We start from the raw sequence: 115,183 nt of genomic DNA on the forward strand, positions 1-115,183 counted from the left end.
TCACAAAAGCTTATCAAACAAGTAAAAGCGATGAATCAATAAAGCCCAAGTGCCACACTACACGATTTTGAAATATGAAATCCATCTCACATTACATGGTAAGGTCATATAGGGAAAGATGACTCAATAACTTTGTTTAATATTGCTTTGGTTATATTTTGGCTAATTGTTTTATGAATATGTATGGAGTGTATGAACATTAAGTGATAAGTGCTAACAAATTTGAAAGAGCCGGTTTTGAATACCTTGTATTTTTGTGCCTCCTTGTGCTTGAGTATGTATTACTTAAGATAGTGATACATATGGAGATGTGATTTGATCAAGGGCTTTGAGCCTAAGGATGAAACGTGAGAGATGGGTGTGGCTCATTCAAATATGTACGCACAAAAGGAGTGTTATGATGGAACTCGGTCTTGGTGACCATCCTCTCAATAATATCTATAATATGATATATTGTATGTGATGATGATCTCTTGATAAATTCTCCATAATTGTCAAAAAAAAAAGTATTTTGTCAAAGCTTTAATAGACATTATGTAGTCATGCTTTATTTTGGATAAAATTATAAGATGGTATATATGATTTGTTTTTGTGGCCATGAACTTGACTTGATAGGAAATTAAAGGTGAATGTGGTAAAATGATTTATGAAAGCTAAGCATGTATTTTAAAATTAAATTGGATTATTTGAGAAAAGCCTAAGTCTATGAATATGATATTGAGAAAACCACATAGTCTTGTAAGGTCCATTAAGTCTTTATGAAAGTCATTTTAAACTGTCATACTATTATATAACTATTGCTTGTAAATACATACATACATATATATATATATATATATATATATATATATATATATATACCAAGTCAACTTTTTATATTAAAAATAAAAACATTGTGTCTTGAAGGTATTTATAAAAGTGCGAAAAATACTATCATACACTTTTTTTTTTAAATACCTATATGTCTTGACCCATGTTTCTAATTATTTAGAATCTTCGATTACCTAAGACTTTGAACCATAGGGAATGTTGTAGGAAAGCTACCATGCTAAGCTTCCTTGACGCATGTTGTGTTAATTAGATAACTTGATTTGTATAAATTTACTACCAAGATATCTAGTGTGGTTGAATCATTGTGGTTTATGAAGGTTTTTACCTATTATGAAACCAACTGATATTGAATTACATATTGCATGAGACTTGATATGCTACCTTATAATATATGTATAAGAATGTTGAGAATGTATATGTTGTACATGCAATACTTGAGTTGGAGCTGTTACAGTCCTATTTTTTTTTTAGCTGCTTAGATATTTAGATATACATGTGCAAGCTATCTCACGGATCTAGATGATGCGAAGTCTACATCTGGATATGTGTTCATGCTTGGAGGGGTTGCAGTTTCTTGAAAATTAAAAAAATAAGATATGATGAAATTACTAGTATTTGACATGTCAGATGGAACAACAGACTATAATATTGTTCACCCATGGAATCCAAAAGTGCAGTGTCGGTTGTATGGCTACAAAAGGGAGCAGCTTTTTAGCTCATGAACATACGACTACATACAATAAGGATATGTGATGGTCTTTTGTGACAACAGGTCCATGATTCATCATGCGATGTGAAAGATGAGCTACAACCACTTTTGGGAAGAGATCCGAGCAGCAAAGAAAAAAATGTGTTGCCTCTATAAATCCTTTTGTGAAAAAATTGATGGTGAAAGCCATGATTAGTGTATTGAGATAATAAGCAAAAATGATAGAGAGATATTGTAATTGGGAGAGAGATATGAGAATGAGAGAAAGTGAGAAAGAGAGAATGTAAGGCCCTCAAAGGTCATGTGCGGGATGTTGGATTTATGTGGCCTTTAAAGGCCTTATGAGTGCTTGTAAAATGAAATAATATATTTGAACATGAACTCAGTGGGAGTGTGGTCCCTCGTGGAACATACTATGCAAACGATGTTTGCTGATACCTGACTGTGTTTGACGATCTAGCCCAGTCAGTTGGAAAACCCAAGGTATCTATCTGGGCATAGAGAACAAACCGAGAAGGGTTATGGGTTATACCTTGATGAGGTCGGAGTTTATACTGGATTAATAAGCCGAGGGGCTGTGTGACCCTTGTGTGTGATGGTGGGCCTACAGTGACAGGGGCCAAAACCTCATCCATGATCCACCTTTTAGGGTGAAGCATATGCATGTGCGAGAGATACCCCCATGCGCCATAGAGCTGTGGTCGCATAAGGTCTTAGTGACATTGACTTGTCTCTAGGGGAAGACTTGAAATTCACTGACTGGGATTGCGACCCCTTAGCTCATCGGCCAGACTTTGGTGACCCACTAATGAGCCCTTGCTTGGATTGTGGGTCATAAACAACACTGAGTCGGTTTGATAAAGTAAGTGTGGTCTGCAGTCCACAGTTGAAGACGGAGTGCCCCATGATTATTAATTTAATTCCTAAACTATATAAATTTATTCCCATCATATTAATTTAATTATGTTTGTTTTATGATATAAATTATTTTAGAATTATTATTTGAATTTTTATGCATCTTTTAATATTTTATTTATAATTTTTAGACTTATAAAAATAAAGTTATTGATTTTATAAAAGTATAAAATTCAAATAATATTTTAGAAATTAATTTGTTAAATATCATGGGAGCCTATAGTGCGCATGGACCCACCATATACCATGTGGGTGGGGCCCACACGTGCCATACATGGGTGGCACGCCCTCTTGGTTGTTTGCTTTGTTATCAAGTTATTCAAATTTGTAAAAAGTATCTTGTGGCATGTGATCTAATACTAGATATGGAAAAGCATGACCACATCTTATCTTAAATATTGAAAGCATATCATAACTTGACATATCTTTGAATAGGATAGAAAAAAATATGTTATTTTATAGAATGAATAATATTTAAATAAGATTCAATTTATTTAAATATATTGATGGGAAAATGGTTTATAGAAAAGGAGATAATGGTCCAAGCACCTTCCATAATGTTGATGGCTCATCTATGAAATAGATGGCTCAGATCTCTCACCCCACAAATCACTTTGATCAACGGTCCATATTCAATAGCAAGAAAGAAGCAAACTATGAGAAACCATAAACCTAATTTTTCTCTATAAATAGATATGCACCATCTCCCTATTCTCAATACTTTTCTCTCTCCTACAACTCTCTCTCTTCTCTCTCCCATAGGGGCACGTCCTGTTCTCTCTCCTCTGGGTCTCTCTCTCTCCAACTTTCTCTCTTTAACCCTCTCTCTCCTAAGCCCTTAAAAGGGCACACCTCAACCCTAGGTCTTTCACTTTCTCTTTCATGCTTTAAAAATACTAAACGTTGGCAAATTAAGGGTAAGCCAAGAAATTTTAGAGTTTGTAGAGATTTAAGGGTGAATATTCAGTTTGGCTGAAATTTGCTTTCCCGGTTCGAGATTGAAACTAAATCGTTGATCCCGCGCCATCGGATGTTGGTGACTCGGTGTGGGGTGTAATAAGCCTGGTTGAGGTAATATCCGGTACTATCTTTTTTTTGTTTCTTGCTATATTTATTTATATTGGTTTTATATTTTCAAGCCTAAGAATAGTGGATATTTTCTTTGTTTAAAGAAAATTGGTTGAATGACATCAAGGTTTTTAAGATCTTGGATTTGTTAGTTTTATTTTCTTTGAAGCAAGAATTATTGTAATAAGACTACTTGTAAGTAATCATTGGCAAAAGAAAAAAAATAGGTGAAAAAAAAATAAAAATAAAAAATATTCCCCAACAAGATCGCATTAGTCTTTCTTTCAATAATACCTTATATTTTTGAGTTAATTCTATTGGATTATTAATTATTACATATTCACATAATTCAAAACATCTTACAACTGCTAAAAGAGTCTCCACAAGCATATAACTTATTAGAGAAAAATGTTACAAGAAATTGAGTTACTCAACAAGAATGCTAGTTTGATTGGTAAATATATCGAATCGCATGAAAACAATGTGTTGAGTGGAGGATATCACATGATGATTACTCTCTTCTAGGGCCTCCATATAGTAGACCCTTTCGCTATTTAGATATCACTTTAATTGAATTGAAAAAACAAGGTCAGTTTAATTAACATCGGACAAAAATATTACAGTAGGCTGTCAACTGTCCATAAGAATGCAATGTTAAGAATCAAGGTTTTAAAAGCAATGAACCGGACCGGCACTGGTTCAGATCTTGTCAAGGCCGGTCCACTCTACCTAAATATCGGGTACGGCCAGTTCCCTTTAAGAACAGGTCCCACTTTATCTTTAATGTTTTTTTCATTTTTTTTATTCACTAATTCTAAATCTTTTTACTCACCGGTTCACTAGGCTTGATCCCTGATCCATAACGGTTATCCAAAGGGGCGATCTGGGTCACCAAACCATGTTTTCAAACCTTGCTTAGAATGTTGGCAAGAAAATAGCATGAAGAAAAATGGGAAATTGTTAATAATTGATGAAGGTAGCCTATCTATAAAAACAAACCCCAAATAATCACCCACTTCTGTTTTTTTTTTTTTTTTTATGTTCAAATTATGACACAAATAATATGACATGATACATCAAGTACTTGACATTTTCCCCTTTTTCTCTTTTCCTTTTTAAATCTTTTTCTTATTTTAGGTATGTCATATAGTTATGGGATTGTCAACACTCTAACCATCAAGCTAGGTGCGTGATCACCATCTGACCTATGAAGAAGTGCAGCTGTAGTAGTTCAAATATGGTTCCTTTTATGGAGTTAAATACGTATCATGTTGAATGAGTATGAAATCATGTTATTTATATGAAAACGTATATAAAGAGACCAATTTATCTTTGATACAAAGTGATCACAATTAATCTTGACCATTAGATACAAATTGGGTGGCCATTTTATAAGATTTGCTAAATAGTAGGATTTTCTAACAGCAGTAAGCTTTTAAGGTGTGCCTCTTACTTATTTTATAAGATAGGAACCTCGTATAAACCTTTTCCACATAATCCATATGATCCTAATAACGTGTCCATCAAGTCATCCAATCAAGAGGTTAAATGGTGATGGAGGGTAGTGAGTTCAACGAAAGACTGCATCATTTGTACTGATATTAGTTTATTACCCTTACCACATTACCGTCCAACATATTGATTGAATGGTGATAAAAAACAGGGTCATTGTTACATACATGGTCCTTGCCATATGGACCATATTAGCTTTTTTTCGGATTATTTTTGGAAAGCTACAACCGACTTTAAATAGTTGGGATGAAGCTTGGATAACGATTTTTAAAAAATAACGAAATGTTGATTGCAATTCTTTACTTCCCAAATCTCAAGTCTCAATCTCAGCCACTATTCATTTAGGCCTTGTTTGGTTGGCTAAATTTGCAAAGTTATGTCAAAGAACACTGCCTACCTTTACAAGCAATGTTAGAAAACTGTATTTATTTGAAAATGTCTATAAAGAGACTATTTATTTTTTATATAAAGACGTCACAATTACAATTGATTGATGGATTTGAAAACGGAGGGTTGAGGATGTATCATTTTTTGGGCACAAAGCCCAAAACAAAATTTCACAAATATTGTCACACTTTCATCTATTAGATTTCATATCCAATCCATTAGCCAAAAGTGCTTGTTACCTGTACCAAAAAAATAAATGGTCTCAATGTATATATCCTTTATAAGTAGACAAAATAAGTATTGCTATTTTGGTAGACATGAGGGTGTTCCGGAATCGAAAATAGCTTTTGCGGTAGACATGAGTGTGTTCCGGAATCAAAAATAGCTCCCACTTGTGCAGTGAGGCACCAAGCTAGAAGTCTATCACTCTTAAATTGGACCTAGAAAATGAGGCAATAATTAATCATTCTCCTTTCAGCCTTCAATACAAAACATGATTTATATACCTGTTATCTAATAGAGTTACAAAAGGTTGGAAAAGCTCCATCTTAATACTAATGCCAGGAGCTTCCTCACTTTCAGGTACACGCATAAAGCTCCCTAGAGAGAGATTGCGTTCACAAATTAAGATATCTTGTGACTTTTATGTACAAAAAATAAATGGTCTCTTTGTAAACAATTCTCTATATTTTTAAAAACAAATGATCTCTTTTCTAAGTGGATTCAACCCAGCTCTCCTCAAAGATTGAAACAAGGGCCCTTATATTAGAGCATCGGCAATGACAAGAAAAAGTCATTTTCCAGATATTATTTCACAATAAATTGGCATTTAAGGAAATTTAAGAAAATAAAAGTCTAAGACCTATCATATGGTAACATGGCCCAGTCCATCACGAATATGAGTTTCCTAATGGGCTGTTTAAGTATCTGTATTTCTACTACTGGGTAATAGATTACAAGAAAATATGTTGTTTCCAACGTTTGGGTAGATATATAGATGGCAAGAAATGAAAACACATTACCCAAGATTTCCCTCAAAAATCATAAAATCTATTTCCTGCTTGGAGGGTAGGGAAATCTATAACAATAGGTAATAAAGACCCTGGACCCGCCATAAAATATTAAATCGAATTCTGTGCTTTGAGGTCTGTTTAAAAACCCCGCTCTCTCTCTTGTATGCAGTTCCCACGCCAAGTGTTTCTTTGTCTTCCCTGGTAAGCCCTCCACGCTCCCTTGAAGCTGCTTCCTTTGGTTAGAGCCTCAGGAACAATCTCCAAAGTTTCAAGAGTTTTTGGTGCAACAACAAAAAAGAGGAAAAGAGCCCAAGCTTAATTGGTTAGCGCCTGACAAATTGCAACACTAAATCCTAGGCTCCACTCCTATCAAGGGTAGGGACCCTCTCCCTACTGATTCACGTCAAGAAAAACGAACAAAAATATAAAAAGAACGGCCCAACAAATCAGGAGACACTAATTGAGCTTTAACTGATGAGAGTTCATGGAGTTTCCTTTGCTGAATAAGCCAATCTTGTTATTGTTGGATCAGGATAGTTACCGTTTGCATTTTAAGATGGAAATTTTGAAGAACAGGTGCCATTATGAATCACTCCCAAAATAGGTAGTAGTAATTTAGACATTTCCAGAGTGGATCCCAGACACCACTCTATGAACTTGAAGCTAGCTCACTGTCACTTTACTCTGTACATTTACTTGCTTACCAGTTTGGGTGTCGATGCATTTCTTCAATGAATTGTTGGGGTATGGAGGAATTTCATGTGAAACATTACAAGCGTCCTACAAGCCCCCCATGGAAAGGGAAGAGACTTCAGCCAAGAAGCATGCAAAGCGAAGTGGGAAACGCCTATGGTCACATGAAGAGGACCTCAGGCTTATTCGTCACATAGAAGCCTATGGCAAAGGAAGTTGGACCACGCTCCCTCAGAAAGCAGGTAAGGCATAGAACAGCTTGATTGATGTAATACTTGATTGGTATAATAACCAAGTTCTATTCCAAAATCACCCCCTGGTTTTCAGCCAAAATTGGCAGAAACCAGATCTATACACCAGAAGTGAAGTCAAATCAGGCAAGCAAACACCAACACCCTTCTTATGGTAACTTTAATCTTTCAGCCAAAGGTTGGACAAAATTTCAGATAAATCACCAGAGATTTGCAATTTCCTTTTAGTTCAGTTGAAAGAATGGTTGTCAAGATTCAAAACTCAAGTGAGATTTGTAGTTTTAGCCTTTCTCCTATTTATTAGTTTTTTTTTTCCACAAATAAATTAACCAGAATTTGAGCTTGTACCACATAGCAGCAGCTACTCCTAATTCAAGCACTCCATGGGAAGATTTTTATAACCTAAATGTTATTGAGACAACAATCCATGTTGCTTTCATGTTAAAGGCCACTACATAACTAAGAGAGAGATAGATACCCTCATTAGTATTCGTATAAATATTCCCACCTAAATAAGAGATAGGCGACTTTGATAACAGATTACCATAATACTCACACTAATAAGGCATAGATGTGACCTTCAGGTCTGAACAGAAATTCAAAGAGTTGTCGGCTCCGTTGGATGAACTATCTACGCCCTGACATCAAGCACGGCAACTTCTCCCCAGAGGAGGACGACCTTATCTTGAGACTTCATCGATTAGTGGAAAACAGGTTTGCATATCATAGCAGTTTTCATTGAGCAAATATGAACCTAAAAAGGCTGAAGTTTTTTTTTTTCCCCATACAGATGGTCCCTCATAGCAGGGAGAGTTCCTGGTCGAACAGATAGCCAGATCAAGAACTTCTGGAATACAAGATACCGAGGGAAGAAACATATTTATTCATCATTTATTACCATATAGTAACAAAAATATGTCAAAATAGTATAATATTTCTCATATTAGTTCTAAACCCGAGTATGTACAAAAAAATCGTCAGCAACCTATCAAGGCCGAGTAACACAGCCGAGTTTGAGTCCCCTTGGCCAAATCTTCAAAAATTAGTCGTGACTAATGATTAAGTACAATTTCTGTTGATAACACCAATATGCCAATAGCATTCCTCGAGCAGACCTCAGATTTGATGAACCAAGGAGTGCTTGCTTGAAAAGTAAGAACAGTAAATGATCTCGCAAACACCACCTAAGATTAAGGCCTGGAGACTTGTCGATCTAGGCTAGGCCAAGTAATTCGAATAAATTAGAAGTTCAAAAGCGATCAACAAAGACCAGACTGATGAAGGGAGCATTCATGTACCTAACACCCAGGCAATGACCAAACCCAAACCTATTCAACCTGCTGGAGAAAGAAAAATTGTTTGTGTTTACCAAAAAAAATTTCAAATGATCCCAAATATCCAAAATCCATAGGATTGAAAAAATTGGGTCACTGGGGTAAGGGAGTGTTAAGTGGAGTGGTCTTGAGGATGCCTCAAAAGACCACGATCTAAACCCATCTGATGAGGCGATCAGTTCCCAATGCCAAGAGAAACATCAATGCAAGTCACATAATTTACTTAAAGCATCAGAATAACCCCAACACACACCAAAAAAAAAAAAACTGAAAGTAAAATAGGGCATGCTTGGCAAGGACCTTGAAACAAATGTAGATACGTAAAATACAAGGGCAAAGTTTGGCATTAACTTTGAATCAAAGTTGTTAAGACCAGACCAGTGGCCAAACAGGTGAGGGAATTACTCCGGTTGGACCAATCAGACTAGACCGGTTCACTAGGTAGACCAGTCAAACAAATAAAAAAAACAATTTGGAAAAATATAGAAAATTTAGGAAAGTATGGAAAACCAAAAAAAATAGAAACTTCAGAAAATTAGAAATTTAAACAGTTTCATAACAATAATTCAACATCAATGCAAAGCTATAAACAATTAAAAAATTCAGAATATTAAAGAATAAGATAAAACTCTTAATACAGAACAGTTTACATGGTTCATTATTTTCCTTAGAGGCATTTAGTAATCAAAGAACCAAGAATCATTTTTTATGTCAAATTAAAAAATAAATGCAACTACAAATAGGGAACAATCTCCATATATGGACACCTCCATATTTAAATTAAAGTATTAAATAATTGAAAACAAAACAAGACAAGAAATTAAAACTAAAAAACTATAAACATAAAAATGCACAAAATCCACAAAAGAAGCAAATAACTACAACAGTTGACTCTTAAGGCAGAAAAAAGTATTGGAATGAATGCAAGTAACAACCCATAGCAATTATTTGAGAAAAACTTCATTATTTCTAAAATCCTTAAAAAACAAAAGATTTCTACAAATTTTATAATTTTTTAAATCTAAAACAAACAAGCCAAAGAATAAATCAAGTAAACTCATTTGAGAATATAATCTTTGGATTGAGTGGACAGAACAACTTCTGAAAGTCACCGGTTGATTGCCAAAAATTTTAGGGCGTTTTTGGGTTAGAGAGAGAGAGAGAGAGTCACCATATATTCATTTTCTCTCTAGAAAACGTCTTTTTAAAATTAAAACCCAACCGAAACATTTTTTACAAAGAACACCCCTTATCTAAATCAAAAGGATGAAACAAACCCATTAAAATAATAAAATGGTTCACATTACCCAAAAAAAAATAAAAAAGAAAGAGGGGGAGGGGTCGCAGTTTTCAGTATCTTGAGTAATCATCAAGACCTACTGGATCCGTGGATCGTCTAGGCCAAACATTGGACCAGCACCTTTAGCACCGGTTTAGTCGACATTCTGGCCAAGGGGTTCAACTGGACTGGAATACCCACATGTTCACTAGTTTCTAATCCAGACTGGCCAGTCTGATCTGATCTCAGTGCCCTTTTTTTCCTTTCTGAATTCGATCAGATCTTAATGCGGTTGCTTTTAAAAATATGAAGCAAGCTTTCTAACTAATAGACAATCTATACCCAAGATCATAAAATTCAATTTCAGAATGCCAGTTTGTGGCAAATCTTAAAGACCATGCAAGTTCCAATACACTCATAAGTCATAATAATCCAAAGGAATGTAGCCTAATAGTATGCACCTTAAAATTGAAAATTTGGCACATGCATGCCTGCGAGCACATGCATGCACATGAGAAAACATTATCAATAAACAAAACTAGCTTGCTATAATTCTTGACGTGACCTAGTGCGCATGAGTAGCGAAGATTGAAATCATCCAAAGATACTAGGACCATGACAAAAACATTGTTTAACCTTGATTAATCCACGACAACTTCAAGCTATAACACAACAATTTTATTTCACGCATACAAAAGAGAAAACACAGAAAAAGCAAAGTGACAAATGAAGAAGAATGACCTTTTATTCCTTCCTCTGCAAATTAGTCCAGATTCAACTTCACAACACACAGCATGAATCTTCCATAACTAAACCTCTATATGCATGGATCAAACCTGAAACCATTTTTATATTATAGAAACAACTAACAATACATGCAGGTCAAGAAAGAGAAATGGATTAGGAATAAAATTATAGTGAACAATTAGCGTTGGGACTTAGAGGTTGATGTGTTAAGTGAGATCTACAGCAGACTGCTAGAGCGAGACTGTGAGGGAACTGTTTATTTGAGAAAGAGTACAGGATGCTAGAGAGAGAACTTGAGCCTATAGAAGGACTAGCTACTGCAACTAGAGTGAAAGAACCAAGGTTTAAGTCATTACACTTAAAGAGAAGGATAACTAAGCGCTAGTTAAAACCATGTGAAAAAAAAGGACATAAGGGTGGGTTTGGAGTTATTCCTTAGGTGATGGAATGAGGGAAAGTTCTCTTGGAGAAGGACAAAGGATGATTCTCCAGTGAAGGATTAATGAAATTTAGGTTTCTTGTGAAAGGGGTTGTAATTGCTTAAATGAGGAGAGAGGATTAGGAATATGATTGCTTCGACCATAATTTTGAGATTTCACAATCATGGACTTGGCCAAAGATTGAGAAGATTTGCGCCTTATTGGATCCATCCTCTCTTCAACCCAAACAAGCTTGGGTTGCTAAATTCCAATAAATGTTCGCAGAGTAATCTGGTGCTCGCAGATATGTGTGGGAGTTCTAGGGATGGAGAAGGCACGAAGCTCAAACGCTATTCGGGGCCAATGGGTGTATATGATTCTACATCAGGAAAGGCTCGTGCATTACTTATAGGTGTTTTACAAATCTCTGCCTTCCAGCTAGGGGATCAATTGGTAGCAGATAGGGCTTACTTGAATTTTATAGGATGATCCTATAAAGAGTAAGCATGCATATCAGATTGACTTGACCAGGCAACCCACTGAGTCAACCCAACTCCGGTTGGCTCTGGACCCACCAAGTGGTCCAGCCAGGACCTACCTGGGTTGAGAAATATATAGACACGCACACACATGCAAGAACAAACACATAAATATCAACAAAATTAAAACCAACAAAATTAAGACCAGATCTGACCGGCCAGTTTGAAGTAGGAAGTGATGAACAAATGCCTCAACTAGTCAGTTCGAGGATCCCGAGACGAGGGTAGCAATGAACTGGCACCAAACCAAACAATATCCAATCGACCCTTGGACCGGCCAATTTGACCGGTCTAAATGAATCGATAACTTATCAAAACCTGGTCTTAAACCTATGTGAACCAGCCAATTCAGACCGGTTTTTTTTTTCATTCCGTTGTGACAGGTGAACAGGCCAGCACAGGTGAATTGGAGTGTCTGGTCCAATCCGATCAACCTTGACCAGTCCAGATCTCCCAGTCCAGATCTCACCTAGAAGCTGTTGGGTCAACGTTGTCCAAATCCAAACTACACCCGTGTGTGGCCCTAGTAAAGAGTCCTCTTCCACGATGGGTGGCTTAAAAATATGACCTTTGTGCACATTCTTAAGGGAACAAACCAAGACATTGATACCTTACTGATCAACAGGTTTTTCAAAAGTCACTCCATGTTCACATAGTTTCAATGTAGCCTTGAGATGTTGTCTTGACATCTCTTGACCTTTGTTTTATGCCTTTACCTTGTTTGAAATTTTATTTTAGTAATAAAACTTTGAGAAAAAAAAGGAGCTTAAATTGAAGAAGGAGAAGAAAAAGTTGGTGAAAATTTCAGGTTTTAGGAAACTAAGGAGTTCAGTATGATAAAGGAGACCTTTTGGATCTCCCAAAGGGGGGGGGGGGCGGGGGGGGGGTTTCCCTATTAGTTCTTCGTGAGGAAGGTCTTAAGAAAATGAATATACTTTTAAGATAGTCTAGGAACTAGGAAGGTTGTCTCTCAAGATCACCAAAAAAGGGTCATTTCTCAAGATCCTCTACCTCTACCCAATCTCATTTTCTGCCCCTCTCACCCCAATCTCATTTTCTGCCCCTTTTATAACAGTAAGTTTTAAAGGAAGAAGGCTCTCTCTCCTCAATCTCATTTTCTGCCCCTCTCTCTCTCCCCCCAATCTCATTTTCTGCCCCTTCTATAGTAGTAAGTTTTAAGGAAGAAGGGGGCAAAGCTTAGGAGTTAGGATGAGGAGTGAATGAGAATGGAAATCAAGACTGGACATTCAAGACTAAGATGATAAAAAGATCCGAGGCATCAAGTTTTAACAAAGAGCAACCATGGTCACCTATGAGTAAGAGCTTTAAATAAAGGTCTACAATATATTGCAGAAACACTGACTATGCACAGAATATAATAATGAAGAATGGCTAGCCGAGGGAAGTGCTAAATTGGAAACTTATCTCCAAGTTGCGTCCTCCAAATTTTAGATGGTCAGAACAAATGTTTTGGATGTGTGCACCCATTTGGAATTCATGGAGTGGCCTGATGGGTCATGGTGTTGACCATTGCAGCTACATATCATGTTTGAATCCCATGCTAACCTACCCCCAAAAGGAAGACAAATACATGTTCCCCTTTATCAAAGACCACAGATATGAAACCAAGCAAAAGGGCACATACTTTTTAGTGTTCATGCATCACTGAAAGCCTAAAATGAGAGATGCAGATCGTATGTGTTGACCTGGCGAGTATTCTCCTTGTCTCCTTTTCATTATCCTTCTTTCCTAAGAAGGTAAATAATATATCACTGCCCTTCACTAGTTGTGGTTTCAAAGAATCGTACTTTCAATATAGATAAAGGAGAATGTTCACCCAAAGCAAGAGAAGGTCGTCTGACCGTCATATACTAAAGTAACCTGCATAGAAGTACATATTCTATAAAGTACCAAGCCTCTAATAAGAAGCGTAACATTTGAGGATTTTTTTGAGTTTGTACAGGTAAAGATAATAAAGCATAAAAGTGTTTGTCTTTCTCTTTTAGGCATCCGACAATCTAAAAAAAAAAAAAACAGAAATGAAACACTTGAATTCTTTGATCGCCAATTTGTAGTCTTCATTAGAAGGGTACAATGTATCAATATATATGTAAAATTTCAAATCTAGCACCTCCATAGCTCACCAACCCACCAATATAGTGCTTTTGATTTAGCACATATGCTTCAAAATGATGAGGCGCATTGATCTCAATCTATCACTATATCAAAGTATTCAGAATCGCCATATAAACCTCTTAACAATCACAGATCATCCTCTTTCTTTAATGTACAAATGATGTTTGACACTTCTCCTAGCATTGTCCTGCATACATCGATTATTATGCACAATATGGAACCAATCGGAGTACGGAAAAACAACCGAAAATTAGCATGGTCCAATAGCAATTTTAATTTCTCCTTTTCAATAACATCCACTCCTCATCAGCTACTGGATTGGACAAAGATGCATGAACTTCTTGAGATTGCTTTGTCATTGCCATATTTGAGGGAAAGCAAGTTTCAGCATATGTTTAGAAGATGGAACGACACTCAAAGAAATTCTCATGTGAATTTGATTAAAATTTCTTAAAACGTTGACATCCCAAAATACATCATTAATCTAATGAAACTCTTTCGCTTCTAGAGATTCATCTTCTAGATCAAGTTAACACATTACTTGGAGCTAAAACTAAAGTATGAACAAACAAGAGATCAAAAAGAAATTTCTGTAGACACACTTAAAGCCCACATCCTTGCAAATTGATGCAATGTCAACGCATGTGACTGCTTGACCACAGAATATCTTATTGCTTTAACACACTAACATAAATACTTCACCACGTAAGAACAAGTCCTTCAGAGGCGAAGTATGGACAATGAAAATTGGCAATTATTACCACATTTGAGAACCCCATATATTTATTTCACTGAAAAATGAAGTTTCATTGCATGTCTTATCTTTACATCCGACCCATGCATCCATTGTTTCCAAAAGTGATGGGCCCATATGAGGAAAAAGCAATATACTTAATTATATGGCAATCATTGACTCAGAGCTGTCTGCCTTCAATGAATTACAATGAACATCCCCATCCTACCTTGACTACTCTTAATCATTAATAGAAAATGATCTACATTCGTTTCCCTTGCTTTGAAGAGGTGATGTCCTCAACTCATCAGCACAGGGAGCCAAATTGAATGGCCTCTTTAAAAGCCATAGATCAATGACAAAAGAAGGAATACTGCAGATGTAATAAAGCTCCTCACATCAAAAAACGAGTTATTGATTTTGGTATCAGCAGTAGAGGAGCAAATAATGAAGACAATGTTTATAACCTGATGATCACATTGTTTGTATATGCACAGGTCTATATCCCCAATTATGATTGCGTTAGAAATCTCAAAAATCAAAATAGCTTCATGAGTATCTCATGCATTAACATAGGATTTGGATAAACTCTATGTTGATACTTAATTGTTCCATTGCTTCTTTTGTACAACATTGAAGATTGGACAAACTCTATTTTGACGTCATAAAAAACCCTGAACATAACTTACTCAAACATAACCAACCATAATCAGAAAAGACTTCCTCCATAAATAGTCTAATCCTTCATTGATACTGTAGTAAGGATGTCAAGAATTGATACACATTGAATGGTGGTTCTTTTAAACAGTTGCCCAATCTCTATAACCCAATTGAGAGATTCAATTCGAACCAATCAAAAGAATAAATAAATAAATAAATAAAAGAATCGAAGGGAAAAAAAAAGATAGAGAAATTCATTTTGCAAAACAATATAATTTGTACTAAAAAAGAGCACAGGAATCGAATACTTGGGGAAACAAAAGGTCTCCTTAGTCTCTGTAATTTTTAGCCACATAGAAATAGTAATTGAAATTGTTAGCTCCACCTAACAGCTTGGAGTTAAAAATGTATTTTTAATTTCTATTATTTTAATTTTTTTTTTGTTATTCTTCTATGCTCATTTCATCTATACATCCGATCACGAAAATCCACTAGTAATATATTACATGAGAAGGTGAACCCTTTTTATTCTCCACCAAGTATCTTTTCAATTGCCATTTTTGCTCTCTTATGGTTCAGAATATACTGAGTTTGTCATAGATACCAAGTGGGTCTGTTTGTGCGTGGTCAGTATATTTAAAAAAAAATGTTTCTGATCTGGTTCATGCTCACAAATAAGGAAAACCAAGAATTGCTTCCACAAATCACAACCAGCATGCTTTAATCCCAAAACCCTAGTACAAGACTACAGTTAAAATTCACAAGAGAAGACTCAAGATGAATAATAATAGTACGGTGAATTAAATAGAAATTTCATCATACTCACAATCCATTTAAGGTAGCACAAATATCTCCCATTCTTCCCCAATTCTTAGAATTTGCAGTTCAACTGTTTGCTAAAATATCAACTAATAAAATGAGTTTCACTGTCACATGATTTTCTTTCAACATTTGGATCATCACATATCTCAAACTACAGAAAACACTAAACAGCGCGAGAAGTATATCAGCTCACAGCTTGTAAAGAATAGCCCTTACAAAGAATTTAAATGTGATTCCTTGAAAATGAAAAATGCATAATTATTTCGAACAAACACAAAACATATTTACTAAGAATAATAAACTTAAAATAGCTCGAATTTGACATTTCACATAATTGTGAAGGTTTGGCATCTCAATAATTGCATAATAGCCACAGTAACGAAGAAGTTCATGGCCTTAAAGTAGTGAAATAGAGCTAGACTCGCCATTAAGAGCTTAATAAAAACAGACAGAAAACCTAAACAGTATCAGAGGACATGAATCATCATTGAAGACGCAAAGTGACATAGGTGCTAAGCATATCAGAGGGCTAGAGATATAATGGATGTAGTAAATAATAATAATCTGAACAGAAATCAACTATAAGAAAGAGCCGAGGCTCTAACCAATTACTTTATCACGGTAAACATAAACGGTGTGGTTTGTATAGAGCCGAGGCTCTAAACAATCAAAAGTAAAGCGCACTTTCAAATAGTACTCACAAATGTGGTTTCCATCCTTCTGAATTGATAGTCTTGAAATATAGTTTTATTTTTAATTATAAAATTTAAAGCTTCAAATATAGTGTAGATTAAATAGATCTATAAAAACTTAAAACATATCAAAAGTTGATGGTCCAAAAATACGTTACAAGATGCATGATTTCCAAAACTTGAAATCCATTTTTTTTCTCATCTACATGCATCTTGAAGTCGAGATGAACATTTTGAAGATATTTGAGCATCAAAACAACATTTTCTTGTTAAATGTTTTAGGACAGCCCTAATGTGATTGTTTAGAGCCTTGGCTCTATATAAATTTTTTCCAAACATAAATTAATGTAGAATTAGGGTGTACCTAAAAAATCTATTAAAGGTTGTTGGAAAAGCCTTTAATTGATCATCTCCATATGCATGAACATGTTAAAAAATAAAATTTTTCAGCTCCAAAAATAATGCATCTTGCAACATGTTATTTGGAATGTCTATTTTCAATGTTATAATATGTTTAAAAATCTACTTGATTGGACCCATTTTTTAAGCTTAAAATTTCATAATTAGATATGAAAGTGGATTACCAGGCCATCCCAGAAAAAACTCTATTAAAAAAGTACGTCTTATGAGAAAATTTGGAGATGCACCTTACCTTGATTGTCTAAGGTTGCAACCTTATACAAACCAAACTCACAAATTAATGGGGATTGTATGCTAGGACACTATTTTATTTTATTTTATAAGGAGGTCGTAATTCCAACTACCTGTTAGATATTAAATTAAATGTATTGGGTTTTGTCACAAAGTTCGAGAGTGATTGTGAGCTCCATGTACAAAAAATAAATAATTTTTTTGTATACTTTATTTAAATCAATTAAATACAAGAGAACGAGAGATATTTGTTTGGGATTGTATACCATGAAACTATATATCTTTGGTATAAAGAGGTCATAATTATCCCTAACCATTAGATGTGAAATCTGGCGACTCAAATAATGTTAAATAATTCAAAAAAATTTGTTTCTAGATCTTGTGCCGACATATCCCCAACTACCCGATTTTACATCCAATAACTAATAATACTTGTAACTTCCTTGTGTTAAAAATAAATTTTCTTATTTTATACTTCTCGTTTTTTGTATAGGATGTAGTTTACAGAATGTTGCAGCTTTAAATAATCAAAGTAAGGGGCATATTAGGAAAGGGGTTGGGGTTATGGTGGTAGCACCCCCACATTTTAGTTACCACGTTGTGACTTCCATTCTCACTACACCACCCCACTATTACCTTAAAAAAAACTAACTCCTAAACTACTTGAAAAAGCTTGGGTACCCTACTTTATTACCTTAAAAAAAACCTAACTCCTAAACTACTTGAAAAAGCTTGGGTAGGGGCATGTCTTCCCTATTGAATTACCCAAAAAAAAAAAGTAAGGCTCATCTCTAAACTCTATCATGAGATGCAATTTTGGTATTGAATATTTTTAGAATGACCAGATAATCTATTTTATTCAAATCAAGCACATCTATAAACCCATAAATTTTTTAAAAATTGACAATCCAAAAATGTCTTACAAAATATACTATTTATAAATTTTATTTATTTCTTTCCCATATACATACATCTTGATATTAAGATGATGAATTAGACAGTTTTCTAAACAGCCTTTTTTGATATATTTTTGAAGTGCACCTTAATTCTACAATATAAGGTGTCAACCTGATATGAACTTTTTCCTTTTGTAAATATCTCGTACAATTAAAAAGAATATAAAATATAATTTGGATATTTTATATATTTATCTTATTTTTGTCATGATTTGGATTGTTTTTTAAGTACTTTATGGATTTTCAAAGTTAAAAAATGGGGCATTTTATTTTAGTGGGAGATCGATTTGGACTTTTAATATCCCAAACTTTTTTTTTTCTTTTTTTTTGACTTAACGGGTTCAAAACTTGAAGTTCTAATTGCTTCTTCACTCTAATGAGGGGCAAATTATCCAATTCGGAGCTTCAATATCTCAACCATGTCATATGTCATTTTTTTAGTGAAAAACCAGTTCGGCACTTCTAGATTTTTCAATAACTGAAGGGTCTTTCACAACATAGAGAAATAAGAAATTTACACAATAAGACCATTTATCTTTTGTATAAGAAGGTAACAATCATTCTTGACAGTTAGATTTGAAATTGAAAGGATGAAAGTGTGTCATTAACTAGACTCAAAGTGTAAAAAAAAATTATCAAACTTTGTCACATACTCTAAATAATCTGATTTGATATTTGATGGTTAGAAATAGTTAAGAACTCCTTATTCTCATAATAAAGTCTCATAGTATATAATCCCAGAAAAAAAATACATTTGAGAGAGTTGGAACTTTTTCTCGGGTAAATAGAAACTTGAAACTTTAAGTTCCATAGCAGTTATTCATTTTTATCCTTTCCTTTTTAATTGAATTATCAATTCATAGATTCAAGTTTTGAACCATGTCACTTTCTTTGCATTAGTGAATGACTTATTTGGAACTTCAAGTTGTAAATTGTGTCAACTGGCATTCACCCTTCTTAATAAGAAATTGTATTTCCAATTGATTGGTCCCCCAAACCAGACATGTTCTTAATTATCCCTTGGTAAGTTGTTCTCAAAGACCTATTTTTAATTTTTGGGTTTTTTAGACAAAGAAAAACATGCAAGCTGGGTCGAGTGGACTTAGAATCGATGGGTGACCGGTTCAACCCATCAGTTTACTGCTCCTTCCATCTGTTTTCTTTAATATCTCTCTAAACTCTAGTACATGAGTCTCCACTAAAATAAGACTTCTAAGTTCTAACCAATTCACCATTTTTTAACATCCCTCAAGTTCATCTAAAACTTCATACTAAATTATATCAGCAATCAAGTTAAAATCGGAATTCCTAACGATTATATGAAAAAAATATAAAAAACTTATTAATTATAGTGAATAATTTAAAAAATATCTATAAAAGGTATTGCTTGACTTGAGAGTCAAGTACAAGAGTAAACACTATCAATTTTTATTAAATTTAGAAATTAAAAATAAAAACAAAAATGATTGATTAAGATATAACCAATTATTATAATAAATGATTAAAATTCTCATAAAAGGTTCGATAGGTAAGATTTAAATAGAAGAGTTAAAAAATACTAACTTTACTGAAACTGAATATCTTGAAGAAACGCTTCTCATCTAAACTACAGCATCCTGCAATTCATGTGAACCATAACAGATATCATTCTAGTATCCTTCATCTTCCTAGCACTCGACGAACCATCGAGTGGGAGAGTTTTCGGAATGTCGCTCCTCCGGCGCTCAAAGTAGGTAGACGTACTACGCACCTCAGCCTTCAAGTTCAAATCAGGCAGTTGGGGAAGAGCTAAGAAACTGTTTGAAAACCAATTGATAGCATAGTGTCCAAAGCTTGCAAATCCTACACAAAGTCATTCTTCTTTTTGTTAGTGCAAACTCCTAAACAAGCCTCATAACTATTTTATGCCCACAGGTTTTAGTTTCTCAGTCTTGGTTTCAAACAACTTACTGAAGTTATATTTGAGAAAAAAATTTCCACACTTCAGAAATAATATTATTGTAAGTAGGCTACTTTTGAATTGGAAGAAGTTTTATATAAGTGCAAGGCCTTAAACAATCAAATTAAGACGCACCTCAAAAATTTCACTGGAAGAGGTTGTTTCGGTGCCCAAAATCCTCAAATTGGTCACATCTCGACCTAAAGATTCATGGACATGAGAAAAAATGGATTTCAAGTCTTGAAAATAATGCATCTTATAATGTATTTTTTTACCGTTAGTTTTTTAGATTTTTCAGTTTTCATAGATCTACTCGATCTACACTATTTTGTAAGCTTTAAATTTTATAAGTAGAAATGAAAATAAATTTTCAAGTCATCACTAAAATTTTCAGAATTGAAATATCTTTCGACACTATTTGAATTGAAATATCTTTCAACGCTATTTGAAGGTGTGACTTACTTTTTATAGTTTAGGGCCTCGGCCTTATACAAACCACACCCTATTGAATTTGCATAGTATTATTGTTTGGCTTGACTATTGAGCGCCTTGGTAACCGTTTTCTCTATAAAAAAAAACATAAAAAGGCTAAATTTAAAGAAGTGGTTGAGTACTTACCTTAAGAGAAAAAAAAGTGGTTGAGTATTTAATTTAAAGGCATGGTGCTTTTCTTCTTTATGTCATGCGCCTTCCTTTACTATCTTCCCCCTTTATGTGGAACTAATCATTTACAATTTTTGCAAAGCAACCACCTTTTTCATGGTAGTTTTCCCCCTTTGCATTTTCTCTCAACCATACTCATTTCCTCTCTCACCCGTGTCACTCCCTCCGGTCTTATTTTGACTCATTTACTATTATATGAATTATTCATTATTATTTGTGTTTCATTTCCATAGAATTGATCTATGGTTCATTTTAACCTTTTCATAATCAGCTGAGTTTCCGTAAGCCCATTGCATAATTTATTTATGTCTGGATCTGGGACCGACAACCATTTGATTTTGATTGAGTGGCTGATTGTGAGTCAACAACAATAACTCGCATTAATTATGGCTCGACAATGATAACTGGAGCTGATCGTTGACATTGTTTGCAACTGAGTATAAAGTATCAGTTATCTGATCTTGAATAAACAGTTATTGATCCCCACGCAAATTATGTGCAGGAAGATGCCCCCTTCCCTTCTCTTTCTTTTGTGAGTTCGCCAGATTGCTTGAGCTGATCTTTGACATTGTTTGTGACTGACCCTCAATTGTTTGATCTTGAACAAGCAATTATTGTTCACCTGGACACCGAATCGTTGTATCGTACATTTTTAGCCTTTGATGCCAGCTAAAGAAAGCATGAAATAAGACTATTGTACATTCGATTCAATAGGTTACCACCAGCCCTAACCGTCACATGGAGTCTTCAAAATTTTTTTCTGAGACTTGTATTAAAAAAATGACACACCACAGTCATCCAATTTTACATCTAACAGCTTGGGGTGTTTCAAACTATCATATATATATAAAAGACAACGGTTTTATTGTATACAATTCCGTCCTCGAACAAATAGTACTCAAACATCCATATATCCCAAGAAAAAAGCAAGATAAAAGAGATATCTGCAAAACAAGTTTAGCCATTTTCCATCAAGTGAAATGATCTATCATATCATTTCCGATATAAATATTATTGTAGTTACATGTATATCCAACAACAACGCTACAAAGACACGTGGTAAATACGGTATATGTGTCGGTGTCCATGTAACACTGAACAAAAGGTGCCTCTAGCAAGCTGCTGATGGTTGTCTAATGTATAGAGTTGAGGGTTTAGGGAGATTGGTAAAGGAGAGAGTGGAGAGACCATTGTCATCCAGGGCGGTACTGCTCACACGCTCACAACGTGGACACATGGTGAGAGTTGAGGCTGGGAAGGCGACACGCGTGTCTAAGGAGACAACGGTTGGAGGAGGGGCCCGGAGAGCTCTCAATTGCTCAACCTCTCTTTGGAGCCTCTTGTTCTCCTCAGTGAGTGAACCAAAGCAACGTTTCAAGTACTCGCATTCCATTTCTGTTTGCTTCAACTTGGTCCTGCAACACATGAAATGCATTTACATAAAACAATCCAAACCTCCCTCCCTCTCTCTCTCTCCACACTCGTGCGGGCGCGCGATATATATATATATATATATATATGAAATGCATTTACATAAAACAATCCAAACCTTCATTCCTCCCTCCCTCTCTCTCCACACGCGTGCGCACACACACACACATATATATATATATATATATATATATATATATAAACTCTTAAAAACACTTATCGGCGAAATTGAATAGTATTTCGCCCTGTCACAGACATGCACGGTTTTGCCTTAAAAACCGTCACGGATTTACGAGAGCCGTGACGGTTTCCTGTATTTTTTTGCATGAAAAAATACCGCCACAGACATGCTATGTCTATTGCGGTACCACAACGGACATAATAGGTCTATTGCGGTACCACAAAAGACATAATAGATCTGTTGCGGTCTTTTAATCCACGTCGTCTAAAAATAATAGACATCGCCGAGCTTATGGGTGAAAACATTGATCATTTTCGCCCATAGGCATTGGGCGTCTATATATGGTGAGGTTCATGTAAAATGTCAACCTTTTATTATTGAGGCAAGGCGCACCTCAAAACTCTGCCAAAAGTGCATTTTCGGTGCCACAAACCCTTGCGATGATATAATAATCTATTGTTACCCCCACTTATGAAATTTACCGTTCCAGAAATGGTGAAGATCAAGCAGATCTATACACACTTGAAAATGGATGGTCCAATGAATGTTTTAGAAGATGAACTAATTTTAAGACTTGAAATTCCTTTTTTTGCATGTCTATGAATCTCAAAGTCGAAAGTCGAGATGATTGATTTGAGGGTTTTCCAACATAGGAAAAACCTTCTCTAATGGGTTTTTTTTAAATGCACTATATTCGTACAACATAATATTAACATCAGATATAAGCTTTATATATAGGAAAAAGTTTATATAAGGATGCTACCTTATAATGTAGAACTATGGATGCCCTTCAAAAATCCATCGAAAAAGGTAGTTTTAATGTTGAAAAACCCTTTGATTGATCATCTCGACATCGAGATGTATGACTATAAAAAATAAAAAGATTTTTAAGTCTAAAAAATAGTGTATCTTACAACATATTATCTACACCGTCCATTTTCAAGATTTTCATATGTTTATAGATCTACTTGATTTTAACCATTTTTTAAATTTAATAGTTTATAATTAGATATAAAAATAGATTTTGAGATAATCCTAATAACATTTTACATTAAAATTATATACCATGTAAAATTTGAAAGGGCACCTTACCTCTACACCCACGGAAGTGCCTGTATGCCAACTGCACCATATATATATATATATATATATATATATATATATATATATATATATATATATATATATATATATATATATATATATATATATATATATGAGATAAGAGCTGGTGTATAGTACACTCTGGCTGGAGCACATTACATACTTACTTCCTCAAGCAAAAGACAGGCAAGGATTTTACTTTTGACATGAAATTTTGATATAACTTTTATACAAGCATGTTCAACAAAAAAAAGAAAATTTAGTTTTGAACATTTGGTACTTAGATCTAACAATTCAAAAATTGGACAGTCTTTCTTCAATCTAGATGTTATTCATTCAATCTAGATGTTATTCATTCAAGCATATGGAAAAGGCGCATCGTTTTACTTGTTGAGCTGATCGCTAGGTTGAAAAAATCACATCCCTAAAATTTGGGCCCTAAAATTATTCCTGGCTGGAGGAATGGCCTCTAGGCTTTGAATGGTCAAGGTGGTAGGTGCCTTACTGAAGTTCCCAAGTTTTAAATAAATAAAAACTTCCTCAGCGAGATACAATAAATGTACATTGTGCTCCGATGGGAGTATAAAATCTTTTGCCATAAGAGGTCCTTTTGAATTCCTACTTATTCTATGCATGGGTAATAAGAGCGGACCAAATTGTTGGTTTGACCAATCAAACCACCGACCGATGCCTCAGCCAGTCTAAATGAAATCTGAAAATTGGTCTAAATCAATATTTGGCCGATTTAGGCTGGTTGGATCAGCCAATTTTATCCGGCTCGGCAAGCTAAATGAAGTTGGGCAAATACGTCTTAATATATTTTATGTTTTTAAACTATTATATCTATTTTTCTTTTCTTTTTTTTCAAATCTAGTCACATCGGTTCAACCAATAGTTGGACCAGTCTTGAGAGGACTGAAACCCGAACTACTTTGATAGCCGGTACTAGTTTGATAGCGGGTCCGATCCTGAAAACACTAGTTCTATGTCAATGAGTTGGCTCCTTCATAGAGCGAAAAACAAATATTTGATGCAATTATCTCGCGGACAACGTTTATATTGTAGTAAATATCATAGTTATTAATACCGGATCAAACTAGTTGTCCGACTAATCAAACCGTTGACTTGTGCCTCATATGGTCTGGCCCAAGGAAAAAAATGAGGCTTGTTCGAAAACCACTCAAAACCGATGTTAACTAGTTTAAGCTAGGTTGACTAGACAGTTTTAACCTGTTCGACCAATTAAATGACGACAGGCAAGTTCTTCTTAGTATATTTTATATTTTAAATTATCATATTTATATTTCTTTTTTTTTTCCCGTAAACTCAATCCAATCGATTTTGATTGGACCGAACCCCTTCACAGATTCAAAGAGTGGCCAATCATAATAACACTAGTAAATATACTTGAAGAAAATTAGAGTGTCTTAAGCTCAAGTGGATGTCTCGTGAAACTTTGAGTGTGACCCTACATTGTCCATCTACACACTCTCTCTCTCATATCCTCGGGTTGTACAAGGGTAGTTCCTTGCGATCTTTAAAATCCAACAAATTAAAGGTGCAATATGCCGGTTAAAGCATATCCTAGTGCACTACATGGTCCAAATCGTTATGATGCTTTTGTCCTAAAATGTATAAGCAAAACAGCTTTTGGTTGGGGTCTTTCTCATGATTTGCCAAGACCAAAACCCAAAACCATACTTCATGTAAGCATAGCATGTTAGAATTTCGATTAAGAAAATGGTTTGATGGCTATTTAAATCCTCAGCTCATAACTCATCGAAAAATTGTACATCGGGCATTGGAAAATCTTCATATCGATCATCTTGGCTTGAACACTATGGTTGTGAAGAAAAATTAAGATTTCAAACTTTAAAAATAACGTATATTGTAACAAATTATCTAGACCATCCATTTCACCCTATAAATAACCGTTCACAAATCCGCAAGATCTATACATATTTTGAGTTTCAAATTTTATCGTCGGTGTTGAAAATTGACTTTAGAGCCATAAAAATTTCCGTTGCTGAAAGTGCTTTCACGATGAGGATTTGAAATACTTTTTTTATAGAACCTTCATCCTTTGAATTAATAACGCATTCAATGATCCATGAAAGCTCTCATAAACATATTAAATGTCATGAGCGAAATCAGCCAATTTTCATGGGTTTCACCGTTTTAATTCTAGCCTTCGATATTTTAATAGGCCTTCAATGCAAATACTTTTTATTTATTGGGCTATACATTGATTATTGCCTAGTAGTCATAGGATATTATCACTCGCACAATTATGTATTAGCAAAATAATTCAAGAACTTTTAGATATTTCCCTATAAGTTCCTCTATTAGAGAATAATATTTCCTTCATTATTATCATATTTATTGATTTAATTGAGAAAAAAAAGTAAGTCCCCTAGAGTGCAATTTCTTTCATTGATTAGGGCTTTCATTTTTTCACCTAATAATTATTGGGTATTTATTGAGGAAATTATGCATGATTTCATCATTTAGAATCGTTTAGTAAACCTAGTGAAGTCGGCAATTACTTTTTATTTTATTATTGGGTATATATCGGCTTTATTAATGAGATTATTTATAAAGATACCATTTATCTTAGGAAAATTTTTATGTAAGTGTGAGGCTCTAAACAATCAAATTAAGATGCACCCCAAAAAATTCACTGGAAGAGGTTATTTTGATGCCCAAATATCCTCAAATTGATCATCTCGACCTCAAGAAGATGGACATGAGAAAAACATGAATTTCAAGTTTTGGAAATAACGCATCTTGTAATGCATTTTTAGACCATCAATTTTCAAGATTTTCAAGGTTTCGTAGGTCTGCTGGATCTACATTGTTTACGAAGTTTTAAATTTTATAATTAAAGATAAAAATATATTTTAAGGCTATCACAAAAATTTCCAATACCGAAACTACATTTCTCGATACTATTTGAAGGTGTGTTTTACTTTGATAGGTTAGAGCCTTTGCTCTATGCAAAATATATCATGTTTATGTTTTGTACAAAGTGGTCACAACTATTCCCACCCTTTAGATATCCTATTCGATGGTTTGGGGTGAGTTACAAATCCAAGAATTTTTTTTTTGGATTTTTGCCTATTAAATGACCTTCTTACAACTGCTCATTTTGAAATTAAAGGGATGAGATTGATTGTAACATTCTTCTACAAGAGACAAATGGTTGATTATTGGTTGTTCTTGTTCATCACTATTTATAACCAATTAATAAACCTAATGAAGCTTGTTCATCACCGTTTATAACCAATTAATAATCCTAATGAAGCTTAAAAGGAAGGAAAAAAGAAGGAAAAGGTGCCTACCTAGCTCTACGATTTTGGAACCACACTTCCACTTGACGAGATCTGAGGTTCAATTTGATGGACAACTCTTCCTTTTGCTTCTGCAAAAAAAAAAAACCAAAACGAAAACCATTGAGCTCGTCTGTTTCAACAAAAATGACCAAAAAATACTGAACTGTTCTCTCTCTAGAAAACCAAAAAGACAAAAAATCACAGTTCTCTCTCTAAAAACCAAAATAACTAAAAATCACTAAACTTTTTATCTCTCTAAAAATCAAAATGAGCAAAACTCACTAACCTTTTCTCTCTCCAGAAAACCAGAATGATAAAAAATCACTAAACCTTTCTCTCTCTAGAAAAGAGCCCAACCTAAGTTTCTATAAGATAAATCATAAAAAATCTGCCATATAGAAGGATGTTAGAGGAGGGAATACCTTAAACTTTGTTTCTCTCTAAATCTCTCTCTAACGAAGTTGATATGAAAAAAAAAATCACGCAGAATTCATTAGAGAGAAAGTTAAGCTATTTCCTTCGGAGCCCTTCGACAAAACAACTCCAGAAAGTTTTTACATATTTTCCAATATATAAATTGCCAACACTGTCCATGCCATTTGGTGATCCCTCATAAAAGATTTTAGAGAGAGAGGGAGGGAGACTGTAGAGAGAGTCGCAAGATTGAGAGAGGGAGATTGTAGAGAGAATTGCAAGATTGAGAGAGGAAGAGAGAGAGAGAGTCAGAGGATTGAGAGAGAAATATTTTATAGAGAGAGAGAGTTTTACAGGGTTAAGGGTATGGTTTTCTTTGAAGCTCTCCTCGAGCAAACGAGCCTGTTCCTTGGTGAGGCGAAGTTTCTTTCTTGGTGGACCACCACCACCCCCACTTTCCTCATCTTCCTCTGCACTCACTGCTCGTGCATCTTCATAAGGAGGCTCATTTATGTCAAAACCCCTTGGAAAAATTAGCAGTTCTACAAAAAAAAACAGAAAGTTATTTCAATCCTTGCAGGCACCTGAGAAAATTCTATATCGAACCCATTTGTTGCCCCAAAAAAAAAGGAAAAAAAAATAGTTGTATAAGAGATCAAGGTCATGGAGATGTTGATATTGCTTACCAGAAGTGGGAGGAGTACCAGAAGCAGAGGAACCAGGCATGGCCATGGTAAGATCAAGGGAAGTTGAGACCACCATCATCTCTCCACCTCTTCTTCTTTAGAGAGAGAGAGATTTACTGACTGGATTTTTCAGCAGAGGACTGGGGAATTGTAGTTTTTGGTCATGGGTTTTAGGAGAGAGATATTTTAGGGTTTTCGTAGAGAGAGATGGGGAGTAGTACCTTCCTTTGCGATCTAGAGAGAGAGAGAGAGAGCGAAAAAAAGAAGAAGAAGAGAGGGCGAGACGTAGGAGGAGAGAAGGGTGCAGCTGGTTATCAAAAGAGAAGGCGAAGCGTTTAAACAATTAAGAGAAAGATTGAGGTGTGAAAAAGAGCAGAGAGATGAAGACAACTCAGGGCGGAGAGAGTGAGAGATTGAGGAGAGAGAATTAAGAGAGAGAGAGAGAGTGAGTCAGGTATGAAAGGTGAGAGAAGGGGGGTTGCAAAGCCTGCTGTAAGAGAAAGAGAGACCGAGGCATGAAACAGATAAGAGAGAAACTAAAACTCAAATAAGAGAGAGAGAGAGAGAGAGAGAGAGAGATAGGCATGAAAGAGGTAAGAGAGAGAGAGAGGCATGAAGGAGGTAACGAAGCCTCTCAAAAGAGAGACTGAGGCATGAGAGAGACCAAAGAGGAGGGAGAAGCCAAGGGACGCAAAGTCTATAAATAATTTACAGAGAGAGAGAGAGAGAGCATGAAACAATAAATAGAGAGAAAATTATAATCAAGAGAGAGAGAGAGTGAGAGAGAGAGAAAAGAGAGAAAAAGATAGTGGGGTTCCCCAGGTGCAGTGTGCGGTCCGGCCGCCATTGACCGCCGTTTGGCAAGGCGAAATGCACTACACATCACTCTCATCTGTCATGTCACTCGACGGCCCGCAATCCTCCACGCTGTCGGCAAAGGCAATCGACGGTGAAAAATTGGCGATAAGGAAGGCGACTGCCCGCCGCTCCGGCAGGTTTCCAGATAAGGGGATCTGTCGGGGCACCAGGGTGCCTGCGAAATGATTGGGTCCCCCCCACCCGCGCGAGGACCCACACGTGTTCACCACACTCTTGGACCGCAGGCGGTTAAGGGCAGCTCTCGGCTCGAGCCCCTCCCTTGGCGGGGCTAGGACGTATTCATCAATGCCCCAATTGACTTTTACCTCACCTCATCCGTCTCCAATCCATTAAAGTAAACTTTTAAATTTTGAATTAGTGGGGCAGATCATTCACCTATAAATTTGTGGTGGATTGTTAGGTTCGCGATTTGGTTCGGTTTCATTAATGGTCTAAAAAAAATATTTAAAATAAATTAATTAATTAAAATTAAAACAAAAATTTATGAGGTAAAAATATAAAGACAATTTAAAAAATTAAGATAACTTTTAAAAAAATAAAAAAAAATATTCAAGTAAAAAATCCCAAAAGCTTTAAAATATTATGTAAAAAAAAAGGTCTAAGTTCATCATATATTAAAATTTTCAAAAGATTCGTAAAATAAAAATAACATCAAAAAAAAAGATGATCAAACAAAGACGAGCATGACCCACCAAACAACAAGCGGGGATCCAAGCTGAGGTGGTAACAAGCTGAGGTGGGAACAGGTTAGAGTTCGACTCGGATCCAACTTGACTAGATCTAAGTTAGACAAACCCAAACCAGGGTTGGGTCCAAGTTAATTGGACATGAATCTGACCCATCAAGTCTAGATGGGTCTAGATCTATAAATAATATTTTATTTATTTTATACTACATGGAGTCTATTACTTAAATGAATTTTATACTAATATGTCGAATCAATCCCGACCCTAGCCTGATCCAAATCAAACCCAACTTAGGTCAAGTCTTGAACAGTTTTTGGAGGTTCAAACCTGGATCCAATTACAGGTCCACAGGTCAACCTACCCATCTCTCGCCTGTAGCTAGAGGCCTCATCTCGTGATGTAATGCACCACACCTAGGGCTAGCAACATACCGGCCCTAGGGCTGGCCAACGCTAGTACTAGCCCCCATTGGACTGGCCCGCTCTGGCCATGCCAAAGAGGTATTGGCCCAGGTCCTACCCTAGCCCTACCAAGGCTGGAACAAATAAAATAAAAGGAGAGCCAGGATGGGTCCAATTGGTCTCGCTCTGTGCCAACCCACCTTGACCCTACCCCCGTGTCATGGTTGTCCAGCCCAAGTCCTCGGGCTACTTTTTAGGACTCAAGCCCTAATTTTTTAGAGCCAGGCTGACCAATGAGGGCCAAGCCAGCAAGCCCAATGCCACTCCTAACCACGCCCGAGCTAACCATTACCACCCTTCCCATCACAAGGGCCAGATGAGATGAGCCCGATTCCCATTGGGAAAAAATTACTAAGTTGCCCCTGCCTTTGTAGGGAAAATCCGAGGAAGTCCCGACACGAGCGTCGTAAGTCCCAACAGGGGGCCACATCTGATACAAACGGTCGAGACCGCCGCAGGCAAAATCCCTTGCCTGGATACTGACCGTCCGATTAAATAATATACTAGGGCTTGCTTTTTTCGGTTTGCCCTTTGTACCCACCAACCTCCAATATTTGTTCACCGAAAACATTGAGTGGGAGCCGCACAATGTTTAGAAATTAGACAAAATATTATGTGCTCCTGCGGGAGCACATGGTTCATTCACTCCCTCGGACAAAACCCCATAAAAGAGTACCTCTCATATTCCAATTTTTAGGGGGGTTAACCTCATCAACCTAGCTATCAACTTTACGAAACAAAAAATTTAATTAAAAATATTATATATTGTAAACTATGTATTTGTCTTGATGATCTATTTAGGTCTTATTCATGTTAAAGTATCATGTCTCAAATGCATTAATGTCATGTGTGTCACGAGTTGGAAAAATTTTCTTTAGAAATTTGAGTTTGGTCGAGGGCACACCTTTAGCCACCCAGTTTCATATTCAACATCTAAATATGATGGCGATCTCCTTATATCAAATATAAACAGTCTGATCATATAAACTTGTATTAATAAATAGAAAATTGATTCATGCGGGTTGGACCGCATTTCTACATATACGATCCAGAAAGTGTAAAGCATCCATCTTAAAGATGGATGTAAGTAGGTGTTCCATCTAAAAATAATGGAAAATAACGGTCCAAATTTTCTTACTAGAATTATTATTTTTAATTTTAAAAATTTATTTATTTTTTCATATTCATAACTCTATGTTAGAGATTACATATCGTTAAAATTTAAGTCTTAAAATCCATCTCAAAAATAGATTTATTTAAAGGCCCTCATTTCTATATATGTAGGGTTGGCCGCATAGAAACCGGGTCCTTAATAAACACTATAGTGGTTGCCAAATTTTCATATGCGAAAAGATCCTATTTACTAAGTGGATCTCAAAATTTCATATGAAGATCATCTTTGCCGACTCCTGCACAGTGCACTCTTGAATTTAAGTGTTGCAGTACAAACGAGAGTTGTATTATTGCAGTAAAAATGAGAACATAGTTGAAAATATGAAAAAGAAAGTTATATTAATTTGTATTATATACAAAATGAAAATGGTTTGATAGGGCTGCAGCTTTATTAAAATAATTAAAGCCTCACCTTATAACTCAAAAAAAATTAGTATTCAAGCATAGAAAAACCTTTACATCGATCATTTTCGCTTGAACATTATGGTTTTAAAAAAAGAATTAAGATTTTAAGCTAAAAATAATATATATTATAATAAATTATCTAGACCATCTATTTCACCCTAAAAATAAGCGTGCATAGAACTGTAAGATCTGTACCATTTTTTGAGTTTCAAATTTTATTGTCGGTGTTGAAAATTGATTTCAAAACCATGATGGAGTTTTAGTTGCCGAAATTGCTTTTTGAGTGAGGATTTAAGATGAGGCTTTCTTTTTGTTTTCATGCAACCTGGGCCTTATAGGAACTTCACCCTATACAAAATTCAAAATAAATTGCTAATAAGTGGACATATCCTTAGCCCTGGAGACAAAAGGATGGGAAGGACAAAGTTCTCATGCATGGGAGAGGGGACCCTCATGGCTAGAATTGGAGGAGCAGGTTGGTCCCACATAAACCCCACTTGGGTGACAAGTTGCCGGTCTTGTGGCCAGCAACCAGGACCTGGTTCAGCGTAGTGGCTGACCGCCTAACCCCACTACTCTCTCTCTCTAACTCCACTACTCTATCTCTCTCTGTTTATCTCTCTATAGGGTCCCCCACCTCCATTAACTACTCTTATTGTCGCACTGATAATAATTGGCCCAAAGGGGAGGACATTGGTACTAATTTAACCCATTAATATTCCCCACTTCTATGTAGTACTCGTATTGCCCCCCATTCATAATAATTGGCCCACGAGGAGGACATTGCTACTAATGTAGCTCATTTATTCATAGAAATCTCTCTCTCTCTCTCTCTCTCTCTCCAACTACTCTATTGCCCCATCGATAATAATTGGTACAGGAGGAGGAGATTGATTGTTTGATACACATAATGTAACCCCAGAGCTCATAGAAGCTTAGGTCCATGGCTTTCCTCTCTCTCTCTCTCTCTCTCTCCCTGTATGATCCTCCCTCCACTTTCTTTAACTAGTCATATTTCCCTATTTGCAATAATTGGCCCAAATGGAGATGCATACATGAATTTATAGAAACTCTGTTGGATGAAGGTACCGTCACTGCTCACGATCCATTCCCCCATCACTAGGGTAACTTGTGGGCTCCAATAAAATGAATTCTTTGAGGTGAGGCATATATACAGGGGAAAGGTTTCTACGTTTCCACTGCAACATACAATATATATACTCCTTCCCCCCATCGAGACTTTCAATTTAGATCAAGTGAGCCGTTTACCGTTTGATCTATATCTGACGTTTCAAAGTTTTTTTTTTTTTTTTTTCTACAAATTGAATGAATATAGAATTTGGTACGTGCTATCTTCTCAGCAGGGCACACCAAAAAAATATATTAAAAATAAAATTTTGTTAATATATAATGATCAAAATACCCTTAAAATTTTAGGAGTATTTTGGTTATTTTATTTTATTGAGGAATATTTTTTTATATTTTTCACAAGTGTGAGTTTAAGAGAGGAGTGGAACCAAAAATTTGGCGTCAAAATATTTCCTAACAAAAAGTTAAAAATAAAACAATGTAGAGACGTCACATTGTGATTGGGACCACCTCAACCGTCTATTTATAATGGACAGTTGGAAAAGAGAAACTATATCTCTTTTATGTTGTACGAGAAGCATAGAAAGTTTGCCCATATATATATATATATATATATATAGAAGATTTTAAACGCATCATACAAATGGTGATTTTAGAAGGTACTGCTACAAAAGTTTTTACAATTGGTGGTTTTTATATTAAGGAAAAATATACAATGAGACTATTTACTTTTGGTATAAGGTAGTCACAATTTAATTTAGCTATTGGATGTGTAGTTCGGTGGCTGCATTAATTCCATTGACTAAAATCAAAGCCCAATAGAAATATTTTTGAACTTTATGATATACCCAAGCTATCAGACTTCACATCGGATGGTTGTAAGTAATTGTGACCTCCTTCTACTAAAGGTAAATATTCTCATTGTATACAATCCCATATATTAAGTAGAACAACCTTGATCTTTCCTTGCCATTAAATTAGTGGATATTGGGATTGCATACCATGATACCATTCATTTTTTGTATGAGGAGGTCACATTCACTTTTGACCATTAGATGTGAAATTCAACCGATGAAATTGTATCACAACATTCAAGAAATTTTATTTAAGATTTTGTGTCCAAACAATAACACACCCTCAAGCACCATCTCAAATCTAACAACATCCTTGTATCAAAAGTAAATTGTGTTATTGCATATATTCCTATTGAGTTTGAACAGTTGCAATTTTTCAAATTTCAAAACTATTCCGTTGGACAATTTTACTATAAATTTGATTCGTTTAAATTTTTGAGTGTGTACATCTCACCATCACATGCGAATAATATATTAAAAAAATAATTATACAAAATAAGCAACATACCAATGAAATATTTGCAGGGGCATTTTGATTATATCTATGTTTGAATTTCTTTTCTTTTTTTCCATATTCTTTTAGGTCTCAAAATTTGAGGATATGCGATATGTAAAACAAAAATTCAAAATTTTGAAATTTGAAAATTTGGAGCATCTAGTTACACACTCAATGCCCTCACACTCAACGCCCTCGACTGATTTAATAAAAAAGAAAAGATATGGGCAATTTCAATTAATATAAGGGCAACATACCGTAAAAAAAAATTTTAAGAGTAGAGGTTTCTAAAATCACCAAATAAGTGTGTGAGAGACAAATAATACAGCAGCTAGATAGATAGTGGGTGATCCCTAGGGAGTATAATGGATTGTGAGTGATTTTATGTAATATAATGGATGCAACGAGTGTGATTTTTTTTAATTACTGATTGCTCATTAATTTTAAACCTAATGGATTTTTTTCAGATGATGTTTTGAAAGATAACAATCTTAACTGGATTTCTAGCATATAAACCTTTCACTTTAAAACTTTTGAAACCAATATATGGCCCTTTATATAGTTATAAAATTTGAAAAAAAAATAATTTTTGATAGGATGCCGAATTTGATCAGCTAGCTACATCGATCACATATCATGACTACACAAAATTTGTACTCCATGATTTATATGAACCATAATTGTAGTCTTGGGCTTAATGTACATATCCTACGAGGTTAATTCAACAGGTGTGGTTCATGTACAGACCCCACTAGCTTTGCAAAAAAAAAAAAAAGGAGAGAAAAAAAAAGAAAGGTGTCTGTTTTCGAATACCCTGTACCGAAAACGTTCCCGTGTTCCACGTGCCGATTGCCAATTTAAGGTAACATGCATGGCAGGTCAGTGTCGGCCGGTTCGGGAAACAAACGGTTACGATTCTCCGGTCCCTACATGTACTGGTGTCCACATATTCATAGTATACAGTCGCTTTACAGCTAATGAGAACTTTTGGCTCTTAAATTTGACTTTATCCCCTAAGTTCTTAAATTGGAGTTTATCACCTAAGGCATGATGATAAAACAGTTATTGTACATCATTTTCAGTAATATTTAGGTACATTTACTTCACCATGTTTAAGAAGATAATAGCTAAGTTACACAGTTAAAAGCTAAAACCATGGGCAAGTAAAATGAATGCACTCCTGTGGAGTGATTTGAATCTCTAACCATTGATGATGTATGTTCTCACCAATGTGAAGATATTATTAGCTTGTAGTAAATCCAATTTCCGTTTTTCTCTCATTATCTTAATGAAAATTGAAATTTGAGTATTCATTGTGACCTTTCTTAGGAGTGACATGTCTTTTCATTGTTATTGTAAAGAAAAATCATTATAGCTTTCCATAAAAGAGACGTCTTTTCATTGTTAGCAAAAGTCCAATTCGAAAATAAGATTTTGGATTCGAGATTGAAAGCTTCCGTGGGGAGTATTGACTCCAATGAAGTAGCATTCCTAGCAATAATTTCTGTAGTAGACTATAGGTTTTTTTTTTTTTACTAGACTACTGTGACTGCCTCTGTACGGTATACCACCAATAACAGTCTATTGTATAGTTCAATACCAACTAAGAGGAGGCCCATATTATATATAGTGCGTACTCTTAGTGCTAGTTATTCCAAAATTGTGAAGGTAGAAATGGAGATTGTAACTATAGTTTATGAAAACTTTGATATCATAAGTTAAATTACATAGTTTAGAGCACACTTTTGGTTAGTAAGCATGCATAAATGTAAATAGTATTTAAAGTTTAAAGCTTTTTTGGGTGAAAAATAGTATTTAAAGTTGAGAGTTGCCTACAACAAGAACTAGGAAATGAAACCCTGTAGGTTTCCATTCTTGAATGATTATCGAATTACAAAAACTTGGCTGCGATGAAACACATTACCATAGTGGCATTCTTCTTAACAAAAAAGCCTGCCTCTCTCTCTCTCTCTCTCTCTCTCTCTCTCTCTCTCCATGATTAATGGATTACAAAGCTTGGGTGTAATTGAAAAATAATGCCACTGTAGCATTATTCTCAACAAAATTGCCTGCCCCTCTCTCTCTCTATTAATGGATTACCAAGCATGGTTGTAATTGAAAGATATTACTATTGCAGCATTATTCTTAACAAAATAGCCTGCCTTTCTCTCCTCTTATTGTAGCATTATGCTTAACAAAATAGCCTGCCTCTCTCTCCTCTTATTGTAGCATTATTCTTAACAAAATAGCCTGCCTCTCTCTCTTATTGTAGCATTATTCTCAACATAACCTGTCTCTCTCTCTCTATATATATATATAGGGAAAATATCTCTCTCTCATGATTAATGAATTACAAAAGGCTGGCTGTAATTGGAAAATATTACTATTGTGGCATTGCTAATTTTTTTTGGGGGTAAGTGGTATTACTCTTAAAGGAAATAGCATCCCCCTTTCTCACACGTGGGCACCATTTGTATATGAAGAAATGGATGAATCCATTCACTTTTTTATTCATTGGGTAGGAGACAATTACCCTCAATTCCACACACACACTCGCACACTTCTCAATTTTTCAAAGAGACCACAAAGTAACGGCACCACCACCCAATAATAACACAAGCACAAAATAACACAATCACCCCACAAATAAAGAGCACCAAACAAAATAGAAATTGCAATAATATTTTATCACATTCACATTTCATTCTTCATAATAACAGTAAGGAACTTAAAGCTGAGCCCACAACTTGAAAAACACAAAATACCAACCATGCCCCTACCGTTATTTCCAACACAAAAAACGGCGAAAAAGACCCGAGATAACGGCCCTAGCGAGTATATAGATTCTGTTGAAATTTATTTATGCGGTGAGACGGAGGTTAACGGCAGAGACACGTGGCGGGCGGAGGAGGCTCAGCGCTTCTTGTTGGCGGGCTCCTTTTGGGCGTTAAAATAGACGGCGGCAACAGGGAGACCGAGGCCGTTATGAGCGGCGAAGGCACGCGTGCTGAAGTTGGCACGTGTGGAGGGGAGGGGGTGGGCGACGAGAGAGAGAGGAGTTTGCTGCTTGAAGAGCACGAAGATGAACCTGTGGATGCCAATTGGGGGCCGAGGGGCAATGTATGGGAGAATCTCCCTTCCTGATTATTCACAAACATTTTTTTTATCTGTGTTAGAGAGAGAATTTTTATATATTTTAGAGAGAGTTTATGGGTGGCTTTTAGAGAGAGAAACCGTTCATGTAAGTCAAGAGAGAAATCTACAGAGAGAGAGTTTATGGGTGGTTTCCTCGAGTTCAAGAGATGAAGAAACGAAAACAGAATGTCATGTAGCTAAGAAAACTGTTTATGTTAAAGGGACAGAGAGAAGTTATGTTTGGCATTTTCCCTGAGTTTTAATGATATTTTATCAGTGAAGAAACAAAAAAAGTAGAAGGAGATGCACCTAGTTGGGGGATTATGTGATCATGCAAACAACTCCATGTAATAGAGGAAGATTATGTAGTATGCACTAATCTGTTGTTGATGCAGAGAGAGAGTAAAGATGCAACCAAATTGTGTGTGTGTGTGTGTGTGTGAGAGAGAGAGAGAGAAGATGCAGTTAGTTAATGTGTGTGTGTATCTAAGAGAGAGAAGCTTAGGTGCATGCATGCATGCATGCGAGAGGTGATATGCAACGGAAGTCGGAAGAGAGAAAGCAACCATCTCTCTCCTACTAAAACTAGTAGACATGCAACGATCTAGAGAGAGAGAGAGAGAGGACATGCAACTATCATGCGTGTGTGAAAGAGATTGGAACAGAGAGAAGAGATCTAAGTGTGAATTGAAACTGGTGCACATGCAAGAGAGAGAGAGAGAGAGAGCACCTTGAGAGGGATCAGAGCCACCAGGAATATTGGTGACAATCCTGAAAATTCATAACCCCACATGAAGCAAGTATGGTCAGTATACGAATAAGGTTCTTTTCATGAGATCTCACTCCCCAACACTGAAATATATGGAAAAGGAAATAAAATAGGAGAGAGGCTATGAATCTATGTTAAAAAAAACCACCAAGATTTAAACAAAAACAAAGACCACATCGAAGAAATGCATAGATCATAGAGAGAGAGAGAGGAGGAAAAAAAAAACTCATCGATTACCAGTGGACCCATTCTCTCATGCTTGGCTCACTTGGGCTAGGTGCATCAGGGTCTGTCATCACCTGCAAAGACATTAGCACCATCAAGTTGTAGAACTTCACGTACAGATTTAGAGAGAGAAAGTTATAAGAAGACAGATATTTTAGAGAGAGAGAGAGAGAGAGTTTACAATGGTAAAGAGATTGTCAGGATGACCAGCAATTTGGACATTTGGAGGGTGAACGGTGATAGAAGGCTTGATGTCACAACCATTAGTGACTTGTTTAGGACCATAGTGAACAACAAACCTAACACTAGGCATGAACATGTCCATCACATCTCCAATCACCTTGCCAACGACCAACGGATCAACCGTTCGAGCCATAAAGGGAGGAGCAAATCTAGAGAGAGAAAGTAAAGAGAGGGTAGAGGAGAGGGAGAGGGAGAGCTAGAGAGAGAAATGGAGAGACGAGTTAGAGAGAGAGTGAGTGAGATGGCAAATTGGGCTAGGGGGGGGGGGGTAGGTATTTGAAGGCCAAAAAGGCCCAAAAATAGGGGTACCAAATATGGGTATAACATGCACAGGCTCTCTAGAAGGGCAGGGTCAGACAGATTGCAACACGTGTGGCACCTGTGGCCAAAAGCAGTAGTTATCCTCTCTTGGCTGTCGACACGTGTGATCGCCACACGCGTGTTGTTTTGGGCACACAGAAATTAAGCAATCAACATATTGATAAATGTTACTATTGACAAAATAATTACCATGACTTATGAGGACTAATTACTTCTAATTGAGTCTCATATATATCTCTCTCTCTCTCTCTCTCTCTCTTCTTAAGATTGAGCCTCTCTCTCTCTTTAACACAGAACCCATCTCCCTGAAAGATTTAGCGCCATGTCCAACCCTAACTCTCTCTCTCTCTCTCTCTCTCTCTCTCTCTCACACACAGTTCAGTTGCTCACAAGACTCCCTCTGTCACTGAAACACACGTTTACTTTCAAGGAATCTCTCTCTCTCTCTCTCTCTCTCTCTCATCACTTTTACCCTCCATTCTCGCTCTCACTAAAAGCATGATGCCCATTCATTCATCTATACATCAAGATTCCTTACTATTTAGGGTCTGTCTGATTCCTCAGCTTCTGCAGCAGTGCCCATTGATATATAAAGCAAGCCCCCATTTTCCATTAATAAACCAAGGATTTGTTTAGAGTTTATAACCCCTTTTTTATTTTATAAATGAGTTGTGATGGGGCTATTTATCAAAAAAAAAATTATTTTATTATGTAACCTAATTAATTATTAAGTAATGATAAATTTGAAAGTTCTTAAAAAATACAATAACATTTTGAACAAAGAAGTTTATATAGAGCCTGGGCCCTAAACAATCACATTAGAGCCCACGTCAGACTATCACAATAATTTTTAGCATTGAAACCACGTTTTTCGATATTATTTGAAAATGGGTTTTATTTTGATTGTTTAGAGCCTCGTCTCAATACAAACTGCAGCCTTTTGAAAGTTAGTGTCTTAGGTCAACCCTTACCCCTTAGTTACCTTACTGAAAGCTGTTGACATAGGGGCCTTGTATCATTTCCACCCACTTGATTCGCCTAAATCCACCCATTCGTCAAGCAGACCTTTGGATAGACTTTATTTGTAGAGTACTCTTATCATTTAGTAAATATTTTAATTTTATTTTGTATGGGAAAAGGTTTTATGCTTTCCCTATAGCATAGAAGTTCTATCCTCCCCTACTGATCAACCGTGCAATTTTGATCAACAGAGCCACTCATCGTTTGATCTTAGATCCAACTTCTCAAAGTATTTTATTTTTAGTTATTTTTTATACAAATTGTATACATATAAAATTTGGTACGTGTCATCTTCTCATTGGGGCGCACCTAAAAAAAATATTAAAAATAATTTTTCGATAAAATATAATGATCAAAATACCCCTTGAAACTTTCAAAAGTATTTTGATCATTTTATTTTATTGAAAATATATTTTTTATATTTTTCTCTTGTGCGAGTTTAATAGAAGAATGGACATCTAAAATTTGGTATCAGAATAGTTTATAAAAAATAAAAATTAAAAATAAAATAGTGTAGAGACGTGACATTGTGATTGGGGCAATCTTAGCCCTCCATTCATAATGGACAGTTGGATAAGAGGGAGGATAGAACTTCTATGTTGCTGGAGAAGCATAAAAAGCTTGCCCTTATTTATAAAGATGACAAAAGTACTCACTATTTTTTAGTAATATTTATATTAACACCCTTATTTGATGAATATGATATCACAAAAAATAACTTTTTTTAAAAAAAGAAATCACATAGTTACTCCTAGTAATTTTAAGAGTTGTGAATTGTAGATTATCGCATTAATAAAATATATTCAAGATGCCATCATAATCTCCAGCTCAACCATTGATTTTCTCAGCTAAATAAAAGAAAAATAGTGAAATACTAGGCTAACTACACCAAAAAGACATAAATATAAAGATCATTTATCATTACTCGCAAAGCTCCCTTAACTGTTCCATGCAACATGGGACCTCTAACCTCGCAAAATCTTTATTGGTTTACCATTGGCTACATTCAAATATTAATAAAAAAATTTGAACTTTGTACAGAGATTGACAGTGGCTTCGGGTATTGTGTGAAGAACACCATGCAACCCAAAATAAAACACAATCGATATGATCATGATAACAACCACGACTCTTTTTATGGCCGTCAATTAATGGATTGGATGGTGATAGAGATCAGTGTAAGAAAAATTAAACTGGAATAGCTAATCGTACATGGGTCAGGAAGCGGTATAACTGGCTTAACCAGTAAACCGACCTGTTCAATCGGCCTAACTAGGTAAGCCCCAGGCAGTCAAAAATGTATTAAAAAATAAAAAATAAAAAAAATCTAATAAAATATGAAAAGTACATTTAAAGCATGATTAAACAAAGCACATCCAAATGAAGTTGAAAATGAATGAAAATATGAATTTTAAATAATCGTATTATGCCCATTGGTATTTTTTAAATTTTCCAAAAAATGATGGGAAAATATAAAAATAAATATTAATGGACAAAACAATTTCTAATCTTTTTCAAAATGATAAAAACATCCAAAAATGCATTACAAACAAAATCTCATATTTTTTGGGATTTTATATAATCTTCTATGATTTTTTTTTAAAATACCTGACCACTTTACCAAAAATGGCTGAACTAGCCAGTTCCGATCTAATTGGGCTGTCAGAATTTGAACTGCCCGATTTTTCCTACACCGATGGAGATAAAGCAGGAACAGATGTCCTACTCATTGGGAGTTGTATAAAGCCACCCTTTCCATCACTATTTTGATGAGTGGAAATAAGACATCAATAACATCATGGTCCAGGAGTTTTGATGATCATATGGGTCATATAATGCATGCCAACAAATATATTTGGGGATTTTATACAATGAGACCCTTACATTTTGTACACAAAGGTAACAAACGCCCCAAGTTGTCAAAATCAAATAATTAAGTTGCACCATTTCTTCAAACAAAGTCCAAACGTATGTAGCAGATTTTGGCGTGGTCAATGGTACATTCCCTATCTTCTAATTTGATGAATGATTGGTAGGGGTGATTCTAAACAATTTGTATAAGGCAATTGATCTTAATCAATACATTCAGGTCTATTTTTATGTCCTATTTGGTTACAAATAGTTCTCTGTATCATTTAAATGTTGAGTTGGAGAGAGTTTTATTTAAGGTATTGTATATTATGAGACAATTTATCTTTAGTACGAAGAGGTTATAATTAATCCTAGTCATTAAATGTCTAAATGGATAGTTTGAGATGTGTCACGAAGTTCAAAAAAAAAAATTTTGGGTTTTGAGTTTAGTTACAGATACACTTATAACGATTTGATTAGAAATTTGATGGACATTAGGAATTTGATGGACACGAATGGCTGGGACCTCCTTGTACTAAAAATAAATATTCTCTTTGCATAATTTTCCTTATTTAATGGCTCTCCAACTCTCCCTCATCTTTCCTTACTTAATGGCTCTCCAACTGTCCTCCATCAATATCAGATGGTTGATTGCAGTGTTTGCACGCTGTTTGGAAATAAGCAAGTACTATAGTGTGCGTTGTATAGTCTATAGGGATCATATAGCATATGCATGTACTACATTGCAAATAACATGTGGCACACGGATTGTATGTAGCATTTAGATCTCCACCGTCCACATTTTTGACAGGGGAAGGATGACGGTTTCTCTGCGCCAGAAGATAGTAAGAAAATAGGGGAGAAAAAAGTGGGGACACGGTTTCTATGCGTCTAGCCTACATATTGTAGAAATAAGGGCTTGACGATAAATATATTTTTAAATATAATTTGATCTAAATTTTTAGAGAATATATAATATTTAACATGGAGATCATGAATATGAAAAAAAAATTTGAAAACTAAAAATAATAATTATATAAAGAAAATGTTTGGACCGTTAGTTACACTTATTTTTAGATGGATCACCTATTTGCATCCATCTTTAAGATGGATGGTTTATACCTTTAGACCGCATATTGTAGAAATGTGGTCCAATCCGCATGAAACAATTTCCAAATAGTAGACAGATCTTGAAAGTCACACCTTACTTATTCTCTGTCAATAATATATAGTCAAAGAGGAACAATTTACAGAAAAGTATAGAATAAGACCATTTACCATCTATACAAGGAGACAATCATCTTGGCCGTTAGATATGAAATCAACTAGGGATGGTGATTAACCATTCTCAAAATCAAGTCAAAAAAAAAAGTTGCAGTTTGTGACAACCTAATATGTCAAATTTCACGCGTCTTATAGTTAGGAATGATTGAACCTTGTATCAAAAGATAAGGGATTGTTGACAATGAGATCATTTTTCTTTGATATAAGGAAGTCACAATTACTTACAACCATCCGATGTGAAATTTAATAATTTGAGTATGTCACAAAGTTTGAGAAAAGTCCTTTTTAACTTAGAGCTTGGTCAATGAAATAAATGCAGTTACCCAATTTCACATCCCATGACCAAGATTAATTATGACCACCTTGTACCAAAAATAAATTGACTCATTATATACTTTTCCAAAATCTTATGGCATACAATCCCAAGGATTATTCGCCATGTTTGTTGACAACCGAGACTTACAAATAAGGCGTATAGTATAAGCTATTTAAACCAAAAGGGCAATAATTTGGAAAGTATGGTATGCCAGCATTTGAGCTTAAGTCGATCTGTTGTCGATTAAGAATTCTTTTTTGACATTTGCAATACAAAATTTTTTTGTGCATTTGCAATATAAAATTTTTCAAACAAGAGAATTTTTAAATTAAGAATGGTAGAATAAATATTTTTATAGAAAATTAGTGATATTCTATCAATAGTTCAAAAACTAATTAACGTTGTATGTAGATGATATTACAGCTCATGTAGATGATATCATTCTTTATTATAGTTGATAAATATTTTTATTTTTATCAAGAATTTCTACTTTACTATTAATTAATTACCTAAGAAAAAAATTTATATAAGGTTGCAACCTTAAACTATAGAATTAAAGATGCACCTAAAAATCCATCAGAAAAGGTTGTTTTTATTAAAAAAACCTTCTAATTGATCATCTCGACATCATCTCGACATCAAGATGTATGACTATAAATATATATATATATATATATATATATATATATATATATATATATATATATATATATATATATATATAAACTAGAAATTGTATATCTTGCAACACATTATCGAAACTACCATTCTCAAGATTTTCATATGTTTATAGATCTACTTGATTTTAACTATTTTTAGAGTTTAAAATTTTATAATTAAAGATAAAAATAAATTTTCAAATAATCTTAAGAATTTTTTACACCAAAATTATGATAAAATTTGAAGGAGAGCCTTAATTGATTGTTTAAGGCTGCAAATTTGCAACCTTATAAAAAAGACACCCTTACCTAAAATACCCCAAAATAAAAAAGCAACTACATGGTAGAGGTAAGGATAATGAGTATCCAAAAAGTTGAGTACATTAATAATATACTCCATGTGTAGGAATGCCCTAACAATATATATATATATATATATATATATATATATATAAAAGCCCAACGGCTCAAATTTAATCTAGGCTGATTCAATGATCACGATTGCATTTCGTATTTTAATTTTTTTCTATAAATTCAAATCACTTGAAATTTTGTATATGTGTTCTTTAAAAACATAAGAATCCAATAAAAATATCAAAAAAATATTTTGCACAAAATAAATTAACTAAAATACCCTAAAAAATTTTAAAAGGTATTTTGATCTATTTATATTTTATGAATTCTTTTTTTAATATTTTTATTAGATGTACGGTAAAAATAAACACTTAAAATTTTAAGTGATTTGAATTTTAAAAAAATATATTAAAATTAATATACTAAATAAAATCATGACCGTTAGATCAACCCATCCATATATATATATATATATATATACTCCTTTCATGAGGATGGAAGAAGAAAATTAAATTGTAGCTCCTGATGATAGACATTCACCGAGACATTCATAAACCAAAACAGTCTGGATGTCACACTGGTGTATGATATACTTTTTTAGGGAAGAACGCCACAAAATCTGATCAAATTAGAAGGTTTCCGCTGGTAAGTAATAGAACATGCCATTTTTTTGGATTTTGTGAACAAGCCAGTTTTTTGGATTTTTTTTTATAAGTTGTCATTTATGGAAAAATTGGAGAGAGCGGATTTTTCTACAAGTTGTCTTTATATAAAATCGGGGAGAGAGAGAAAGAGGCACTTTATATTGATTATTTTTCTAGGAAAGCCAGGATTTAACCTCAAAACCAGAGTGCTCCAATCTTGAAGGCCTTATTACAAACCTAGAACAATAAAAAAAGGAAAAGTTTATATAAAGCCGAGGATCTATACAATCAAATTTGAGCCAACCTAAAAAATTTTACTACAGAAAGTTGTTTTGATGCTCAAATATTTTCAAATTGATCATCTCGATATCAAGATGCTTGGACATGAAAAAATGTAATTCAAGTTTTGAAAGTAGTGTACTTTATAATGCATTTTTGAACTGTAAATTTTCAAGATTTTCAAGTATTCGACTTACACTATTTTTTAAGCTTTTAAACTTTATAAATACAGATGAAAATCTATTTTAAGGCTATCACAAAAATTTCCAGTATTAAAATCACGTTTCTCAACACTATTTGAAGGTAAGCTCTAATTTGATTGTTTAGAGCATAGGCTCCATTCAAACCGCACCCATTAAAAAAAAAAAAAAACAGAGAACTATAATGAAGTAATTGTTAAATTTGAAAACCTAACAATAAATCATGTGACCTGTGAACTGTGCTAGTCCCCTGTTCAACCTCAATCTCATGGCCCAGGTTAGAATTATTGGGCCCAAAACAAGGTTTTAGCTCTCTACCCAACACTTATGGCTGTGTTAGTGCTGATTAGGAAGGTCTGAATAGACATATTCACAATAAAAGCTTATTGATCAGATAACAGAAAAAAAAAAAACAGAACAACCAGAAATTAGAGAATAGGAGATGCCGTGAATTTATTTTACACCTGATTAAATTTCTTTTTTTTTTTTTTTTTTTTTTGGGATTGGTAGATCAGAATACAATATTCATTTCAAGGCATATAAAAACCACTTGGGCACCTAGAAGAACGTAAATGTCTCCCATCTTTACACATGAAACAGTTCCTCCCCAGTCCCAAGTAACTTAGCATATAGTCCATTTGATAGATCATCTCACAAGTTGATAAAAAATTCTGTTTTCTTTGAAATTTTTCTGTTTTCGGATAACAATGATAAAGGAGTTAATATGCTGAAATTTACAGATAGGCATATGAACAACTACGGAAATTTTTCTTTTGCTTACCTAAGAAGAGAAGAAAATCTTTGAAATCAGTCGCCAAGTAAACAAAGAGGTTGCCGCATGCTGAGCTCCGCTTTGAGCAGGGGAAAACCATCAAGGCCATTATGGGTGTCCAAAATTTTCTGCAACAAAAGAAGACTGAGTTAAAAACTAAATGAAGAAAAAATTATTAAAATAACTCCGGAGTCAGAGATTAACAAAATGGCATCGCATTGAAAATATTGGTAAAAATGGCACTGGTAATTTTCAGAAAAAGAATAGAGAGAAAGATAGAGATTCAGAGCCATAACTAATCAAGGTGTAATCTATCGCCATAGGGAAAGCAAAGTCTTACGTGAAATGGAGCTGCAAATCTACAGGAACCCTAATACCTCGCACAAGGAGAGAGAGAGAGAGAGAGAGAGAGAGAGAGAGAGAGGTTCCTCGAGGAGGAATCCTTCCCTATAAAAAAAGTAAGGTTTCAAGGCAAGGGATAAGACAAAACCCCTTAAAATGAGAATAGCTCATTAAAGCGGAATCTAACCTTCTACGGAAACAAAATATTAGAGAGAGAAAGAGAGGGAGAGAGAGAGAGCTCATCGAGGTGGAATCCAAGAGAATAAATGTTACGAGTGCGAAACTCGGTTCGCATGAGAGTCCAAGAGAGACTCGGTTTGCATGAGTGGCATCTAGCTTTCGAACCATGAAAGTTGTCCTAAAAACTAAACTACCCTTAGTTGGGGTTGGACCTCTTGGCATAGTATCTAAGAGTATTAGAGCTATAGCATGATATTTTAGATGGCCAGGATAGCTGGCCCCCACAATGTGAGGTTTTTAGTTCCATTCTTACCATGGGTAGGGGACCCATTCCCCACTAAACTACCCCAAAATAAATAAATAAATAAATAAAATACCCATTGGTGTGGCATACAAGGCGAAAGCATACCTACACACGCGCACACCAACACACAAAAAAAACCCTCAAAACCCATTGACATGGAAACAAAGAGAGAGCAATAGATTACCAAGGCGACAAGACGAGCCTTCTCTATGATATTTCCATCGACCTCCAACATGGAAATTGGGAACTCCGGAAGATGCCCCGATTGTTTCTTTCCAAGCAAGTTGCCAGGTCCACGAAGAACAAGGTCCATATTGGCCAGGTAATACCCATCACATGACTCCTTCAAAATGTTCAGCCGACCCATAGTTCCTACCAAACATGACATGAAAATGCATTTTGACTTTCTCTGTCCTCTTCCAACTCTTCCTCTCAACTGGTGTAACTGAGCTATTCCAAACCTCTCAGCATTCATAACAACCATCATTGAAGCATCAGGAACATCAACACCTATCTCAATCACTTGAGTTGCCAACAATATCCGTGTTTCTCCTGATTTAAACCTCCTCAGTGCTTCCTCTTTCTCCGTGCTCTTCAAGCGCCCATGTAGAAGCCCACATTGGTAGCCCTCAAATTTACCCGATATTAGCTCTAACTCAGCTGTGGCAGCACGAAGCTGAGGCAGTTGCTCGGATTCTTCTATGATTGGATACACGAGATATATTTTCCCTCCCTCCTGCAACTCATTCTTTATCATCTGCAAGCATTACATGTCCTTTTTTAAGAAAAACAGAAAGAAAAAGGGGTTCAAACACATTCAAGTAATAAAGACCTTTAAGAAGAAAAACATCTCAGAACTGAGTTCTTAAAAGAGCAAGTGAGAGAGCAAGAGAGAGAGAGAGAGTTAATAATCTAACTGTTTTTCCGTGTCACTACAGGAGAGCCTCATAGTTTAAGACACCTTTTCTATCAGCTTCCATAAAAAATGAACTAAGAGTTTTATTTCTAATTACCAACATATCAAGATCCATTGTTTCTTAAATGATGTCAAAAAATTTTACCATGCATTGGAGGGGATTTTATGCCAGTGATCCACTTAAAAACGCTTTTCTCTAAGAAAGTCTATTTCAGTTCAGCATATGGGCCATGAAATCTAATTTTCTGTTGCCATACAACCTATCAAGACAATGACTATTCTCTAAGTAAACAAAAATAGAAAAAACAAGGGCCAGCACCAGGAACCCACCCAAACCTAATCCTACCAAATCCTTCCTAAGTTTTACAAAAAAAGCCACCAAAACCTGTATAGCTTGCATACAAACTATCGAGATATATATGACTTTCAATACTCAAGAAACCAAAAATGAACGTACGTACCTCATACATGCGTTCAAATCCAGTTAAATTTCCTTCAAGTACGTGTGTTTCAACAGGCACTCTTCCAGGTGGTAAATGAGTTATCTGTTCCACAGAAGACAATTGACAAACAAAACCAATTGGAAACATGACCATTAGACCCCATCCATGAGTTAATGACAATATTTGCCAATTTTAAAAATATAATCCAATAGAAGTTGTTAAATTTTGCCTTGGAATTTGCAATTTGCATAAGGAAAAAAAGTCCTCATATTCCCTGTTGGTGAGAAAATAGCACAACTGCTATAGGTGACTTCATCAATGCCACCCAAATTAATTATCCGTAATAAGAAATGCACTTGAATTTAAACATGATACATGTGATTTACTATTCACTCTATTCTAAGCCTTGTACATAAAGAACGCATTGTCAAAGAAAGAAACAAAACCCAACCATCAATTAACCTCATAAATTCATTTGAAATCAAAATGGAAAAAATTGGCACAAAATCCAAACAGGACAAGGGTGCATGTAGATGACAACGATAATGATCCAGATGTACTTTTCCAGGTTTTACAACATGAAACAATTATCAAGGTTCCATTCCCATGTTAAAAACAACAAAATTCAAAACTCTGAATCATGCTAATTTTTGCTGAGATTGATTGAATAAAAGGAATAACCATTTCAATAAAAGCGTATCACTTAATGAAGGAAACAAGTCCTCCCTGCAAACAAAACAAAAATTACCTCCAAGCTTAAACATACTCCTAACAAAAGATGAAGAGCGATACTTCTAGATCTATATGCTGAGGTACACTACATTTTTGTACATGTTAGTGACAAGAAGGATTATTTGATAAAAGCATCACATACAACATATTGAGAAGACCGGGATCGTATTATCAGTAATAGGCTGCTTCAGGAATTCTCATGTACCAATTATTGTAATGAGAATAGAATTATAAGATTTTGATTCTTACATTGTACATATTTTGACAAGTAACTGACATAATATGCATTTCAGTCACAAACCCGTTGTACCTTCAAAGCAATACAGCAGTATCAGTCCCAATGAAACTTGGGCTCACTTAACCCCAAAAAAGAAAGTAATATATAGATTGAATTTTTATATAACAATCTGATTCAGATGAAAAAGAACATGAGAGTGAATAAGACCAAAATTTTAATAGAACGAGATATGGGATCAGCCCTTTTTTGTATTTTAAATACAGTTTTAGATGAATTCTAAAATTCCAAAAAAACAAATTGATAGAAAAATGTCCTAAGAAAAGGGCATTTCCTTGATGCAATAGGAGAGGCCTAAAGCATTGTTGTTTTAGTGCAATTTGCTTTCAACTTTGGGAGCAGGATACGCTCTTGGACAAGCAGCATGGTTACAAACATGATCTAATGATTGAGTTTGAATACAGGGAAGTGATATTTGTTAACCATAGGAACATACATGGTTAAAATGCAGGTCAAGGATATTGGAGAAAAGGAAAGATAACATTTGGATCATGAGGGACAACATTGAGTTTCAATGAACATTGCATATTACACTCACAACTTATGCCTTGAAGCAATCAATTCAGCCCCAAACCCATGCATCAAGCGTAAAGCCTAACCTCTATGAAGCCCAACCCTTTATGTAGTAGGGAGAGAAGTATAGATGTGATGCGAGATGTCTGTGCTTAAACTATGGAAATTGAATAAGCCTGTGTGATATTAGCTAATGGCATTCCAGAACCTAAACTCAGACTCGATCATCACAAAAACCAATAGGGGCTCTTACTTCTCTGCCTTCTTTTCCTTTCACAATTGTGTTTATGGTGCCATTGTTCATCTAAATAGAACTTCATCATTTGCATCACTTGGTATCATTCCAGTATAATATTTGGTTATATTTTTATTTTTTTGTTGTCTTCTCACAAACAATCCAAATTTTCTACTATGTTTGCTATATACATGTTCTTGAGATATAATGCTAATGAAAAGGGATGACATTACTACGATCCCAAACTCAGATATTTAAGAATGTTTTGCCATGTGAATCAAGTAAGAAAGCATTTATGAGCTAGAGTCTAAATAATTTGAAACTGTATTAAAGAGCTAGAGCCTGAACAATTTGACAGAAGAAACCAACAAAACGTTTTAGAACTAAAACAGGACCAAAAAACTAAAGAAATCCCAAATTTGTAGCATGCGCAAAAGCCATGCCATCTGTTACATAGAAAGCATATACTAGTGTAATCAGAATATATATGTGGAGTAAGAAGTTATAGAACAACGGAATTTAACATACTTGACTTAGGGACATATCTCCATATAGAACTAAGGCAAGTGTCCTCGGAATAGGAGTGGCTGACATGGCAAGAACATGGGGTGCCATGTAAACTTCATCTTCAGATGACTCTCCATGGCCTTTTATAACAACACTTGTTTTTAGGCCTTCAGAAGAGTAATATAACTGAAACATAGAGAATTCAAATTAGTTGTACTTAATAATGAATTAGTCAAAGCTTGCAAGTCAAATGGCAAGTACCATTTCCAACAATCACGATATTCAGTTTAAGCAAGGATCAATTGAGATGTAACGATTCCTCAATAGAGACTAGCAATACTTGCTGCAAATATTGCACTCGGACATCCCTGATTAGCAGCAAACAGAATACATTTGCAGTATTTGTCGCCATAGGCAGGTATTCCAGCGTCTTAACAGAGAATATGGTTTACTACTTTATTAGAATTCTTCATTACAATGTTTGCAGCATCCAAACATGGTGCCATGAGCTATTTTGTGGGGTTAAGGTCACATGCCACATTTTTATTTTGTAAAAATTTTAGAAGAGAGTACACTTGCAAAAAAAAAATTAGAACAGAGTTGGCACCAACAGATTTGCATTCTTACATCGCCGGAAAGGTAAGTAGTTTGACTAATTCGGAAACTTTGGGCAATTTACTTTATACCTACTATTCCGTCTGGTTTTTGGTTCCTAGTCCTACTTTATTAATAGCCATGATTGGGGCTATAGTACTTACTATGCATAGGACTACAAAGGTTCAAAGACAGAATGTATTCCGACGAAATGCTATTGACCAGTGGAACTTGAATCTATATAAGCAGAAGCGTTGTCATGTTTACTAATTTATTCTTCTTTTTTTCCACATTTAAGATTTACACAACCAAGTGTACCACTACCAGTGTGATATGAGCATTTTCCTTCTATGTTACATGTATATGCATAAACAAGTGTTTATGTACAACATGCATCGGAGGTGTCCAACACATGGGTCCAAAAGAGATACTGGGTGAAATGTCCCATACACAAAATTAAAATTCAAAAAGTAGCACCAAATAAAAATAAGCAGAAATTTATAATGTCGACTTGTACGTGGCAAGAAGCAAAGAATATTGGCATCATGGCCCAGGAATGCTTGACAATAAACACAAGATGACAAAGATTAATAGACAAACATAATCTACCTAGCCTTTATAATAATATTTACTTTGTTATTTTCATTAAGATTCTTGTGAATAGCCTATTATTCAAACATCTCCAAACCCAAAATAGTATCAATTTTCTCCAGAGTTAGAAAAATAACCTACACCTCCTTTTGAGGCATCCAAAACATGCCCCATTTTCTATTCGGAGTACTACTCATCCTTAAAACTCTAGTCTGAGTCATCTTTCCGAATGTTCTGAGTCATCTTTCCGAATGTTCTACAACACCCCCAATTTTTATATACGGTCAGCTGGAGATCTATTTTACAGTATCCTGAAAAGATAACAAGTCGGTGATACCGATTTCACCGATTTGTTGCTAGTTAAATTTTGGGAATATTATCTACAAGGATAATTTAACCAACAATAAGAAAAAAAATTATCAAAGCTTTCAACAATTTGTGAAATGCCCAAATAACATTGAAATTCATATGACTGCAGTAAACCAGATTACGCAAAATTATTAAAACCTCTTATAATATTTTTCTTTTTTATTAAAATTCATACAATATTTTTATTATGATTTCTTTGTCGATATGGCATCATTTTGACAAGAAAAACAGAGAAATCAAATGCTTACAAAAAGGTTACAGAGTTTGTCTATGCATATTCTCTATTGCTTGTGTTCATTTATTCTTCGAAAATTTAACCAATACAAGTAAACAAAAATCAATTATTTTAAGGATACGCAATGACAAGTGCACTTCACAAATTGTTTTTTTTTTTTTTTTTTTGAAGCATCTCATTATAATAAGGAAGATGCACTAAGAATCTTGCACAGAGCATGGTAAAGGAATGTAATTCATAAATTAACAAAGGAGTTCCCACAGAAAACATGTGACAACAAGCTAACTGATAACATTGAAATTGTACAAGAAACAGAATACCTTACTATTAAACTTTCCACGCTGGATTACACCAAACCGATGCTGCTCATCTATCACAGCAAGTCTTAGAGCCAAAAATTCAACACTTTCACTTATAAGGCTGTGAGTGCCAATGACTAATGCTATATCTCCAGTTTGAAGACCCTGGGTGAAAAGAAGCATTCTATATAGATGATGTCATGATATTTCTATTATCTGCCAAGAATAAGAGAAAGGTCTTCAGAGAAAATTAGTCACCTTGCGAATTATCCGAGATTGTTTCGAAGGGACAGAACGTGTAAGAAGAGCAACAGATGGTCTGCTTTGTTCATCAATATTTTGTAGCAAAGAAAGAATATGCTCGTAATGCTGGAGAGCAAGTAATTCTGTAGGGACCATGAAAGCTGCCTACAATGTGAACAAGTAAATTGATTCATTAGTGGGCAACAGTTTTCCTCATGGAAGAGGCTAAATCTGGATAAAATAGCTCTCTTTTCTTTTTCTTTTTCGTTTTTTTTCCTGATCGGAAACTTAATTTCATTACTTCTATAAAAGGTTGGACGTTGTCCAGTGGGACGTGATCAAGAAGACTCGAATAATTCTTGTCTCTTACAGCTTAGGAAGGAGTAACAAACATTAAAGCATTCACCTCTCACAACTGACACTGCAATTTACCATTTTCATGTCAACTTTCAACAACAATATGGAACTGAAATACACAATCCAACAATCTAAGGACTACAATTTACAAAGGACAAAATTTAAGTGAAACTTCGACAAAAATAGGGTGCACTTGAAGAAATCCCATTACGCTAAAAATCATTAAAAATAAATAAAAAAATCTAACAGTCACAGATTCCCGAAGTGATACCCTAAATGTCATTGCTTTTTTATCCCTGTAATTTCTTGCAATACATAGAACACCACCCAATTCTAGAGAGAGAGAGAGAAGAGTGGCAAGAATGCCAATCGCTAATCCAGATAGATCCTAGCGACTCAGATCCACACAGAGGGAGGTTCAAGACTTGGCCTATCAAGACTTAAGGTCAATACTCCCTTGCTACTCAGAGAATACCAAGTATGGTGAACGGAGGTTTCCTGGAGCAGACCCCAAGATAGCACCCCCCTTGATCTGAGTCTAAAAAAACCTAAAGAATAAGTTCGCCATTACAGTACCATGCACAAAGACGCACGGCCTGTCTTTCAGAACCATTCATTGACTCAAGCTAGAGATCAATTCTTACCTGCCCAATCAGAAGGTGCCCTCTATAGCTGCTCTGTTTTGGAACTTGTCTTTTTGTTACTCATTCAATCATGGTAATGTGGCTTTCCAGGATCTGCCTCTGACCTATCTTTCATAACTTGCTTAATCATGATTATAGGGCCTGCTAGGGTCGAGCAACCCTGCAATCAAAAGTTGCAGCTTTTGCTTTCTCCAGTGAAGAGCGGAGACGCTTGAGATCTTCTGCGGTCAACTTTAGCGAGCCTTTTCGTTTGTTGACCAATGGAGGAACTGAGTGTGTCTCCCTTGTTAGTTCTTAAGTAAGGCCTTCTGGCTTCCTTGAGTCAATCACTGACCCAGGCAAAATGGATGTGCATTTTATGAATTTCAAATCTTGGTCAGTCAGATTTTCACCAACAGCAAGCATATCTTGTTTTTGAGCCAACAAATCTTGGGGGCTATCCGAGGCTGCTCTCTGCTATGACTAACACTGATGATCACTATCCCTTGGCTATCCTGACTAGCTTTACATTTTCTAGGACATGAGGACTCATAGGTCCTTCCCTAGACTAGTCAAGTCATTAAAGACATTCACATCTAGCTTCCAAACCAATGTTCCAAAAAAATGCCGGGCGGCACCTAGGCATCCGGCGAGGTCCATGCCGCCCAGCGCCTATATGGCCACCCAGCGCCTGGATGGCCTCCCCGGTTTCCGGGCAGCCCAGGTGGAAGACCAAAGGTGGGAGGTGTCCAAAAAACATTTCTAGTGCCAAATTGTGTGTAAAAAATGCATATTGAGGCATTTTTAGAACATTTTTTATGTTCAATTAACCCAAACTCCAAAGACAAACCAAAGCATTTGAGATTTGGACAATTATTTAATGACACATTAAGATAAATAGGAAAATATAATCCAAAATTCAAATTAGTACTAGACATAACAAATAGTCCCCATGGTCCATAACTCCATCCATAGTTCATACATTACCATGATTACCATCCCGCTCCATAGTCCATGCACATGACTCCATCCATATAGTCCATTGCCCCTACTATTACGATGACTACCAGCCCCATCCATAGTCCGTAATCCATAGTCCATACACAAAAATGCACATTTTTCTTCGTTTTTTTTGACTCTAAAATGTAAAAAAATGGGTTCAGGTCACATAAAAACCTAAATCCCCCTTTCCCCCTTATAAAAATGCCCCTCTCTCCATGAGAGCCATTTTTTCCCTTGATGGCCACAGTCCCTAGGAGCCCGCCGAAGGACACAGATGCACCTGGGGCGCCCTGGCCCGCCTAGGCGTTGGGCGGGCCGCTTTTTGAAACTATGCTCTAAACATTGGTTGGATGTCTGTTTTACAGAGCCATTGGGCTTGCTCATTGATAGGGCATGTCCAAACATGCAGGGCCCTCAATTCCACTGGAATTCCAACAATTCCCCACTTGGACTAAATGACGTATCTCATTGAACCACTGGCTCCATCAACAAGGTTCCTATATGAAGCTTATTGCAAATATCTCGGACGGGCTTATCCTTGAACTAACTACCACAGTTAGGTTGAGTTCCAGACTCCATGACCTACATTAGCAGTAAAAGTAGCACCCACTCCCCATCCTTCCATGTGCCATGGTTTCAAGAACATGCCAATGTAATATTTCCAAAGACCATGTCATCCTATTGAACCATCACACTACATGAACTTCAACCAGAATGTTATCCCTTTGAACTATGGTAACACCAATGCGTAGGGTTTCATCCCAATAGAAACCTGCACAATATGAGTGATAGGGTTCAGTATTCCCACATGATTATTCCACTATATATTGATTGTTATTACATGAACATGATCAACAATCAAGAAAGAGAAAAAAATTACATCAAGGATACAATGCCCATCCTCTTTGTTTCTCCAAATGACCTTTAAGGACTACCATGGTTTAGATGTTGACTACCATTAGTCCTATGCAAGGTTCAAAACCACGACGATCTAATCCGAATTTGCCCAATCCAAATCAGGTATCGGTGAAGTCGCCCCATATCTGCTTAAAAAACAACATCCGGCCGATTCTCTGGAAGGAATCGCCCTGCTGACGTCACGAATCGTTTGCATGATGTCACAAACCGGACATGTCACTGACCGTGCCGATTTTGACGTTATATTTCTAAGATATTTAAATTATAAAAATCTCCATTGCTTTTAAAATTGGAGAGTAGCTACTAGTGGTCAAGTAAGCACACGTCAACCAAGAACATGTGCCAAATTTGATACATTAAATGATGTAGCTTGAGGCTTTTATTCAAGATGTCCCTCCATTGTTTCCTTTATGTGGGATAAATGAGTCCCACCAAACCTCACCACCAGTTCTTCACGTTGCCCCAATAATCACACTTCTCTCTCTCTCCCTTCCCAACCTTTAATTATTTTCTCTCTTTCTCTCTCTCTCCCAACTTTATTAGTGTTCTCTCTCTCTCTTTCTCCCCTCCCAACTTCATTAGCATCTCTCTCCCCCCTCCCAACTTTATTAGCATCTTTCTCTGTCCCCTCTAGGTGTCTCTCTCTATCCTACCAACGTATCTCTCTTTCTCCCATCCCAAACTAGCTTCTCTCTCTATATCCTAATTGTGTGAATATGATCACATTAAAATTATATTAATATTACTATCTTAAATGAATATAATTATGTAAAAATTGTTAACTTATTTAGTATAATTATGTTAAAATTATTGTTATTATTATATCAAAAAATTTATTGTTATAATTACATTAAAACATCACATAATTTAATCTATTAAATTGCTATGTTATTTAATAAATTCTTATTGTTATATAGATTATGTTATTTTCATATTTAGTCTAGATTGTAATTTTAAATTTATATATATATATATATATATATATATATATATATATATATATATATATATATATATATATATATATATATATATATATATATATATATATATATATATTTTATAAATATTAACAAATAACTTATTGTTAATTAGTTATTCTTGCAATAACTTATTTTATACAGCAATAAAAATTTAATACATTAAGTTGTTATATAGAAATTCTTGAATCATGTTTATTATAATATTATAATTAATAATTATACATTGATAACCAAATCTTGTATTTTATTTATTTATTTACTAATTTATTTGCATTATAAATTATGTAATGTATTACTTTTCTTATAGTTATATATAAGATTTCTTAAATTAGATGATATTTTAGATTTGTTCTTATTGTATGATAAAACAACTATAAAATATAAACGACCAATTTCAATTTCAGTATATAGTATCATAGTTAGTTAGGTTGTGTTAATTTTGGAAGAGTAAATCAAATTAATAAATGTTTGATACTTTGATGAGATACTAATTTCACTTTACATGGGAAATTATTTTTTTAATCTTATAATATGGAAGTGTTTTCTAATATTTTTAAATTATTTTGATGCAATATTGTAATATTATATTATAATTAATAATTATACAGACGTCCAAACAAGAAAACAGTAGCTTAGTATTCACCTATTTTTACAAAATAATGAAAGTACATAATGCACCACTCCTAATTTTTTTTAAAAACTAAAAGAACACTATTTTTAGAGATTTATAGTAATTTTTTGAAAAACATTGGGACGAAACTTGTCGATTTGGTCAATTCTCTGATCATCCACACCAATCCACCGATCCAACACGGTTTTTGGGGTGGACGATCCGGATCACTGATCCGACACAGTTGTTGGGGTGGACGATCCGGATCACCGATCCGACACGGTTTTTGGGGTAGACGATCCGGGTCACCGATCCGACACAGTTTTTGGGGTGGACGATCCGGGGTCACCGATCCATTTTTTTAAACCTCTATGGGATGACACTCCAAGGTTATCATGCCTTGCCTAACACACTCATGAATGGTATAATTATATTTGTTGATGCGCATCAACTTCCCACTCGATTTGTTGTTCCTTGCCATTGCAAATTGCCGCTTGATTATCACAATATATTTTGGCACCCGACTATTGTGACCCTCAAGAGGGATCTCTCTTAGCAGTTACAACAACCAAGCTGCCTCAAGCGATACCACATGCATAGCCATGTACTCAGCCTCCATAGTGGAATGTGCTATGGCTCCCTGTCTCTTACTGCACAAAGAGGCAGCCCCACCACCAAGGGTGAATAGCCAAGCAGAGGTAGAAAAGATTTGTCCTTGTCTCCTCCCCAATCTGCATGGGCATACCTTCTAAAAGAAGTGCCAATCCCATAAACCACAGACCATATTCCAGGGTACCTTGCAGATGTCTCATAATACGTCTAACAACATCGAAACATCCTGATGTTGCACACCTGGGCGGCTTGAATACCGGCAAGTCACACTAACTGCAAAGGCAATATCAAGTCAGATTCGAGTCAAAGTAGCACCGGCATATGGAATACCTTTCATACAGCATTTATATTCATCATCTTGCGGGCACATATTAATGGATTATTTTAGGCCTGAGACTATAAGTGTGGTCGAGGGCTTACAAACAAACACTTTGTGTTGCTTTTTGAAATTAGGTTGAGATAGCCATAATATATTGCATCCTCTATCTCGTGTAATCTTGATACCCAAGATATATTCCGCCTCACCTAGGTTCTTAACATCAAATGTAAATTTTTTTATGTAACTAAAATCTGCAAATCATTACTAGCAAATAACATCTGATCACATGAACAGCAAGCAAAAGAACAAAACCCCTGCTTATTTTCACAAACAGAGAAGGATCTGCATCACACAATTGAAATCCAAAACTCTCGGGTTTCAGAGGTAAACTTTTCATACCTTTCCACGGTGTTTGCTTCAATCCATAGAAGAACGTGAGTAACATGAACATCTTGTGCTCTGCATTTTCCTTAATGAAACTTCTGGTTCCTTTATACATGCCTCTTCATCAAGATATTAATTCAAAACATTGTCTCCACATTGAACGTCCTCGTATTAGTTAATGGCAAGAAGGTGTCAAAGAAGTCAATTCCATGTTTCTATGATAAACCTTTTCATATTAGCCAAGCCTTATACTTACTTATCAATGCTACAATCTGGATTTAACTTTTTTTCAGAACCCACGTGCATTCAACTGGTTTTACTCCTACCAGTGAATCTACCAATTCCCAAGTTCCATTTTTTTCACAATAGAATCCATCTCCTCTTGTAAAGCTTCCCACATAGTGAGGAGACTCTATGGAAAGGGATCATGCTGGAACTCAGTAAGAAAGGAGAGGTCTGTGGGTTTCTGAAATTTGGTAGTCCTAAAAGATGGAGATATAACTAGGGAATCAGAAGGAGAAGCCGCAATCTCATTCTCAAGAAAAGAGACTAATAACCAGCTTATTGACCACCAAATCTACAAGTCTGTAAACCTAGTTCCCCTCTCATATCTATCCAATGAAAACACAACAAATGGTTTTAGAGTCCAACTTGGATCTTTGATGAAGTGGGACAATAACATGTGCTACATAACATCAAACCTTGAAGTAGATAAGGTTAGGAACCCCTCCATTTTCATAAGGTGATGTAGACAGGCTCTAGAGGGAATATGGTTAAGAACATGATTAGCAGCCAATACGGCTTCACCTTAACGAGTGCGATCAAGGCTAGACGAACTAAGTAGTAACAAACAGTTTCAACCAAGGTTCAGTTCTTACATTCAGCAAGACCATTTTGTTTGAGTATAGGGAGAGAGGTGGTTTACTGAACAATGCCATGTGCCTCACAGAAATCATCAAAGACCCTTGACATGTAATTCTTCACCCCTATCACTCCTTAGCACCTTGACCTTACTTCCCAACTCAATTTCAGTCTCAGACTTATATTCAAGAAACTTTGAGAAAGGTTTGATCTTGAGTGTTGATCTAGCTGATCCAGATCAGGAAAGGTCGGTGGGTGATCCACCTCACTGATCCATTTTTTAAAACACTAATTAAATTCTTCTACAACCACATTAGTCTCCTCAGCAACGTGAACAACTTCCTTCTTCTTGGACCTACAGTCCTGCTTGTAGTGTCCAAGTTTGCCATAACGGATGCATCAAACGTTTCTTTTTTGATGTTTCTTTCCTGCATTTGAATGAAGTGTTCTGCCTTTGGAAGTTATCAATCTTCCCTCCTTTCTCTTTCTTTTCTTCCGTAGCCATGTAAAGCAGTGATAGACCCCGGTGTGGGGCTCTTTGAGAGTTTTTCTCAATCACTTGTGAAGAATGGAGATCTTCATTATTGCCATCAGAGGTGAATGTCGAAGCTCCAGGTGGAAATCAACCCATGAAGAGGGTAATGCATTGATGATGGCAGCAACCTGTTAATCTCGGATAAGAGCTGACCGGCTGATTTCAAATCTGTTACCATGGTCTGCATAACTTCGAACCTTTCCAAAATAGGCTTTGTAAAATCCTTGTTGCGAGAGAAATGATCGGCCAGGCATAAATTTTGTAGCTAAGATAGAGAGGCAAATCTCTTCTCTTATATCTCCTGTAGTTCTTTTGCAAGTATGGTGAACTAGGGTTTCCCAGAGTAGAACCCGAGATACAACCTCCTTGATCTGAGACCAAAAAACCTTAAGAGTGTGTTCACCATTCCACTACTTAAACTTCTAGGAATTCACAATCCATCCCTAAGCCCGTGAGACACGTGTTCTCTCATGCACCATGCAAAAGACGTGTCGCCTGTCTTTCAAAACCATTCATTGACTCACCCATGGGATCACCTCTTACTGGCCCAATTAGAACCTGACCTTTCTACCTTCTCCCTTTTAGAACTTGTCTTTTCGTATCTCGTCCAGTCATGGTGATGTGGCTTTTCAACATCAGTATCTCCACTTACTCATACTTTCTCCAGTCGAAACTCGACAAAAACTTCTATATGGGGTGTAAGGGCTTCTATCACATTGACAAGTCCACCACAGCATCTGAAGTCAACTTGCACAATGCTCTCTATCTTTACAGTCGAGTTTAAAGAGATTTGATATCCTCTTTGATGAAAAGCAAAGATGCACAACATCTTCTATGATCAACTTTAGCATAGATGCTTTTCAAGCCTCTTTCTTCGACAGGCAGGTGTAGGAATTGAGTGTCTTCTTATGGATCTCAAGTCTCAGTTAGTCAGACTTTCACCAAGGGAATGCATGTATCTTGTCTTCAGCCAAGGCATCTTGACCACTTACCCAAGGCCGCCCTCAAGCTTAAGAAAGTCATCAAGGGCATTCATGTCCACCCTCCAGACCAGGGTTTTAAAAAATGCCGATCTGGATCGGAATCGGCCGATCTGGATCGGAATCGGCCAATCCGGATCGGGAATCGGTGGGACCGGTCGGGTTCCCACATATATCAAGAAACGACCGGTTCTCACTAGGAGCCGGCCTATTCTGACACGAAACTGGCTGATCCAGCCCAACATTTTATTTTCCATTATTTTCAATTTTTTATTTTTGCTCTCTGTGTTTTTATTTTTGATTGGCCGATTCACTTGGCCGGATCACCAATTTGGACCAGTTTTTTGGATAGGCGGTCACCAATTCGTTTTTTAAACAATGCTCCAAACATTGGCCGGATCTCTGTTTTTCATAGCCACCACGCTTGATAAGTGTACAACCAATCCTGTAGGGCCCTCTCAATCCCACTAGAATTCCAACATAAAGATGTATATGTATCAGCATATACACATGCATCGTTTACAAAATTATTTAAGACCTTGTAAGCTAGAGAGGTAATGACTTGAGTAGTTCTCTTTGTTATACAGAATATTAAAACAGAATGCAGCACAGAAACTTGCAAACTCAGATGTATTATGAAGTTACCTGATAGCCTTTGTCAATGACTTCCATACAGGCTAAGAAAGCAACAACAGTTTTGCCGCATCCAACATCTCCCTGCAAAGAATATTGTTTACCATGATCTTTTAGAACAAAAGATATGTCTTCAATGCTTGCCATAATGTAGTAAAGCAATAAGGTTATTGTTCAACTTAAAGGACAAGGAATGTTGCAAACCAAAGTACTTCAATTACGGCACTTGATTTAATATGCTATGAAGTTACTTTGCTTCGAAATTACAAAATATCAAAGTGTTCCAGATAATGGAATTGTATAAATCATAAGTTCACAACTACATGATTGCATCAATTATATCAAATGTGGACGCTACCACTAACATACATGTGGTGATGGATTGGCACTATTTGCTTTCCAAAAGTGCACACAGCAAGGATACTATGTGCATGACTCTTAATATGCAAAAAGGATTGTAAGAAGTCATAGATTTATGAACTTCTATGATTGGTTGATACAATGCAACTCAAATCGTCAATTGAAGAAACCATGTACTAAGAATTAAGCTTTCATATTACATTATCAGGTTCCCACCATTTAGAAGTCAGATTCAGAACGCAACACAGCCTGATCTCTAGCCAGCTTGACCAGCACAATCCCAGGACTCTGGAAGACTCGAGAGTTTTTTAAAAGATTGAAATTTACTTTAGAATTTCTGACTCCTGAATTTTTAAAAGTTAAAAATAAAAGATTAAAAAACAAAAACAAAAAAAAAAGGAAAAAGGGAAAAGGCAGAACCGAATCAACAAGGGTGAGAACCAAGCCTTTTAACCAGAGATCTTAAGCATTGATTAACACACACATGCCCAACTAGGTTGAATTTAGTACTGCTATAAGATAAACAACAAATAGCTCCAACCCATAAGGCAATTTCATTAAGATTATACCTGTAAAAGACGGCTCATGGGTACAGACCTCCTTAAATCCCATATAATTTCTGAAACTGCATTCAATTGACTTGGAGTAAGTGCATATGGAAGAGCCTTGTATATTTTCCTTGTCAAATCAGACCATTCTTCAGAGTTGAGCAAACAGGATCCATTTTTTTTGTATCTTTCCAATAAACTAGATTTTTCCGCCCATGTCCCAAGTTTTTCAAGCATTTGAAACATTCTCCCCAACTGTAAAACAGTACAAGAATATAGAAATTGATTAGTAAACTATACACAATTCCTTTTATGTTATGTTTCACATATCACATTAGCTCATACACATGTACACAATCACATTATCAACTATAAAACTTTGTGTAATAAGCGCCAATCTATCAGTTACATTGTAGTGTATAGTGAAAGTATGAGGTATCATGCTTTCCTATTAATGTGAAAAGCATGAAATATCATGCCTCAATAGACTAAAAAGGTACATATCCTTAGAAGAGTACACAAAATACCTCATTACCTAAAAATTAGTTGTTTTCTTCAAGATTGATGCAGGAATTTACTTACACAAACAATCAGCTCATAGTTTACTTGACTGATTAACTAAGATTCAAATCCTGAGAGGGCAACAAGAAGAGGAACTCAACCACTTCCAAATGCCTAAGTTAGAGTTGAGGCGCCTTACAAATCTGTTTTCTCCATTTGTGGATGCCTCTCTCTAGGGCAGGAATTTGCCCACCAGGGAGTCTTGAAGGAAGACATTTCTCTCCCACTACTACATCTTTCTCAACCTGCTGTACCAGGAGTAGAAGGTTGGCAGTACAGAGAGGCTAGGGGGCTGATTTTTCCTGTATGTGCCATGTTGAAACTCTGGTCATGGTGAGGTCCTACGGCATTAAGATTTTCCGGCTCCACAAGTTTTGTATCTGATTTGGAATCTTTGTGGCTTTATCTTTTCCAGGGCAGAAGCGGAGTGGCGAGGGGACCTCCCTCTCTCAAGAGAGGGATGAAGATGAAATTTCCTATTTCATTTGGGTTTAGATTGCCTGTCACCAAACCACAGAGAAGGGGAGGTGGGGGTGGGCTGGGCAAGGAGAATGAGAAGAGGGGAGGGGGAGAAGCTTCTTGATAAAGTGAAGTTCAATGATCTAAAATTCAAGATTACATCTAGCAAGGCTATGGCACTCAATCACATGGTTCCAATGTGTACTTGAGTCTTCCCCACATAGTGTGATTGCTGATGTAGGTGTGCATGTTTAGGTCATGTCTCATCATCGACAAAGCCCTTTCCCAACTAATTGGGGTCGGCTACACGAATCGTGGTCCGTCATTCTGCTCTATTGGGGGCCATATATCTAGTGAGGCCATAAGTCCCCATATTTATACATAGATAGTAGTTAGGGATGAGTAATTCATTACGTTTTATTTTTCAATCAATCAGCTAATGAGAATCAGTATCTTTCTCCTTCAGTGCTCTAGGGTCTTGGGGGTCAAACATGGTATCAGAGCCAATTTTACAGGAGGAATCCAAACCCCAATTTTTTATTTGAAGTGCTTATCCACACCAGTTTACTTTTTTTTGGTTTTTTGTGTGTATTTGTGTGTGTTCACATTTCATAAGAAAAAGGTCTCTTGGAGGAGTAGGAAACAAAACATATTCTCTAAGTCCAGTACAGACTGCAGGGTTGGAATATAGAGTATTCATCTCTCTCCACATGGTGTTAACATTGAGTAGCAAAAAAGTCAAATATTCATTCAAAAAAACATTGAGAAGCAATAATCAAAAAACATGGTGATAATTAGTGCTTATCAAGATTGTCAACGACCCAGTTTTCATGAAAAGCTGGAGCATATTGGGTTTGATTGACACTTCATTTTGAGAGCAACTTTTCAATGGTATTAGTTCTTTCCCATGACATACATTTGAGGATGAAAATGTAGAACTGATTATTAAGTCAGTTACCAAATTATACTAAAAGTAAACCATAACTTATCACAGTGGATGCCATAATTTGGAGGGGAGGTACTGATATCAGTATTGCACAGACGTTCCTTTCTTTGTTTACTTTTTAAAAGTACCAGTTGCACCATTATCTCCGCAACTATAGTATGCCTTCTCGATCAACCCAAAAATGATGAGAAGTTGGGTCAAGTTGACTTGAGACTCAAGAATTCAATTTCCACCAAAAAATTGTAAGATAATTGGAAATTATTTAAAAATTAAAAAGCTTGTCTTGACAAAACAATCAAGTTAAATTTAACATATTAAATAAATGGTCCCAGAAGAAAAATAAAATAGAACTCCAAGCTATATGAGAGTGAACGATAGGCTACTTTTAAGACTTTATAGCAAAATTTCTGTGATTCATGAAAACTATCAGGTGCAATATTTGTAGAACTTTCTAGACTTGGTCGACTTCGCTAATGTTCTGAGCAATTAGGATGAGTATGATACTCTAGTTTGTAAAAACAAATTCTGCATTCTTTGCTGTAAAGAGACATGGATCATTGCTAGTGGCCTAGTGCATATTTGGAATGAAGAATGCAGTTAGATGAACTTTAGTTGTTAAATGCCCTTTGAAATGTCAGAAACCACCAGCAGTTTTTAGTTTTCTTTGAACTTAAGAGAACAAAACATGGATTCAACCTCAGTCATGTGACGCAATCAAGTACTTAGAGTCCACAAAAGAATTGGGGAGTCAATGAAATCTTCAATCCGTATTATCATGGCAGGGTCCCACATGAGACTCAACAGGACACCTTATCAATGATTCCTATCAACAAGATCTTTCAAAACTTGAAATCAGGAAACTATGCTCGCAAAGCATTCATAAAGTGACCATTTGTCGACAAAATAACACTTGATTTCAATTCACCCAAGAAGAAATCAGGCCTTCCAATTATGGATTGAAGCTTTTCAAAATTTCAAGCATACAAGAATATTATTAACCCATGCTTTAGAATTTACCACAAGCGAGGCTTAAAACAGTTATCGTATTAACAAAGCATCGGCAATAGACTTCAAGAGCACAAAACCCAGTCTAAAACCAACAAATGAAAAATATTCAAATAAAAGGAAAATAGTGCCACTTTTCCTAAGCTACACATTGTTGCACGAAGCAAAAATGAACCTCAAGGCAATACAACCAGATTTAAATGGAAATGGAAACCAAGCCTGAATTACAATTTATTGATGAATTGATGATAAGTATGAAGTTTAGCAAAGTTCACCCACCTGAAGATAAAAAAATTCATCAAATACAAGTCGTTTTCGTGCCAAGTCAGCTTCTTTCAGATCTTTTGGACAGTGGATTCCCATATAGGCCTGCCTGACAGAACATTGTCAGTACATCACGATTCGATATAACCCCATCATGCTGGTAATAAAAATGATTACTTTCAAACAAAATTTCGTATAAGTCTTAGTTGCACAAATTCATGAATCAGAAGGCTTGAATCTCAACCCAGCACTTGAGAAGAAGCAAAGAAATCCCACGTCCAATATGGATTGGAAGATGTCAGCTAGAGTGCACAAAGAAGGCTTGGACGAGGAGAATGTTAAAATTCTTAAGAATTCATTGCATTATAAGATCTTAAAGTATTATCAAGCCTAATAATGAGAATTCGGATTTAAGTATGGTGCACTGAATAATGAGTTTGAAAGACCCTTTAGATTGGAATATGTAAGGATCTATTTTGTATAAGCTGTGCATCACCAAATTTGGATGGATCTCACCAGCTTTCTTCTCCTTTTTGGTTGAAGCTTTCCTTTCTGAAATCCAGCGTAATAAAATTATTTAAAGGGAATGAATTCATTAAATGTTAACCTAATTTCTGAAAGGAGGTGGAGGATTTAAAAGATTACCAAAGCATAAGCAAGATCCACCAGAAAGAAGAAAAATGAATACTATGACCCTATAACCATAAACTTAATCAACAGCCGTTGTAAATTATTCTCAAGGCTCTTCTAGCAAATTAAAAGCAAAGCAGATTCTGGAGAACCACTTTCCCAAAAGTTGTGCATTAAATACATCGACCTAGAAGCTTGGTACAATTTAAAAAAACAAAGCAAGAGGCATGAGATGAGAGTGATGGTAAGTGAACTAGACGCCATGCATAAATCGAAAGGCATGTCTTTTATTATGTCTCAGTACTGAGGTCCTTTTATCGAGGGATACATATTGTGGAGAGAGGAAAATAATCTCCTAAGAGCTCAGGAATCAAGAACCATGTAAATTTCTAAAATCAAGTAGACTGGGATTTCTTACACTAATTGATGAGGATAATGAGGTAGATATTGATAGATGAGATGGTCTAGGAGCTGCATTCTATGCCTAGTTTCTTCATCATGATATATAGGGTCCGTAGAGGTTATTTTTCTATCAAAGGGATCGTATTTTATCATTTCCTTTTTCATACTATAGCCGTGAGATGGTCGAAGAGCTGCATTTCTATATCTAGTTTCTTCATCATGATATATAGGGTCAACAAAGAAATCCTATTTTATCATTTTCTTTTTCATGCCATAGCCGTATGTCAGTTCCAAGGTTTACAAAAAACAGATCGGTGACTCGAATCGGTCACACCCATACCCGTGTCGGATTGGAGAATCGGTGGATCGGATCGGAGAATCGGCAGAATCGACAATTTTTGTCCCAAAATTTTTTCAAAAAATCACTATAATTCTCTAAAAATAGTGTCCTTTTATTTTCTAAAAGAGATTATGAGTGGTGCATTATGTATTTTCATTACTTTGTAAAAATAGGTGAATACTGAGACGCTATTTTCCTGTCTGGAAGTCTATATAATTATTATTTATAATATAGTATTACAAAATTGCATCAAATTGATCGAAAATATTAGAAAACACATCCATATTATAAGATTAAAAAAATAATTTCCCATATAAAGTGAAATTAGCATCACATCAAACATTTATTATTCTCTTTATTCGTTCAAAACTATCACAACCTAATGAACTGTAATATTATACATTGAAATTTAAATTATTGGTTTATATTTTATAATCATTTTACTATATAAATAAGAATAAATTTGAATTTGTCTTATAATATCATCTAATTTAAAAATATAACTTACAACTATAACAAAAAACAATACATTATATAATTTATAATATAAATATATTAATAAATAATATATAAAATTTGATTATCAATGTAATTAGTATAATTTTAATGTGATCATATTCACATAATTAAATTTCATAGTAAAGGGCCAACTATTAAATTAAGGGAAAAGTTTAAATAGAGTTGAGGCTCTAAACAATCAAATTTGAGCCTACCTCAAAAAATTTACTAGAAGTTGTTTTGATGCCCAAATAAATTGATCATCTCTACATCAAAATGCATAGACATGAAAAAAAAAAAAAAAGGATTTCAAGTTTTGAAAATAGTGTATTTTGTAAAGCATTTTTGGACCGTCAATTTTCAAGATTTTCAAGTTTTCATAGATCTATCGATCTACACTATATTTGAAGTTTTAAACTTTATAACTAAAGACGAAAATATATTTTAAGGCTATCACAAAGATTTTCAGTATTGAAACCACATGTCTCGATACTATTTGAAGGTAGGCTCTAATTTGATTGTTTAGAACCTAGGCTCTATACAAACCACACCCTTAAATTAATCATATGGAATTTCTTAGTAGAGGGCCAACCTTTTTCATGTCTAATCTAATTGTTATAAATTAATTATATGGAATTTCGTTTTGTAATTATATGTAAACTTACATGTGTACTTTTATTTTTTGTGAGTCGTAAAAATAATATTATTAATTTAAAAAAGAAAAGTAAATTTTATTTTATAAACTATTTCATTTTGTAGACCTTGTATAAAAAAGAGAGAGATAGAGACGTTAACTTAGATGTAAAAGTAAGAAAGAGATGAGACATTAATGGAGATGCAAAGTAAGAGAGACAGATAGAGACTTAAATGAGATGTAAAAATAAGAGAGAGATGACACATTAATGGAGACGTAACTAAGACAAAGAGACATTAATGGAGAGGTAAAAACTAAGAGAGAGGGAGATATTAACGGAGATGTAAAGGCACAAAAAGCAAAAGTTAATGGGACAAAATTAGTCCCACATCGAAGGTTGTACAAGAAGTTTACTTCCATAAAACCCTCTATATTACACGTATAGCATGCGCGTAGGGTCTATTTAAGACTGAACCTTGCTGCTGCCCCTAATTTTAGGGAAAATTTCAAATATGCCCCCATTTCATTTCAAATAGTAAAAAAAGGAGTTAAAAAAGCATGACGTCGAGATGACATCATAATCAGCGATTCCCTTTAGTGAATGGTGGATCCATGACGTCATCTACCAAATTTCAATTAAAAATCGTCCGGATCCCGTTTTATGGTCGGATCCAAAACGTTCCCACCGATATCCGACCCAGATCGCCCAATTCCGGATCGAGTCACCGATTTTTTAAACACTGGTCAGTTCCTTAGTAGGCCCATGGATGTTAGTCAGTTCCTTAGTAGGCCCATGGATGTTGGGCTCATTGAAAGTTTTGTAGCCCTGGGCGGGATCGACCAGGTGACTCATTTACATTACAGAGATGCTACCATTGTTCTTGACTTCTTGGGGCTACAAGTACCGACTGTGCCTTGGCCTGAAATTTGTGATATAAAGTTTGGAGAGGCTATAGGAAAAACATCAATCTAAGATGACCATTGTGCTTGGGTTTGAAGCTAGATAATAGGAGAAAAGAAAAGGAGATCATCAACCACTAGGGAAGCCCAATAGGGGGTCAAAGATTCTCCAAGAACAAAGGTGCAGGCTGATGGATGGATTCCGATATTATACAAGGAGCTTCAAAAGGCTTTAATTACAAAAAGGGTTTTTTGGGCAATGAAGTTATAGGCAGGTCTTTTGGGCAATGAAGTTATTTTAAAGAGATCAGAGGCCTAATAGATGTAAGGCAGTAAGGGTAAGCCATGCACCCAAATGTAAATTTTGGGTAACAGGTTAGTGAATTTGGGTGGGGATGGGGATGGTCTAGGATCCCAGCCTCCATTCCAAGGGACTGTTTGGATGGTTGTTTTATGTTCTCTTATTTTACTTTACCATTTTTGTTCGAAAAAATAAAAAATAAGAACAAAAATGATTTCCAACGTTGCTAATTCAAAGTTGTGGTAAAAAGAGGGAATGTTATGATAAAACTAATAAATAAAATAAGGAAGCCACAAAAATTTTCTTCATGAACTGAACATTAAAACAAATTGCTTGAAAAAGTGGAATAACAAAATATTCCAGAACAATAAATCGAACCCACGCAAAGCAACTTACATCGTGAAGATTAAACAAATCAAAGTCTGCACATATATTACTTGGGATGGGATCCATATCTGTTGGCAAGGCTTGCAAAGCCCTGTCAAAATCAAAACAGAACGCAATAAATCTTTATGAATTGTACTAAACCAATACCATCCTCTTATTGCAGCTAACATATATAATATTTATAAAAATATAAAGAAATATACATGGATTCAAAAGAGAAAAGGGGACCAACTGCTTGCATAAAAATATTAATCATGCTATACTGAGATAAAAATAGAAGGCAAGAAACCATAACATCAAAAATCCAATAGACAAATGTATAGGAGTACCAACCTCAATATAATATCTCTAAGAAAATTGGAGTTCAAGCCACCTTTGGAGGGGTATATGGGATAAGGCCTTATTTCTTCTTCTAGTCCATTCATTTTATCCATTGCATTTTCTTGAAGCACATCAATATGAAATTCCTTCAATTCAAAATGATCTTCTGCCTTCATTGCTTTGACCTACGTGAAAGAATAAATTATGTGCAGCCAATCACTAAATTAGATAAATCAATTTTAACATCTTCCAGTATAAACAATGGTTTTCTTTTAAACTTCTGCCCTTTATTGCATTTAGGCCACAAATTATAATAATATCGTTAACCTTTTTTATTGGTGCTCTCATATAAATGAATTAAGATGGATTCTTTTCATGTTCCTATAACAAATTTGTCATGTCAATGTGCCACCTTATCCTTATGCATGCTCATGCACATAACGGAACAATGATACCCAATATAAAATTTTTCAGACATGCATCCCAAAGTACAGGAACATGCTTATGCATACAAATAACAAACAAAAGTCTCCACCCTTAGTCCTTTAATCTCTTCGACACATACACACATGCACCCACACATACACGAACAAAGGTCAAATGGAGAAGCACGTGTTTACTTGTATTGAAAATACTAAAAAATGTCTCCCAGCCAAACCTTGGCCCTTGAAAGCCATCAGCTTCCTAAAATATATAAAAATAACAGGCAGGTCTGGATGGCATCCCAAAATGTGTGCCACATGCATTTTGGCCGCATTTTAGGTGATACTGAGATATTGTGCCAGTGGCTTCTTTGGAAACCATTTTTTATGCCCTTTTGGAAGAGCATACACAAGGGGGAAAAAAATAAATTACTGGTTTTAACCTTAAATGCAAAAGTGCTGCTTTTTTATGGAGCAAAACTGAATCTGACACAAACAGCAACAAAACAAGCGATAAGTATCTGACTCAAATCAGGTATTTTTGTATTGTTAAAAAAAACTACGATAACCAGTCAAATTCTATAAGAAAGGACTAAATTCCAATAACGATACACTTAAAAAATAATTTTTATAAAATCAAATCAAAATTACTAAATTCCAATAATGGTACACTTAAAAATAACTTTTTATAAAATAAAATCAAAATTTAATTGCTTCCAAAACATGATTCTGAAACAAACAGGATCGCAACTCTGAGAAATAAAACCATAACTAGAAGGACATGCACCTCCATATATTATGGAATGCAACCCTTGTGCTCTAGGCAGAGGTGGTCAAGGTGGCGGGTGCCATAATGTGACGTCCAAAGTTCCATAACCACCAAGTCCCACGTTAACATGGGGGGAAAAAAGACCTTAGGGCCATGCGCTCAAGTTTTAGAAGCACTGTCCCAACCCTATTTACAAGATTCCTACAACTAAAAGAGAAGAAGTCTCATCCTTTTGATGTATTTGCCATCAGGCATATAGATATCTATATCATCATTATCCAAGCCTTATACAACTATTTGGGGTCAGCTAAATGAATCTTGTTGCGCTACTCCGCTCTATCAAGAGTTATACCCTCAGTCACACCATAAGTCACCATATTTTTCCTCACTACTTCCATCCATGTCCTTTGGGGCCTTCCCTTTGCCCTTTTAGAGCCTTCCACTTAAACTAAATCACCCTTCCTAACTGTTGTTGGTCTAGGTCAACAATACACATGACTAAACCACCTAAGTTCATTTTCCCTCATTTTATTGTCTATTAGAGCTACCACAAAGTTCCGTGAATGTATTCATTCTGAATTCTATCCTTCCTTGTCTTGCCATTCATCAACAAAAAAAAATATATATATTCAAAAGTATAGATATCTATATAACCACAAAAAGGCCCATATACTAGAAAGCATTCAGAAGTAAAAAATTGATGTAGCAGTAAATTTATAAAAAGGGGTAATTACACCTAAGAGAAATTAGATAATTTAAATATCTACACAAACAACATCCAAATGTGAATTTTAATTCAAAAAAATCCAATGTTCCAATACATGGTATAGGACCCACCTTACCACTAACAGAGACAATATCCCCTTCCTTATGCTTTGATTGAATGCCTCTAAGAAAGGGCTGGCTTGTAAAACGAACACCACGAAAGAACTTCTTCAAATGCAAATAAACCATTCTTTTGTTTAACGTATCATGATCATCTACTTTAATCTCAGAAGCTTCTTCATGATTACAAACTTCACAGCCCACAAGAACCTCGATAATTGAAAGAGAAGCACCAGCCCTTACTCCTCTGTGACAACCAAGACAAACCCACGCAAATTGTAATCAATTAAACAGTATATTTCAAATTAGCAATTAGAAAAGGTCATATCACACATTAAAAAGGATTTCAAATTAGCAATTAGAAAAGGTCATATCACACTCATTATATTGAATTCGTGCAATAAAAAGTGACTAGATAATTCATATAGCCAACATCAGCAAAAAGTACATCATACATCTTCATGTAGATATCACATATGCAATTCAAAATCAAAACTCATAATCAGTTAGAGCCCAGTTTGGTTAACTTGGCCCCTGGCTCCTTCCTTTAGGTGCCCAGAAAGGAAGCACAGCAGGAACTAGTTCCTCTTCCAGCTAAACCAGTCAATGGATCACTCCAACAGACCAGTAAGCCTGCCCAAAGCCAGTCATCCATACAGGCATTTTTTCATGTTTAAAGATGACAAATTTTTATAAAATGTGCTTCCCCCGAAAATGTAAATAAAAAATAAAAAAATAAAAAAACAGAGAATAGGCAGTCAAAGGGCACTGAATTGAATTCATTCATTTGCCCATAGATTTAGAATATGATGGTCACCATCTCAGTAACATGTAAACTAACATACAATCTCTTCTTGGAATGTACATGGTAAACCATAGTACTGAAGCCAAATCAAATAAAAATTTTTGTTTCTGGAAGTTACCAATATCTGAATAGAATTTCATCTCAGCCAACTCAATGTCCATCCTAGTATAAAACACATTGAGTTCACACTGATAAACAAGACGTGACAATGTTATTCCAAAGCCATCATTCTAGTGAACAAAGTCGTGAACCTTTCGGTCTAGTGTGCTACTCTCTGTTTCTTTTTTTTTTTAATGTTCCCCTGAGGATCTGATCCAACTCTCACTTGCTATCCCACAAGCTAACCTTCCAAAATGGTATTTAGAAAGCAAATCAGATCTACAGGTTCACATAATCGTGAAGAGAAATTTTGCACCAAAATGTGCAGCCTGTCAATCAATTGAGAAATTACTCATTAAATATTGCAAGTTAACTAACTAACCTAGAGAGTAAAACTTTCCCAACAAAATTCAAGTACTGCCCATCCTGAATTACACCACGAGCATTATATAAATCAGCATACACCCGAGGAAAATGGTGGAGCAGTTTCCTCATCTACAGTAAAACAGCAAAAAAACAAGATTAAAAATCAATCATCCTTCGAATTGATGAAAGAAGTTCCAAAGTACGTGTAGAACAAGTCAAGGGGACAAGAGAAGAACGTAAATTGAAACCGTGTATTATAACTCTATCTACAATAGAATGAAATACAATATCAGCAGCAAGATTCATAGCAGCTCTACCAGTTCACAAATGTCCAAGCATTCATTCTAGCATCTTGCAATATGACCAGCAAGAGTAACGAACCAAAAACATGAAAATATATCCATGAACCCCCATGCAACAACCTACCGTGTGGAAACCATTCTTTTCTAGCTTACGACAAAGCCCTTTGCTTAAACTGGGCATAGAAGTAATGGGTTTATCAAGAAGGCACTCAATAGAAGGTGCCATAGTTTCTTCTAGATGGTACTCAGCACCTGGATGGAAGTCCTCAGTTGCAACATTTGCATTGCATTCGGGCATATCTGTCATGTTCTGTGAAGACAGTTGTGTCTTGTTCCTGTCATCAAACTTTTCTTCAGGCTCTGTACGTAGAGAATGAGAGGTTTCTACAGATGGCAAAAGTGTTTCTTCATCAATCAACACAGACGTACTTCTAGCTGAAAGAGAACTATTTAATCCATGCCATGTGTCAATCAGCTCAGTTGGTGCCATCCAATCTTCTCGCATAGAATTTGAAAGGTATTCTTTGCAGGTTCCAGGCAGTAATAAGTCCACCTTCCCAGGGCCACGTGCAATTTCATCATACAATTCAACAACTGAAGCACTACCCAACTTAATCGACGGGAAGTTTTTACAAGCCACTGACATGTCAAAGTCTTTCATCAAATTCAAGTCTGCAGCAGATTCTCTCCGAGCTCTTTCATGCTCCATTAGATCACGGACACTATTATAACCCATAAAAACAGATACCTGCAAGCGAGACAAGTGTCCTCATTTCATGAACGACCTCATGTAGAAGTACTTTAATGAATAGAAAGTATGCTACATAATTACTCCACTTAAATTCTCATACCGGTAGCAACAGGGTGCAAGCTACAAAAAAAAGGGAATGCAGATGACAACTGAACAAATGCAGCAGGCAACAACATAATGGCCCTAAGTATAAACTAAGTAGCACATAAATGGTGGATTGCATCACATCACATCTTAGCAATGTATTACTATAGTGAGCAGAATAGACTATCACAATCACTTGGGCTGTTAATAAATAGGTAAGTTCACTGAGATGATATTGGCCTTTCAGAATACAGAGTTAGTGAAATATTATTCATCAATAGTAGTCCTATGTGCTCATCCATCCGATCGTGTAATCTCAAACCATCTTCACCATACAAGAGGAAATTGCAGGCCTAATGCTTTTTGAGATAAAATGTAGTAAGAAGGACTGAGTGCTAAATTGAGACCTTGAGCTCAGCATTTTATAAACCACCAAAGCCCTATCCCAAAAACTTACAAAAGCACAGCAGCTTTTTTTATTGAAACAGATAAGGCAATATAGATAATTTTTCAATGAACACCCATTTTTTAAGCCACCACCTGAAACAAGGGCCACTATTGGCATCCAGGGTTTCAGGTAGCAACATAAAAAAGATCAGTGGTAGTACTACCCCCTTATGAATCAAGTGGATCATTGCCTTCATATACAATTCTGATGCAGACGGTTCATGCAAGCAAAATAAAGGTACTGTAAATACATCCCTCAATGGTATTAACTTTCTACATTCCACTAATGAGAAATGCCATACTCTGCTGCAAGGAATACTATACTGGCAGAAAGTAGAAAGGAAATATGGTTCTGGCTACTGAATAAATGGAAATATGAAGAAGGCCACAAATGTGCAAAAGAAGTACAGGAAGACATAAGGAAAAGAGCTCCAAATACATATCAAAGGACATGTCCTACCTTATTGAGCAAGTCCGTCCGATCAAACATGCTTGACGTGCCATACTTGTCAGCTTCCCCCAAAAGTTTTTTAGCAGACTTGTGATTTGAACGAGTACATATCTTCAAAAGCTTCGAGAAAAGGAATTTACTAAACCTGTGAAAAAAGGATGGAAGAACAAAACCAAATCTCTAAGTGAGTGAATTGATATGAGGAAAAACTAAAGAGCATAGGCAAAAAATAATTTACCTCATACTTCCGCCAATAGCATTTCGATAACCTCTTTGGACTTCATAATATATGGCACTAGCCAAGTGTTTATCATTGAAAACCTGGCACACAAAAAAAACAATGATTTAAATCAGAAAACCACAGAATATTGATAAACAATTGAAAAAATAAAAACACATTAGATATAACCACGATAAACACATGCAAGGGTGCAGCAACCATGTGTGTGTGCGTGTACACACAACTATTCACGTCAGCATTTAGGCATCCATATAAACATACATAAGGGAAAAGATTCTGTAAACCAACAGGTTATAGCTATAGTATAAGGCGAGCTCCAAAATGCATAGCTAGAGGGATTATTTTGGGCCAAAGCTTGCACATCAACTTTGATTTCAAAAATCAACAATCACAAGAAAATAGCTTTTGATGAAACAATCACCAAGATGAGACCTATATGTATGCATAATTCAGGGTTCAACAGAGTTCTCAAAGTGGCTTAAGCTACCTTATAATCCTGATATGTGTGTGTGTGTGTGTGTGTGTGTGTGTGTGTGTGTGAGAGAGAGAGAGAGAGAGAGATGGACACCCCCCCCTCACATACATTAATATTTTGATGCCTGTAATCACACACGCATGACATTAGTGTAAGGCAACTCCTAGAACCTAAATTTCTGACAAGGAAATCTCTATTCCCCTTAATCTCTCTATGTAAAGTGTTCTTTAATGATCTTTCCAATCAAATTTTTTGAGAGGAAGGGGTTTCCATCTAACTCTTTCATTTGAACTTCCATTTTGTAGAATCACTTTCTCCATGCTTCTTATGTACTACATCCCTTCATATGGCTGTATATGCAACAGAAAGCAAGGTGACAAGGTTGCAAACAGCCATTTACCTAAGTTAATCTTGTCACAATGAACTATTGATCTCTCTAGCTCCTGTTCCCCTCTCTTTCATCTAACTCTCTCCCTCTCTATGCCCAAAGATTTCCCGTCTAGGGAGTAAAGAGAGCCAGAGAGAGGAAAAAAAACACCAGGGTAGCACTATAGAGTGTGTGAAAGATTGATATTTGGAGGGACACACTCTCCAAATTGCTTACCAACATCCACGAGATCCTCTGTTTAACTTTGTTATCTGACTTAGCCAGCCAGCGCATGCAATGGTCTCGGAAGGAATTGGAGAGTAGAAGATGAGAGAAGGACGGGAGGAAGGTATTGCAAATAATGAAAGGGTGAAGAGAAGCCATTCTTTCTCAAAAATTGTGGTGGGAAAATTTTCCAGAATATTCCTCTTATACAACGCTCTTTATTAAGAGTCAATGAGTAATATTAATCCTCATTTAGATGTAGCCTAGAACTCTGCACTAGATTAAGAGAAAGTTCTCAATTACCTAATATTGTTCTTGGACAAGCATGCCTAACTTTGATTGCACATGTATGAACATCAAGTTTCAAAGTTCTTTTTTTTTTTCATTTTTGATGAGCATGCCTCAAAGTTCTATATGTTTGTACACAACACAATAACATTTCAGCACTATGAAACCAAAACTCCAATTCTAGACTCCTACAAGGTACAAAAAATTCAAATAGAATAATTCATCACCAATATAATTAGTTATTTAGAATTTGCAGCAAAGCAGTCCAATATCCTCAAATTCATTGCCCACTTAAGAATGTGCAATAAAACAAACTGTGCATGTCACAAATTTCTCCATGTGTTCAATACAACTGCAATTTTGGTTTTGGAGCTGAAAATAAAATTCCTTCAAGTAAAAGCATTACCATGTTACGTGTCAAAACACTTGATGCTGTTAGTGCCATGTTCAGGACCATCTACTAAGCCCATTACCTGGATACGGAAGGATTGCATGGACAGTAGGAATCGAACCTGTTAAGGCCAAGTACGTGATGATGTTAATTCAAAAGACCATGATACCAATATTGCTACTTAGGAAGAAGCATCAGCTTTCAACAACAATCAATCATAAGAATTTGAAATCCACATAGAGTAAGAATTCAAATAGTGTTGAAGATCCTGTGGCTTTTCAATAGGAAGGGAGAACTTATTGATTAAACTTTAAATGCTGCATCAACGAGCTATGCATCATAAATCCAATATTTATTACATCATTGAAGTTCATAACAACTCTTCCCTTATTTTTCCTATTGCTCGGCATTAATTTTGCAAGTATATAAATGCTTCTAAAAGTTAATGTTATGCAATAAGAAAAATGAGAGACGGAATATTATGAAATTGAGTTATGGAATATTATGAAATTGAGTTTTTTTTTTTTTAGGGGTTTGTACGAAATTTTTCTTACTACAACTACTACGACTACAACAACCACTACTACTACTCCTATTATTATTATTATTAACTCCTTCGATCCGGTCCCAAGTCGGAGTACTATTACTATTATTAACTCCTCCATGGCATGCTAGTCCCATGCTCAAAAAAAGAAGGGAGGTAGCTGGCCAACATAAACTTGGCCACATGTTTCCATGAATCCTAAAAAATGTTATTGGCCCTTGATAGAGGATGGCGGAACAAGATTTGTGTAGCTGATTCCAAATAATTGGGATAAGGTTAGGATGATGATGATTATTATTATTATTATTATTATTATTGATGATGATTACTATTAACTATTATTATTATTATTAAGTGTTTGCTTTGGTTTTTCTCCATTTTATTTGCCTCTTCTTGCTTTCGTTTTTCTCCATTTTATTTGCCTCTTCTCACTTTCTAACGTGAGTAATGCTTTTGATTATTGTGGGTCTTCAAAAAGAATTTCCTTGCATTTTGAAGTATTTATCAAGAAATAGTACATATAATGATCACACTTTAGCGAAAACAAGCTGTTATTTATTTTATAATTTATGTAGAACGAGAAAAGATAAAAATCAGCTCATATTGTTTGTACAAACAAATGTCAAAAGGATACAAAAGCTTTTGACAGCCAAAGGCTCAAGTTGATCTGCTAAGATATCTCCTCTAAATCCCGCTTAATTCTCTCATTTTCCTTAATATCAAATGCAATCAATAACAGACAAAATTTCCATGGATTTCTCAGGTTACTATGTACAAAGTTTCTGAATCACAGAGAAAAAAAAATCGAATTACACAGTTTTCATATAAAAATCTTCCAAACCAGAACACCAATAACAATGACATTTCCATCAACATAGATGAGGCATTCCTCATTATGGACCGTACAATACAAATAATCAAACGATAATCCAGAAAAATCACAAAGCAACCACCAAAAAATATAATGTAAAAGCTTTAAGATTGCTAATGATGACAAATATAGAGAAATTATAGGCATGTTTTCCCATAATCAGCTAAACCAAGAGTAACCAGAGCATTGCTTTCCCATAATCAGCTAAACCAAGAGTAACAAGAGCATTCCAGAACATTAAACCATTGAAAGGAAAGGTGGATTCTCAGGTAAAGATGAGAATCAATTGAAAAGGAAGAGGACGAGATTGATTTCGTGCCTGAGTAGAATAACCGCCATTGCTGAAACAGGGGTCCAATTTATAGGCAAGATCACGCAAATAAGTTCGACTGATAAGAAATATCAAGCAGAAATGATGGGCTTGGAGGGTTTTTTTACTCGTGTGAGGCGGGAAAAAGTGGGTGAGCTTTCTAGAGAGATATTTGGCTTCTGAAAGAGTGTGCGTGCGTCTACACGCCCATTCCAAGCCGTTCCCAATTTTGAAGGGAAATTTCTATGGGCAAATTTTTTTAAAAACATATTTTAGAAATTTAAAACTAGCATAGTATAATTATATTTTGGAAAATATTATAAAAGAGACTATTTATTTTTTAAAATACTATGCAAAGTTATCGGTACGAATAAAGAGTGATTGTATCACCGTCCAAAGTTCATCGTACGGTCACAATTATTCAGTAATTTTTTATTTTTCATTTTTTTTCTACAAATCAGAATGATCTGAAATTTGAAGCGTGTATTCATAAAAAATAGGGGAATATTCAAAAATTATAAAAAAATATTTTATATAAAAAATTGACCAAAATACCTTCCAAAATTTTTGGAGGTATTTTGGTCAATTTATTTTTCACGGATAATTTTTTTATATTTTTATTAGATGTGCCTCAGTAAGTTGTACATACCCTCCAAATTTCAAATCATTCCGATTAGTAGAAAAAAAATTAAAAATAAAACACTACCGGACAATCGTGATCGTGTAATGAAATTTAAACGGTAATAAAAATATGTAAAATTACTATTCATTTTCACCTATAAAATTCGAGAAGATTTTTCCTTTATTTTTTATACACAATCAGACGAGTCCATTAAATTTCTAATATGGTGATTGTAGGAGTGGTATTTGGTATGTTCATACTTATTGTCATAAACATATGTATGTATATATATAATAAATACAAATTACCAAATAGTTATGAATAATGTAAAGGTATTTTGGTTTTTAATTAATTTTTAATACTTTTATAGGCGCGTGACGATGAGAACTAAAAAAATATCAAACCTGAGTTTAATTTGATATATAGAAAATTAGATAAAATCAATAAATTTTAAGTTCTCAAAAAGTGGGTAGATGACCATTTTGAAATATCAAAAATAAAACAGGATTTATTTTTTTTTGGCAAGTCTCAAATTTCAATATGGTTCGACCAAGTTTCAACTTCGTCTCGAATGATTTGGATGACACTTTTTACGAATTTGGTATAATTTCAGCTGAAACGGCATGCTTCATGCGAGGCTGTGGTTGTAGCGAGTGGGATTAGTGCTTCGAATGCCATAGTGATCGGCACTTATCACATTACTCCGAGTAAATAAATAAATATTTTTTCAAAATAAATATACCTTCAACTATTTATCATTTTATATGTATATTTCGATTGAGTTTTTTAAAAAATATTAGAAAAAATTACATATATATCCATTATAGTTTGCGTACTTACGAAATTACCGAATAGTTTCCGTTATTACTTATGTGTCTATTTTTTTCATGTCAAAGCAAAAAAAAATTAAAATTACAACTTTACCTGTTTTTAGATGTTAAACATCTGACGGATACGAAAAGCGAAATAATAGGGAAGGTGAACAGATAAACATAGTAACTGAACTACTACCATCTCTTTTCATCTTTATCCTTGACCTAGAGAGAGAACCCCTTTTTTTTCTCCCTTTGTTATTGTGTGTTGAGGAGGATAGGGGCTGTGAAATCGTATCATGGCACGGATGAGAGCAATAAGATGGGGCTGTGAAACGGCATCATGGCAAGGATGAGAGATAAATATGAAAATAGATGGTAGTACTCATTCGTTTGTTATATTTATATGCTCACCCTCCCAATTATTATGCTTTCGTGACTCAACGTTCGGTCAATGTGAGCTTTGTTTTTTTTTTTTTTTTAGAAAATATCTCCATAGACTTCAATTTCAACTTTCATTTCTTTCTAAACCAAAAATTTCTAAACCTATCTTTTAACCCTTTAAATAACTTTATCTATATTTATTCAAACTTTTAACCCAAATAAATTAAAAAAGATATTTTTTTTCTAACTCTAAACAATTTGAAAGTTAGCGTCCGTTTGGGAGTAATTCACCTCCACAAAGGTTTTTAGAGAAAGAGAGAAAAAAAAAACATTTTTAGAGAGAGAAACACAAAAAACAGTCCCTTCCTCCCATCATTCCATACCCTCTTCTCCCTATCTCTCTCTCCACGTATTAAAACAAAACCCACTTTACCATTTCTTAATCCTCATCCCTGTCATAGAGGTTTTTAGAGAGAAAAAACATTTTGAGAGAAAAATACAAAAAACAATCACTTCTCCCATCATTCCGGGACATATTTTCTCTTTCTCTCCACATATAAAACAAAGTCCATCTCACCATTTCTTAATTCTCATAAATTGTCATCCATATCACAGAGGTTTATGGAGAGAAAGCATTTGTAGAGACAGAAACACAAAAAAAAATTCCATCTTATTGAGAGAGAAACACAAAAAAGCAGCCACTAATGGAGTTTTCCTCTTGTTGGAAATGGTAGGTTAAAATGGGTGTGGTTTGGTCTGAAAGGGAGAGGTTTTCATATTTGAATTTTGTTTGAGCTGGGAGTGGAACATATCATGTACTCTGTAGTAGAGAGAGAAAATGAGGAAGCTTGGGTGTCCTTTTGGAAGCTGTATTTGGGGGCTTTGTGAGAGTGAGCGAAATGGGTTTTATAAGAGTTTGGGGTTTCAATAGAGAGAGTGTGTGTTTGGGTGGAGAGAGAGCAAAATAGGTTCTAGAGAGAAGATGGTAGGGACTCTAAAGAGGTGAAGATATGGATCAGTGAGAAACGGTTTGAGGAGCTCTTGGGAAAGATGGAGCTTCATGGCATGTCCGTTGATCAGATGATCGAGCAGCTCATGAACACAAATAGTGATAAACACCAGGGTTGGAGGCATGTGCTTCAGAGTATACCTAAGGGTGAATCATGTTTGAAAGTTAGCATGGATTTGGGACGTTGATCGGGGGAAAGAGGAAGGGAATCATGTCAAGAGAGAGTGGGGTTTAGAAAACAATGTCTTCTTTAAATTTGTTGGGGTCAAAAAATAAATAAAAAATAAATAAAATATATTTTGAGGGTATGGAGATATAATAGGGTGAATTTTTTTGTAGTAAGATAGGTTTTGCAACATTAGGTCGATGGAGAAATAAAAGTTAAAAATAGTGTTTATAAAGATATTTTTCATTTTTTTTTATGAAATTTCGTTCAAAGTCGGTCAATCCATATTTTAATTTTAGTTTTTAGTAGGGACAGTCCGAGGTTAGAATTAATTGTTGTTTTTTAAGAAAAAAAAAAAGAGCGGTCCAAGTTCTCATCCTCGGACTGCTTCTTTTTTTAAAAAAAAAAATAGCAATCTGAAAATTCTAACCTCGATCCGAAAACACCATTGCCTTAGCTCTCTCTCTCTAACCTCTGATTTACTTCGTGCAAAATAGCTTAGATCGCGTCCCGATGCCGGTGAGCCAAAGAAAACCCACTAAAAGTTGTTAGAGAGAAAAGGTGGCCATGTCGAAGGTGGTGGGTGGAGGCAAGAAGCGGTGTTTCTCAGTTTCTCTCTCAAGAACTAATAATAGGGTTATACTTTAGAAGGTTAGGGCTCATGCTGATTTGTCTATGGTGCGGTCCGAGGTTCTCATTTTCGGACTGCAATTTTGTTTTTCGAAAAACAAAGAGCGGTTCGAGGATAGGAACCTGGGACCGTTATTTTTCTAATAAGAAAGAATGTTTGGTCCGAGGATTCTAACCTCATACCGCTGTTTTTCTAAAATAAAGGAATGTTCGGTGCGAGGATTCTAACCTCAGACCACTGATTTTCTAAAATAAAAAAATATTCGGTGCGAGGATTCTAACCTCGAACCGCTGATTTTCTTATAAAAAAGAATGTTCGGTATGAGGATTCTAACTTCAGATTGCTATTTTTTTCCAAAAATAAGGAGTAGTTCGAGGAAGGGTACCTCGGACTGCTTGTGTTTTCTAAAAAACAAAGAACGATCGGTTGCCCCTACTAAATAAAAAACAAAAAAAAGAATTAAAATACAGTTAGAGGATATAATCCTCAGACCGAGGACTAATTTTGTCAAAAATTAAAAAGTCGCATTGACCGACATTGGATGTAATATCTCCATAGAAAGGGAGTATACCGTATTTTTTCTACTTATACAAGGTTAACATAAATAAATAAAAAAAATTTATTCTTAGTTTGGGAAATAGTTCCAAAATAAAAAAAGTGTAATTGGCATACAAATACATCTAGAGTTGTAGAGGTAATGTGCACTTTCTAATTATCCAATTTTAAATTTCAAAAAATGTTAAAATCAAGTAGATCTATAAACATATGAAAATCTTGAAAATGAACGGTGTAGATAATATGTTGTAAAATGCACTATTTATGAGAATTAAAATCTTTTTATTTTTTATAGTAATATATCCCGACGTCGAGATGATCAATCCCAGGGTCTTTCAACATTAAAATTACCTTTTCGGATTGATTTTTTAGATGCAACCATAGATCTACGATTGCATCCTTGTACAAACTTTTTCCAAAAAAAAAAAAAAAGTGCTTCCCCGCGAGGAGCTTTACGAGCTGTACTTAAACTTTTAAGCCAAAAATTGGGGGGAAAGAGAGAGAATGAGGCCTTCTTTGGAGAGAGAGTGCGTGAAAAGGGCCTGTCCTCTTGTGTAGAGAGAGAGTCTGAGAGGGGTGATAAGGTTAGTCTTTTCCTCTTTGTTCCACTTTCTCTCTCCATTGTCTGTTTCATTGCAATTTCCAGCTTTTAGAGAGAGAGTGTGTGGGGGGGGGGGGGGGGGGGAAGGAAGAGAGAGAATGTGGGAGGGGTAATAAGCTGGCCTCCTAGAGAGAGAGAGAGCTAAAAAGGTTGCCTCTTCTCTTTTCTGCACTTTATCTCTCCCTTTTCTCTTCATTGCAATTTGCAGCTTCTGGAGAGCGAGAGAGAGGTAATAAGGTGGCCTCTCCCTCTTATTCTTAGAGAGAGACGGTAATGAGGTGGCCACTTTCACTTTCTTCCACTTTATCCCCCCTTTGTCAAATTCATTGCAGCTTTGTTCACACACTTTCATCTCAAATTCAAAACCTCTGCGCTTACAATTCGATGCGTCTAATGGTAATGTGCTCCTGCAGGAGTCAGTATATTATCAGTTTATTTTCATGGATATAACCCCATCTAATGTTAATTTTAGGACCACGTATTATGGGGAAGTAACTTGTGTAATAAAAAAAAATTATATAAAGTCGAGGCTCTAAACAACCAAATTAGAGCGCACATCAAAAATTTTATTATAACTGATTGTTTTGATGCTTAAATATCTTCAAATTGATCATCTTAATCTCAATATGCATGAACATGAGACAAAAATAGATTTTAAGTTTTGGAAATAGTGCATCTTGCAATGCATTTTTTGTCCATCAATTTCAAGATTTTAAAGTTTTCCTATATCTGCTCGATCTACATTGTTTTTAAGTTTTAAATTTTATAATTAGATATGAAAAATAAATTTAAGGGCTATCACAAAGTTTTTCAGTATGGAAACCACATTTATCGATACTATTTGAAGGTGGGCTCTACTTTGAGTACTAGAGCTTCGGATCTATACAATCTGCACCCATAAAAAACCTCTGTGCACTTAAAAAAATGTCACAGAACATCCAATTTTTAAAGGGTGAGATCTCAATTTTAAACAACTCAAAATTCGTTTTTTTCCTTCTTCTGAAAATAATTATCTAATGATTCATAGGTACTTTCTGGATTTTAGATTGAAAAACATCCTCCAAATAGGTCTTCTAAACAAGAGAATAGATGTACACTTTGATCCTGCAAGTGCAAGTATACATCTCTTCATTTATCAATTGCATCGAAACACCTTCGACTGGTGTCCCTTTGTTCTCTCTTAAATCTTAAACCTCTCACTCTTTTGGCTTTTGCTTTTCTTTTCTATCTTTTTGGCGTGTGTGGTGGTGGGGGTTTTCGTATTTTCAAGAAAATCAATTGGGAAGCACGGGATAACAAAATCGGCTTAGTTTTATGTGAGGGAGGTCAATTATGAAAGTCATTTTCTTATTTAGGTAACTAATTGAAAAGTTTAGGGTAAAGCAAAAAGATCTCCACATGGTCTTTATTGAATTAGAGAGAGCATGCAATAGGATACATAGAGACTTAATTTGGAAGGTGTTGGAAAATAAATGAGTTACTAAAAATTCTATTAATATAGTGAGAGATATGTATGAGGGAGTGTTAACAAGTGTACAAGCATCTAGTAGAGAGATAAATGAGTTCTTAGTGATAATGGGCTTACATCAGGGGTTAGCATTGAGCCCAAATCTCATTATTTTGGTTATGGACAAGCTACCAAACACCTACAAGATGAGATATTGTGGTGTATGTTATTCGCGGATGCCATAATTTTTATCAATAAGACTACATGCGGCATCAATGCAAAGTTGTAATGTTTGAAGGATGCTCTATAATCTAAAGGTTTAAAAATTAACCAGACTAAGACAAAATATATGGAATATAGAAACAAATAAGTACTTGAGATTGATGATAAAAAATTAACTACAAGTGATTGCTTCTGATATCTAGGGTCGATAATCCAGGAAAATTGAGAGATTGGAGAAGGTGTCGCACATAAAATTAGAGTTAGATAGGCAAAGTAGAGATATTCATCCGGAGTTTCATGTGATCGCCGCATACCATTGAGACTGAAGGGGAAGTTCTCTATGACGGATGTAAGACCAGATATGCTTTATAGGACGGAATGTTGGAAGATCAATGGACAATACATCAATAGGATGAGCATAGTTGAGATGTTGAGATAGATGGGTGGTAAGACAATAAGTGATATAATTTAGAAATAATACATATGAGGGAACTAAGTTGTGGTTTCAATAGGTGATAAGATGAGAGAAAGTAGATTTAAACAGGGTGGCCATGTGCAACATAGGCATAATACAACACCTATTCAAATATATGATTTGATGCAAATGGAAGGCTCTTAAAGGGGTAAGGAGAAGACAAAAAACAACATGGATAAAAGTAGTGAGAAAAGATATAATAATTTATTGTCTTACCGAGGGTATGACCATTGACAGAGATAATGAAGGAACAAGATTCATATAGCCGACCCCAAATAATTGGGATAAGGCTTGGATGTTGATGATGATTCGTCGGACTTGACCATCGAGTCCGAGTGCAATTGATCTTGACCCAACACAAGACGACTTCAGGTATGGGGTTCAACTTAGACGCAGTCAAACCCGGAACTAGGTCAACCACGACCCGGTCCGGTCCGATCCAATCCATTCGCAGACCACAATAAGTAGCAAAATTTACTGTTAAAACACAAATCTACCACACAATAATAGCTTGCTAGCTTTGGGGGAAAAGGGGGCTGTTATTAGTTGAGAATCGAAAAATGTGGTGCTAAAAAAAAATGAAGTTTTTAGCGTTGGATTGAGCAAAAAGAAATACAAGTGTTCAGATCCAGGTAAAGATCATCATCAAAAGTTACAAAAGGGGGTGTTGCTCAAGTAAATAATACTAGTTACACTAGGGATTTGTTCATTCATAAAGTTACAATTAGAAGGGTTGTTCATATGAGAGAGAGAGAGAGAGAGTCATTCATAAAGTTGGGTCATTAGGGAGTGTTGTTCATTGGAACGAGAGAGACAAGTCAAGGGTAAGAAGTTATCATTCATAAAGTTGTCACATACTTATGTTAAGGGGCTATTGTCCAAAGTCCAACATAGACAGAGAGGACCATAAAGTTGTTACATGAGAGAGAGAGGATCCTTCATAAAGTTGTTACATTAGGATTGTGCTAATTTACCCTATTCGGATAAAAATTGGATCCTATTTGAATCGACGTATGAATCTAACATTTAGATTCAAAATTTGGATCTAGATCTAAAATTTAGATCTAAATAGTAATTCGGATCAGATATGGGTGCAAGTGGATCCATCCAGATTTTTAAATAATATATATTATTTTAAAAAAAAATTATATAAATATCCGTTACACTTTGCGTTATTACGGATTTACCAAATAGTTTATGTTATTACAAGTATGTCCGTTTTTTACCTTTTATAACACAATTTTTTTAAAAATATGACTTTACCCTTTTTCGAATGTTGAACAACTGAATTTGAGAGTTTTTCAGATGTTCAACATTCGAAAATAGGCCGAAAGTTTAACGTTCACATTTCCATTTTCGGGTGTTGAACATCTGAATTGAAGGGTTATGTCGTTACATTATATTATTTGTGAAAATGGTTTCGGATGTTGGACGTCAGAAAATATCACATTTTTGGATGTTGAACATAAAAAAATATGACACTTTTGGATGTTGAACATCCGAAAAGGGTTTCAGATGTTGGACTTCCGAATATGTCATATTTTCGGATGTTCCATCATTCGAAAATGACTGCAAAATTCTAGAGACTTTATGGAAATTCAAAGTCATATTTTCAAATGTTCAACATTCGAAAAACCCTTAAACTCGGATGTTCAACACCCGAAAATGGGAATGTGAACGTTAAACGTTCGGCTTATTTTCGGATGTTGAACATCTGAAAGACCCTCAAATTCGATTATGCAACATCCGAAAAAAGGTAAAGTCGTATTTTTTAAAAAATTGCATTATAAAAGATAAAAGACGGACATATATATAATAACATAAATTATCCGATACATCCGTAATAACGCAAAGTATAATAGATATGTATGTAATTTTTCCTTATTTTAAATATACATGTGGTTTCTAAAAGTTTGCAACCTTAAACAATCGAAATAAGATGGACCTCCAAATTTTATCATAACATGTAATTTTGGTATAAAAAATTATTAGGATTATCTCAAAATCTATTTTCATATCTAATAATAAAGTTTTAAACTCCAAAAATAGTTAAAATCAAGTAAATCAATAAACATATGAAAATCTTGAAAATCGACGGTCTAGATAATGTGTTGCAAGATGCTCAATTTCTAGGACTCAAATTTCTTTCTTTCATATGCATACATCTCGATGTTGAGATGATCAAACAGAGGGTTTTTCAAAATTAAAACAACCTTGTTTGATAGATTTTTGAGGTGCATATGTAATTCTACATTTTAAGGTTGCAACCTTATATAAACTTTTTCCTTTATATATATATATATATATATATATATAATTTTTTAAAATTTTAGAAGACCTAATCCGGCTCTCATGTATAGTTTTTAGATCTGGATCAGATCTAGATCCCATCTACAGTTTTTAGATCCAAATCAAGATCTGAACATTATGGATCTCAACAGATCTGGATCTAGATCTGAATTCCATGTATACCATTTGGATCCGTATCCAGAGGCGATCCAAAAAAATTCTCAGCCCTACATCGGGGAGGGTTGTTCATTAGAGAGAGAGAGAGGATCCTTCCTAAAGTTGTTAAATTAGGGACAGTTGTTGATTAGAAAGAGAGAGAGAGAGAGAGAGAGAGAGAGAGAGAGAAGATAGAAGGTCACATTTAGGGAGTGTTTTTTCATTAGAGAGAGAGAAAATTCAGAAATTATGATTGTAAAGTTACAAAAGTTGGGGGGGTGGCATTCAATGAAATGAGTTCCATAACAAGAGGACAAAAGCCCAATATGAAATTGGTTTTAGAGAGAGTGAGAAAAGGGTATATTGATGGGAAGAAGGAGATGAGGAAGCCTGGTCCAGCTGGACAGAATCAACGGCCAGGGGCTGCTCCTCCCTGCAAGACAGAGGTTCCTGGCCGTCGGATGAGGCCATGAAAGCCCTGAAAACAGCAGTGACAGTGGGGAAATAAGCAGTCTTATTCTTTGCAAGGAGCCATGTGAGACCCATCAATTCACAGTCTCTACTCTTCATCCTTCTCTTTCTCTCATCTGATGATGCTTCTGATTCACTTTCTCTCTCTTCACTCCCTTTCAACTGCGATCCAAGAAATATATATATAAAAAAAAAGCACAATGAACATATTTTCTAAGCACCCCTCGATCTCAATCCATTGAGGAAAAATACAAACACAAAATGCACTAAAATAACTTCATTAAAATATGCATAGTAAAAAACAAGCATGAAATCCATGATTTTTTTTTTTTTTTCTATCGAGGGAGGATCAAATCAAAATTTCACGCAAATTCTGCCATTCTTTTCTTCCATTTTTTTTTTATCGATTATGCACCTCATGAATTTTCCATAAATTTCAGAGTTTTCCCCCTTGAAGAAAGGCCACACAATTTTTCATTCATTTTTATGAATTTTCCATGAATTTCAGGGTATTCATCCCCCCAAAAAAAAAACCACATACTTTTTGTTATTTTTGTTATGAATTTGCCATAAATTTCAGGATTTCCCCATGGAAAAAAAACACATATTTTTACATAAAAACTCTCAGGTGCTGATTTTTTTTTTAATCCTTCAATTTTTTATTTACGTGCCTTCCATTTCTTTTCTTTTTTAAAGATTGCCACCATTTTCAGGTTTTTTTTTTTTTTTAAAAAAAAAACAATCTATTTGTTTCTTACTTGATACAAGCTCCTCAAGCAGCTACTGCAACCAGAGACACCGGGCCGCCTGCACTCTTCCTCCATCTCCCCAAGCACGGGCAGTCCGGTCAGCTGCCCTCCTTCCTGAAACAGCTCGGGGCAGCTGCCCGGCCCATTGTGCAGCCTTATCCCGCAGTAACAAATTACTGCATCGCAGCTCTCGTCTGGTCCCTTTACCTCTACACCCTTAGCCCTCAGCAGCCCCTCGAACTCGTCGACGCAGGTGCGCGAGTCGTCGGGCAGCACGGGCATGTTCCCCTCATTGGGCGGAGCCTGCTCCGCCCCCAGGAGGACGGTCCTTGCATGTGCGGCATACAGCGAGGCCGCAAGCACAGGGCAGCACCTGTTCCGGTGGTGGCGGTCTTCCTGCGCAGTTATGCTGCCGCAGGCGGTGGCGATGATGGCAGAGATGTCATCGGGGAGGTCAAGAGGGCACGAGGAGATTTGGGATTGTTCAGGGAATGCCGGGATTGCAGAGGCATCTGTTGTTGGTGTTGTTGTTGGGTTGAAGGGTTGGGTGGTTGAAATTTGGGGTTGTTGGGTTACTGAAATTTGGGGCAGGATACACAGGAGTGGGATGAGGAGGTGCCATTTCCATGAGTTCATGATGCCTATCTCTCTCTCTCTTCTTTTTTGAGCTGGATCTCTGATGAAAAAAGGACCCTGTAATTGTGGTTCTCTTTCTGGTGTGTGGCTTGAGGGGAAAGCTAAGCAGGTGAAACAGTGGCCTCCCTCTCTCTAGAAGTTGAAATGGTGGCTTGTTTTTCTCTCTCTCTCAGCTGAAATATGTTCTCCCTTTCTCGCCATTGCAGCTTAGGGAAGCCGAGTCGACACTCTGAAATCTCCGTCTACCTGAGCAAAACAAAAGCTGAGATAACAGCTCTTCTCTCTCTCTCTAAAGCTGAGAGAACAGCTTTTTCTCTCTCCAGAGGCCTCGTTTTTCTCTCTCTCTCTCTCTTCTTTTTGGAGTTGTGGCTCATGGGAGTGCAGAAGGTAAAGTTGGGAACTTGAGATGGTGGCCCTCACCTAGGGACTGGGGTAGACTTAAATTGGTTGCTTAATGCTGCATTTAGCGGTGGTTTAGAGTAGGATTAAGTATGGGAATGGGCTCATTTTGCGTTATTTAGCGATTTATATTCCACTGTTAGGGTTGGTGGGTGGGTAGATGATAGGCAAATAATTGGACGGAGAGTTAGGAGACGCTTATTATGGCTTATGTAGGGTTGGCAATGAGCCCCTGGCCCGGTCGGTTCGGTTCTAAAATTTAGGGTCTCTGCCGTAAATGTGCCATGTGGGTCACGCCTGGACCGGGCCAAGACATCCTCGGCTTAACTCAACCCAGCCCAACCCTTATTTTTTTATTGTATTCATTTAATTTTACATGGCCAACAATATAATGTTTTAAATGCACGTAGGCATAAAATGATGTGTGGGTGTGGACTTTAGGGCCTCGAAGTTAGGGCCGTTGGTGCCACCACATGATCTATTGAGTTTCATTTTTATCATGGTAGGAGATTTTTTTTCCATTGATCTATCCAAACAAAAATGAGAAAAAAATACCGCGACGTATAACTCAAGGAGAACAAGGGTCTCTATGCAAATATCACTTAAATTATATATACATGGTTCATTAAAAATAAAAATAAAAATTATACATGATTTTATCAAGATCGGATAGTTGGGAGTGATCCGGCAATAATATTGTCGGTATTAGAGTGGGTAGCTATAAATGAGCTAAAAACAATATCGTAGGTTACTAGGTTAGTTCGTGTTGGACTATAATTAATGGGCCCGGTTTATATGCAGCCAATCTTGCATATGTAGAAATGCGGGCCTCTTTTTTTTTTCTTGACAAATGTTCAAAAGTATTATTAATGATTGAGTGAAGAAATTACATTAGAACAAATCAACAACGAAAGTAATGATGCACCTCCTTTAGCCAAAGAATCGGCAATGGAGTTGGCTTCCTGATAGACATGATTGAACGAAATAGAAGGTCCAGCTAGATCCATTATTTGTAACCACGAAGATCACAATTCCCACGAAATCTTCTGTTCCAATTTGCGCCATTTTTATCATATTCAAGGAGTCCCCTTCAATCCAGACATTACCAGTAATGTTCCTCTCAAACAAAATTTTCAAACCACACAACAAAGCACTCAATTCAACAACATTTGTTGTTTTTTACCTTATCGCGACAGCAAAGGAGAGAATAACACAGCCCATATAGTCACATACAACACCACCAATGCCAGCCTTACCTAGATTACCAAAAGAACTTCCATCGAAATTTAGCTGAACACTCCCAAAGTCAAATGCTAAACAAAAGCTCTTCGGCCTGGGACGAGAAATACCAAGGGAAAACAGATTGTGAAGATTAGACAAAACATCCACAATTGGAATACCTCAACCCTCCTTAGTCACTGATAGCTATATCCCAATGGATAGCTTAATTTTGCCTATGAGCTTTTCAAATGACAATGAACTCCCATCGAAGGTTCTTCTATTCTTCTCCTTCCATATTTCTCAAAAGATAACCCCTTTAGAAATCTTCCATAGGACCTTCCCACCTACTAGCAAATAGCTTAAAGACATCTGAGAGATAATACCTTCTACATAATGGGGCATGACAAAACGTATCCCAAGTGTGGAGAACAGCCAGGACCACACACGAGATGTAAAAGAACAATGGATCAAAGATGTGGCACCGTTTCCCCATCTTATTTGCACAAAAGCCAAACATTAAATAAAATTTTTCCCCTTTTAATCAATTTATCAACCGTTAAAATCCTATTTAGAGAAGCAAGCCAAATGAAACATTGTACCTTATGTGGTATAGGCCATTTTCAGACAGCAGCAACATTGGAGTTAGACCATCTAATCCTATATTGGAATAAAATATTATAACAATATTTCACCGAAAAAACACTATCACTTTCAATCTCCTATATAATCTCGTCCTCAGCATCAGCAGCACCATAGGTGTTATCCAGCATTTTCATAAGAGACCACCATTGAGATAAATAGGTGGTTACTTAGTTTGCCATAAGATACATAAATATTTCAAGAACTTACAAACCTCTTATTTCTAAAGCTTCATGAATTGTCACTGTCAACTAAGTTATCAACCCAAAAAGATTAGGAAATGCCACTACCAACAGATAATCTCCTATCCATTTATGATGCCACATAGACACTTGCGTACCACAACCAACACTCCATCTAGAATAACCTGAAACAATAGGCCTGCATCTAAAGATGGACTTCCACACATGTGAAACCTCGCTTCTGTGCCCATGAAATGTGGGCCTCTTTATATCTATTTATGAGATGGATTTTAAGACTTCATTTTTAAGGACATGTAATATCTAACACGGAGATCATGAATATGAATAAATAAATAAATTTTTAAAATTTAAGACAATAATTATGGTAAGAAAATATTTGGACCATTAGTTTTCATGGTTTTCAGATAGAACATCTACTTACATCCATCTTTAAGATGGATGCATGGATGCTCTGCATTTTTTGGACCGCATATGTAGAAATGCAGTCCAACCCGCATGAAACAACTTTCCATAATTAATATTAGACATTTTGGTAGCTCATTCACAACCATTTATAGATACTTACACATAAGAATTAGGTGTCTCAGACATACTTACGGTAGTAGTACACACTTCTAAAATTTATGTTTTGAGTTTTACATGCCTATCATATCGACTACCACAATCACAAATGTGAACACTTCTAGAATTTATGTTTTGAGTTTTACATGCCTATCATCTCGACTACCACAATCACAAATGTGAACAATAAAGAAAAAATAATCTTAAAAATGGCCCTTGTTGTGTCCATTATGACAGTTAATTTCCATTCCTCAATACTATAATATTTGCACATTGTTTTTAGAACTTATAAATTTTTTCTATCATAAGTATAATTGGGACCTATGATATATTTGGAGCCTTAAATTTATTAACCGCATGCACAAATGATTTTGCTGTGCTTCGAGATGTATTTTCAGATTTTTAAACGTTCCAAAACTAGAGCAAGCCCAGGTCTCATAACTCACCAAAAGCTTATCCATAAAAATTAGGGAATATATACCATAAGACCATTCACTTTTTGTATAAGGTCACAATTAGTCATATACCATCGGATTTTATATCCGATGTATATGCATCACAATTTGAAATATTTTAGTTCAGGCCTTGTAACTAGTTACTGGCGCATTCCCCAACCACCATATTTTACATCTAGTGAACAATCACTTTTGTATGAAAAGTAAATGGTCTCATATTATGCATTTTCTAAAAATTACACATGTGTGAAAACACAGAAATGCCTAAATCAAATTCTACTTTAAAATGTATGGATGCCGGAAAAGTTTGGACTATCGTTTTAAAAAATCATAGATCTGGATCAGAAATTGGTAGAGAACAACTTGGTTTCTAACTGGAACCAAGAATCAATCCGATTTTAATAGACGCAACTGATTTTTAGAGCTAGGCGATCCAAACGAATTGCCCAATTTCCATCTTTTAATTTTTTATTATTTTCTCAATTTTAAATTTTAAAATTAAAATTATTATTTAATTTTTTCGGCTCATTCTCACACCCGATAATAGGTTCGATCTGGTTGGATTGCTGATCAAATTGGTAGATCGGGCTTCCAAAAATAAATAAGTCAAATAGGCATTGTGATCAAAGGAGTAGAGATAAAATGTGCTTTTGAGGGAGCATAGTATTCATACCTAGAAATAAATAAGTAACTAGGCTATAACATTGGAGGAAATTGTTTGTACCCAAAGTCTCTCTCTCCATAGGCTAGGTTCTAATATATTTTTTAAGATTAATTAACTCAAATTATTTTCTTAAACCACTAGTCCTTAGCTTCTAAAACTTTACCAGAAACACTGCTAATTGTGTCTTATAGGATCTTTACTTTTGAAATTAAACTAAGGGAATGATCTCTCTCTCTCTACGAGACCTACAAATGGAAATTGCGACATAAATATTCCATTTTGGGGTTGTTGCATTGGAGAAATACTTTTAGGTTAAACCAATGGTTTAAAAAACGGATCGGTGACCCGGATCGGGCGTCCAAAAAACCGATCCGGATCGACGAATCGGCGATCCGGATCGGGAATCGGGTGAATCGGTCAGAATAAAACTTAAAAAAAATTCGAAAAATTTATTAAAATTCATTATAAATATTGTTTTTTAGGAATTCAATAAAAAATGAGGGTACTCCATTAAGAATTTTCATGTTTTTGAATGAATATGCGAATATTGGTATGTTCTTTCCCTGCATGAACCGCCATTCAGCATTTAATTTACAGTATTTCGTGCTCATCCCTACACTGTTGCTGTTGGGACTCGATATGTGAATAATATGGCTAGGATAGGGTGGCCTCAGAATCATCATCTCTCTCATTTTCTCTTTGAATAATATGGATTAAAAAAAAAACAAATTTTCAAAAAAATCGATCATGGATTAAAAAAAAAATCACAAATTTTCAAAAAATTCTATCATGGATTACAAAAAAAAATTCGATCATGGATTAAAAAAAAAAAAATCACAAATTTTCAAAAAATTCAATCATGGATTACATAAAATTCGATCATGGATTACATAAAATTCGATCATGGATTACAAAAAAAAACAAACAAAAAAAAACAAAAAATTCAATCGTGGATTACAAAAAAAGAAAAAAACAGTTCGATCATGGATTACAAAAAATTCAATCATGGATTACAAAAAACTCTATCATGGGTTACAAAAAAAGCAAAAAACAAAAAATTCAATCATGGATTACAAAAAAAAAAACAAACATTTCGATCATGGATTACAAAAAAAAAACAAACATTTCGATCATGTATTACAAAACATTCGATCATGGATTACAAAAAATTCTATCATGGGTTACAAAAAAAAAAAAAAAACAAAAAAATCGATCATGGATTACAAGAAAAGAAAACAAACATTTGCCGATTCACTGTTCGGACTCGCCGATTCCGTACAGTGAATCGGCGATTCATTGTACAGAATCGTCCGGTTCTCTCTAGAACCGGACGATTTCCGATTTTTAGGCGATCCGGTCCCCTTTCAAGATTTCCGAGTCGAACCGGACGTCCGGTTCGACTCGGCGTTTTTTAAAACGCTCGGTTAAACAATTTTATGGACTTTGAATCTCTTCCTGCATTATATGCCCCCGCAGGAGTATATTGTGTACTTACTCCTACATGTTAAATGCTATCTAGGGGTATCTTAAGAACTCAAACTTTAAATTGGGATGGTATAACATTCATATGATGGATGTGAACGCTCGAAGGGTGCTTGTTAGTTGAATCTTCCATTGTCCGATCGCCTCAAAATAGATTCATTTTCATTTTATATTATTTAAAAATAATATCACTTTGAAATTTAGATTATAATTTTATTTTTACACGACACACCAATTAAAATTATACAATACTTTGGAAACAATTCAAGGATATTCTTGTCGACTTTTTTTGTTTAAAATAAAATGTTTATTATTATTATCTATTTGGTATACCAATCCTAAAAAATAATAATTTGTGCATGATTTATGTTTGAAAAATGTCTCAAGATTGAATAGAGAACATCCTATTTAACCGATATTTAGAAACTGAAAATCCAAATAAAATTCCATTTACCAATAATTGACTGTCTTAATAGGTCTTTTGCATGAGGGAGCAAAGTTAAAGTTTGCTCCCGCGGGAATATGCAATAAATGCTAACCCTTTACTTTTCCAACTAGATGGTTTTCCACCAAATTCAAAGTTTCAAACTTTCCCTTTATTGGCATTAGAATTCTCCACTTGTAGGAGACCATTGCCCACATGAATACTTTGCTTTTTTTCCTTGGCATACGCTCTTATTTTATTATACAACAAAGCATGGGTTTATTTGCAAAAAAAAAAAAACAAAGCATGGGTGCTTTAATAATTAAATAGAAGAAATATAATGGGTACAGTGCTCAAGGAATTCTTTTTATTGTTTTATGCCATAAAGGGAGAAAGAAGAATATTTAGGAGTTATTTTTAAGGTGTGGTTTGTATGAGACCGAGGCCCTAAATAATCAAAGTAACTTTCAAATGGAATCGAAAGATTTATTTTCAGTACTGAAAATCTTTATGATAGTCTAAAAATTTATTTTCACATCTAATTATAAAATTCAAAGCTTAAAAAATAGTGTAGATCAAATAGATCTATGAACACTTAAAAATATTGAAAATTGACAGTCTAGATAACGTATTACAAGATGCTCTATTTTTCAAAAATCCATTTTTTATGTCCATGTATCTCAAGATCGAGATGATCGTATTTGAGAATTTTTCGGTACAAAAACAACTCCTTCTAGTTGATTTTTGAGTTACGCCTTGGATTATTTAGAGCCTCAACCTTTTATAAACTTTTTATTGGTTATGTAGAGGAAAGTATTTTCCAGATTTTCGCTTAACGGCACTTACCCATCTCAAAGGCTATCATGGTAATTTCGTGATATTCACAACAGTGGACTGTAGGGTCCACACTTCTTCCCCTCTCTATAAATAACATTTGTAAGGTCCAGATTGAGAGATGTCTCCTCACTTAGGGTTTAGAGGATGGTTATTTTTGTAGGCTCATCAGACGAGGAGACTGATTGCTCAAGGTTCACCATAAAAAAGAGAGTTATTTTACTTATCTATCAAAGGCATCACCCATCCTTTTTCTGTGTTTTTTCTAGTTATACAGGTTTTAATTTTAATGTATATATATTTTTTTCTATTTGGATTTGGTTTCTTGATTTTCTAGGGAATTTTTAGAGAAGGGTTCTAGGCAGAAGGGAAGAGCAGTGAAAATAGTGGCTCTGAAAAACCCACAGGTTCTCTGTGGGATGCCCTGTTGTTGGAACCCTATACCAAAATTAGATGGTATCATAGTATGGCTTTGTGCTACACCCCACAAGGTTGTCTCCAAGCACCATCACACTCTCCATCTTTCTCTATGTTCTTGCTTTAAAAATTTTACTTATTTAGTTTTGCTTTTCCCAGTTTTTGTCTAACAGCCTATTTTACTAAAATGATCCTTTGCAGATATCTTAGGATGCTGGGTGGTTCCATCTTTTATTATTTATTTTATTTTTGCTTTTAAGCCTCAAACTCAAAATCTTAGGGGATGCTGGGTGGTTCCAGCTTTTTATTTATTTATTTATTTTTGCTTTTAAGCCTCAAACTCAAAATCTTGTGTGAAAATTTTGAAACACTTTCAGCCTGTTTGGGGCATGGATTTTTAGTATCCTGGATATTACCGTTTGGATTGCTTAGAGGTTAGGATACCTGAAATCAGGAAAATAAAAAGGTGGTGTATAGGTACAGTGCCTTTTCAAATTTTATTATGGTATATAATTTTGATGTAAAATGTTATTAGGATTATTTAAAAATCTATTTTTATATCTAATTACAAAATTTTAAATTTTAAACTTGGTTAAAATCAAATAGATCTATAAACATATGAAAATATTTGAAAATGGACAGTGTAGATAACATGTTGTAAAAGAGACTTAAATTTTTTTTATTTTTCATAGTCGAGATGATCAATCAAAGGATTTTTCAACATTAAAACTAACTTTTTTGATGGATTTTGAGGGGCGTAGTTCTACTCTATAAAGTAGCATTCTTATATAAATTTTATCCAAATAAAAATCATGGAAATGCCATGTATTTTTTCACGATCTCATTTCCTCACAAAAAACCTAAATTTTCCCATTTCCACAGCAGTGCGAAATCTCCATCAATGGTTCCATAATCTTTGGGAATAGGAAAATCCTGCAATGGCCTTTTCCATTTCCAAGTCGTTGCGAAATCTCCATCAATGGTTGCAATGGCCTTAAAATCTATTTCCACTACCGTCTCCATCAATGCTTGCAATGGCCTTAAAATCTATTTTCACTACGGACAAATCTATATCAATTTGTAGCTCAAAAATTGATATAGATCCTTTTTGTGGATCTATAAATATTTTTTTTAAAATTTTTTTTACATAAAGCTTTTTATTTATTTATTTATTTACTTCCCTTGTTTAACTGCGAATCAAATGGTTCTGTTGGGTCGGGTGATATGTGCGTGATATAAACATATCACTTATTTTTAGTTTTATACTCATTGGTATCTTATTTATGTTTTATACTATACGAATTTTTCATTTTATACTCAATAGGGATCTTATTTATGTTTTATACTATGGTATGGTTCAAGCATGAAAGCTAGATGGACTCTACTTTCTTTTTCCAGATCCAAGTAATTAATTTTAGAATATTTTTGCTTTTCACTTCGAGTAGTTAGCCATAATCTTCCTATGGGCTTCGGGCCGTTTGATTCACGTGGCTTGGCTAAACAATCAAAACTAAGGCTCACCTAAAAACTCTAAGTAGAAGTTATTCTGATGCTGATAAATCCTTAAATTTGATCACCTTGATCTTGAGTTACATGGGCATCACGGAAGTTGGACCTCAAGTCATATATTTAGAGTTGGACTGTCAATTTTCAAGTGTTTACAGATATATTTGATCTTTTGATCTATTTTGTTTTCAATTTTCAAGATTTTCAAGTGTTTACAGATATATTTGATCTATTTTATTTTTGAAGTTTTAGATTTTATAATTAGAGATGAAATAACTTGTTTAAGTCTATCATAAAGATTTTGGTATTAAAACACGTCAAAAGGTGTACCTTATTAGATTGTTTTGGGTCTCAACCTTATACAAACCACACCCATTTAAAATTGAAAAGTCGAGGTAGTCTGTTAGAATATAATCACTTTTAAGGTTTGAAATCTTTTTCTTTTTACATCCATGCCAATCAAGGTTCGATCAATTTGAGGATTTTATAAAGCAAAATTACAATTAGTAGTGACATTCGTGTTTAAAAACATGAATGGTGACCTGGATTGCCCATTCGAAATTGGTCTGGATTGGCAATCCGGCTGAGCCCTCTTGTTCCCGGTCGTAATCGGCATGTTCTAGTCGTTTTTTGAACATTGTTTTTCTATGATGCCCAGGTTCTATTTTAACATTTTACAGGTATTTCGATTTGATGTCAGAATTTCCCAATTGAATTTTTATCTATTTACTCCTCGTATTGTTCCCTTCATTTGGATGCCTCTAAATGGCAGTACAACTAAAAGTTTGTTCTAAAGAGCTATGACCCAGAAAAAAACTTGAGTGTGCTAGCAATTTGGTGAGTTAAGAAATATCTGGTTCTTCTTTGAATAAAAAAATGAACTTAAAAAAATGTATAATGTGCAAGGGGGAGGGCAAATAATTATGCAATATTCAAAATAAAGCCTTTATTATACATAATCAACTAAAATACAATATTAATGCCTTAAATCTTACATCCAAATTAGGAGCTAATTTGACAAAGAACCAACCATAATAATGATTTTAATTTTTTAAATCTTAAAGAAATGATAAAATGCTGTAATATTTTGGAAGTTGTGATTTAAAACATTTTTAAAGAAATCAGAGCATTTTTTTAGAAAGTCATGCAATATTGAAACAGGGATATGAATTGTCAAACACAAAACTCAAGTTATCTTCTTGCTACTACATTTGATAGGTTATATCTTCATATCAATGCATTACCTTTATGACACACTCAAGCTATCAAATTTCACATTGTATGGTCTCATTGTATACAATCTTTTTTTATTTTTCTTTTTGTTTTCCATCATGAGCAAAGAAACTACATAATGGATCTTTCTAGATTTCACTGTAAAGCAATCATTGTTTTTCTCCACACAGAAATTACTCTGTGCTTGATAATGCATGACAAATACAAGAGCTCAATACTTAATAGCGAGGTGTTCATTCAATTTGCCCTGCAATACAGGAAGCACAGAGTCGGTGAGCATGACGATGACAGAAAGAACTCAGATGGTTTTAGGCGAGGATGATGATGACGACGATGATGATGAGGATGATGACGGTGGTGACAATAAAGACTTAGTGGTGTCATCTTCTTGCAAAACTTCGTCAATTCTTGAAAGAATATTGAAGGCCAAGCTTTCTAAAACTCTGGAATACCCCTCTAGGATGGAATGCCCAACATCCTGTCATGAAACACCAAGTTATTAAAGAAAAGAAAGGCATGTATTTCCCAACTGCTAAAATTCGATGCATGTAATACCGACTTAGTAAAATGAAAGTTTTAACCATGGACACCAAGATTTTTCTTTTGCTTTTGTACCCAAACCTTAAATTCCATGAGCACAGTACCACATTCATGTTGAACAGGTGGTTTCATGGTTTGAAGTCCCTTTGATGGCAGACTTTTTCTTAATGTACATATTTTTAATAAGGGTGCAGTTCATATAAAGCAGAAATACATCAACCTTATTGAAATAAGATCAAGTAAGGTTGGGGCATTTTATACTTATCTATTTTAATCAGAAAAAGTAGATTTGACATGTATTTTAAGAAAATGCCAAAATTTTGAATAATGTAAAATTTTGAGATGTATTTTAAGAAAATGTCAAAATTTTGAATAATGTAGAATTTATACATCTAACTAAAATGGATGATGTAGAATACCACAACTTTACTTCTAAAAGTGAAGTCGTAACTATATACTTTTTTCAACTCTTTTAAGTGTGGCTTAATATATGTTGCATAAATAAGAAAAGGAAGCACTCTTAAGGATTGGGGCTCACTCTGTTATATTGTATCTTCGTTACATCGAGTAAGGTTTGGGGCAAGTGTGGGAATTTGAATTGGAGTTGCTTAAGAAAGCTTTCAGCCTTTCCAAAGCATGCATCTTTCTTGAGGAATTCATTTTCTGGTTGTTTTGTTAGGGGCCATGAATTCCTTCTCGAGTCGATCTTTCCATCTTCAACCAAATAAGCAGCCTCCTCGCTCTTCGATCTTCTTTTCCACATAAAAATAGCAGCCTCTAATTGATTTACCATCTCCAAAACTGCATGTTCGGGCATTAGGTCGAGTGAGTTGAGAACTTCTTCAATGGGAGATTTGAGGGCTATTGCCTGGTAAAGGGCATCTTCAGGGACTGTTTTTCCTGTCTACAAATGACGTGAAAGTTCTAGACTAAGGAAGAAATGATATTTTTCAGGGAAAAGGCTGAATTAGCATCAATTACATGCACAGTCAAGATCACAAAACATGAAACTTCTGTTGTTTCCTTTGGTTAAAATAAATCAGTAAAACCAATTTTTTCGTAAATTACAAAACTGAACATTCAACACAAAGTGAAAAGTAATAAATAAATTTAACTGCTTTTAACTGGTTTGGTGAGAATTGCCCCTACAAATGTGCAGGGAAAAATGTGAAAACACTATCTTCTTTAGCCCTACAGCTTGCATTTATCTATACTAATTAGATATAATGGGAATTTTGTAAATCTACAATCCAATGATAGAACCAAACAGCTGCCCTCCTAATATATCATTAGCCAATACATAAATTTTTTTTGAAAGGAAATAATGTGCAAGTTGAAGATCACATCAGAGCTATTCAGAGAATCACTCTCCAAATATAAAGCATGGCAAAAATTCCCAAACCAATTTTAGAATTACATAGATTTTTATTGATCACATAATCTCAATTTACCTCCAAGGATAATATAATGTTTATGAAGTCAGGCAAAAAAAAAAAAAGGACTGATTTCGCAAACAAGAAAGTGGTTTCTCACCTTGGGTAGGGAGTCCCAGAAAGCCCGAGGAATTGGCATTTCAAGCAGAACAGTCTTGTTAATGGATTTGGCAGCCTTGAAAATTTGAGTTATTCTCTCTTTCTCACTAACCAACCTCTTCCTTTCGTCAATTGAGAGGCCAGTAACAGGGACTCTTGGAAGAGGAAGCCACCATTTCCTCAAAGGTTTGGAATCCTTCTCTCTCTCTCTCTTGACCCCGATGTTTCCCCCTTCTATGTACCAGAACTCCGTTCCCACCATTTTATCTAACGATTCCTTTAAATCCCAAGAACCAAATAAATGGGAAAAGGGAAAAATTCAGAAACCCAATAATCATATAACAGAAAAAAGAGAAATATTGGGAAAATTTTAATGGTTTGATAAGAAAGGAATTGATTAAAGATAGGGAAATCTTACAAGTAGCATGTTATCAAGCTTTTTCAGTGCAGGAAGATTAATGTCAACGTCTGGCCGGACTCTTGGAGCCATTATCTGCATCAAATAAAAATGTATTTGGTTATCTCATAAAATAAATACATATGCAATGAGGTGAAAATCTTCCTCGTCTATCCATGATCAAAGGAACTGCTCATAAATAAACAATTGATTGGCAGAAAAGAGCTCTTTCTCTCTCTCTCTCTATCTCTGTGTGTGTGTCTGTTTTTAAGAAACAGCTATTTTAGAAAAGCATAACGTGCATCCGTTTTTTTAGTCGCATTTGTTGGTTTGCTTATTCTCTTACTTACCTCTATGATGTGGCCATTGGCTTGGGTTTGCTTAGCCGGAACCAGCTCAATCATGTATTTAGCAGGGGAAAGTAGCCAATCCATCTCTCTCCTCCATTTTTTCTTATTTTCCTCGGCTAATGGCTCTAATTTCCAGAGCTCCCCCAAAACAGAAGCTGTGTTTAAAAAAAAAAAAAATCATCAATATCGATAGGTACTTTTCGAATGCAAGTGCATGAGAGAGAAGATCAATGTTGGAAAAAAGCTTGTTACTTTCCATTGGTGTGCATGCGTGCTCACGTGTGTGATAGAGAGAGAGAGAGAGAGAGAGAGAGAGGCTGGAGACCAACTTGTTATTTTTCATTAGTGTGTGCAACAGAGAGAGAGAGAGGACCTGCAAGGTTAGTGATGGCGTTGGAAGAGAGAGAGAGAGAGGGGACCTGCAAGATAAGTGATGGCGTTGGAAGAGAGAAAGAGAGGGGACCTGCAAGATTAGTGATGGCGTTGGATAAAGCGAGTGCAGTGCTGACACCTCTAGAACCTCCGTACATGTCTTCTCCTAACAAAAGCTTTGCAAACCTCTCCTTCATTCCGTGTACATCACAGCACTCCATGCAACATGCCTGCTTACCTTCCTTCTCTCCTACTTTTTCAACACAACTCGAATGCCCCCGATATTCTTCTTTCTCTCTCATCGAACAACAATTTGAGAAAGAATCCACCATTTCTTTACTGGAACAAAAGGCATAATCATCGTCTCTCATTGAATTCTCTGAATAAAAACTAATCCTCGGGCTCTGTTCACCCAAGCTATGGTAACTCTTTATTCCTGCAATAACATGCTCTGGTCTTAAATGCAAGAGATCGGACATATTGATAGAGAGAGAGAGAGAGTGTATCCTCTCAAAAAGAGAGAGAGAGAGAGAGTGTGTATCCTCTCAAAAAGAGAGAGAGAGTAACATGTTATCATTCAAAAAACCAAAGAGTATCAGATTATCAGAGAGATGAGAGAGAGAAAAACTTATTGCAATACCTGGGTTGTTACAGAAATCTGTAGTGCTCTTGCCCTTTCCACAGCAAGTAAGATTGAGCATGGTGGAAACAGGATATTTTCAGGAGGCAATGGAAGATGGCTACATGGATATGAAGCCCACCACTTACAGAAGAAGGCAATGTAAAGGAAGACACCACTAATAGAAGAAGAAGGCCTCCGGTTCTTGAAACAAGAAGGGAAGGTCCCCTCTTCTTCTCCCATAAATGAAGGCATGGACATACAGAGGCATTAACCTCATGGCAGTGATTACTTACTTATTTCCACCTCTGATGCTCTGGATTCTGTGTACTGTGAGAAGTGAATGACAATTTCCTCAATTATCACTTTTCATAAATAACCACAAAAATTTCCTCGAATTAACAAAATTTTAAATTTTTATAAAGCTGGGTCACCTTAAATCCTGGTCCGAAAAGCACTTTGGCAACAAAAATCTTAATGATGGCTCTAAAATTAATTTTTAACCAGGACAATAAAATTTGAAACTAAAGCAATTGTAGAGAGCTTGCATATTATTTTTTTGGGCGAAATGGATGGCCTAAATAATTTGTTACAATATACACCATTTTTAAAGCTTTGAAATCCTATTTTTTTTTTCACAACCATAGTATTCAAGCCGAGGTGATCAATGTAAAGGTTTTCCAATGCTTGCAATTTTCGAAGAGTTATGAGGTGAGGCTTTACTTATATTGATAGAGCTGCAACCCTATCAAACCATTTTCTATTTCTAAATAGTCAGCTACCGTTTCAATTGCTTTAGGAATGATTTTTCCTTTTTGGGCAAAATGTTTTTCAAACGGTCCATCACTGCTAAAGTCCAAAAAAATATGAGGTTTTAAAAGTATGAATTGGTTAGGTGGAGGGAGGGATTCGGCTTTATTACCTTGCTATCCCAACCAGATCGGTCATTTTTAAAACCCGTGAAACAAATTAATAAAAATAAGGCGCGGTTTGTATAGAGCCTAGACTCTAAACAATCAAATTAGAGCCTGCCTTCAAATAGTATTGAAAAATATGGTTTTAATAATGAAAATATTTGTGATAGCTTTAAAATATATTATCATATTTATTTATAAACTTTAAAGCTTCAAAAATAGTGTAGATCGACAGATATATGAAAAATTGAAAATTGACAGTCTAAAAACGCGTTACAAACTACTCTTATGTCCAAAACTTAAAATCTATTTTTTCTCATGTCCCTGCATCTTGATGTTGAGAAGATTAACTTGAGGATATTTGGGCATCAAAACAACCTCTTCTAGTGAATTTTTGAGGTAGACTCTAATTTGATTGTTTAGAGCCTCAACTTTATATATACTTTTCCATAAAAATATAATGGAAGGGATTGTGTACAAAGAAACCATTTATCTTGATTACAAGGAGGTTACTACTATTCTCACTCATTAGATGTCAAATTGAATGGCTTAAAATGAATCATGAAGTCTTTGAGAAATTTTTTTTTAACTTTGTTTCTATTCAATGATTTGAAATTTAAAGGACAAAAGTGATTGTGACCTTGTTATATAAAAGATAAATAGTCTTGTCGCATATTTTCTCAAAATATAAAATAAGCGACTCTGGGAAGGGGACCCACATTGGACACCCACAAAATTTGATCTCGATGACCCTGATCTAATCGTAGGGTTTTAAAACAGCAAGTCTAACCATCAACTCAACCAATGGTTACTTCTATAAGAAGTTTTCACTTGGTGTAAATATTTTGGTTAAAATAGGCCTAAAATTCCCCCACTTTGTTTGGAAACTTTAGCTAGCAAAGGCATTTTTTAACAAAATAAATAAATAAAAAGATGAGTGAAATGAGAACCACTTTTTCAAGAATAGGGTGGATTTGACAACTTTGTTGGTGGTGCTGTTGGTGGTTGTGTTTTTTTTTTTCCCTTTTTTCTTTCCTTTTTTAGGTAATTTAATCATTAAAATGATATCCCTTTACATTTTCGGTAAATTTAATTGACAATATCAGCTTTTGACAAAAGATCAGTTCTCTTATTTTTTCATTTAAAAAAGGGTGCGGTTTGTATAGAGACGGGGCTCTAAACAATCAAAGTAAAGTGCACATTCAAATAGTGTCAAGAAATATGCTTCAATATTGAAAATCTTTGCAATAGCCGTAAATATAGTTTTATCTTTAATTATAAAATTTCAATCTTAAAAAATTACAAGCAGGTCTATGAAAAATATCTTAAAAATTGCCAGTCCAAAAATATGTTACAAGATGTACTATTTCTAAAACTTGAAATCCATTTTTTTTCTCATGTCCATGCATCTTGATGTCCAGATGATCAATTTGAGGATATTTGGATATCAAAACATCTTTCAAATTTTTTTTTGAGGTGGGCTCTAATTTGATTGTTCAGAGCCTCGGCTCTATGTAAACTTTTTCCCTTAAAAAACAGGTGTGGTTTACATAAGGATGCAACTTTAAACAATTTTGTTATATCTAATTATAAATGTAATTTTGATCATAAACGTAATTTTGATATAAAAAATTCTAGAATGGCTTGAGAATCTAGTTTCATATCTAATTAAAAAAATTGGAAACTCTGAAAATGATTCAAATAAAGTAAATCTATAAACACATGAAAATCTTGAAAATAGACGGTCCTGATAATGTGTTGCAAGATACACTATTTCATGGAGGAAATCCTTTTTTTTTGTTGCTTTTCATATTCATACATCTTGATGGCAAGATAATCAATTACAAGGTTTTCAAGCATCCAAGCAACCTTTTATAATGGAGTTTTGAGGTACATTTTTTATTCTACATTTTAAGGTTACAATCTTCCGTGCGCACACACGCACATGCGCACACACACATATTGATTCCCTAGGATACTATTCATTTCCTCCCTCCGGTAAAACATATGCTACAAATACTTCTTAGATATCAAATTTTAGGATACTATTCATTTCCTCCCTCAGGTAAAACATATGCAACAGATACTTCTTAGATATCAAATTTTAGGATACTATTCATTTGCTCCCTCAGGCAAAACATATACTACATATACTTCTTAGATATCAAATTTGGGAGATGCAATCTTTACCGCTATAATCTCAACAAAAAAAAATAAAATAAATTCTCTATGTACTTCAAAAAACTGATGCCTAACGATTGAATAGAGATAACCCATTTTTTGAAGGGCTAAATCTAAAGGTCACAAAACCTAAAATTCAAAATTTTTTTTTTAAATAATCATTTAGTAATTACTATGTGTTTTCCAAAATTTTTGACTATGAGAATTCTCTTAAGTAGGTGTTTTGAGCGTTGGAGGAGATGCGCAGTATCCAAGTAAAAGCACCAATAATGGCAAGAGGACCAGACGAGTTCTCTTTCTCTCTCTTAACTATTACCAAAAATTAAGGCAATTGCGCCTACGACAACTAAACGAGGAGTTATAGGAACACCTAGTGCGCACATAATTGCCATCATATACCTTATAGTCACAATAGGTATGCGTCCAATCCGATTGGACTCAGACTCAAAACCAGACCCAAATAGTATTTAAGTCCAAAATTTGGACGCATACCCAGACCCGAGGTTAGGTACACCTGTCGGGTCCCGGATCTAGTTGGATCCATTGCCACCCCTACCCACACATATAGGGAATTATAATGGATATTTCCTATCGCCAAACATTTAACAAAAAAGGGTTGAGTAGAGGTGATAGCACCCCATATGTAGTTACCACGTTGTAGTTTCCAATCATGTTAACAGTAGCCACTGATACCTTAACTCCCTAATCAATTTGAAAAAATGGGTAGTCATGTTTTCCCTACTGAATTATCCAAAAAAAAACAAGATGCATTCAACATAAGGATTGTATAGAATAAGACCATTACCTTATTTTCAAACAAACGTCACACGATTTGGACCCATACCCAGACCCGCGGTCGGGTATACCAATTGGGTCTTGGGTCTAGGCAGGTCCGTTGCCACCCCTACACACACATATAGAGGGAATTACAATGGACATTTCCTATCGCCAAGCATTTAACAAAAATGAGTTGGGTCAGGGTGGTAGCACCCCCATACCTAGTTAAGAGCCCACCGAATTATCCAAAAAAAGAAAAAGAAAAAAAAGAAGAAAAGTATATAATGAGACCATTTACCTTTCGTATAAGACAGTCACAATTAATCTTGATCATTCGATGTGAAACTGGGTGACTACATTTATTTCATCAACCAAACTCAAAGTTCAAAAGAAATTTTCTCGAACTTTGTAACACACCAAGCTATCATATTTCACATTGAATATGGTTGTAAGTAACTGTGACATCCCTATACCAAAGATAAATGGTCTTATCATATACAATCCAAAAAATAAAAACATTTAACACAAAGAATGTATGGATTGTATACACTAAGACCATTAGCTTATTTCCAGACATACGTCACACAACATAAAATCCAAATGTCGTGTTTTGTTTTTCCAGCAAAGCCTGAGTCAACCTTTCTCAAACTTCAGGCATAGTGAATGGTACACCCCAGCCTCCACGGCAAACTTTACGCTTTAATGCATACTTTAATAAGGAGAACCTTTCTATATACAACTAGGCATAGGGAAATATATATGATGAAATATTTTTATTTTATTTTATTCTACAAATTATATCAATACCAAATTTAAGGCTTGCCATCATCTCAAAGGGGACCACCTGAAAAAAGTATACACAAAAAATTCCTAATAAAATAAAATGACCAAGCTACCCTTAAAAATTTTTAGGGTTAATTTGGTCATTTTATTTTGTTAGGAACTTTTATTACGTTCTTTTTAAGTTTACCCCATTGCAGGTTTATGTGATTTTTAGAAAAAAATTACAATAAAATAATCAACCAATCAGAAGGTTACTTGCGACATGATGGCTGAAGCTACCCAACTGTACATTTAAATCGGAAGGATGTAGCTTACTTTGTCATTTTACTGGTATTTAAGGCTAGCCATCTTTTCAAAGGGGACCACCTGAAAAAAGTATATTTAAAAAATTCCTAATAAAATAAAATAACCAAGCTGCCCCCTAAACTTTTATAATGTTAATTTGGTCATTTTATTTCTTTAGGAACTCTTATTACATTCTTTTTAAGTTTACCCCATTGCATATTTATATGATTTATAAGAAAAAATTACAATAAAATAATCAACCAATCAGAAGCTTACTTGCGGCTGAAGCTGCCTACCCCAACTGTTCTGTTAGGAACTCTTATTACATTCTTTTTTAAGTTTAACCCATTGCATGTTTATATGATTTATAGAAAAAAATTACAATAAAATAATCAAACAGTCCAAAGCTTACTGGCCACATTATGGAAGTAACTCCACCTGTACACTGAAATCGGAGGGCTGAAAAAAAGGGTAACATGTACAACGTTTTATGTACCTACGGGCATATGGAAAGGCACACTCTTTAATAAATATATGTTTTAAAACCAAAAGGTAAAATGTCACGCCATTTGCTAATCATACAAATTTATTCCATGATGCAAGTTATTGGAATCGAATGTTACTTCAAATTCCACATATAAATAGAGAAGTATACCCCATACATTAGTGATAGGCTGGGTATTTGTGTTTTAAAATGCGGGATGCGGTTGCATCACAGAGATTTGGTCAATAAAAATAAAAAAAATTTTAAAATTAAAAAATAAATAAATTAATGCATAAAAGAAAATGGATTTGATACATGTAAAAGTAGGTATTTAGTTTATTCATTAACTTCAAAAATATTAACTGTCGGAGATTTTGCATCCACTATCTTTTGATGGAAACTAGAAACTTGAAACTAATTTGATAAAACATTCAACAATCAACAACTAAAAATACAAATCTACAACTTCAAACTTTAAATGTACAAAATACTACAAACGAAAAATCCATGAAGATTAAAAAGTTTAAAGTCAAGCTCAAAATGAGCTTATTACCTCTACCTGAGGGATACATTTTAGAAAAAAATGACACAAGGTTACGCGGCCTGATGTGGTGAGATGCAAGATGCAGAGTGATGCAGCACATACGAGGGCACATCTCTCCAAACCGCATATGCATATATTTTTTATAAGCTGCCTAGCGCATAGCGCCTGATGCGGCCGTATTTTAAAACATTGATTTCAACACAAAAACAGTTCATTTCCATCTTCCATCCTTGTGGTGGACAATAAATATCAATGTACTGCAACATATGTTACAAATTGCTAGTGTATGAGACATTTTGTGGAATTTTTTTGAAATTGTCCGATTGTCAACCAGCAAAAACTCAATCACAAACTAGAAGGCTTGGGCTTGAGTGGCTAGTACTTGATGTTAATGCTACATCTCAAGTGTGCTATTTAACATTGAATTATCAAAAAATATGTAAAAGAACATATCCCCTTAATGAAATTATAATATCAAAGAATTTCTATAAACCACGGAAAGCCCATAGACCCATCCCAGTTAAGGAAAGGAACCTTTAACCTTTTTAATATATTTTTCATTGTCCTTTTTTATTGACCCGCTCAATGAAACCCTAGAAAAGCTCCACCTTTCTCTCTCTTCCTCACTTGTGAACCTCTTCCTCTTACTCTCTCACTCTCCCAACTTCCATTGAACCCTCATATCTTTTCATCTCATGAACCTCACGAACCTCACAAGTAGGTTAAAAAATGCATTTCAAATTCTGTTTAAACTCCATTTAAATGACGTATTATTAGGAAAAGGATAAAGCCACCAATATATCGTGCCTAAAATAAATGGTAATTTAAGTTGTACATCTAATTTCACTCTTTTTTCTACAAACTGTACATATTTGACACTACGCATCATATAAAAACAAAAAAAATATACATCTTCAAAGTGTTAATATGACCAAACCACATCTGTCATTTTTCAAGGGTAGTTTGATCATTTTTAGTTTCAAAAAATTATTTGTCGTGTATTTTTCTTTTTCCTGATGTAGTACACATACTCAAAATTTCACTTCAATCCCATTTGTTAAAGGAAAAAGTTTCTATAGAGTTCAGGCTCTAAACAATCAAATAGGAACCCACCTAAAAAATTTCACTAGAAGTTGTTTTGATGCCCAAATATCTTCAAATTGATCATCTCGACATCAAGATGCACGGACATGAGAAAAAAATGAATTTCAAGTTTTAGAAATAGTGCTTCTTGTAACGCATTTTTGGACCGTCCATTATCAAGATTTTCAAATTTTCATAGATCTACTCAATATACACTATTTTTTAAGCTCTAAATTTTATAATTAGATATGAAAATATACTTTAAGGCTATCATAAAGGTTTTCAGTATTGGAACCATATTTCTCGACACTATTTTTAGGTGCACTCTACGCCTCTATACAAACCGCACCCTTTGTTAAAGGGTATGTTTTGCGCAAAGTTAGTAACATCAAACAATCAAAATAAGGTGCACCTCCAAATTTTATCATAAGATGTAATGTTTGCATAAAAAATTCTTAGGATGGCCTAAGAATCTATTTAATTATAAAAATTTAAATAGTAAAAATAGTTCAAATCAAGTTCATCTATAAATACATAAAAATCAACAATCCAGAACTTACAACAAGATACATTACTTTTGGGACTTGAAATATTTTTTTTATTTTTTTTTATTTTTATACATCTTGATCTTGATGTTAAGATGATCAATTAAAGGGTTACCAAATATTTAAACAATATTTTCTGATGGATTTTGGGGTGCAATTAATTCTACAATTTAAGGTTGCAACTTTATATAAACATTTTTCTTGGTTAAAAAAATATTACCCTTCAAACAGTAATATATGGCTTCAACTATCCGATCAAGATATGATAGCCGGGGGCACAATCTGAACTACTATTCATTTTCAATGACAACCTATTTCTAGATTTTTCCAAAATAACAAGGTAAATAGTGTAATTTAGACAATAAAAAATGTAACAATAGGGTTACTTCACCTCTTAAATCATCAAAAATCACAATTCGGAAAAACTTTACATTGATTATTTCGACTTGAACGTTATGGTTGTGAAAAAAATAGGATTTCATACTCTTAAAAATAGTGTATATTGTAAAAAATTATCTAGACCGCCCATTTCAAGATAAAAGTGTTCATAGATCCACAAGATTTGTATCATTTTTTGAGTTTCATATTTTATTGCCGGTTATGAAAATTAATTTAGAGCCATCACAAAGATTTCCATTGCCAAAAGTGCGTTTTGGACGAGGATTTGAGGTGAGGCGGTTTTCATAAAGCCTAAGCCTTATAGAAACTGCATCTTAAAGTAAAACATCACATCACTTTACAAAATCAGTAAGGCTGTTAAACCCATAGTTATCAAGATTGAACCAGTCATCGAACTGGTAAGGGGTCTGATCCAGTCAAAACCGGTCCTACTACTAATTGATCAGTTTGATCAGATTATACAAAAAAATAAGAAAAATAAATAATAATTTATAAATATATAATATATTAGAAAAAGAGTTACCATTTTGTTTAGCCGATTGAACTAGTTGAAACCGACAAGTCAAATTGGTCAAAATCTATCAAACACTTGCTTTGATCGGTTTTTCACAAACTCAATTTTTAATCTAGACCAAACCAACAAAAGGACCAGTAGATGGTCCGACCGACCAGATTGCCAGTTCGGTAAGTTCTTGATCACCTTAGTTATTAAGACTTTCTTCGGTCTATAGTGGTCAAGAACATACTGAACTGGTGATCAGACCGGTCAGACCGTCGACTGGTGCTTTGGCTGTTCAGGCCTCAAGTAAAAACTAGATTCGGTAAAAAAACCAATCCAAATCAATGTTTATGACTAAATTTGGCCAGTTGGACCAACCGGTTTTAACCAGTTCAACTGGCTAAATGAAATTGACAAACAAATTCTAACATATTTGATATTTTAAACTATCATATTTATTTTTCTTTACTTCAATATTTTTTTTAATATAAATCCAGTCCATCTGGTTTGACTAGTGGCCGGACGATTTTGACTAAACCAAATCCCTCACCGATTCAATGGCCAGTTTGATCCTAATAATACTGGTCAAACCAACCATTTCCCGATCATTGACTTTTAAATTTCATTCTCAGATACTTCCTTAAAAATATGATCAAAATAACTAAATTCTTGTCATGATTTAAAAATATAATCAAAATAACCAAATTCTTGTCATGAATGGAACACAAAAAAAGTGAAGGCACATATTAATAATTTACTGCCACCTACAGGGCCTTAACTAAAATGATGCAAATGGCCCAAAATTTCAAGATTAGCAATATAAAACTAGCAAGTGATGATAATGGCCATGGTTACTCAGAATTTAACACATCTTTTTCATTGTAAACCTTGCGATGAAAATACCCTTGTCGTTCAACGTTAGCATAACAAAACTCAAAACTCACTTGTTTCATGGTAAACCCTTGTTTCGTTCTAACAATCCAGGGTATTTTCAACACGGGTAAAACCACTTATGTGGCGTCAATTTGCCAAAACACCCCTATTTGTTTAGGGTTAGCAAATAATCATTTTTGGCTTTTTCTTAAAAAAATATCTGAGTGAAATGAAATTCAAAAAGCAACAATCACAAATGATTGGACCACCTTAATGTTTTTATAAAGTAATTTGACCAACGAATTGATATTTCCCTATTTCATATATTAGAGTCGTTTTTTTGTGCATGGGTCATTTTAAACCCATACGGACCTTTTACTTTCATATACCATAATGGCAAGGGGGTGTGAGTGTTATAACAACCGTTGTTTTCGCCACAACAGCTATTTTATAAACCATGTACCTTTTTATGAGAGGTAGTGTATGGGTACTTCTAATGCTACTTGACTCGCACACACATACACAAACAAATATCTCCACAAACCCAAAATCACCAAACAGCAAAGGGATCGGTAACAAGGCACATTGCAAAAATGCAACCCTAAGTTAGATCTTTCAATTTTGTAGAAAAAATAATTCTTTTCTAATAGACCTTCAGCGTAAAATGAGATACGAAGTAACATTGATCTCAGTCCTAATTGAAGGACAGACATTCTCAGGTCACTACGGAAACCCTATGAAAATTTAAGAGGTAAGAAGAACATTCTCGAGAGACCAACAAAATCCCTTGACCATTGGGACAACAGGTGTTCGTGTTTAGATTTTTTTTGGACCATTCAATGTCTCCCAAGTTCTCTTATGATCAACCTAGGTTTGCCGGGTTTAGAGTTTTCAATTTAATTTACATAACAAACATACTTATTCGAGGGGGGGACAGGGGGAATACAATAAAAATAATATATATATATATATATATATATATATATATATATATATATATATATATATATATATATATATAGGAAGCTTTGGTTGGTATATGTTTCTCTATTAGGCCTGCTGCTTCTTAGTAGAAGTTCCTAAACAATGAGTCCAACCAAAAGCTTTCAATGAGCTTGAAAGTTCGATCCAACCCATTGAGCCAAATAAAGAGCAAATATTTGAAAGACATGCCTATCTCAGATAGATAAAATATTTGAAAGACGTGCCTATCACAATATCAGTTACAGAGTAAGATAAAAAATTAAGAGATTATTAATTATGTTGCACCAGTGTGTCACTACTCAAAATCCTAAAAAACACCCCACCCAATCATATCATCACGATA

At 35.1% G+C, this 115,183-nt stretch overlaps 5 protein-coding genes and 2 long non-coding RNA genes across 19 annotated transcripts; 1 reads left to right on the forward strand and 6 right to left on the reverse strand.

The window, feature by feature from the left end:
- Positions 1-13,540: 13,540 nt before the first annotated feature.
- On the reverse strand, positions 13,541-16,323 carry LOC148782170 (uncharacterized). The gene is made up of 2 exons (XR_016053687.1): positions 16,053-16,323; positions 13,541-14,020 (listed from the first exon to the last, which is right to left on the reverse strand). It is a non-coding gene; the product is annotated as an uncharacterized LOC148782170 (long non-coding RNA).
- Positions 16,324-21,773: 5,450 nt separating this feature from the next.
- LOC18439520 (homeobox-leucine zipper protein HOX3) lies at positions 21,774-28,829 on the reverse strand. Its single transcript, XM_020670355.2, has 4 exons — positions 28,098-28,829; positions 27,766-27,953; positions 27,007-27,086; positions 21,774-22,364 (listed from the first exon to the last, which is right to left on the reverse strand). Exons 1-4 carry the CDS (start codon positions 28,174-28,176, stop codon positions 22,061-22,063), a joined length of 651 nt encoding a protein of 216 aa, XP_020526014.1. The 5' UTR covers positions 28,177-28,829; the 3' UTR covers positions 21,774-22,060.
- A 7,979-nt stretch (positions 28,830-36,808) lies between these two features.
- On the reverse strand, positions 36,809-38,808 carry E12A11 (PEBP (phosphatidylethanolamine-binding protein) family protein). Its single transcript, XM_006849682.3, has 4 exons — positions 38,451-38,808; positions 38,282-38,343; positions 38,006-38,046; positions 36,809-37,280 (listed from the first exon to the last, which is right to left on the reverse strand). The coding sequence occupies exons 1-4, from the start codon at positions 38,643-38,645 to the stop codon at positions 37,054-37,056; spliced, it is 525 nt and encodes a 174-aa protein (XP_006849745.1). The 5' UTR covers positions 38,646-38,808; the 3' UTR covers positions 36,809-37,053.
- A 7,290-nt stretch (positions 38,809-46,098) lies between these two features.
- On the reverse strand, positions 46,099-79,690 carry LOC18439517 (DEAD/DEAH box RNA helicase family protein). Of its 12 annotated transcripts, none has more exons than XM_020670374.2 (19): positions 79,426-79,690; positions 77,707-77,812; positions 75,943-76,025; positions 75,714-75,849; positions 74,096-74,719; positions 73,686-73,798; positions 72,412-72,646; positions 70,396-70,568; positions 70,072-70,153; positions 65,986-66,075; positions 62,757-62,990; positions 61,840-61,911; positions 53,026-53,175; positions 52,789-52,932; positions 50,701-50,865; positions 48,416-48,499; positions 47,223-47,795; positions 46,222-46,340; positions 46,099-46,131 (listed from the first exon to the last, which is right to left on the reverse strand). In XM_020670374.2, exons 2-18 carry the CDS (start codon positions 77,755-77,757, stop codon positions 46,248-46,250), a joined length of 3,102 nt encoding a protein of 1,033 aa, XP_020526033.1. In that variant the 5' UTR covers positions 77,758-77,812; positions 79,426-79,690; the 3' UTR covers positions 46,099-46,131; positions 46,222-46,247. The 12 variants fall into 12 exon arrangements, 10 of the variants coding, with proteins under 10 accessions (XP_020526033.1, XP_088720298.1, XP_088720299.1 ...); XM_088864172.1 differs by having other exon boundaries at positions 46,099-46,340; positions 74,096-74,306; positions 74,401-74,719; positions 79,426-79,626; XM_088864173.1 differs by having other exon boundaries at positions 46,099-46,340; positions 74,096-74,306; positions 74,401-74,719; positions 79,350-79,436.
- A 9,299-nt stretch (positions 79,691-88,989) lies between these two features.
- Positions 88,990-91,070, reverse strand: LOC18439516 (putative GPI-anchored protein At4g28100). The gene is made up of 2 exons (XM_006849680.4): positions 90,015-91,070; positions 88,990-89,418 (listed from the first exon to the last, which is right to left on the reverse strand). The coding sequence occupies exons 1-2, from the start codon at positions 90,639-90,641 to the stop codon at positions 89,071-89,073; spliced, it is 975 nt and encodes a 324-aa protein (XP_006849743.1). The 5' UTR covers positions 90,642-91,070; the 3' UTR covers positions 88,990-89,070.
- A 6,575-nt stretch (positions 91,071-97,645) lies between these two features.
- LOC148782171 (uncharacterized) lies at positions 97,646-101,406 on the forward strand. Its single transcript, XR_016053692.1, has 2 exons — positions 97,646-100,283; positions 100,938-101,406. It is a non-coding gene; the product is annotated as an uncharacterized LOC148782171 (long non-coding RNA).
- On the reverse strand, positions 100,692-104,819 carry LOC18439515 (rop guanine nucleotide exchange factor 14). 2 transcript variants are annotated; one of them, XR_016053691.1, is made up of 7 exons: positions 104,511-104,819; positions 103,918-104,306; positions 103,499-103,653; positions 103,170-103,244; positions 102,753-103,028; positions 101,758-102,119; positions 100,692-101,157 (listed from the first exon to the last, which is right to left on the reverse strand). XR_016053691.1 is itself a non-coding variant. In XM_088864183.1 (7 exons), the coding sequence occupies exons 3-7, from the start codon at positions 103,580-103,582 to the stop codon at positions 100,978-100,980; spliced, it is 981 nt and encodes a 326-aa protein (XP_088720309.1). In that variant the 5' UTR covers positions 103,583-103,653; positions 103,918-104,306; positions 104,511-104,819; the 3' UTR covers positions 100,692-100,977. The 2 variants fall into 2 exon arrangements, 1 of the variants encoding a protein (XP_088720309.1); XM_088864183.1 differs by having other exon boundaries at positions 101,758-102,123.
- Positions 104,820-115,183: the final 10,364 nt, after the last annotated feature.

This window comes from Amborella trichopoda, chromosome 4 (genome assembly GCF_054954075.1).
Source record: "Amborella trichopoda isolate Santa Cruz 75 chromosome 4, AtrichopodaSantaCruz75HAP2 v2.0, whole genome shotgun sequence".
Classification (NCBI taxonomy): domain Eukaryota; kingdom Viridiplantae; phylum Streptophyta; class Magnoliopsida; order Amborellales; family Amborellaceae; genus Amborella; species Amborella trichopoda.

Coding starts and splice junctions, on each gene's coding strand:
- LOC18439520 (XM_020670355.2), bottom strand. CDS start 28,176: ATGATGGTGGTCTCAACTTCCCTTGATCTTACCATGGCCATGCCTGGT. Junction 27,954..28,097: donor TGGTACTCCTCCCACTTCTG/GTAAGCAATATC, acceptor TTTTTTTTGTAG/AACTGCTAATTTTTCCAAGG. Junction 27,087..27,765: donor AAAACCATACCCTTAACCCT/GTAAAACTCTCT, acceptor TTTTTTTTGCAG/AAGCAAAAGGAAGAGTTGTC.
- E12A11 (XM_006849682.3), bottom strand. CDS start 38,645: ATGGCTCGAACGGTTGATCCGTTGGTCGTTGGCAAGGTGATTGGAGAT. Junction 38,047..38,281: donor ATGAGAGAATGGGTCCACTG/GTAATCGATGAG, acceptor ATGAATTTTCAG/GATTGTCACCAATATTCCTG. Junction 37,281..38,005: donor TGGCTCTGATCCCTCTCAAG/GTGCTCTCTCTC, acceptor GTGAATAATCAG/GAAGGGAGATTCTCCCATAC.
- LOC18439517 (XM_020670374.2), bottom strand. CDS start 77,757: ATGGTCCTGAACATGGCACTAACAGCATCAAGTGTTTTGACACGTAAC. Junction 70,569..72,411: donor TTGTCTCTGTTAGTGGTAAG/GTGGGTCCTATA, acceptor TCTTTCACGTAG/GTCAAAGCAATGAAGGCAGA. Junction 62,991..65,985: donor ATGAATTTTTTTATCTTCAG/GTGGGTGAACTT, acceptor ACTGTTTTACAG/TTGGGGAGAATGTTTCAAAT.
- LOC18439516 (XM_006849680.4), bottom strand. CDS start 90,641: ATGAACTCATGGAAATGGCACCTCCTCATCCCACTCCTGTGTATCCTG. Junction 89,419..90,014: donor GCTTGAGGAGCTTGTATCAA/GTAAGAAACAAA, acceptor CTTGGATCGCAG/TTGAAAGGGAGTGAAGAGAG.
- LOC18439515 (XM_088864183.1), bottom strand. CDS start 103,582: ATGGATTGGCTACTTTCCCCTGCTAAATACATGATTGAGCTGGTTCCG. Junction 102,124..102,752: donor TCTGGGACTCCCTACCCAAG/GTGAGAAACCAC, acceptor CGTCATTTGTAG/ACAGGAAAAACAGTCCCTGA. Junction 101,158..101,757: donor CGAAGATACAATATAACAGA/GTGAGCCCCAAT, acceptor GTTTCATGACAG/GATGTTGGGCATTCCATCCT.